General features: G+C 43.3%; 3 protein-coding genes across 7 annotated transcripts; 1 reads left to right on the top strand and 2 right to left on the bottom strand.

The window, feature by feature from the left end:
* Positions 1 to 3,755: 3,755 nt before the first annotated feature.
* LOC115108536 (putative divalent cation/proton antiporter TMEM165) lies at positions 3,756 to 9,941 on the bottom strand. The gene is made up of 6 exons (XM_029633005.2): positions 9,579 to 9,941; positions 8,849 to 9,077; positions 6,260 to 6,435; positions 5,916 to 6,098; positions 5,522 to 5,627; positions 3,756 to 5,403 (listed from the first exon to the last, which is right to left on the bottom strand). The coding sequence occupies exons 1-6, from the start codon at positions 9,726 to 9,728 to the stop codon at positions 5,333 to 5,335; spliced, it is 915 nt and encodes a 304-aa protein (XP_029488865.1). The 5' UTR covers positions 9,729 to 9,941; the 3' UTR covers positions 3,756 to 5,332.
* A 2,943-nt stretch (positions 9,942 to 12,884) lies between these two features.
* On the top strand, positions 12,885 to 60,006 carry LOC115107423 (vascular endothelial growth factor receptor 2-like). 5 transcript variants are annotated; one of them, XM_065009125.1, is made up of 7 exons: positions 12,885 to 15,747; positions 18,169 to 19,392; positions 21,982 to 22,105; positions 22,196 to 22,302; positions 22,748 to 23,055; positions 23,218 to 23,362; positions 25,409 to 25,814. In XM_065009125.1, the coding sequence occupies exons 2-4, from the start codon at positions 19,268 to 19,270 to the stop codon at positions 22,256 to 22,258; spliced, it is 312 nt and encodes a 103-aa protein (XP_064865197.1). In that variant the 5' UTR covers positions 12,885 to 15,747; positions 18,169 to 19,267; the 3' UTR covers positions 22,259 to 22,302; positions 22,748 to 23,055; positions 23,218 to 23,362; positions 25,409 to 25,814. The 5 variants fall into 5 exon arrangements, 4 of the variants coding, with proteins under 4 accessions (XP_064865197.1, XP_064865196.1, XP_064865194.1 ...); XM_065009124.1 differs by lacking the exon at positions 25,409 to 25,814 and adding an exon at positions 59,823 to 60,006 and having other exon boundaries at positions 12,886 to 15,747; positions 22,745 to 23,055; XM_065009122.1 differs by having other exon boundaries at positions 12,886 to 15,747; positions 22,745 to 23,055.
* A 10,901-nt stretch (positions 60,007 to 70,907) lies between these two features.
* On the bottom strand, positions 70,908 to 111,115 carry LOC115108535 (mast/stem cell growth factor receptor Kit-like). Its single transcript, XM_029633003.2, is given in 22 exon segments — positions 70,908 to 73,425; positions 79,226 to 79,331; positions 79,633 to 79,732; positions 79,839 to 79,950; positions 80,722 to 80,844; positions 81,422 to 81,552; positions 81,734 to 81,831; positions 82,232 to 82,379; positions 83,846 to 83,956; positions 86,841 to 86,945; positions 87,501 to 87,627; positions 87,903 to 88,009; positions 92,759 to 92,943; positions 94,723 to 94,837; positions 95,134 to 95,181; positions 95,184 to 95,248; positions 100,606 to 100,792; positions 101,005 to 101,200; positions 101,560 to 101,699; positions 101,833 to 102,117; positions 103,060 to 103,314; positions 110,907 to 111,115. Coding segments are annotated over 22 exon segments (3,003 nt in total). The 5' UTR covers positions 110,962 to 111,115; the 3' UTR covers positions 70,908 to 73,221.
* Positions 111,116 to 119,386: the final 8,271 nt, after the last annotated feature.

Genomic DNA, 119,386 nt, shown 5'->3' with positions numbered 1-119,386 from the left:
TACAGTACCTGTCAACAGTTTGGACACACCTACTCACTCAAGGGTGATTCTTTATTTTTTACTATTTTCTACATTGTAGAATAAATGGAGACATCAAAACTATGGAATAACACATTGAATCATGTAGTAACCCCCAAAAAAGTGTTAAACAAATCAAAATATATTTTCAAAGTAGCCACACTTTGCTTTGATGACAGCTTTGCACATTCTAGGCATTCTCTCAAACTGATTCACCTGGAATGCTTTTCCAACAGTCTTGAAGGAGTTGCCACATATTCTGCGCTTGTTAGCTGCTTTTCCTTCACTCTGCAATCCAACTCATCCCAAACCATCTCAATTCGGTTGGGGTCGGGTGATTGTGGAGGCGGGTCGTCTGATGCCCTTACACAGCATGGAGGTGTGTTGTGTCATAGTCCTGAAAAACAGATCGTCCCACTAAGAGCAAACCAGATGGGATGGTGTGTCGCTGCAGAATATTGTGGTAGCCATGCTGGTTAAGTGTGCCTTGAATTCAAAATAAATCACTGACAGTGTCACCTCTGCAGTAGAGGTAACTCTGGGTCTTCCTTTCCTGTGGCGGTCCTCATGAGAGGCAGTTTCATCATAGCGCTTCATGGTTTTTGCGACTGCACTTGAAGAAGTTCTTGCACTTTTCCAGATTGACTGACCTGCATGTCTTAAAGTAATGATGGACTGTTGTTTCTCTTTGCTTATTTGAGCTGTTCTTGCCATAATATGGACTTGGTTTGTACCAAATAGGGCTATCTTCTGTATACCACCCTACCTTGTCACAACACAACTGATTGGCTCAAACACATTAAAAATAAATAACACAAATTAACTTTTAACAAGGCACACCTGTTAATTGAAATGCATTCTAGGTGACTACCTCATGAAGCTGGTTGAGAGAATGCCAAGAGTGTGCAAAGCTGTCAAGGCTGAGGGTGGCTACTTTGAAGAATCTTTAAACCAATGAAAATATTTTATATGAACACTTTTTTTGGTTACTACATGATTCCATGTGTGTTATTTCATAGTTTTGATGTCTTCATTTATTCTACAATGTAGAAAATAGTAAAAATGAAGAAACCCTGGAAAGAGTAGGTGTGTCCAAACTTTTGACTGGTACTGTACGCACTAGATGTTCTGAATGTCTATCAGTGAGTGTTCTTCTTTCCATCATTTAATCTTTGTATGTGTGGTGTTCTTTGCAGAACACTTGTTTGGCTCATGAAATTAATCTGTGCAGTACACTTTGCAGAAAGCACCTGGAACAGGAAAATGCTGTTTTAATACTCAATATCTCTTAGCCATTGGCTATGACTCAATTGTGCCGTGTGTCACTTTTTACACCAGCTGTTCTTGACTTGTGCTAACCCATAATACTTTTAATTATAGAGTTAGAACAAGTAGAATGGACTGTTCGTAGTTCAATGCATTTCTCAGCATTTTAGTCAAGTAAAAAATTCCACAACTTCTGGGTAGTTTTGTGACACCATATTAGTTGAACCACAAAATTCAAACACAATCCTTGAGGGTGCCCAGAAATCAGTAGAACGGACCAACATACAGTTGAAGTCAGAAGTTTACAAACACTTAGGTTTTTCAACCACTCCACACATTTCTTGTTAACAAACTATAGTTTTGGCAAGTGGGTTAGGACATCTACTTTGTGCAAGACACAAGTCATTTTTCCAACAATTGTTTACAGACAGATTATTTCACTTATAAGTCATTGTATCACAATTCCAGTGGGTCAGACGTTTACATACACTAAGTTGACTATGCCTTTAAACTGCTTGGAAAATGACATCATGGCTTTAGAAGCTTCTGATAGGCTAGTTAACATATTTTGAGTCAATTGGAGGTGTACCTGTGGATATATTTCAAGGCCTACCTTCAAACTCAGTGCCTCTTTACTTGACATCATGGGAAAATCTAACGAAATCCTCAGGAACAAAATTGTAGACCACAAGTCTGGTCCAACATTGAGAGCAATTTCAAAACGCCTGAAGGTACCACATTCATCTGTACAAACAATAGTTCGCAAATATAAACAATGGGACCACACAGCCGTCATACCCCTCAGGAAGGAGACGCGTTCTGTCTCCTAGAGATGAACGAACATTGGTGCGAAAAGTGCAAATCAATCCCAGAACAACAGCAAAGGACCTTGTGAAGATGCTGGAGGAAACAGGTACAAAAGTATCTATATCCACAGTAAAATTGAGTCCTATATCGACAAAACCTGAAAGGCCGCTCAGCAAGGAAGAAGCCACTGCTCTAAAACCACCATAAAAAAGCCAGACTATGGTTTGCAACTGCACATGGGGACAAAGATTGTACTTTTTGGAGAAATGTCCTCTGGTCTGATGAAACAAAAATAGAACTGTTTGGCCATAATGACCATTATCTTTGGAGGAAAAAGGGGGAGGCTTGCAAGCCGAAGAACACCATCCCAACCGTGAAGCACGGGGGTGGCAGCATCATGTTGTGGGGGTGCTTTGCTGCAGGAGGGACTGGTGCACTTCACAAAATAGATGGCATCATGAGGGAGAAAAATTATGTGGATATATTGAAGCAACATCTCAAGACATTAGTCAGGAAGTTAAAGCTTGGTCGCAAATGGGTCTTCCAAATCGACAATGACCCCAAGCATACTTCCAAAGTTGTTGCAAAATGGCTTAAGGACAACAAAGTGTGGCCATCACAAACCCTGACCTCAATCCTATAGAACATTTTTGGGCAGAACTGAAAAAGCATGTGAGAGGAAGGAGGCCTACAAACCTGATTCAGTTACACCAGCTGTCAGGAGGAATGGGCCAAAATCAACCCAACTTATTGTGGGAAGCTTGTGGAAGGCTACCCGAAACTATTGACCCAAGTTAAACAATTTAAAGGCAATGCTACCAAATACTAATTGAGTGTAAGTAAACTTCTGACCCACTGGGAATGTGATAAAATAAATAAAAGCTGAAATCATTCTTAACTATTATTCTGACATTTCACATTCTTAAAATAAAGTGGTGATCCTGACTTAAGACACATTTTTACTAGGATTACATGTCAGGAATTGTGAAAAACTAAGTTATTGTGTTTGACTAAGGTGTATGTAAACTTCCGACTTCAACTGTATTTAATTGTTCTCTTAGTACCCATATTAAAAAAGACACTATGGTGGCCTGATTTATTTTGGAGTTTCATTCCTTGAACCCTGTGTGGACTTAAGAGTGCAGTCTGTTCTACCCATTTTATTTATATCTATGGTGCTAACCCTGCTCTGCAGCATAGCTAAATTAAGTTGTGTGAAAACCTTAAGACACATATTCTAAAGGCATTTTAATATCACTGCAAGGAGTGTACTGCCATAAATGAGTTTCTAGAGCCAGACTAATCTTACATACTAAACATAATGGAACATTTTAAAGCAAACAGTGCCGTTTTCTCCCCTTATTCAATAAAAACAACTTTATGTTTTCAGTTGAAGAATCATTTGATGGACAAACCAAACCAGAAATCGAGTGTCAATGGTCAGGTAAGAAACCTGCTTGCAATTCGCTGCAATCACTCATATCCGGCACGTAACTGAAAGGTTGTAGTTCAAATCCATGAACTGACTAGGTGAAAAATCCATCTGTGCCCTTGAGCAAGGCACTTAACCCTAATTGAACCTGTATGTCTCTCTGGATAAGACTGAGCGTCTGCTAAATAACAAATGTAAATATCCAGAATAACTTGGTACATAAAATGTAGGGTAAGAGAGTCTAGGCAAGACAGGTTTTATTGAGCATTTAAGCATTGATCAGGATTTACAACAATCAAAAGTTCATCTGTCTCAAACCACGTACATGTACACGCCTGTTTGGTCGACACAGGGTACAACTGGTCAAATATTGACAATGGAGTCACATTACCCTGTGCACACAAAAAAAAAAAATTCTTCTCTACAGTACCTTCAAAGAAAATACAGACCTTAACAAGAACAAAATCTTCATCTGTGCCTCAAAGTTGTAAATAACTACCATAACCAACCACTCAGGACAGGTGCAGTAGACTTAGTGGCTTAGGTCCTTTCTATCGGCAGTGAAATTTAGGAGGAAGCAAAGAAATATTTTGTTCCATGATTTCATCGCCAGTAGGCATCAGACACAACCTCTTAATAAACCCTAGTAGCAATATGAGTGGGAGACAGACCAGAGGAGGCTGATGGGGGAGCTATAGGAGGAAGCGCTCATTGTAATGGCTGGAATGGAATTACTGGAACGGAGTCAAACGGGGTTTGATACGGTTCTATTCCAGACATTGAGCCCATCCTCCTATAGCTCCCCCCACAGCCTCCATTGGGACACACTGGCCGTGGGGTGTGCCCCCCTTTGCTGCCTTGAAGCTGGAATGTAGAATACTGACACTGAATGGGTTACTGCTGCGTCAAGATCCCCATGATGCTTAGAACTGGCATGTCCTGTCTAGCAGATGGAAATCGCTGAACAGTAATACTCACAACCGTGAAAAGATTCACATCCCTCATACAGCTGGAGAAATGGTAGATCAACTGATTATGGGGTTTATGAAGCAAAGGCAGCCCAATGTTACTGTTCTCAGATGATATTCTGAGGGGAACAAAACGTATGGGAGTTGGCCTGAGGCCTGGCCATATATCAAAGGGACTGAATCGCTTCACAGTGGCCATAACACTGGACTCCATGGGACAGACCTGGAGTCAGTGTTCAGCCGGCATATTTTTTGTTGTCGTACTTTTCCTATTGAAAAGCAATATCCCAAGTATAAACACAAGGGTAAAAAAAAGAATAATAATTTGCACAGGTGTTTTTGGGGGGAGGGGGGGGGGGCAACTGCAAACTTCAAGGAGTAGGGCTTTTGATGAGTTGGTCTGATGGTGCCCTATGATGTCATTGACCTCCCGGCTTGCTTGAGGAACAATACTGGTGCAATAGAGAACAAAAGAGGAAAGCGCCCCCGTTACGTAAATCAGGTGTTAAATGAGGTGAAAATTAGATTGGAGTAGGACTTTAAAGCATAATATAATAATAAGGATGGGGAATTAATGAATAAACAGACCCAAGCTCAGTACTGACGGGCCTGAGTGTGAGGGAGAGGTAAGTCTTGTCCTTAGTGTAGGCCATAGGACTCAGACCGGTGAGGGATCACAGACTTAGTAAGACAAGAGAACAGAAATCACACACACTCGCTCAGTCCCATTAGAGAATATTCTCTATATTTCTCCCTCTCAACCACACACACACTAAATAAACATAGTTGAGCTTTACAGATATGTACAAAATGTGCCTGAAAGTCTTCCCTCCAATTAGAATCAAGCATCCGGTTTGATGAAGAGGGCAGAAAAGGCAAAGGCCAGGAACATGATCCCACCAATGATTGTAACTGAGGAGGAGAGAAAAACAGTCCATAACACAATTCTGATGACTACTACATGTATTACAGTATAGGCTATGATGACCACTTGACCAGGAACACTGAAAAGAAGAAAATAAAACATTACCAGTTCTGACAGAAATCTTCTGTGCAATCATCCTTCCTCCAACCACAGCCAGTCCTGTGCACAGACAGTGCCCCAGAGTACCACCCACCGCCACTCCAAAAGGATCCTGAGACAGAGCATTGGTTTATGACATCTTTAACATTCTCACAGAACCAAAAAGCATGACAGTACAGTAGAAAAAACACACAACAATAATTCCCTAACAATATAATTCCTTTTGAGTATACACAGCAACAGTAACTCTTCATCCTGACCATAATCATTAACTGACTTTGCATCCACTGCCACACCTAAGCATTATAGCCTTGGTTTGAAGTCAGTGTAACATTTGCCAGAATGTCCCATTTTGACTAGGCAAGCAGACAGACTCGACAGTGGCTCTGTCAGGACTCACCTCCTGGGCACCCAGGATGATGGTGGTGAGCTGAGAGCGGTCTCCCCACTCTGCCAGGAAGGTGAGGGTAAAGGCCTGGATGAACACAGGCGAGATGAAGCTGTGCCACTTCCTCTGAGGATGGCTTGATCCTGAGCCCGACTCCACATCTGCAGCCCCATTTAGCAGCTTAGACATCTGCCGCTATAGGAAATAGGAATACAAGCCAAACATTGAATCCCTAGAACAAGATACAGCAGGGTAATATGAAAATGCATAACAATATGCAAATGTAGGTATGGGCCGTGTGTGTGTGTGTGTGTGTGTGTGTGTGTGTGTGTGTGTGTGTGTGTGTGTGTACAGACCTCCTCATCCTTCTTTTTAATATCAGCCTGCACCTCCTCCAGCTCCTCCTGACCCTCGTCTGGACTCATCTTCAGCCCCTCTCTCAGCATGCGCACACCAAAGATGGCGAACAGAGCCGTAGACACGTAGTATGTGTAGATCCTGGGGATGATGGTGGTGGCATAACCAAACATCACTGATAAAAACACAAAGACAAAGAACAGGCAAGGTGACGGCCCTGTAGTCTGTACAGATCCAAATATTCAGACAAACATTCGGACAAATCCAGGATTCATCAGTGGTACCTCCACTAATTGGGATACATTAATGAACTTAGAAGCCATGTCACATCCATTCTAATCACAGGAGGCTTTCTGCATAGGAAAGTGTTTTTTTCAGGCCGCCTACGTCCAAACATTAAAACAAATATTTTTTAAATGAAAATAATTGTTGGGATTGTAAAGCTTTCCGTGTAAACTTAAACAAACAACTCAAACTTTGTTTAAGTTTATGAAATAAAGTATGTAGAAAAGATAATGGACCTAGATATTTTTAAATAAAAGATAATATTTGATAACTAACAATCACCAAAATAAAAGCTAGGCATTCAAGAGTATTTTGGTCATGGCATGAGGCCCCCCATTGATGTGAATGTGTGTGTCATTCAGATAGAGTAAGACATGGCAAATTGTGTAGAATTTCAGGAAATTTGCTATAAAACTGAATTTCTTTCTCTCAGCCTCAAAGCAAAATATGTATAATTACAGGAAATTAGCAAACTGCAACATTGTATCTCCGCCACATGGCAAAATGTGTAGAATTGCATAAAATTAGCTTTAAAACAGCAACATTGGATCACTGCAGAAAACAGGAAGGCCTCTAAATTGTTGTCACCTACTACACCATCGACCATGCCCACCACTTACAGTTGAAGTCGGAAGTTTACATACAGCCTAACATATTTATACTTAGTTTTTCACAATTCCTGACATTTAATCCTAGTAAAAATTCCCTGTCTTAGGTCAGTTAGGATCACCACTTTATTTTAAGAATGTGAAATGTCAGAATCATAGGAGAGAGAGAATGATTTATTTCAGCATTTTTCTTTCTTTCATCACATACCCAGTGGGTCAGAAGTTTACATACACTCAAATAGTATTGGGTAGCATTGCCTTTAAATTGTTTAACTTGGGTCAAACGTTTCAGGTAGCCTTCCACAAGCTTCCCACAATAAGTTGGGTGAATGTTGCCCCATTCCTCCTGACAGAGCTGGTGTAACGGAGTCAGGTTTGTAGGTCTCCTTGCTCTTACACACTTTTTCAGTTCTGCCCACAAATGTTCTATATGATTGCAGTCAGGGTTTGTGATGGCCACTCCAATACCTTGACTTTGTTGTCCTTAAGCCATTTTGCCACAACTTTTGAAGAATTGCTTGGGGTCATTGTCCATTTGGAAGACCCATTTGCGACCAACCTTTAACTTCCTGACTGAGGTCTTGAGATGTTGCTTCAATATGTCCACATAATTTTCCTCCCTCACGATGCCATCTATTTTGTGCACCAGTCCCTCCTGCAGCAAAGCACCCCCACAACATGATGCTGCCACCCCCGGGCTTCACGGTTGGGATGGTGATCTTCAGCAAACATAACAATGGTCATTATGGCCAAACAGTTCTATTTTTGTTTCATCAGACCAGAGGACATTTCTCCAAAGGTACGATCTTTGTCCCCATGTGCAGTTGCAAACTGTAGTCTGGCATTTTTAAAGGCGGTTTTGGAGCAGTGGCTTCTTCTTTGCTGAGCGGTCTTTCAGGTTATGTCGATGTAGCACTCGTTTTACTGTGGATGTAGATACTTTTGTACCCGTTTCCTCCAGCAACTTCACACGGCCCTTTGCTGTTGTTCTGGGATTGATTTGCACTTTTCGCACCAAGTCCGTTCATCTCTAGGAGACAGAACGCATCTCCTTCCTGAGCGGTATGGCGGCTGCGTGGTCCCATGGTGTTTATACTTGCGTACTATTGTTTGTACAGATGAACATGGTACCTTCAGGCATTTGGAAATTGCTCCCAAGGATGAACCAGACTTGTCGAGGTCTACAATTTTTTTCTGAGGTCTTGGCTGATTTCTTTAGATTTTCCCATGATGTCAAGCAAAGAGGTACTGAGTTTGAAGGTAGGCCTTGAAATACATCCACAGGTACACCTCCAATTGACTCAAATGATGTCAATTAGCCTATCAGAAGCCATGACGTTATTTTCTGGAATTTCCCAAGCTGTTTAAAGGCACAGTCAACTTAGTGTATGTAAACATCTGACCCACTGGAATTGTGATAGTGAATGATAAGTGAAATAATCTGTCTGTAAACAATTGTTGGAAAAATTACTTGTGTCATGCACAAAGTTGATGTCCTAAACGACTTGCCAAAACTATAGTTTGTTAACAAGAAATGTGTGGAGTGGTTGGAAAACGAGTTTTAATGACTCCAACCTAAGTGTACGTAAACTCCCGACTTCAACTGTATACCCCATTTTGAACCAGAACCCCGCCCCCAGGATCATCAGAACCCCCCCCCCAGGATCATCAGCCCCCCCCATCTCATCCACTAACCCGAGATGCAGGTCATAAAGCCAAGGGCTAGCATTGCCCCCAACAGCACGGTGAGGCGGTTGTAGCGCATTGCCATGATGGCAGCGATGAAGAACGTCTTGTCTCCCAGCTCAGAGACAATGATGACAGAGATGGCAGCTACAAAGGCATGGATGAAGCCCAGGTTCTCGGATTTGCTGGAGTCATTTCCACTGACCTCGGGGCCAATGGCATGAGCAGTAGGTGCTTTCTGTTGAAGGGGGAAACAAATGTCACTTGAGGTCCAGAACAGGTTGGCCATGAAAACCATGTTATGATTTGTATGTCCACATACTGTATCTTGGAATGTGTAAAGGCTGTCTAATTGAAGCGGGTAGTCAAGTCACGTAGAGGGAGTGGCACAATAATACTTGTTAGCTATGAGAATCAATTACTTCCCTCATTGCCAGTTCAACTTCCTGACTTGGGCTCGTGACATGGACATAACGCGGAACTGAACACCACACGAGCTAGAAAGGAACAGCCAGCTAACGTTAGCTATGTCGACCCTAAAACGTGTACCTCGAAATGAGGTCAGTGACTAGGGGAATATATACTGGTGGCGGTGACGTTGCTTTGGCTAGCTAGTTAGCATTAGCTATCTATGTGGAATGCTTTCGAGTTGCTAACCATAGTTAGCTAGTATGCTACCGTTAGCATACATGCGAAACATCGGTGTATTGCATTTGATTAATGATTGCTAGCTAACTACCTCTTGTGGCGTTTGTTCTTGGACATGTTTGTTTTCCTCCTGGATCCCAGCAACTCCGACCGACAGCAACACCGCGACAGCCATGGGCAGCAGGACGCATATCACACTTCTGTTAGCCCTTCCATCCCTTACGCCGGCCAGGAGAAGCATTTCAGCGAAACGTGCAGATTGTGTTAAAATGCTGATAATACGGGCAATTTGTAGTAGCGTAGCTATGTGTTAAATTTTTTTTTTAAATACTGCCCCCCGACTGCATGAATTACTCGGTATAATGAGCTGTAAACGGCCTAACTACATAGCTAGCTAGTAAAGGCAATCTGTCCCTCACTGACTGATCAAACTCATACGGTATGTGAAGTTTTTACCTGAAAGACAAGTACAAACCACTTATGTGATTGGACCGCTGAAAGGAGGGCGTGTATGTAATGTCCCTACGTACCTACTCTGCAGTACTGTCATTGGCTATTTCAACGTTCAATTTTTAGATGTCATGGAAAATGTCACTAGAGATGCTTGCAAACCCATGTTAGTCAGACAACATTCGAATTTCTCCTAAAATTAAGAAAACATATATTTAATCATTGGGATCTGTTTATGCATGGGATAGTGCTTCTGTCCAAGGCAGAGGGACTGTCACGCGTTGTGTACTTCTCATTATCTGTATTTGTAAATCCCTCTACCTGTATAGAGATCATCAAGAACTTTCTTGACTTCATCTGGAAAAATAAATCTTACAAACGGAAAAAAGTCAGTCCTCTCAAATATATCAGCTGAAGGAGGTCTGGAAGTGTTGGATTTTGTTTACATAAATAACACTTTCAAGATCGATTGGTTGAAAAGATGTTTGGTCAATACAGAATCAATTTGGCATTTCATTCCAAACAATGTGTTTAATAAATTGGGAGGTCTTACATTTTTACTGAAATGTAATTATATTCCTGAAAGATTACCCGCTAAATTGTCTAGGTTTCACCAACAAGCTTTAATGTCCTGGAAAATATGTTTCCTGCACATTTTTTCAGACATAACTTTAAGGAATAAGTCATTGTTCTACCCTAGCTGACATGAGAGGAATATTGACATTGTTTTTGATGTTTTTGACAACAGTGTTAATATTCTTGCATATGAACAATTTATAACATTGAATGAGTTTCCAATACCTTTCAGAGAGTTTATTTCTGTGATCGAAGCCTTTTCCAGTGGTCTAACTACACTAATAAACTCATCTTAGCTTTGGTGATGATCACAAAGCGTATCCAGAACTCAGTTTGGAAGGAATGGACTTACTTGAGAAATCTTGTTGTAATAAATACATAAGACACATGTTCCATTCACGGAACCAACTAACGCCTAGAGGCACATGTTCCATTCACGGAACCAACTAACGCCTAGAGACACATGTTCCATTCACGGAACCAACTAACGCCTAGAGGCACATGTTCCATTCACGGAACCAACTAACGCCTAGAGGCACATGTTCCATTCACGGAACCAACTAACGCCTAGAGGCACATGTTCCATTCACGGAACCAACTAACGCCTAGAGGCACATGTTCCATTCACGGAACCAACTAACGCCTAGAGGCACATGTTCCATTCACGGAACCAACTAACGCCTAGAGGCACATGTTCCATTCACGGAACCAACTAACGCCTAGAGGCACATGTTCCATTCACGGAACCAACTAACGCCTAGAGGCACATGTTCCATTCACGGAACCAACTAACGCCTAGAGGCACATGTTCCATTCACGGAACCAACTAACGCCTAGAGGCACATGTTCCATTCACGGAACCAACTAACGCCTAGAGGCACATGTTCCATTCACGGAACCAACTAACGCCTAGAGGCACATGTTCCATTCACGGAACCAACTAACGCCTAGAGGCCCATGTTCCATTCACGGAACCAACTAACGCCTAGAGGCACATGTTCCATTCACGGAACCAACTAACGCCTAGAGGCACATGTTCCATTCACGGAACCAACTAACGCCTAGAGGCACATGTTCCATTCACGGAACCAACTAACGCCTAGAGGCACATGTTCCATTCACGGAACCAACTAACGCCTAGAGGCACATGTTCCATTCACGGAACCAACTAACGCCTAGAGGCACATGTTCCATTCACGGAACCAACTAACGCCTAGAGGCACATGTTCCATTCACGGAACCAACTAACGCCTAGAGGCACATGTTCCATTCACGGAACCAACTAACGCCTAGAGGCACATGTTCCATTCACGGAACCAACTAACGCCTAGAGGCACATGTTCCATTCACGGATCCAACTAACGCCTAGAGGCACATGTTCCATTCACGGAACCAACTAACGCCTAGAGGCACATGTTCCATTCACGGAACCAACTAACGCCTAGAGGCACATGTTCCATTCACGGAACCAACTAACGCCTAGAGGCACATGTTCCATTCACGGAACCAACTAACGCCTAGAGGCACATGTTCCATTCACGGAACCAACTAACGCCTAGAGGCACATGTTCCATTCACGGAACCAACTAACGCCTAGAGGCACATGTTCCATTCACGGAACCAACTAACGCCTAGAGGCACATGTTCCATTCACGGAACCAACTAACGCCTAGAGGCACATTTTCCATTCACGGAACCAACTAACGCCTAGAGGCACATTTTCCATTCACGGAACCAACTAACGCCTAGAGGCACATTTTTCTGGAACGCGCTTATTCCTGGCATTATCTGGAAAAAAGCTTGGTTGATGCCTTACAAATATTGTATACCAAACAAATTTAAGGAAGTGCACTTTAAGATTCTACATAAGATATATCCATGTAATTCTACGTTGTCCAAATTTGTAGCTATTGATGATATCTGCGTTTTCTGCAAAAAAATGGGAAAATCTGACCCACTCGTTCTATGAATGTAAATCTGTGATAGAATTTTGGGAAAACCTTGCAGAATACATATTTACTGTTTTGAACCCTACCCATGTTTTTTATACACAAACAAAAGTTCCAGAATTCTATACCAAAATTACAAATATTTTTGATTGAATTTAATCATCTCGTTAAGACATTATCCCTATTTCTGAGTGTTTACAATTGCATTAGAATTGTCGCTCTTTAAAAAAAAAAGTTTTATACATTGATATATTTTTTAGTATTTTCTTGTTTATACCTGTGTTTTGTTTTATTATACATGTTTGATGTAGCGATGTAAGTTGTTGATCATTTTGTATTATGAATTTTAAAAATAAAGGAAAAATATATATATATATATATATATATATATATATATATATATATATATATATATATATATATATATAAATACTTGCAAACCCTTGAAGGAGTGTGTTCAGCATGACAGAACGGTGAGCAATGTTGTATGAACGACTACTGAACGACCAGTTAAATAACATTGTGGTTGTAACGTATGCTGCAGGCATAGTCGTGGGAAGTAGGGATGCTGAGCAAGCGTTCAAAATCTGTGCATTGTGCCCTTGGGCTGAATATAATAAATATAATTCCCTTCTCCAGACTGCCAATCATCTGTGCTCTAAAGCACCTCTCACTTACATGGCTCTTTCAGATATCTAAATTCTTATTAGCCAATGCCCTTCACCTGATCCTTCTCACAGGTATTGCAGCTCCAAAGTAGTCTACAAGTGAAGACAGACTCATCACGGATGCAACGGCGCGCCTCCTTCTTATCAAATTACGAGGCACATATTGACAAGAAGTTAGAAGAACGGTCTACATTTACTTTTTCAGCCAACAAGATGAGTAAGGAACAGCAAAAGCACTAGCCTATGTCAATCTACTATATCCCATAGTACAAAAGTTTACCTATTCTATTGGTCAGCTTGTCCTTCTGTGTGAGAAGGACAAGCTGGGACTGTTGTGGGACGCGATAGATCCAAATTAATACAACCACCCTTTTAAAAGCTATGAGGCTGATGCAACAGATCAGAACGTTTAGCTTAAAATGTTGATAAACTGTTAGGCTATTTCTTCACATTATAATCACAGCAATGTGCACACGGCAGTAAGCGCAAATGTTCCAAAATGCAATTAGTGGGAAAACACAGTTCTCAAAAGTGCACTGCAAATGCTAGCGGTTTCATATGACCTAGATGAAAATATCCTTCAGAAATGTAGGAAGATGTAAAGACACATCCACAAGCATGGGTTCAAATCCAATTTTATTGGTCACATACACATGGTTAGCAGATGTTAATGCAAGTGTAGTGAAATGCTCGTGCTTCTAGTTCTGACAGTGCAGTAATATCTAACAAGTAATCTTACAAATTCAAAACGACTATCTTATACACACAAATGTAAAGGGATGAATAATAATATGTACATGTAAATATATGGATGAGCGATGGCCGTGCGACATAGGCAAGATGCAGTAGATGGTATAGAATACAGTATATACATATGAGATGAGTAATGTAGGATATGTAGACTTTATACAAGTGGCGTGGGGGGTCGTTTTCCTTGATCTTTTGTCCTTGACCCTCTGGAGAGCCTTGCGGTTATGGGTGGCGCAGTTGCCGTACCAGGTAGTGATACAGCCCGACAGGATGCTCTTGATTGTGCATCTGTAAAAGTTTGTGTGTTTTAGGTGACAAGACAAATTTCTTCCATCTCCTGAGGTTGAAGAGGCGCTGTTGCGCCTTCTTCACCACACTGCCTGTGTGGGTGGACCATTTCAGTTTGTCCGTGATGTGTACGCCGAGGAACTTAACTTTCCACCTTCCCCTTTTCCACCTGTCCCGTCGATGTGGATGGGGGGGATGCTCCCTCTGCTGTTTCCTGAAGTCTACGATTGTTTTGTTGACGTTGAGTGAGAGGTTATTTTCCTGACACCACACTCCGAGGGCCCTCACCTCCCTGTAGGCCATCTCGTTGTTGTTGGTAATCAAGCCTACCACTGTAGTGTTGTCTGCAAACTGGATGATTGAGTTGGAGGCGTGCATGGCCACACAGTCGTGGGTGAACAGGGAGTACAGGAGAGGGCTGAGAACGCACCCTTGTGGGGCCCCAGTGTTGAGGATCAGCGTGGTGGAGATATTGTTTCCTACCTTCACCACTTGGGGGCGGCCCGTCAGAATCTGTAATCTGTGATTGACTGTAGACCCTGCCACATACGTCTCATGTTTGAGCCGTTGAATTGCGACCTTACTTGTCTCTATACAGATGCTTTGCTTGTTTGATTGCCTTGCGGAGGGAATAGCTACACTGTTTGTATTCGGTCATGTTTCGAGTCGCCTTGCCCTGATTAAAAGCGGTGGTTTGCGCTTTTAGTTTTGCACAAATGCTGCCATAAATCCACGGTTTCTGGTTAGGGAAGGTTTTAATAGTCACAGTGGGTACAACATCACCGATGCATTTGCTAGTAAACTTGCTCACTGAGTCAGCGTATACATCAATGTTGTTGTCTGAGGCTACCCGGAACATATCCCAGTCCACGTGATCAAAGCAATCTTGAAGTGTGGAATCCGATTGGTCAGACCAGCATGGGATAGACCTGAGCACAGGCGTTTCCTGTTTTAGTTTCTGTATATAGGCTGGGAGCAACAAAATTGAGTCATGGTCAGATTTGCCGAAGGGAGGGCAGGGGAGGGCTTTGTATACATTGCGGAAGTTAGAGTAGCAATGGTTGAGAATGCTACCTGCCTGTGTCATGCATTCGATATGCTGATAGAATTTAGGAAGACTTGTTGACTTAATTTCCTGTATGTCGTTATGATCACACCATGAGTTTTTAACCATAAGGCATACACCCCCGCCCTTCTTCTTACCAGAGAGTTGTTTGTTTCTGTCGACGCGATGTGTGAAGAAACCGGGTGGCTGTACCGACTCTGACAACATATCCAGAGTGAGCCATGTTTCCGTGAAACAGAGAATCTTACAATCTCTGATGTCTCTCTGTAATGCAACTCGAGCCCTAATTTCGTCTACCTTGTTGTCTAGAGATTGGACATTGGCGAGTAATATGCTCGGAAGCGGTGTAAGGTCTGCTTGCCTTCTCAGTCTGACCAGTAGGCCGCTCCGTCTGCCTCTCCTGCGGCGACCGATTTGTTTTGGGTCAGCCTCTGGGATAAGATCCAATGTCCAGGGTGGAAGTCGGTTAAAAGGATCCGCTTCGGGAAAGTCGTATTCCTGGTTGTAATGTTGGTAAGTTGACATCACTTTTATATCCAATAGTTCTTCCCTGCTGTATGTAATAGCACTTGAGATTTTCTGGGCTAACAATGTAAGAAATAATACATGAAAAAAGGACCTAAGGACCTGAATCGAGACGACCATCTCTGTCGGTGCCAGCAAGATTGTGTCTTTGGATGCTGGACAATTAAAGAAAGTTGAGAACATGAGAGAAATATTGGTTTCAATGGCATAGGAAGTGTTTATAATACAATCCCCTTAACATTCCTATGTTTGGAACACAGTAAGACATGCCTCATAAAATGAAAAAATTTCCAGGTTTTAAACAATTACCTTTTATGGTTAAAGAGTTTCAAAATGTTGACTGCCTCCTCTCAGATTGCAAGGTGGGTGATTTTGCAGTGCGCAACAGGCACTGGCCTTTCTCTCCTATCTGAATGAACAGTGCCTCAAGTACACTACCCTTCAAAAGTTTGACGTCGCTTAAAAATGTCCTTATTTTTTTAATTATTATTTTTTTTAAAATTTTTTGTCCATTTAAAATAACATAAAAATTGATCAGAACTACAGTGTAGATATTGTTAATGTTGTAAATTATTATTGTAGCTGGAAACAGCTGACTTTTTATGGAATATCTACATAGGCGTACAGAGGCCCATTATCAGCAACCATCACTCCTGTGTTCCAATGGCATGTTGTGTTAGCTAATCCAAGTTTGTTATTTTAAAAGGCTAATTGATCATCATAAAACCCTTTTGCAATTATGTTAGCACAGCCTAAAACTGTTGTTCTGATTAAAGAAGCAATAAAACTGGCCTTCTTTAGACCAGTTGAGTATCTGGAGCATTTGTGGGTTCGATTACAGGCTCAAAATGGCCAGAAACAAATATCTTTCTTCTGAAACTCATCAGTCTCTTCTTGTTCTGAGAAATTAAGGCTATTCCATGTGAGAAATTGCCAATGAAGAACTGAAGATCCCGTACAACGCTGTGTACTACTCTCTTCACAGAACAGCGCAAACTGGTTCTAACCAGAATAGAAAGAGTGGGAGGCCCCGGTTCACAATTGAGCAAGAGTACAAGTACATTAGTGTCTAGTTTGAGAAACATACGCATCACAAGTCCTCAACTGGCAGCTTCATTAAATAGCAACCGCAAAACACCAGTCTCAACATCAACAGTGAAGAGGCGACTCTGGGATAATGGCCTTCTAGGCAGAGTTCCTCTTTCCAGTGTCTGTGGTCTTTTGCCCATCTTAAACTTTTACTTTAAACTTTTTCTTTGCAACTCTGCCTAGAAGGCCAGCATTCCGGAGTTGCCTCTTCACTGTTGAGACTGGTGTTTTGCGGGTACTATGTAAATCAATGTTGAGTCAATGGGTCAATGTAAATCGAACTCACAAATGCTGATTTTCCAGATACTCAACTAGTCTAAAGGAGGACAGTTTTATTGCTTCTTTAATCAGGACAACAGCTATCAGCTGTGCTAAAATAATTGCATAATGGTTTTCTAATAATCAATCAGCCTTTTAAAATTATAAACTTGGATTAGCTAACACAACGTGCTATTGGAACACAGGAGTTGTCACGTCCTGACCTTAGTTCATTTTTTATGTCTCTGTTTTAGTTTGGTCACTGCGCGAGTTGGGGTGGGCATTCTATGTTTTGTAGTCTAGGTTTTGTATTTCTATTTGTTTGGCCTGGTATGGTTCCCAATCAGAGGCAGCTGGCAATCGTTGTCTCTGATTGAGAACCATACTTAGGCAGCCTCTTTTCCCACTATGGGTGTGGGTAGTTGTTTTCTGTTTTTGTGTGTCTGCACCAGACAGAACTGTTTTGTTTGAGCTGCTTTGTTGGTTTTTGGTTTTAGAGTTCAGTTTCTTTATTAAATCTACCATGAACACCTACCACACTGCACCTTGGTCCTCTTCACCTTCTTCCACCTATGACAACCATTACAGGAGTGAAGGTTGCTGATAATGGGCCTCTGTATGCCTACGTAGATATTCCATAAATAATCAGCCGTTTCCAGCTACAGTAGTCATTTACAACATTAACAATGTCTACACTGTATTTCTGATCAATTTGATGTTATTTTAATGGACAAAAAATGTGCTTTTCAAAAACAAGGAAATGTCTAAGAGACCCCAAACTTTTGAACGGTAGTGTATGTAAATGTAATATTTGTTTTTGAATTTTTATACATTTGCTAAAATGTCTAAACTGTTTTTGCTTTGTCATAATGCGGTATTGTGTGTAGATGAGGGGAAAAAACAATTGAATACATTTTAAAATAAGGCTGTAATGTAACAAAATGTAGAAAAGGCTAAGGATTCTGAATACTTTCTGAATGTACTGTATGCTTGCAGTAGTTTGTATTGCATTCTATGTATACTAGCTATTTGTGTAAATGTAACCGGTCTTTATTTCTGCAGGTACTATAGTGGCCATGCTGGAAATTACAACGCGGTCTTGACCAATAAGATAAGAAGAGAAGAGACTCTCTGTCTTGGTCAATGGTATATACCTCCTCCCCTATCCTCTCTACCATTCCTCTCTCACTACTTCTCTTCCTCTCCCTGCTCTCTTCATCCTCCCCTTTGTCCTTTAATTTCCCCTTTCTCCTTTATACTGTACCTCTGTCTTAGACTTGAACTCTGTGTGGTGGATGAATCAGAATTAGTTGAGTAACATAAGTAATTAAGATGTCATATCTGCATAATATTATGTGATATGTTTTATTAGAATGTATTTCCAATACTCTAGTGTTGGCAGTTGCATTTCTTCCCTCAGCTTGGGCTTAGTCACTTGGGGCCCAGAGAGGGGAGAGGTCAGGCTTGTCTTTTACATGTCTCTGGTGCTATGCAGAATATCAGAAAGGGAAGAGGTCAGGATGGAACATTATCTTCATGTGTGAATGTATCTGTTAAACCATGTGAAGGGATGGTGTGATTAAGGGGGAACCAATTACTTGTCTCCACAATGTCTGTGCACAAGTCACTGCCCTCGGTGAGCTTGTCCAGGAGTGGGGTCAAGAGGGGGTTCACTTGAGATGGGAGTATCTAGAGTTGACAATTGAGTTATGCCATTGGATGAGGTAATGGTTCTGTGCTATAAAGTACGAGGAATGAGATTAATGAGACTAAACTGAACGATAATGTATAGCGAATGCTATCTGGCTATAGGATACTCCTCTCTCTCTCTCTCTCTCTCAAGTAAAAGTTTTCCTTTGTGAACTGTTCCTAAGATCTGCGGTTCGTCATGTAAGTTGAGAGGGTTGTATCTTGGCTATAAAAGATCTTTGTACTTTTCTGATGTCACTTCCAATGGTTCATTAGAAATGGTGCATCATTATTATAACTCTGACTTTGAAGTTTGTAACTCTCCTCATTTGGTAAAGCAGAAATAAGCCACCACGGATGTCACCAGTGCTTCGTTCACACTGCACTCCCAGGGCCATGTGGAGTTTGCACCTGTAAAGTCTTTGTTCGTGTCTACTCAGTATGTCCCCATATCATTGAGAAGGGGGTTGTCATGGACACTGATGTCCACATGTATGGCAGCAGCCCCACCCTCAGGTGCACGGCCCGTGGAATCCCCACCCCCGCACACATCCAATGGCAGTGGATGTCCAGAGAGGACTGCCCAATCATCTTCCAGTAAGTCTCACATTCTGTGTGTGCACGTGTGCGTAACCTCACTATGATGCTCCTCAGTCATTGTCAACAGGTTTTTGATTCTGTGGAGGAAAAACAGCATTCTAGATGTTGATCAAAACATGAACTTGTTTTGGCTGGGGGCAGTATTGAGTAGCTTGGATGAATCGGGTGCCCAGAGTAAACTGCCTACTACTCAGGCCCAGTTGCTAATATATGCATAGTATTAGATATAATACTATTGGACAGAAAACACTCTGAAGTTTTAAAACTGTTTGAATGATGTCTGTGAGTGTAACAGAACTCATATGGCAGGCAAAAACCTGAGAAAAAATCCAACCAGGAAGTGGGAAATCTGAGGTTTGTAGTTTTTCAACTCTTTGACTATTGAATATACCGTGTTGATGGGGTCAACTTGCACTTCCCAAGGCTTCCACTAGATGTCAACAGTCTTTAGAACCTTGTTTGATGCATCTACTGTGAAGGAGGAGGGAATGAGTCAGAGGTCTGGCAGAGTGGCATGAGCTGACCACCGGAGTTCACGTGAGAGGTTGCTTGAGTGCCATTGCATTTCTGAAGACAAAGGAATTCTCCGGTTGGAACATTATTGAAGATTTATGATAACATCGTTTGACATGTTTCTACGAACTGTAATAACTTTTGGGATTTTTCGTCTGAACTAAGCGATCGCGCATTGAGCATTTGGATTACTGAGCTAAACGCGCAAACAAAAAGGAGGTATTTGGACATAAAGACTTTATATCGAACAAATCAAACATTTATTGTGGAACTGGGATTCCTGGGTGTGCATTCTGATGAAGAACATCAAAGGTAAGTGAATATTTATAATGCTGATTTCTGTTGATTCCACAACCAGGCGGATATCTGTATGGCTTGATTTGTTGTCCGAGCGCTGTACTCAGATTATTGCATGGTGTGCTTTTTCGGTAAAGCTTATTTTAAATCTGACACAGCGGTTGGATTAAGGAGAAGTGTATCTATAATTCCATGCATAATAGTTGTATCTTTTATCAATGTTATGAGTATTTCTGTAAATTGATGTGGCTCTCTGCAAAATCACCGGATGATTTGGAACTACTGAACGTAACTCGCCAATGTATTCTCCGATTTTTGTATATAAATATGAACTTTATCGAACAAAACATGTATTGTGTAACATGAAGTCCTATGAGTGTCATCTGATGAAGATCATCAAAGGTTAGTGATTCATTTATCTCTTTCTGCTTTTTGACTCCTCTCTTTGGCTGGAAAAATTGCTGTTTTTCTCTGACTAGGTGCAGGCCTAACATAATCGTTCGGTGTGCTTTCGTCGTAAAGCCTTTTTGAAATCGCACACTGTGGTGGGATTAACAAGTTTATCTTTAAAATGGTGTAAAATACTTCTATGTTTGAGGAATTGTAATTATGAGATTTCTGTTTGAATTTGGCGCCCTGCACTTTCACTGGCTGTTATATCGATCCCGTTAGCGGAATTCAAGCCATAAGAAGTTTTAACAGAGACAATGAATGTGCCCTCTGACCTGCACCAGTTAAGTGGATATGATTCATACTTCTCACAATAAGTTGCATGCATAGTTTAACACCAGGGTGAGTTAGACTGAGAAATACATGAAGACCAAGCTTATCTTTGTTTTTTATTTGACTTACCTTTATTTTACCAGGAAAGTCAGTTAAGAACAAATTCTTATTTACAATGACTGCCTACCCCAGCCAAACCCTAACCCAGACGACGCTGAGCCAATTGTGCGCCGCCCATGGGACTCCCAATCACGGCTGGTTGTGATACAGCCTGGAATCGAACCAGGATCTGTAGTGGTGCCTCTAGCACTGAGATTCAGTGCTTTAGACCGCTGCACCACTCGGGAGTGTTTGTATGATGTATGTGTTTTCCATATGATCCCAGTACTCTGTGTGGCTTAGCCTTGTATTCAAAATAACTGAGTATCTTGGGAAGATTGTGATTGGGTAGAGCTGGAGTTTAAGAATGGGTTGTGATTAGTAAATGGGCCCCTCAGGTATGCAGTAACGTGAGGATTGTTGATAGTGGTTGCAGTGTATGGTCCAGTCCACAGCACATACCATCAGTAAGGCCTTATCTTCAGCCTGCACATCCAAGCACTTTGTCAGTCCTGGTCAGGGTTTCCTGTTCCTAGTGCAATACTGTCTAAAGGCTTCTTCCTCCATCATCCCTACCACCATCACAACAATCATCTCTGGCTCCCCGTTTTACAGATCATTTACATGTTCAGCTCTTTCTCTCTGTCAATTTCTATGCTACTCTTTTCTCCTGCTCCTTTGTTTGCGTTCTGGTCTCTACTGTAGTGGTATGTGTTTGTTGACGTTCCTACCCACTCCAGTCTGTAAATAAATGACATAACTCTCCTGAAATAATAATCTGAGAAAAGGGACCAATAGACCAGCGACCTACATATTGTACATGTATTTATAAAGATCCTTGTCATCTTTTTACATTTGTGTGTGAATGTTTATGTACAGGGATGTGCTTATATGGATCTTCTGTGTCTGATTATAGCAGTGTGTCAGTTAAGTGATCTTGGTTTTGTCCTGCAGGTCAGGAGTGGTGAACTCTGGGGTCAAGCTGGAGGGCTGTATCAAATGGAGGGACATCAGGAATAACACAGGGCAGAAGAATCCTATCGATGGAATTAGCGTGAACACAGATCACTTTCACAAGGTCAACACCATTCCTTCCTCTAAGTGATCTCAGTCATTTGTGATATCAATGAATCATTAAAATAACAGTATAGCTCATGTTTATCTGCAGACTGTGTTCTCTAAAGATCCAGAAAGCCAAGATCCACGCCCTCTACAGATGCCTGACTTCTAACAAAGCGAGACAAGATTCAAGAATCATCCTTTTCCATTTGACATGTAAGCTTCCTTTTGTGTCTTCTGTTCTTTTGGAGGGGCAGGTGCTCAAAGTGACGCCCCCCCCCAATAATCAAATAGTCCTGTACCCACATTTATGCATATATATTAGCATAGGCCTTTATTTTCTGCAAACTCACACTCATCAAGATGGCTAGCTATGCTTTTGGAACAATCTAAATGAGCTAGTTTGATGGGCAATTCATTTAAATAACCAGAGAGAACATACTAAAAGTGAATTAAAAATGTAATAATAAAAAATGCCTCTAATCTGAAGGTGCACTTTTCTCAAAGGAGGGCAAAAGGGCAGGTGCTCAGAACCCTTAGACCTCTATCTATGCATGTGCCTGATCGTGCATTAGAACACCTCATGATTGTGTGTGTGCTTGTGCATGTGATTATTGACTCTACAGTTGGTGTTTAGCTGAGTGTGTCTCTGTCCCAGTAGCCCATTGAGCAGGACCAGGTTATTCTGAGATGTAAGGCAGACCGGCTGATCTATGGAAAGCTAGCCTGGTTCCGTGTGGGGAATGTGTCTGACCGAGAGCAGGTCCCAGCCATGCAGCGCTGTCAGGCACTGTTCCTGTCCCAGAGGCCCCTATCCCAGGCTGTCCTGTCTGGCCTGCAGGGCACCAACGTCACACTGGAGCTGCCCCTAACCGTGTCTCGGGGGGGATCAGGGGGTATACGCCTGCCAGGTGGAGAACATCAAGACTGGGGAGAGGACCTGCCTCCACCGACACCTCACCCTCAGAGGTACGGATCTGTACCTGGACCATATTTATCAATCAAATCCTCCACAATTACTTGGACCACTCTAACAGGTCCTTAACCAAAGTTATTTCATGGGCACCACATATTTCCAGATCTAGTCTAGTGTTTGGGAGAATCTTTAGTATTTTCTACTTGTTTTTGTAGCTCTCGAGGCAGTGAGGATCCTGAACAATTTGACAGACCAGAGTGAATGTCGGTGCCACGACCATGCTAATATGTGAGCTGACCGGGACACCCACCCCGACAGTGACGTGGACCAAACACAACCAAAAATTGGTGGAGGGCTCAGGTAAGGGGGTAACCCAATGCTTAATAATACCACTTCTGTCAGGAGGAAGGGGTCAAAATTCACCCAACTTATTGTGGGAAGCTTGTGGAAGGCTACCTGAAACGTTTGAGCCAAGTTAAACAATTTAAAGGCAATGCTACCAAATACTAATTGTTTATGTAAACTTCTGACCCACTGGGAATGTGATGAAAGAAATAAAATATGAAATCATTCTCTCTACTATTATTCTGACATTTCACATTAAAATAAAGTGGTTTGTTGGGAGTGGGCATCTTTACTATTATCTGAGGTTTATTTTACCTCTGACCCACAATGTGCCAAGAAGTAAAGCTGAGAATGTTCTGACTATTTATTGCAACCCACCATTAAGATGAGTTCAAAGAACAGAATCGCTGCATAACCTTGAGGATGTCTCGGAGCATGTAATTGCACACACACTCCTGTAACCGTGCATTCGCACTACCACAGCAGTCAGAGCTGCTGATGACCGTGGATCTGTTAAAGAGGATAGAGGTGCTTCCCTAGGAGTGTGTAAGTGTTCTTGAATGAATATTTGTACTCAATCAACAACCGCACTCTGTTTAATTATAGCATACCGGAGGAAATGTTTTGCAGCTTAAGAGCTCGTTTTCCACTTCCACACAAACTACTGTGGAGTAAATATACAGCATCAAAACTCTCATCCGTCCGTTAGTCGGAACTCTGAGCCGTAATTCTGCAGGATCTAGTAGGTCCGTTTTATGGGTTTCAGGCAACTGTATGCAGTTCCACTCATTGACTATAGATGCCTCTGTACCTCTGCTGTTTTAATGGAAAACACACATCTACTGTACATGCCTTACTCTGGTCCTGTGAGGAACTGGTGTGCATTTTATAGTGTACATGCATGCATGCGTGTCTGTGAACCCGTGTGTGTCTGTCGGTCTGTGATTATGTCAGAATTCCGGTAATGTCTATAGTTTGGTAAAATACTAAAAGAAAAGCTGCAAATGTGTCGATGCAAATGTGTTTGTTGGTCAGTGGCTTAAAAAGTACCCAATAGTCATACTTGAGTAAAAGTAAAGATACCTTAATAGAAAATGAAGTGAAAGTCATCCAGTAAAATACTACTTGAGAAAAAGTATAAGTATTTGGTCTTAAATATACGTAAGTAAATGAATAATAAAGATTCCTTATATTAAGCAAACCAGACGGCACAATCCTTTAATTTTTTAATATATTTTTTTACAGATAGCCAGGGGCACATTCTGACATAATTTACAAACAAAGCATTTATGTTTAGTGAGTCTGCCAGATCAGAGTCATTAGGAATGACCAGGGATGTTCTCTTGATAAGTGTGTGCATTGGACCATTTCCTGTCCTGCTAAGCAAGACTGTGAAGCAACACAAACGTAGGCACAGACACATGCATGCACACATGGGGGGGGGCACTTTTCGGTAATCCAACCAGCTGAAAATATGCGTTGGTACTAAATTAATGAGATTCCAGATTAGTTGGTGTCTGAGACAGTATTACGGATGACAAACTGTATCTTGGAAAGTCTACACATTGTAGTTATCAGATTCACATGGAATTGTTGTGCAATTTAAATGTTTAAATATGAAACTATTTGTGAAAAGATTAAATGTAATTTAGCTTCTTAATGAGAGAACGGTTTGTCATAGAGTAAACAATGCTCAACTCAGTGGCTCTGCCCATGTGAACAGACATTGGTTATAAGCTATGAAACACGCCCTTCTCTCTCCTCCTAAAATGTAACTTTCTGTTCCGAGAACATTAGGGAGACAGTCCTATGTTAAAATGATTCAGATAGTAAGCTGTTCCAAGGATGTGTGGACTTGAGGTACCCACGTTGAAAGGACAAAGATCACCTACAGAACTACGCCAACCTCAGCAAGCATCTAACGACATTCACATCGATTTTCAATATGAAGGTGACGACCTACACCCCGGAAGGATGAGTTTCGACTATACCAGCCAGAATATAGCATGAGCTTAAAAGCATGGCAACTTGGTATGAATTTTGCACTCTTATTCATTCCAGAAGTGATACCTTCTACCACACAACAACGATACTACAACTCATCCAGTATACCACCAGAGACACTCTTCAAAGGACAAGGAAGATCTCTGTTGGGCAACACGGCCTTCCATCTACAACCAACCTATTGAAGCGCAGCTCCGACTAAATATTTATTGCATTTTCCTTTTCCAAATGGCCGGTAATTTAGAATGCATAAGATTCTGTATTTACGGTAGCATAGCTTCTCCCTTTGTTACTCAGTCTTCCTGCTCTTTCATTCAAGCCCAACCCCCTCTCTTTGTGTAACCAGCCATCGTAGCTGTTCCGTCCACCAGGGCCGTTTTCTTTATGACAATTTGTAATCCATGTATGATTAATTCCTTTATGTAATTCTGTGTGATTAGTTAGGTATTTAGTAAATAAATAATTAAACCAAATGTTTTATTGCTGATTCAACTTGTTAACCAGGGTTTGTGAAGAATTTACAACTTTCAGATGAGACTAAATCAGGTGAGGATTAAATAATGATTGCTACTGATGTAAAATATTACCAGGTCTTTAAGAGTTTATTCAGAAGATAACAGCTCTATAAACATTATTTTGTGGTGCCCCGACTTTCTAGTTAATTACATTAACCTGGTTAGCTTAATCAGGTAATATTAATTACAGAAATTATTTTATAGGAATGCATGTAATTTCACTTAATCCGGCATAGCCAAAGACACAACACGACACTACCCCAACTCTGGCCGACAGCTCTGCACCCCCTGCAGCAACTGGCCCAAGCCCCCCCAGCTTCTCCTTTACCCAAATCCAGACAGCTGATGTTCTGAAAAAGCTGCAAAATCTGGATCCCTACAAATCAGCTTGGCTAGACAATCTGGACCCTCTCTTCCTAAAATTATCTGCCACCATTGTTGCAACCCCTATTACTAGTCTGTTCAACGTCTCTTTCGTGTCGTTTGAGATTTCTACAGATTGGCTAGCTGGCGCGGTCATCCCCCTCTTCAAAGGGGGAGACACTCTAGCCACAAACTGTTACAGACCAATATCCATCCTGCCCTACCTTTCTAATGTCTTCGAAAGCCAAGTTAACAAACAGATCACCCACCATTTCGATTCCTGCCGTACCTTTTCCGCTATGCAATCCAGTTTCTGAGCTGGTCACGGGTGCACCTCAGCCACACAAGGTCCTAAACGATATCATAACCGCCATCGATAAAAGACAGTACTGTGCAGCCGTCTTCATCGGCCTGGCCAAGGCTTTCAACTCTGTCTCACTGCATTCTTATAGGCGGACTCAACGGCCTTGGTTTCTCTAGTGACTGCCTTGTCTGGTTCACCAACTACTTCTCAGACAGAGTTCAGTGTGTCAAATCGGAGGGCCTGTTGTCCGGACCTCTGGCAGTCTCTATGGGGGTGCCACAGAGTTCAATACTCGGGCTGACTCTCTTCTCTGTGTATATCAATGTCACTCTTTACTGCATGGGATTCTTTGATCCACCACTACACAGGTGACACTTCTGTATACTTCTGGCCCTTCTTTGGACATTGTGTTAACTTCATTGAGATAGGGGGCAGTATTTTGACGTCCTGATAAAAAGCATGCCCATAGTAAATTGCCTGTTACTCAGGCCCAGAAGCTAGGATATGCATATAATTGGTAGATGTGGATAGAAAACACTCTAATGTTTCTAAAACTGTTCAAATAATGTCTGTGTATAACAAAACTGATATTTACATTTACATTTAAGTCATTTAGCAGACGCTCTTATCCAGAGCGACTTACAAATTGGTGCTTTCACCTTATGACATCCAGTGGAACAGCCACTTTACAATAGTGCATCTAGGTCTTTTAAGGGGGGAGGGGGAGAAGGATTACTTTATCCTATCCTAGGTATTCCTTAAAGAGGTGGGGTTTCAGGTGTCTCCGGAAGGTGGTGATTGACTCCGCTGTCCTGGCGTCGTGAGGGAGTTTGTTCCACCATTGGGGGGCCAGAGCAGCGAACAGTTTTGACTGGGCTGAGCGGGAACTGTACTTCCTCAGTGGTAGGGAGGCGAGCAGGCCAGAGGTGGATGAACGCAGTGCCCTTGTTTGGGTGTAGGGCCTGATCAGAGCCTGGAGGTACTGAGGTGCCGTTCCCCTCACAGCTCCGTAGGCAAGCACCATGGTCTTGTAGCGGATGCGAGCTTCAACTGGAAGCCAGTGGAGAGAGCGGAGGAGCGGGGTGACGTGAGAGAACTTGGGAAGGTTGAACACCAGACGGGCTGCGGCGTTCTGGATGAGTTGTAGGGGTTTAATGGCACAGGCAGGGATATGGCAGACAAACCAACCCCCCCAAAACATGTTCAGCTTACCTCTATTTTCAATGGCTACCACTTTTATTATAAGGCAAAGTCCTCCCATATTGCAGTTCCTAGGGCTTGCACTAGATGTCAACAGTCTTTGAAAAGAGTTTCAGGTTGGTTTTTGGAAAAATTAGCCAGAAATTGTAGTTTTTCTAGGTGGTTCCCATTTTGGCTGTAGTGTTTCCAAGCGCGTGGAAGAGCGCATTCTTTGGTATTTTTCTCCGGTAAAGACAATAACGATTCTCCGTCTTAAGTTTGAAAATGTATTTACGTATTAGGGTACCTAAGGTTTGATTATAAACGTTGATTGACTTGTTTGAAAAGTTTATTAGTGTTTGGGATTAATTTTGGATGTACTTTGATGGAGGGAAACCGGTGGATTATTTACTGAAGCACGCCGGCTAAACTGAGTTATGATAAAAAGAAGGACTTTGTCAAACAAAAGGACCATTTGTGATGTAACTGGGAACTTGTGGAGTGCCAACAGAAGATCATCAAAGGTAAGGCTTTTATTATATCGCTATTTCTGACTTTCGTGTCACACTTGCCTGGTTGAAATATGTTTTCAATGGTTTTGTATGTGGGGCGCTGTCCTCAGATAACCGCATGGTTTGCTTTCGCCATAAAGCCTTTTTGAAATCTGACACAGCGGCTGGATTAATAAGAAGTTAAGCTTTATTTTGATGTATTACACTTGTGATTTTATGAAAGTTAAATATTTATAATACTGTAATTTGAATTTCGAGCTCTGCAATTTCACCGGATGTTGTCGAGGTGTCCCGCTGCCAATGACTGAAACGAATTACAAAAATCACTGATGCTGGAGACTTATCTCCCTCACTTTAAGCATCACCTGTCAGAGCAGCTTACCGATCGCTACAGCTGTACACAGCCAATCTGTAAATAGCCCATCCAACTACCTACCTCATCCCCATATTTGTTTTTGTGCTCTTTTGCACACCAGTATTTCTACATGCACATCTTCATCTGCACATCTATCACTTCCAGTGTTATATGCTAAATTGTAATTACTTTGCCGCTATTGGCTTATTTATTGCCTTACCTCCTTACTTCATTTGCACACACTGTACACAGATTTTTCTATTGTGTTGACTGTACGTTTGTTTATCCCATGTGTAACTCTGTTGTTTTTGTCACACTGCTTTACAACTGGCCAGGTCGCAGTTGTAAATGAGAACTTGTTCTCAACTTGCCTACCTGGTTAAATAAAGGTGATATAAAACATTTTAAAAATAAAATAAATACAATTTAAAATGTAACGAGTACTTTTGGGTGTCAGGGAAAGTGTATGGAGTAAAAAGTATATTTTCTTTAGGAATGTAAAAGTTGTCAAAAATATAAATAGTCAAGTAAAGTACAGATACCCCAAACTCCTTAATTAAGTAGTATTTTTTACTTAAGTACTTTACACCACTGTTGTTGGTGAAGAGAGTAAAGAGACACAGACACACACAAAAAAAAAATATATTATAAGATTTAACAGCCCATCTTTCTCTGCTTCAAGATCTCTGTTTAATTTCCTCTGAAATGACAAACAGGCCCTGGGCATAGTTCTGCACCACCAGGAAATACCTTGGCATATATACACAGACACAGGCCTAGACCCTGACACCCCATACACACACACACACACACACACACACACACACTTGACTAGAAGACCGGATATAAGACTCACTGGAAGACAATTGGTCATCCCCCTCTGGATACAGTGGGTGACTATTGTTCATGTTATTGCACTTCTTCCAACCTGTCTGTCTATCCTCCAACAGGACATCTCACTGGAGCCATAGAGAACCATAAGCCAAACATATAGTGGCTTGCGAAAGTATTCACCCCCCTTGGCATTTTTCCTATTTTGTTGCCTTACAACCTGAAATTAAAATGGATTTTTGGGGGGTTTGTATCATTTGATTTACACAACATGCCTACCACTTTGAATATTTTTTATTGTGGAACAAACAAGAAATAAGACAAAAAAATGGAAAACTTGAGCGTGCATAACTATTCACCCCCCCAAAGTCAATATTTGTAGAGCCACCTCTTGCAGCAATTACAGCTGCAAGTCTCTAGGGGTATGTCTCTATAAGCTTGGCACATTTAGCCAATGGTTTCACGATCGTTTAACGATGGATTTTTCTTTTATTTAAATGACACTAAAAAAAAATACAAAAACGAACATGCAGTGCAGAAAGCAACTACACACAAACAAGATCCCACAATCTAAGGTGGGAATAAGGGCTGCCTAAGTATGACGATAAACAGCTGCCTCTGATTGGGAACCATACTAGACCAACAAAGAAATAGAAACAGATTTGCCCACCCAAGTCACACCCCGACCTAACCAAATAGAGAATAAAAAAGGCTCTCTAAGGTCAGTATAATTAGGGTCATTGTCCTGTTGGAAGGTGAATCTCCGTCCCAGTCTCAAATCTCTGGAAGACTGAAACAGGTTTCCCTCAAGAATTTCCCTGTATTTAGCACCATCCATCATTCCTTCAATTCTGACCAGTTTCCCAGTCCCTGCCGATGAAAAACATCCCCATAGCATGATGCTGCCACCACCATGCTTCACTGTGGGGATGGTATTCTCGGGGTGATGAGAGGTGTTAGGTTTGCGACAGAACTCCACGAGGCATTGTGTTTAGATTGATGAGGAAAAAAACATTTCATTTGAGAATAAGACTGTAACATAACCAAATGTGAAAGGGTCAAGGGGTCTGTGTCACGCCATGATCTTTTTCACCTGTCTTTGTGATTGTCTCCACCCCACTCCAGATGTCGCCCATCTTCCCCATTTATCCCTTGTATTTGTACCGGTGTTCTGTTTGTCTGTTGCCAGTTTGCTTTGTTTGTCAAGTCAACCAACATTTTTGTTCTCAGCTCCTGCTTTTCCCAGTCTCTGTTTTTCTCGCCCTCCGGGTTTTGACCCTTGCCAATCTTGACTCTGAACCCGCCTGCCTGACCACTCTGCCTGCCCCCGAGCCTTCCTGCCGACCTGTGCCTTTGCCCCACCTCTGGATTGTTGACCTTTTGCCTACCCTGAGCCTGCCTGCTGTCCGGTACCGTTGCCCCACGCCCCACCTCTAGTTTACTGACCCCTGCCTGCTTTGACCTGTCTATTGCCTGCCCCTGTTGGAAAATTAAACCATTGTCAATTCGACGTGTCTGCATCTGGGTCTTACCTTGATTCTTGATAGTACGAACTGGCCATGACTGACCCAGCAGACCTGCGCAACGCCATCACCCAGGGAGCCACCATCAGTAAGCACGAGGAATTGCTTCGTCACCTTGTGGAGGGGTTCCAAATGTTGGCTGAACGCCATGACTGGGTGTTGGACAGTGTGCTGGAGCAATTCCACGGGTTGTCTGGGAGGCTGCCTACCATGGGGGTAACCCCACAGCTCCTCTGTGACTCAGCTGCTAGCAGTGCCATCACATCAGTCACTCCATCTTCTCGGGAGCACCACTTTCCTCCTCGGCTCTCTTCAATGCAGAGCCGAGCACCTGTCGGATGTTCCTAGCTCAGTGTGCCCTCGTCTTCGAACTTAAGCCCTCCTTCTTCCCCTCGGATTGCTCAAAGATGGCCTACCTCAACACGCTGATGTTCGGGAGGGCTCTGACTTGGGCTACTACCATGTGGCAACAACAGCAGGCGATATGTGCTAGTCTGGAGGGGGTTGTGGGAGAAGTGAGGAAGATTTTTTTTCTGCCCCGTTCTCTGGGTGAGAGGCCCCCCGGAAGCTAATCAAGCTTTGGCAGGGACTCCCGCAGTGTAGCTGATTATGCTGTGAAAGAATACCATGTGATTGTTTGAGAGGGCACAATTTTGAACATTAGTTATTATCCTCTTAGGGCCATGAACCTCTAGCGGGACACCAACGACAACATCCGGTGAAATTGCAGAGCGCAAAATTCGGTATGACATTACAAGGTTGGCACACCTGTATTTAGGGAGCTTCTCCCATTCTTCTCTGTAGATCCTCTCAAGCTCTGACAGGTTGGATAGTGAGAGTCACTGTGCCTTTTATTTAACTAGGCAAGTCAGCAAAGAACAAATTCTTATTTTCAATGATGGCCTTGGAACATTAGGTTAACTGCCTTGCTCAGGGGCAGAACAACATATTTTTACCTTGTCAGCTCGGGGATTCAATCTTGCAACCTTTCAGTTACTAGTCCAATGCTCTAACCACTAAGCTACCTGCTGTTCAAGTCCGGGCTCTGGCTGGGCCACTAAAGGACATTCAGAAACCTTCCTGCGTTGTCTTGGCTGTGTTCTTAGGGTCGTTGTCCTGTTGTTGTCCTGTTGGAAAGGTAACCTTTGAACCCAGAACTTTGCTCCCTTCATCCTTGCCTCAATCTAGACTAGTCTCCTAGTCCCTGCTGCGGAAAAATATCACCACAGCATGATGCTCCCACCACCATGCTTCACTGTAGGGATGGTGCCAGGTTTCCTCCAGACGTGATGCTTGGCATTCAGTCCAAAGAGTTCAATCTTGGTTTCATCAGACCAGAAAATCTTGTTTCTCATGGTCTGAGAGTCCTTTAGGTGCCTTTTGGCAAACTCCAAGCGGGCTGTCATGTGCCTTTTACTGAGGAGTGGATTCCGTATAGCCACTCTACCATAAAGGCCTGATTTGTGGAGTGCTGCAGAGATGGTTGTCCTTCTGGAAGGATCTCCCATCTCCACAGGGGAACTCTGGAGCTCTGGCAGAGTGACCATTGGGTTCTTGGTCACCTCCCTGACTAAGGTCCTTCTACTCCGTTTGCTCAGTTTGGATGGGTGGCTGCTCTAGGGAGAGTCTTCGCGGTTACAAACTTCTTCCATTTAAGAATTATGGAGGCCACTGTGTTCTTGGGGATCTTAAATGCTGCATAAATGTTTCGGTACCATTCCCCAGATCTGTGCCTCAACACAATCCTGCTCTATGGACAATTCCAGCGACGTCATGGCTTTGATTTTGCTCTGACATACACTGTCAACTGTGGGACCTTATATAGACAGGTGTGTGCCTTTACAAATCATGTCCAATCAATTGAATTTACCACAGGTGGACTCCAATCAAGTTGTAGAAACATTTCAAGGATTATCAATGGAAACAGGATGCACCTCAGCTCCATTTCGAGTCTCATAGCAAAGGGTCTGAATACTTATTTAAATAAGGTATTTCTATAGTTTTTTTTTTATACATTTCTGAAAAACAGTTTTTTTCTCTGTTAGTATGGGGTATTGTGTGTAGATACATTTTAGAATGAGGCTGTAATGTAACAAAATGTGGAAAACGTCAAGGGTCTGAATACTGTCCGAATGCACTGTATTTACAAAGTGCTTATATAAATCATATCAAATGTTATTGGTCACATACACATGGTTAGCAGATATTAATGCGAGTGTAGCGAAATGCTTCTAGTTCTGACAGTGCAGTAATATCTAACAATTCCCAACAACTACCTAATGCACACAAATCTTAAGGGGTGAATGAGAATATGTACATAAGTATATGGATGAGCGATGCCCGAGCGGCATAGGCAAGGTGCAGTAGATGGTATAAAATACCCTATATACATGTGATATGAGTAATGTAAGATATGTAACATTATTTAAAGTGGCATTGTTTAAAGTGGCTCGTGATCCATTTATTAAAGTGTGCAGTGATTGGGTCTCAATGTATGCAGCAGCCTCTCTGAGTTAGTAATGGCTGTTTAGCAGTCTGATGGCCTTGAGATAGAAGCTGTTTCTCAATCTTTCGGTCCCAGCTTTGATGCACCTGTACAGACCTCCCCTTCTGAATGATAGCAGTGTGAACAGGCAGTGGCTCAGGTGGTTGTTGTCATTGATGATCTTTTTGGCCTTCCTGTGACATCGGGTGCTGTAGGTGTCATGGAGGGCAGGCAGTGTGCCCCCAGTGATGCGTTGGGCAGACTGTAGTTTGCCCCCGTTGATGTGTTCTGCAGACCGCATCACCCTCTGGAGAGCCTTGCGGTTGAGGGCGGTGCAGTTGCTGTACCAGGCTGTGATACAGCCCAACAGGATGCTCTCGATTGTGAATCTGTAAAAGTTTGTCAAGGTTTTGGGTGACAATCCCAATTTCTACAGCCTTCTGAGGTTGAAGAGGCGCTTTTGTGTGGGTGGACCATTTTCAGTTTGTCTGTGATGTGTACGCCCAGGAACTTAACTTTCCACCTTCTCCACTGCTGTCCCTTCGATGTGGATAGGGTGGTGCTCCCTCTGCTGTTTCCTGAACTCCACGATCATCTCCTTTGTTTTGTTGACATTGAGTGAGAGGTTGCTTTCCTGACACCACACCTCATCCCTGTGGTGCCCTCACCTCATCCCTGTAGGCTGTCTCGCCGTTATTGGTGATCAAGCCCACTACTGTTGTGTCATCTGCAAACTTGATGATTGAGTTGGAGGCGTGCATGGCCACACAGTCGTGGGTGAACAGGGAGTACAGGAGAGGGCTGAGCACACACCCTTGTGGCGCCCCAGTGTTGAGGGTCAGTGAAGTAGAGATGTTGTTTCCTACCTTCACCACCTAGGGGCGGCCCGTCAGAAAGTCCAGTACCCAGTTGCAGAGGGCGGGGTTGAGACCCAGGCCTCCAGCTTGATGATGAGCTTGGAGGGCACTATGGTGTTGAATGCTGAGCTGTAGTCAATGAACACCATTTTTAAATGGGTATTATTTTTGTCCAGATGGGATAGGGAAGTGTGCAGTGTGATGGCGATTGCATGATCTGTGGACCTGTTGGGGTGGTATGCAAACTGAAGTGGGTCTAGGGTGGCGGTGATATGATCCTTGACTAGCCTCTCAAAGCAATTCATGATGACAGAAGTGAGCGCTACGGGCGGTAGTCATTTAGTTCAGTTATCTTTGCCTTCTTGGGTACAGGAACAATGGTAGCCATCTTGAAGCATATGGGGACAACAGACTGGGATAGGGAGCAATTAAATCTGTCCGTAAACACACCAGCTGGTCTGCGCATACTCTGAGGATGTGGCTAGGGATGCCGTCTGGGCCAGCAGCCTTGAGGGTTAACAAGTTTAAATGTTTTACGTACGTCAGCCACTGAGAAGGAGAGTGGGGATGACGCAGTCTTCGTTAGCGAGCCGCGACGGTGGCACTGTATTATCCTCAAAGTGGGCAAAGAAGGTGTTTAGTTTGTCTGGAAGCATGACATCAGTGTCAGTGACTTCCAGGTTTTTGTTTTTGTAGTCCATGATTTCCTGTAGACCCTGCCACATACGTCTCGTGTCTGAGCCATTGAATTGCGACAACACCTTGTCCAGGTACAGTCATTTTGCTTCTTTGATTGCCATGCGGAGGGAATAACTGCACTGTTTATATTCAGCCATATTTCCAGACCTCTTTCCACAGTTAAATGTGGTGGATCACGCTTTCAGTTTTGCGCGAATGCTGTCATCCATCCACGGTTTCTGGTTAGGTTAGGATTTAATACTCAGTGGGTACAATGTCTCCAATGCACTTATTTGTAAATGCACTCACCGAGTCAGCGTATAGGTTAATGTTGTGACCTGTACGCGTGATCAAAACTCTTGAAGCGTGGCTTCCGATTGGTCAGACCAGCGTTGAATGGTTCACGTCACTGGTACATCCTGTTTGAGTTTCTGCCTATAAGCCGGGACGAGCAAGATGGTGTCGTGGTCGGATTTGCCGAAGGGAGTCCGGGGGAGGGCTTTGTATGTATCGTGGAAGTTAAAGTAGCAGTGGTCGTGAGTATTAGCCCTACGTATCGTTCAATCAATATGCTGATAGAATTTAGGTGGCAGTGTTCTCAAATTTGCTTTGGGGGATTGGAAATTAAATTACGTTTATAGACGCCACAATCTATCTGCTATATTTAAGCTGATCTACCCCAAATGTATTATATATTATTTTATTTTTTTAAATGTTATTAAACAAAAAAATTATAAATAATTAAATAATAATAACTAACTGGTGTCATGATATTTCAGAAGAATTTGGTTTGGTTTGGGTTTTGGTTTGATCCTGGTGGCTGTCAGTTCGATGAGACCTTGCTGTAGATAATTACTGTTCATTAATTGCACTCTAATCTTTGCTTGTCAGGTTAAGAGGCACTGTATTAATCTCTTTCTCAACCAGACATTCTACAATAGCAGAGTATGCAAATTACTGAAATATACCCTTAGGGGGCATCATCGATCTTGGGTCATGTCCACTGCTTCTTTGTAGACCTGTATTGCTCCTTCCTCACCCTCTCACTCTGATACAGACCAGGCTATTCTAACAAAGTAATAGAACTTCCTTCAATGTGCTCTAACAGGGAAGTAAAATAACTATCCAGGCGTTGTAATATCTGACAGGTGTCAGCAACGCTTTGGCAGAAGAACTCTCTCTCAGTGTCAGTCAACTTCCAGTCAGTCAGATGTGTGATGGAGACTTTACACATCCTGCATTAATCTCAATCGTCTGCATCAAGTTTGCAGACGACACTACAGTGGTAGGCTTGATTACCAACAATGACGAGACGGCCTACAGGGAGGAGGTGAGGGCCCTCGGAGTGTGGTGTCAGGAAAATAACCTCACACTCAATGTCAACAAAACAAAGGAGATAATCGTGGACTTCAGGAAACAGCAGAGGGAGCACCACCCTATCCACATCGATGGGACAGTAGTGGAGAGGGTAGAAAGTTTTAAGTTCCTCGGTGTACACATCACAGACAAACTGAAATGGTCCAACCACACAGACAGCGTGGTGAAGAAGGCGCAGCAGCGCCTCTTCAACCTCAGGAGGCTGAAGAAATTCGGCTTGTCACCAAAAACACTCACAAACTTTTACAGATGCACAATCGAGAGCATTCTGCCGGGTTGTATAACCGCCTGGTACGGCAACTGCTCCGCCCACAACCGTAAGGCTCTCCAGAGGGTAGTGAGGTCTGCACAACGCATCACCGGGGGCAAACTACCTGCCCTCCATGACACCTACAGCACCAACTCCAGGCACTTTAATAATGGAAAAATGTATCACTAGCCACTTTAAGCAATGCCACTTCATATAATGTTTACATACCCTACATTACTCATCTCATATGTATATTCGGTACTCTATACCATCTACTGCATCTTGCCATTTTTATATGTTTACATATCCTACATTACTCATCTCACATGTATATACTGTACTCTATACCAGCCACTGCATCTTGCCTATGCCATTCTATACCTGTCACACTCTGACCATAGTTTGCTTTGTATGTTTCTATGTTTTGTTTGGTCAGGGTGTGATCTGAGTGGGCATTCTATGTTGGATGTCTTGTTTGTCTGTTTCTGTGTTTGGGCCTGATATGGTTCTCAATCAGAGGCAGGTGTTAGTCATTGTCTCTGATTGGGAGCCATATTTAGGTAGCCTGTTTTGTGTTGGGTTTTGTGGATGGTTGTTTCCTGTGTCAGTGTTTGTACCACACAGACCTGTTTTGGGTTTTCACGTTTCTTGTTTTGTAGTTTATTCATGTATAGAACCATGAATTATAACCACGCTGCATTTTGGTCCGCCTCTCCTTCCCAGGAAGAATCCCGTTACAATACCATAACTCATTCATATGTTTTTTTTATGTACATATTCTTATTCATTCCTTTACACTTGTATGTATAATGTAATTGTTGTGAAAGTGTTAGGTTAGATTACTCGTTGGATATTACTGCATTGTCGGAATTAGAAGCACAAGCATTTCGCTACACTCGCATTAACATCTGCTAACCATGTGTATGTGACAAATAAAATTGGATTTGATTTTGTAAAGTGTCCCCTGCTGACTGATCCCTATCGGGCCCTGCTCCACCAGGGGCCCTCCCAGATCAAACTTTAGCCCCTTCAGTTTTCATTTTTGAACCCTAAATAAAAATAGCAATACAAAATGTATGACAGGCTAGCAGAAGAGCAATTAGGTTTTACTTCCTTTGCTCAAGCAGATTTCTCACCTAGTCAACTAGGTCATTCAAACCAATGACCTTTTGATAACTGGCCCAACCGCTAGGCTACCTGCCGCTACCCCTGTATGTCCGCAGTACTCTGTCACCACAATGGATAGGGCTCGCCGCGGTGTGTGTAGAGGGGCTACGGAAAGCCACTGGGCGGTTAGGTATGATGAATCCTTTGGGTTTCCATAAAAAGCAGGAAAAAACGCTTCTCATCTCTGTGGTAGGCTAAGTGAATAACATGATGTGCCTTCACCTGTAATGTTTATTTTGATTTATAAGGGCGAGGTCAAGTTTTCCGTTGAAGCTGCTTCACTCTTGCCCATCTGTAAAAGGCATTAGTGTTATTAGCCTTAGAATATTTAGCCAGCTCGAAAGTACTCAAACAAAGGAAAAGGAGAATGAGAGCGATGAGCAGCATCATCAAACTGGCAAGGCCACCGCCAAGCCCAGGAGATAATGCTGCCGAGCTCCAGTTAGCTCTGTGTGCAGAGCCTACCCACCCTTCCACAAGTGTCGCCCGGATAATGACTCCACAGCCGTCTCCACCTCTGACTGTTCCTTGTGATAGTGGAGTAGATGAGCCAGCCATGTTAGCCTGATGAGTCTACGATACATAAAACATTAAACAAGAATGGTGTTCATGGGGGACACCACAGAAGAAGCCACTGCTGTCCAAGAAAAACATTGCTGCACGTCTGAAGTTTTCAAACGTGCAGCTGGATGTTCTACAGCGCTACTGGCAAAATATTCTGTGGACAGATGAAACTTCAGTTGAGTTGTTTAGAAGGAACACACAACACTATGTGTGTAGTAAAAAAGGCACAGCTCACCAACATCAAAACCTCATCCCAACTGTAATGTATGGTGGAGGGAACATCATGGTTTGGGGCTGCTTTGCTGCCTCATGGCCTGGACAGCTTGTTATCATCGATGGAAAAATGAATTCCCAAGTTTATCAAGACATTTTGCAGGAAAATGTTAGGCTGTCCACCAATTGAAGCTCAACAGAAGTTGGGTGATGCAATAGGACAATGGAATAAGTGGAATAAGTTTCAACGGCATGCATGGGCTTCTTTACCCTGCCCCACCTACTTTAAGAGCCAATCACCAGCCAATCACTAGATCCATACAGATTATCAGTTTGGTCATTTGTTTAATTGGGATAGGCATGTCGCTAGTGCCCGGCCTCGACAACATCCAGTGAAATTGCAGAGAGCGAAATTCAAATGACAATATTAAACATTCATGAAAATACAAGTGTCATACATCATTTAAAAGCTTAACTTCTTGTTAATCCAGCCGCCTTGTCAGATTTCAAAAAGGCTTTACGGCAAAAGCATAGCATGCGATTATTTGAGGACAGCGCCCCGCACACAAAAGCATTACATACATTTTCCAACCAAGCAGAGGCATAACGAAAGTCAGAAATAGCGATAAAATAAATCACTTACCTTTGAAGATCTTCATCTGGTTGCAATCACAAGGCTCCCAGCATCATAACAAATGGTTATTTTGTTCGATAAAGTCCTTTTTTATATCCCAAAAAAGTCAGCTTAGTTGGCGCACTTGACTCAGTAATCCACCGGTTTCCCTCGTTCAAAATGCATGCAAATGAATCCCGTAAGTTACCAATAAACTTCTTCCAAACAAGTCAAACAACGTTTGTAATCAATCCTCAGGTACCATATCATGTAAATAAATGATCAAGTTTAAGACGGAGAATACCGGAAATCATTACCGGAGATAAATAACGAAGTGCCCGCCCTCACCGGAAAACACTATAGCCAACATGGGAGCCACTTACAAAAACTACAAATCCTAGCTAATTTTTCAAAATAACAAGCCTGAAACTCTTTCTAAAGACTGTTGACATCTAGTGGAAGCCCTTGGAACTGCATTCTGGGAGGTATTCCTTTCATATTCCCATTGCCAGCCATTGTAATCAGTGGTGAGCTGAAAAAAACAATTCTGGATGGGTTGTCCTCGGGGTTTCGCCTGCCATATCAGTTCTGTTATACTCACAGATATTTTTCTCACAGTTTTGTAAACGTTAGAGGGTTGTCTATCCAATACTATACATTATATGCATATCCTTGCTTCTGGGCCTGAGTAACAGGCAGTTTACTCCTGGGCACCTCTTTCATCCAAACTTCCGAATACTGCCCCCTATCCCGAAGAAGTTAAAACAGGTCACATAACAATGGAGTATGTATTACAATAGGAAATCATATCAAGATGTCCTATATTCCCATACAAGGAATAGAGAATGCTGGTGCCACTATTCTGCTTTTTTTATGCAAAGGAGAGAGTATGGTTTATAAAATGGATGCAGATATTGACCCAGATTTTGGCCCCAGCTGGTATTAGTTGGTCATTGAGATGGATCACTAGTTCACAGATATTACTATACTGGAATATACAGTTGATGTCAGAAATCTACTTACACCTTAGCCAAATACATTTAAACTCAGTTTTTCACAATTCCTGACATTTAATCAGAGTAAAAATTCCCTGTCTTAGGTCAGTCAGGATAACCACTTTATTTTAAGAATGTGAAATGTCAGAATAATAGTAGATAGAATTATTTATTTCAGCTTTTATTTCTTTCATCACATTCCCATTGGGTCAGAAGTTTACATACACTCAATTGGTATTTGCTAGCATTGCCTTTAAATTGTTTAACTTGGGTCAAACGTTTCGGGTAGCCTTCCACATCCTTCCAACAATAAGTTGGGTGAATTTTGGCCCATTCCTCCTGACAGAGCTGGTGGAACTGGGTCAGGTTATTAGGCCTCCTTACTCGCACACGCTTTTTCAGTTCTGCTCACAAATTTTCTTTAGGATTGAGGTCAGGGCTTTGTGATGGACACTCCAATACCTTGATTTTGCTATCTATTTTATGAAGTGCACCAGTCCCTCCTGCAGCAAAGCACCCCAAAACTTGAGGCTGCCACGCCCGTGCTTCACGGTTGGGATGGTGTTCTTCGACTTGCAAGTCACCCCCTTTTTCCTCCAAACATAACGATTGTCATTATGGCCAAACAGTTCTATTTTGGTTTCATCAGACCAGAGGACATTTCTCCAAAAAGTATGATCTTTGTCCCCATGTGCAGTTACAAACCATAGTCTGGCTTTTTTATGGTGGTTTTGGAGCAATGGCTTCTTCCTTGCTGAGCGGCCTTTCAGGTTATGTCGATATAGGACTCATTTTGACTGTGGATATATATCATTTTGTACCTCTTTCCTCCAGCATCTTCACAAGGTCCTTTGCTGTTGTTCTGGGATTGATTTTCACTTTTCGCACCAAAGTACGTTCATCTCTAGGAGACAGAACGCGTCTCCTTCCTGAGCGGTATGACGGCTGCGTGGTCCCATGATGTTTATACTTGCGTACTATTGTTTGTACAGATGAACGTGGTACCTTCAGGCATTTGTAAATTGCTCCCAAGGATGAACCAGACTTGTGGAGGTCTACAATGTTTTTTCTGAAGTCTTGGCTGATTTCTTTTGATTTTCATGATGTCAAGCAAAGATGCACTGAGTTTGAAGGTAGGCCTTGAAATACATCCACAGGTACACCTCCAGTTGACTCAAATAATGTCAAATAGCATTTCAGAAGCTTCTAAAGCCATGACATCCTTTTCTGGCATTTTCCAAGCTGTTTAAAGGCACAGTCAATTTAGTTGAAGTCGGAAGTTTAGATACACGTAGGTTGGAAACATCAAAACTTGTTTCTCAACCACTCCACAAAGTTCTTGTTAACAAACTATAGTTTTGGCAAGTCGGTTAGGACATCTACTTTGTGCATGACACAAGTAATTTTTCCAACAATTGTTGAGACAGATTATTTCACTGATAACTCACTTAATCACAATTCCAGTGGGTCAGAAGTTTACATACAGATTTCATCCAATGAAAAGCATAGTTGACCGGGACATCACAATGAACAAGACCCGTATTACAGTACTTCAAGGAGACATTCAGGAAATATGGAAAACATACACAAATCACAACATTTGGAAGCAATGTGATTTTACCACAGACAAAAAAAACACAAGGAAACCATATCTTTATATGTGAGCTTTTCCACAAGCAGCAGTGAAATGAGTTTGAAAAGTATCGGTAAAAATTGATAATTTGAAATTGTTCACCTGAGATTTTGTTGATTCTGGTATAGAGTTTACTTTAGCAATAATGTGTGGATAATTGTGATACAAGGCTCTTGTTCATCAAACTATGCACTGAAAATCAATATAGCCAAGAGCCCCTCAAATTTTCCCTGATCATAATTACTGTACAGGGGCCATTTGGACTGATTTTGGGTACCTGGCATGTATCTGCTTTCCCCCAACAGTGTGACCAGGTATCCCAACTAGTCCTGTTAGACAGCACAATAATAGTGTGAACACAAACACCTATATGAATGATGCCCTACAATGAATGTCCAGCCAAGCTGCATTCTGTGAACCGAATACTGCTATCACCAGCTGTTATCAGGGAATGGATTGAATAATGCCAAAGCAATTATACTGTATTCAAAACAATATTTAACTGCACAATTAACCATTATGCATTGAGGCGGACAGGATGTGTTGTCTCACTGTTATTGTGTCTCCTCGGCCTACGGACGGGGGTGAAATCTGCTGTGGCTGATAAGACTGAATGACGAGGCACTCTCCATTCACAAAATGTCTAATGATGTCATTATTAAACTGTTTGAGATTGAAAACAGGGGAAGGCGGAGGGGGCCGGGGCAGAGAGGGGGGCAGGTCAGGGATCTTTATTTGGATAACTTCAGGATGTTTTTTCTGCCTCGTCGTAACATTGGGTTGGTCTCTTCCTTCCGGAAAAACAAATGACAAATAGAATACCAAGGTAAAACACAGGTGTCCTGTCCTCTGCCAGTATCTATGTGTTTGTGTATATGTGGATATGAGAGAGAGTTTTTCATGTGTGTGTTCCGGCGTGTGTCTTTCGGTGAATGATTCACCAGTGAGTGTGTTGTAGCTGAAGAGGCTCAGCTGTACAGGAAGTCGACCGTCTCAGCTTAACAGGACTTTCACCAGAGACGTGGAAGTAATTTTCCCTCCCAGCACTGCTGCAGACATCCCAGTGTTTTCTCTGCTCTGTCACTGGGATTTCTCTGCTTTGTCTCCAGTCATAGGGACACCATAGTGGAGAAAACCCACATAAACCCCTATAGTACACAGACCACATTGGTACCAATGCCACCACACACAACCAAACAAAACTAGCCTGAACACCTGACACCCCTCACCAAGTCCAATGCTCATCTCAGAAACCATCACCACACTTGCTGTTTCAACACAATTCTCCACAGAGAGATTAGGAAAACCTGTCCCCTGAGACCTAAAACAAGATTATAATGGAACTTGTCTTATCGGTATTGTTCCTGGGCAAAGTCCCCATGAGATTAACCTGCTATTCAAACTACTGTGTGAATAGGGAAAGCTACAGTAAAGTTAACGCGTGAGCGTGTTTGTCTAGCTGGTGTTAACATGATCCTGTAGGTTGTGAGGGAAGGAAGCATGGTATCCCTACACTTAAGATTATGGACAAACAGGATGTTTGGTTGACACTGGGTTGAGAGAGATGTACAGTAGGTAGGGTATGATAACAAACTGTTGGATGTGTGTGTGTGTGTGTGTGTGTGTGTGTGTGTGTGTGTGCTCACACAGGCACAAAGGTTATTTTCATATTTTTTTATTTAACCAGGAAGGGCTCATTGAGATTAAAATCTCTTTTTCAAGAGCGCCCTGGCCAAGATAGGCAGCACCAAGACATTACAAAAAATTACAGACAGACAACGTGAAAAACTACAAGTAATCTAGTAAAAACCATTGAATTCACAAGAGTATAACAAAATAAAAAAAACAGCAAATTAAAAACATTGACAGGTCAGGGAATCAGCCTCAAAATCCTTCATCAGTGATTTAAAAACATCTATCGGGACAAGTTCTTCCAGTTTAAAAGTATTTTGTAAGGTGTTCCAAGATGATGGCGCAGAGTACATAAAAGCCCTTTTACCAAATTCAGTTCGGACATTTGGAACAGTTAGCAGGATAAAGTCCAACGAATGAAGAGAGTACCCACCACATTTCTGAACAATAAAAATGCCCAAATAAGAAGGTAGTAAACCCCAAATGGCTTTGTAAATAAAAGTATACCAGTGACTGAGCCTACGAGTGACTAGAGAAGGCCAGCCATCCCTGGTATACAAATGCAGTGGTGCGTAAGGGTTTTGCAATTTAAAATAAATCTCAAAGTGCCATGGTAAAGTGTCAATTGATCGCAAACACTGAGCGGAAGCATTCATATATAAAATATCCCCATAGTCTAGTAAAGGCATAAATGTAGCTTCAAAAGAAAACAGGCCTTATTCTGAAAATAAAATCCCAATTTCAGCTTCAATTGTTTTGTAAGTTGAATATGCAATTTAAAAGAGTGGCCGTCATCAATTAAAATTCCAAGATATTTATATGAGGTTACAACCTCAGTCTCCTTGCCCTGACAGGTAGTATTAGGTGAAAGGTTCAGAGGTCTATTTCTTGCATTAGAAAACACCATTAGTTTAGTTTTGTCAGTATTGAGGATAAGCTTCTGTTGACACAAGGTATGTTGAACAGTATAAAAAGCAGTTTGCATGTTCTGGAAAGCTTTTGTAAGAGACGAGGCACAACAGTATATAACAGTATCATCAGCATGAAAATGAAGTTGTGCATTTTGGACATGGTTGTCTAAATAATTTCTATAAATAGTGAATAAGAGAAGACCAAATACAGAGCCTTGGGGCACACCATTCAAGACAGACAATTTAACAGATGTAAGCCCATCAAATTGAGTGCACTGAGTTCTATCAGACAGATAGTTAGCAAACCATGCAACTGCATGCTCCGAAAGACCTACACTCGACAATCTCTGCCTTAGTATAGCATGATCAACTGTATCAAAAGCCTTAGAGGGATCAATAAAAAGTGAGACACAGTGCTCTTTTTTGTCAATGGCTTCAGTGATATCATTTAAAACTTTCATGGCTGCTGTAATTGTGCTATGCTTCTTCCTGAAGCCCGATTGGTACATTGATAAAATGGAGTTAGTAAATAAAAACTCTTTTAGCTGTTCACTTACAAGGGTTTCCAGTATTTTCACCAGGGGTGACAGCTTTGAGATTGGCCTATAATTATTTAAAAGAGTTGGATCTCCCCCTTTTAAAAGTGTTAGGACAAATGCTGATTTCTAGATCTTTGGAATTTCATTACATTCCTGGGTTAGATTGAACAGAGATGTAAGTGGTTCAGCTATGAAATCAGCTGCCAGATTTAAAAAGCAGGGATCCAAAAGATCAGGACCTGCAGGATTTCTCTGATCTAAGGATTTCAGTGCTTTATGTACCACCTGCACTGAGAATGGCAAAAAGCTCAAAGTTACAGCCTACCAGATGATACAAAGTGCTCATTGAAACAATTCAGCATTTCAGTTGTCATATATAGCAACAGAGTCCTTCAAAACACATGACGGTAATTCCTTAACATTACTGTTACCAGACATAGACTTAATAGTCTTCCAAAACTTGCAAGGGTCATTCAGGTTATCAGTGGTAACAGACATAAAATATTCAGACTTGGTCTTCCTGAGAAGAAAAGAACACTTGTTTCGTAACTGCCTAAAAATAAGACAATCAGCATCAGAACATGATTTCCTTGCTTTAGCCCAGGCTAGATTACAGTCGTGAATAATACAAGACAGCTCAGAAGAAAACCATGGATTATCCTGCCCTTTAACCCTGAACCTACTGAATGGGGCATGTTTGTTTACTATTTGGGAAAAACCATCATGAAAGAATGCACGGCTTCTCTTTTTTAAGTGACCTACTGCAAGCTAATTCTACAAGTGAGTTTCCAGACAATACAAAACAGTCATTTAAACTATTAGACTTTGGTAGTGACACACATTCGTACTGTTTACATCATGCCACAAATACATCGGCACGTAGACGAGTGGACCGAGTGAAAAATAGCTAGTTCCTGCAGACAAAATGTCCAATGGACGGGAGAGCACATTGTCAAATGTACTCACCCAGCGACAATTAATCATCATAAACAACTACAGTTCCTGTAACGGTTCTCATGTGGTGAAGGAGAGTCGGACCAAAATGCAGCGTGTAGATTGCGATCCATGTTTAATGAACAAACGTAACACGAATCTAAATACAAACACTACAAAACAATAAACGTAACGAAAACCGAAACAGCCTATACTAGTGTAAACTAACACAGAATAAGGACATCAAGACACTAAGGACAATCACCCACAAAACCCAACACAAAACAGGCTACCTAAATATGGTTCCCAATCAGAGACAATGACTAACACCTGCCTCTGATTGAGAACCATATCAGGCCAAACATAGAAATAGACAAACCAGACACAACATAGAATGCCCACCCAGCTCACGTCCTGACCAACACTAAAACAAGGAAAACACATACGAACGATGGTCAGACCGTGACAGAACCCCCCCCCCCCCCAAGGTGCGGACTCCGAACGCACAACCTAAACCTATAGGGGAGGGTCTGGGTGGGCATCTGTCTGCGGTGGCGGCTCTGGCGCTGGACCCCACTCCATAGTTGTCTTAGTCCACCTCCTTAGCGTCCCTTGAGTGGCGACCCTCGCCGCTAACCTTGGCCTAGGAAACCTAACAACGGGCCCCACTGGACTGAGGGGTAGCTCGGGAGTGAGGGGAAGCTCGGGAGTGAGGGGAAGCTCGGGAGTGAGGGGAAGCTAGGGAGTGAGAGGAAGCTCGGGAGTGAGAGGAAGCTCAGGAGTGAGAGGAAGCTCAGGCAGGTTGATGGATCTACCAGATCCTGGCTGGCTGGTGGTTTCGGCTGACTGGCGGATCCTGGCCGACTGGCGGATCCCGGCCGACTGGCGGATCTGGAAGAGTCTGGTTGACTGGCGGATCTGGAAGAGTCTGGTTGACTGGCGGATCAGGAAAAGTCTGGTTGACTGGCGGATCTGGAAGAGTCCGGTTGACTGGCGGATCTGGAAGAGTGAGGTTGACTGGCGGATCTGGAAGAGTCCGGTTGACTGGCGGATCTGGAAGAGTCCGGTTGACTGGCGGATCTGGAAGAGTCCGGTTGACTGGCGGATCTGGAAGAGTCCGGTTGACTGGCGGATCTGGAAGAGTCCGGTTGACTGGCGGATCTGGAAGAGTCCGGTTGACTGGCGGATCCTGGTTGACTGGCGGATCCTGGCTGACTGGCGGATTCTGGCTGACTGGCGGATCCTGGCTGACTGGCGGATCCTGGCTGACTGGCGGATCCTGGCTGACTGGCGGATCCTGGCTGACTGGCGGATCCTGGCTGACTGGCGGGACTGGCGGATCCCGGCCGACTGGCGGATCCCGGCCGACTGGCGGATCTGGCAGATCCCGGCCGACTGGCGGATCTGGAAGAGTCTGGTTGACTGGCGGATCTGGAAGAGTCTGGTTGACTGGCGGATCTGGAAGAGTCTGGTTGACTGGCGGATCTGGAAGAGTCTGGTTGACTGGCGGATCCTGGTTGACTGGCGGATCCTGGCCGACTGGCGGATCCTGGCCGACTGGCGGATCTGGCGGATCCTGGCTGACTGGCGGATCCTGGCTGACTGGCGGATCTGGCCGACTGGCGGATCCTGGCCGACTGGCGGATCCTGGCTGACTGGCAGTTCTGGCAGATCCCGGCTGACTGGCGGATCTGGAAGAGTCTGGTTGACTGGCGGATCTGGAAGAGTCTGGTTGACTGGCGGATCTGGAAGAGTCTGGTTGACTGGCGGATCTGGAAGAGTCTGGTTGACTGGCGGATCTGGAAGAGTCTGGTTGACTGGCAGATCTGGAAGAGTCTGGCTGACTGGCGGATCCTGGCTGACTGGCGGCTCTGGCTGCTCCACACTGACTGGCGGGTCTGGCTGCTCCATATAGGCTGACAGCTCTGGCGGCTTCTTACAGACTGGCAGCTCTGGCAGCTCCGTGCAGACTGGCAGCTCCGTGCAGACTGGCAGCTCCTTGCAGACTGGCAGCTCCGTGCAGACTGGCAGCTCCGTGCAGACTGGCAGCTCCTTGCAGACTGGCAGCTCCTTGCAGACTGGCAGCTCCTTGCAGACTGACATCTCTGGCTGCTCCATGCAGACTGACAGCTCTGGCTGCTTCATGCAGACTTACAGCTCTGGCTGCTCCATGCAGGCTGGCAGCTCAGGCTGCGCTGTACAGGCAGGAGACTCCAGCAGCGCTGTAGAGGAGGAAGGCTCTGGCTGCGCTGAACAGGCGGGAGACTCCGGCAGCGCAGGAGAGGAGAAAGGCTCCAGCAGCGCTGAACAAGCGGGAGACTCCGGCAGCGCTGGAGAGGCGAGGCGCACTGGAGGCCTGATGCGTGGTGCTGGCACTGGTGGTACTGGACCGAGGACACGCACAGGAAGCCTGGTGCGGTGGGCTGCTACCAGAGGGCTGGGGTGTGGAGGTGGTACTGGATAGACCGGACCGTGCAGGCGCATTGGAGCTCTTGAGCACCGAGCCTGCCCAACCTTACCTGGCTCGATGCCCACTCTAGCCCGGCCGATAGGAGGAGCTGGAATATACCGCACCGGGCTATGCACCCGCCCCCCGGTAAGCACAGGGAGTTTGCGCAGGTCTCTTACCTGGCGTAGCCTTACTCCCTGTGAGCGAAATTTTGGGGGCTGACTCTCGGGCTTCCATCCGCTCTGCCGTGCTAGCTCCTAATAATGCCGCCTCTCTGCTTTTGCTGCCTCCAGCTCGGCTTTGGGGCGACAATAATCTCCAGGCTGTTCCCAGGGTCCTCTCCCGTCTAGAATCTCCTCCCAAGTCCATTTCTCCAAGTAGTGCAGCCAAACCCACTGTCGCTGCTGCTGCTCCTGCTGCCTCTGTTGCCTCTCCTGCGGCTCCTGCCTGTTGACACACTGCTTGGTCCGTTTGTGGTGGGTGATTCTGTAACGGTTCTCATGTGGTGAAGGAGAGTCGGACCAAAATGCAGTGTGTAGATTGCGATCCATGTTTAATGAACAAACGTAACACGAATCTAAATACAAACACTACAAAACAATAAACGTAACGAAAACCAAAACAGCCTATACTAGTGTAAACTAACACAGAATAAGGACATCAAGACACTAAGGACAATCACCCACAAAACCCAACACAAAACAGGCTACCTAAATATGGTTCCCAATCAGAGACAATGACTAACACCTGCCTCTGATTGAGAACCATATCAGGCCTAACATAGAAATAGACAAACCAGACACACAACATAGAATGCCCACCCAGCTCACGTCCTGACCAACACTAAAACAAGGAAAACACATACGAACGATGGTCAGACCGTGACAGTTCCCTTTTCTGGTCCAAACATAAAAATAAGTCTTGATCCCTTTATCAGTAGCCTACATCATATCAACCCTGCCTTGTCTCAGACTATAGGTGGTGTTTGGGGAAGATTATGTGGCTTACATGAAGATAAGAGGAAACCAAGCAGTCGGACGTGTGTTTTGTCTTGTCCCGTCCTGTATAGTGTAAATATAGTTTTTCCTCGTTTTTTTTTTCTGTATATATTTCGTACATATTTTAATCTCACTTTCCAACTACAGGCTGAATATACTCTCCTGCAACCCGCATCACCCAATGTGGTACGGATCTGCTTTTTCTATACTTTAGAACCGGAACCCTCATCAGAAGCTAGCCAGCTAACTAGCTAGTAGCTAGCCACTGCTAGCGGTCTTCAAAGCTAACTAGGACACCAGCGCGACATCAACCCAAAGCATATCAGACTGCTTTTTCTCTACCACATCTCCGGATTCCTACCGCAAGCTCTGAACCTTTACACCGGATCATCGCAACTAGCTAGCTGCAATCCGAGTGGCTACTCCTGGCTAACGTCTCTGTCCCAGAGCAAGCACCAGTTAGCCTTGAGCTAGCCTCGAGCTAAGCCCATCTCCCGACTAGCCGAAGAGGTCCAACAATACCTATTTTGCCAATTGGCCTGGACCCTCTACTGCCGACACGGAGCTCCGCCGATCCATCACGACTGGTCCGCCGACATAATCGTCCGAGGGGGTTTCAACAGGCTTTTCCGCTGCGACATCGCCAAAGATCCATCTGCTGGCCAAGGCCCGCGAGCTTTCTGAATCGCTGTGTCTCCAGCTCACCTAGCGTACTAGAGCACCTGTAGCATACTCCTGGGCTACAATTACCCGGGCCCACGACCGGTCTGTCGATGTCACCGCATGAAGAGGAATAAACAGACTCACCCCATCGCGACGTCCCCCAAAGGTTAACTCTCTAGCCCTCGCTATCTCCCTGCTTGCTAATTCGGCCTGCTAACGGCTAGCTTGTCAAGCTCCGGTCCGCTAACTGCTACCTTGTCTAGCTCGGGCCTACGAACTGTTAGCTTGTTAGCACAGGCCTGCTAACCGTCTGAACCACCGCGTCCCAATCACTCTCTGACCCCATTTACTTTCTATCTCTTTTTGATTTTTAATTTGTTTATACCTTCCGGAAACCTGCCTCACCCAATGTGATACGGAATCGCTATTACTTTTACTCTTATTTTTATTTTTATGACACACTCAAGAACCTCCAGACGCTAACCAGCTAACTAGCTACAAGCTATTTAGTCATTGTTAGTTTTTTAAAAACCTGGATAACACTCGCCAGCCCAGCTTCCCTGCCCATCCACCGCTGCCCCCTGGACACTGATCTCTTGGCTACATAGCTGACGCATGCTGGACTGTCCATTGATCACGGTACTCCTTTCTGCTTGTTTGTTTTATCTGTCGGCCCCGTTGCCTAGTCAACGCCATTTTACCTGCTGTTTGTTGTGCTAGCGGATTAGCCTCGCCTACTGTTTTTAGCTAGCTTTCCAAATTCAACACCTGTGATTACTGTATGCCTCGCTGTATGTCTCTCTCAGATGTCAATATGCCTTGTATACTGTTGTTCAGGTTAGTTATCATTGTTTTAGTTCACAATGGAGCCCCTAGACCCACTCTGCATACCCCTGTTACCTCCTTTGTCCCACCTCCCACACATGCGGTGACCTCACCCATTACAACCAGCATGTCCAGAGATACAACCTCTCATCATCACCCAGTGCCTGGGCCTACCTCCGCTGTACCCGCACCCCACCATACCCCTGTCTGCGCATTATGCCCTGAATATATTCTACCATGCCCAGAAACCTGCTCCTCTTATCCTCTGCCCCCAACGCTCTAGGCGACCAGTTTTGATAGCCTTTAGCCGCACCCTCATACTACTCCTTCTCTGTTCCGCGGGTGATGTGGAGGTAAACCCAGGCCCTGCATGTCCCCAGGTACCCTCATTTGTTGACTTCAGTGATCGAAAAAGCCTTGGTTTTATGCATGTCAACATCAGAAGCCTCCTCCCTAAGTTTGTTTTACTCACTGCTTTAGCACACTCTGCTAACCCTGATGTCCTTGCCGTGTCTGAATCCTGGCTCAGGAAGGCCACCAAAATTCAGAGATTTCCATACCCAACTATAACATCTTCCGTCAAGATAGAACTGCCAAAGGGGCGGAGTTGCAGTCTACTGCAGAGATAGCCTGCAAAGTAATGTCATACTTTCCAGGTCCATACCCAAACAGTTCGAACTACTAATTTTGAAAATTACTCTCTCCAGAAATAAGTCTCTCACTGTTGCCGCCTGCTACCGACCACCCTCAGCTCCCAGCTGTGCCCTGGACACCATTTGTGAATTGATCGCCCCCATCTAGCTTCAGAGTTTGTTCTGTTAGGTGACCTAAACTGGGATATGCTTAACACCCCGGCAGTCCTACAATGTAAGCTAGATGCCCTCAATCTCACTCAAATCATCAAGGAACCCACCAGGTACAACCCTAACTCTGTAAACAAGGGCACCCTCATAGACGTCATCCTGACCAACTGGCCCTCCAAATACACCTCCGCTGTCTTCAACCAGGATCTCAGCGATCACTGCCTCATTGCCTGTATCCGCCACGGAGCCGCAGTCAAACGACCACCCTCATCACTGTCAAACGCTCCCTAAAACACTTCTGTGAGCAGGCCTTTCTAATCGACCTGGCCCGGGTATCCTGGAAGGACATTGACCTCATCCCGTCAGTTGAGGATGCCTGGTCATTCTTTAAAAGTAACTTCCTCACCATTTTAGATAAGCATGCTCCGTTCAAAAATGCAGAACCAAGAACAGATACAGCCCTTGGTTCACTCCAGACCTGACTGCCCTCGACCAGCACAAAAACATCCTGTGGCGGACTGCAATAGCATCGAATAGCCCCGTGATATGCAACTGTTCAGGGAAGTCAGGAACCAATACAAGCAGTCAGTCAGGAAAGCTAAGGCCAGCTTCTTCAGGCAGAAGTTTGCATCCTGTAGCTCCAACTCCAAAAAGTTCTGGGACACTGTGAAGTCCATGGAGAACAAGAGCACCTCCTCCCAGCTGCCCACTGCACTGAGGCTAGGTAACACGGTCTCCACCGATAAATCCATGATTATCGAAAGCTTCAATAAGCACTTCTCAACGGCTGGCCATGCCTTCCGCCTGGCTACTCCAACCTCGGCCAACAGCTCCGCCCCCCGCAGCTCCTCGCCCAAGCCTCTCCAGGTTCTCCTTTACCCAAATCCGGATAGCAGATGTTCTGAAAGAGCTGCAAAACCTAGACCCATACAAATCAGCTGGGCTTGACAATCTGGACCCTCTATTTCTGAAACTATCTGCCGCCATTGTCGCAACCCCAATTACCAGCCTGTTCAACCTCTCTTTCATATCGTCTGAGATCCCCAAGGATTGGAAAGCTGCCGCAGTCATCCCCCTCTTCAAAGGGGGAGACACCCTGGACCCAAACTGCTATAGACCTATATCCATCCTGCCCTGCCTATCTAAGGTCTTCGAAAGCCAAGTCAACAAACAGGTCACTGACCATCTCGAATCCCACCGTACCTTCTCCGCTGTGCAATCTGGTTTCCGAGCCGGTCACGGGTGCACCTCAGCCACGCTCAAGGTACTAAACGATATCATAACCGCCATCGATAAAAGACAGTACTGTGCAGCCGTCTTCATCGACCTCGCCAAGGCTTTCGACTCTGTCAATCACCATATTCTTATCGGCAGACTCAATAGCCTCGGTTTTTCGGATGACTGCCTTGCCTGGTTCACCAATTACTTTGCAGACAGAGTTCAGTGTGTCAAATCGGAGGGCATGCTGTCCGGTCCTCTGGCAGTCTCTATGGGGGTGCCACAGGGTTCAATTCTCGGGCCGACTCTTTTCTCTGTATATATCAATGATGTTGCTCTTGCTGCGGGCGATTCCCTGATCCACCTCTACGCAGACGACACCATTCTATATACTTTCGGCCCGTCATTGGACACTGTGCTATCTAACCTCCAAACGAGCTTCAATGCCATACAGCACTCCTTCCGTGGCCTCCAACTGCTCTTAAACGCGAGTAAAACCAAATGCATGCTTTTCAACCGATCGCTGCCTGCACCCGCATGCCCGACTAGCATCACCACCCTGGATGGTTCCGACCTTGAATATGTGGACATCTATAAGTACCTAGGTGTCTGGCTAGACTGCAAACTCTCCTTCCAGACTCAAACATCTCCAATCGAAAATCAAATCAAGAGTCGGCTTTCTATTCCGCAACAAAGCCTCCTTCACTCACGCCGCCAAGCTCACCCTAGTAAAACTGACTATCCTACCGATCCTCGACTTCGGCGATGTCATCTACAAAATGGCTTCCAACACTCTACTCAGCAAACTGGATGCAGTCTATCACAGTGCCATCCGTTTTGTCACCAAAGCACCTTATACCACCCACCACTGCGACTTGTATGCTCTAGTCGGCTGGCCCTCGCTACATATTCGTCGCCAGACCCACTGGCTCCAGGTCATCTACAAGTCCATGCTAGGTAAAGCTCCGCCTTATCTCAGTTCACTGGTCACGATGGCAACACCCATCCGTAGCACGCGCTCCAGCAGGTGTATCTCACTGATCATCCCTAAAGCCAACACCTCATTTGGCCGCCTTTCGTTCCAGTACTCTGCTGCCTGTGACTGGAACGAACTGCAAAAATCGCTGAAGTTGGAGACTTTTTTCTCCCTCACCAACTTCAAACATCAGCTATCCGAGCAGCTAACCGATCGCTGCAGCTGTACATAGTCTATTGGTAAATAGCCCACCCATTTTCACCTACCTCATTCCCATACTGTTTTTATACTGTTTTTTATTTATTTACTTTTCTGCTCTTTTGCACACCAATATCTCTACCTGTACATGACCATCTGATCATTTATCACTCCAGTGTTAATCTGCAAAATTGTATTATTCGCCTACCTCCTCATGCCTTTTGCACACATTGTATATAGACTGCCCATTTTTTTTCTACTGTGTTATTGACTTGTTAATTGTTTACTCCATGTGTAACTCTGTGTTGTCTGTTCACACTGCTATGCTTTATCTTGGCCAGGTCGCAGTTGCAAATGAGAACTTGTTCTCAACTAGCCTACCTGGTTAAATAAAGGTGAAATAAAAAATAAAAATAAAATAAGACCACAGCAACAAAATGAGATTAAACAATATTGAGGAACCTAGATTCACACATTTATTAACCATGTGACCAAATGGAGCAATAACATTTTATTTGTATTTCTATCACAATGGTGTACTATACTATATGTACCTGCGTCATAGTGTTTATGTGAAATAAGAGGCTAAACATAGACCAAGAAAGAGAATGGGGTGTTTTGTTGTAAAGCAGAAGGGTCACTGTAGGTCAAAAATCACATGTCTAATGGTCATCACATGACCAATGACCTTTAACAGAGGATTTCATTTCTGTTTTCTGAGTGCAAATACACCCCCAGGCAGTTTTCAAGCCCTATTACATTAGAACGCAAATAAACACTCCACCATGGTCTGACTAGAGAACTGAAAGTAAACATTGACATAAATAGATACAGTGCCTTAAGAAAGTTCACACCCCTTGACTTTTTCCACATTTTCTTGTTACAGCTTGAATTTAAAATGGATTGTGTGTCACTGGCCTACACACAATACCCCATAACGTCAAACTAGAATTATGTTTTTAGAAATGTTTACGAATTAATTAAAAATGATATGCTTGAGTCAATAAGTATTCAAACCCTTTGCTTTGGCAAGCCTACATACAGTTGAAGTCGGAAGATTACATTCTGTTATGCAGGTGAGTGAGGACCCAAAAGCGGTTTAACAAAAACAGAGTCCTTTAATGTCAAAACACAGGGAAGACATAGATCCTCTTCAAATGTATAGAATGGCAAAATAGACAACCCGCAGAGAGGGCGACAAATAAATCATAAAGTCCTTCTGATATTTACAGAAGAGTCCCCTTCTTAGCAGCCGAGGAGAATAGCAGGGTTAGCGGCGACAGACTGCTGGTCTCTCTGGGTAGGTGCGGGTTTTAGAGGACAGAGGTACCTGATCACACGTAGCATCAGATGATCAGGCAGATTCCGACAGGACGAGACAAGGGTGAAGCAAACGAGACGATAGTTTGGTTCTGGCATGAGAAACTCAAACGAGAATCTGACAAAGACAGAAGCAGGAACAGAGAGAGAAATAGAGACCTAATCAGAGGGAAAAAGGGAACAGGTGGGAAAAGGGTGAACGAGGTAGTTAGAGAAGATGAGGAACAGCTGGGGGAAGGAAAGGAAGAGAAGGTAACCTAATACGACCAGAAGAGGGAGACGGAGTGAAGAGAAAGAACAGGAACAAGACATAATATGACAATACATGACACATTCACTTGGGTTGGAGTCATTAAAACTCGTATCTCAACCACTCCACAAATTTCTTGTTGACAAACTATAGTTTTGGCAAGTCGCTTAGTACATCTACTTTGTGCATGACACAAGTAATTGTTCCAAAAATTGTTATAATTATAATTCACTGTATCACAATTCCAGTGGGTCAGAAGTTTACATACACTAAGATGACTGTGCTATTCAACAGCTTGGAAAATTCCAGAAAATGATGTCATGGCTTTAGAAGCTTCTGATAGGCTAATTGACATAATTTGAGTCAATTGGAGGTGTACCTGTGGATGTATTTCAAGGCCTACCTTCAAAGTCAGTACCTCTTTGCTTGACATCATGGAAAAATCAAAAGAAATCAGCCAAGACCTCAGAATAAAATTGTAGACCTCCACAAGTCTGGTTCATCCTTGGGAGCAATTTACAAATGCCTGAAGGTACCACGTTCATCTGTACAAACAATAGTACGCAAGTATAAACACCATGGGACCACGCAGCCGTCATATCGCTCAGGAATGAGACGCGTTCTGTCTCCTCGAGATGAATGTACTTTGGTGCGAAAAGTGAAAATCAATCCCAGAACAACAGCAAATGACCCTGTGAAGATGCTGGAGGAAACAGGTACAAAAGTATCTATATCCACAGTAAAAATGAGTCCTATATCGACATAACCTGAAAGGCAGCTCAGCAAGGAAGAAGCCACTGCTCCAAAACCGCCATGAAAAACCAGACTACAGTTTGCAACTGCACATGGGGACAAAGATCATACTTTTTGGAGAAATGTCCTCTGGTCTGATGAAACAAATATAGAACTGTTTGGCCATAATGACAATCGTTATGTTTGGAGGAAAAAGGGGGTGACTTGCAAGTCGAAGAACACCATCCCAACCGTGAAGCACGGGCGTGGCAGCCTCAAGTTTTGGGGTGCTTTGCTGCAGGAGGGACTGGTGAACACCACAAAATAGATGGTACCATGAGGAAGGACAATTATGTGGATATTTTGAAGCAACATCTCAAGGCATCAGTCGGGAAGTTCAAGCTTGGTCGCAAATGGGTCTTCCAAATGGACATTTTCCCCAAGCATACTTCCAATGTTGTGGCAAAATGAAGGACAACAAAGTCAAGGTATTAGAGTGGCCATCACAAAGCCCTCACCTCAATCCTATAGAAAATTTGTGAGCAGAACTGAAAAAGTGTGTGCGAGCAAGGAGGCCTACAAACCTGACTCAATAACACCAGCTCTGTCAGGAGGAATGGGCCAAATGTCAAGACTTCTCCTGAAGTCGGTTCCTCTCCTTCTGACACACTGGGATCAATCATTGTCTCTACTATTATTCTGACATTTCACATTCTTAAAATAAAGTGGTGATCCAAACTGACCTAAGACAGGACATTTTTACTGGGATTAATGACAGGAATTGTGAAAAACTGAGTTTAAATGTATTTGGCTAAGGTGTATGTAAACTTCCGACTTCAACTGTAAGTTAATGAGTAAAAATGCGCTTAACATGTCAAATAATAAGTTGCATAAGGACCAGGCACCCTTCATTTACAAAATGTTTAATGATGTGTGCAATAATAGTGTTTCACATGATTTTTAAATGACTACGCCATTTCCTGTCCCCACACATACAATTATCTGTAAGGTCCCTGAGTCGGGCAGTGAATTTCAAACACAGATTCAACCACAAAGGCCAGGGAGGTTTTCAGATGCCTCACAAAGAAGGGCACCTATTGGTAGGTGGGTAAAAAACAGCAGACACTGAATATCCCTTTGAGCATGGTGATTTATTAATTAGACTTTGATGGTGTATCAATACACCCAGTCACTACAAAGATAAATGTGTCCTTCTTAACTCAGTTGCCGGAGAGGAAGGAAACCAGCTAGGGATTTCAGCATGAGGCCGATGGTGACTTTAAAATGGTTACAGAGTTTAATGGCTGCGATGGGAGAAAACTGGGGATGGATCAACAATATTGTAGTTAATCCACAATACTAACCTAAATGACAGAGTGAAAATACATGCATCCTGTTTGCAATAAGGCACTAAAGTACAGTAATAGCAAAAAATGTGGCAAAGATGAACTTTATGACTTGAATACAAAGCGTTATGTTTGGGGCAAATCCAATACAACACATCACTGAGTACCACTCTTCATATTTTCAAGCATGGTGGTGGCTGCATCATGTTATGGGTATGCTTATCATTGGCAAGGACTAAAGAGTTTTTAAGATTACAAAGAAACAGAATAGAGCTAAGCACAGGCAAAACCCTGGAGGAAAACCTGGTTCAGTCAGATTTCCAATAGACACTGGGAGACAAATTCGCCTTTCAGCAGAACAATAGCCTAAAACATACAGTAAGACCAAATATACACCGGAGTTGCTTACTAAGACGACATTGAATGTTCCTTAGTGGCCTAGTTACAGTTTTGACTTAAATCATCTTGAAAATCTATGGTAAGAAATTAAAATGTCTGTCTAGCAATGATCAACAATCAACTTGACAGAGCTTGAATAATTTTTTATAGAATATGTGCAAATATTGTACAATCCAGGTGTGCAAAACTCTTAAAGACTTACCCAGAAAGACTCACAGCTGTAATCATTCCAAATGTGATTCTGACATTAATTGACTCAGGGGGTTGAATACTTATGTAATCAAGGTATATTAGCGTTTTATTTTTCAATAATCCTTTAAAATGTTAGGATTAATCGTTCACTTTGACATTAGACTATTTTGTGTAAATCGTTGACAAAAAATGACAATTAAATCAATTTGAATCCCATCTTCTAACACAAGAAAATATGGAAAAAGTCAAGAGTTGTGAATACTTTCTGAAGGCACTGTAGATATGATAATTGTAATACTATTAGCTAGGTCTACAAGACTCCCCAAACATATGGGAGTGATCCCAAGACAGCCTAGAGCTCAAACATGACATGGAAAAACACTGAGCAGCAGATGCCAGGAGCAGTGACGTAGAGTATAGTAATGGTGACAGATAAATCACCTGTCTATTTCCTCATCCAAACATCAGTTCTACCAACCAGACCATTAGTATGCTTTACTGACTTTAGGTCTGAGTTCAGACAAGGTCCTAAATACCACTTTAATTATGTTGAACCCCCCATCATCAACCTGCTTGTAGTACTAAACAAGTGGGTATAATTAAAAAAGGTACAATGTCCTTGGGGTAAGAGCAAGACAGACATATCAGATGACTGGGGAGGAGTTAGGAGGAGCAATAGAGCATGATTTAGGTCTGTGCAGTCAGTAGGTAATGTGGGTAAGAGAGCTAGCTGTCTTTTATGATTTTATGCTGCAGTAACCTCTCATGGATAAAATAGAAAAGGTCTTGTTATTCATTGTTTAATAACCAGAGTACAGTGAAAGACACTCATAAAATGAAGTAATGCTAGGGGGAGTGGAAAACACTGTAACTGATGCACTCACACATCCACATGACTGATGATGACACCACACAAGCTCTTCAAAGGCTTGATTACTGTCTAATATGGATTCAGTGGGTGTGTAATTATTCAGTTATGAAGGGAGTCTATGTTTAACACACACACACAATGGCTTGTAGGGGATGCATAGTCCTCAGGACAAAGGAGATCACAGTTGTTCAACAACTAACAGAGCTAGTCTGAGTGACTACTCTCTCTGAGTGGCAGGGGTTAACTAGCAGCCTTAACCCATGGCCCAGGATAAATGAGGGTCAGACAGTGAAGGCCAAAACAGCTCTTCAGTAGTGAAGTCCTTCAATACAACCAAAAAAAGAGGGCTAATTTATGCAAATCTTTCTAGATATGATCTGTATAATATTTATCGAAAATATGATTTGCCTGTCGTCCAAAGAGATTTACACCACAATAAAGGGTAATGACCCATCTATTAATTATCACACAGTTGCGTTCAGTCAAAACATACAGCCTGTCCAATGCCCAGGGGTTAGCTAGCATTTGTTGCTTAGGCCACATCTGTTTCAGTACAGTAATATGTTGACTGTCTTTATGAGAGGAAGAGAGGCATGTTGCACAAACTAATCTGGATGTCACACCCTGATCAGTTTCACCTGTCCTCGTTATTGTCTCCACCCCCTCCAAGTATCGTTTGTTTTCTCCAGTATATTTATCCCTGTGTTTCCTGCCTCTCTGTGCCAGTTTTTGTCTTGTATGTTTATCAAGTCAACAAGCGTGTTTTTTTCCCGTACTCCTTTTTCAATTCTCCTTTTGCTAGTCCTCCCGGTTCTGACCCTTGCCTGTTTTCTGGACTTCATGCCCGCCTGCCTGACCATTCTGCCTGCACTGACCTCGAGGCTGCCTGCCCTTCGGTACCCCCTGAACTGGTTTTGACCTTTTGCCTTTCCATGACCATTCTCTTGCCTACTCCCTTTGGATTTATTAAACATCTTAAACTCCAATCATCTGCCTCCTGTGTCTGCATCTGGGTCTCGCCTTGTGTCATGATACTGGATGTGTCTGAACCTTCCTACCGAAACAAGAGCACTTTCCTGAGTGAGACCTAAAATGACAGGGTGCTGACAGATCATTACTGCTCACAGACATCTGGCTTATTTCACTTCACTGACAGAAATCTAACAGTGAACTGATTCAATCTGTGGCGCAGAAGATCTTGTTGTAGCACGATTGACATTTAAAGGCAATGTTTCTGCATTCGCTGAGTCTGCATTCACGGTAAACTCTGCATACAGTATGTTGGCTCAATCGGATATTACCTTTAAATTCAACCGCACTACAACACAGATCTTCTGCGCTATGGATTGAATCAAGTAACTAATCCTACTGACACCTAAATGACAGTAGAGAACAGTAGGTCTGATTCTATTTCAGTCCCTAGATCCTTCTCCTAGACACTACTCCATATGTGTTCACTGATCTGAAAGGAGGAGGATGGGGCAATCAGTACTGGTATGGTCTTCGCGTAGCCCTTCCTTAGTGGAGCTAATATTATATTGCTTTCACCTATCCAGCCCCTATCAGATCTGTGAGCATTGAAGGGTTAGGGTCAAGGAGCTAGGGGAAGGGTGTAGCGACTCAAATAGAACTGGGCCTGATGGGATGTTATATCCCTTGCTTATCAATCACAATGTTCTCTGAGTTGAAAGGGAACATGTTCCCTCCACAAATGAATGTGTTCTCAGTTTCAGGTCAAGTCAAGCTGGTCCATAATGTCTCTTGACTGACCCAACCTCCAACCTACTATTCTACATATCCTGGGCTTTGGGTTACACTTATGTGTGACTGTCCCTGCTGGTCAGCCAGGATGAGACCCCAGGTTTTCCTTCAACCCCTGACCATTCAGTCAGGCATGGTCCCTGGGTCCATCTCACTGTGTCTACTGTCAATAGTACCATATGTGGAGAGTCAGAGGGCCCACCGGGAAGAGATTGTTTGAATTCAACAGCTCAGTGCTCTCATTATTGAATCCATTGTACTGTGAAAACACACGTTAGTGACACCCCTTCACAGCATGAACTTAGCCAAAGGATTTACAGTTGAAATGTGTGTGATGGAAAGTAGAATATACAAGATAATACAGAGATCATACAAATATGAAAGGTTATCCAGCATTATCAGGTACTGTAATCCTATATAGATATGAAGTATAAAAATGCATTTATTTCTTGATTTCTCACGGCGTAAAGTTCACCACACCAAAATTCACTGGAAACTTCCTACCTTGTCCTCTGTGACCTCTCATGCCTGTTGTTGAATCATTAATAAGTGGACAGGTGATTTACCCACACCTAATGGAATGTTCCACGGCGAAGCCTTCCACTAAAGACTTAAGCCAAACCTGAGAATGACACCTTGGGAAAAAATGTTGTAGGACTTGCAAGAGAAGACCTGTTATCCATAATCTTAGTAGTGCCCACACTAAACACAATCCCTTGCTAGAGCCAAGTCTACTGATCTAGCCTTCAGCAAGGACTCTCATTCTGCTGTATAAGCAAGAAAACAAGAACAAGGCCAGCTTACCCTGCACTCTGTAGTTCCTAGGAATTTAAAGGGAGAAACATCTCTGTTCAATGGTAGTGAAAACTGCAGTCAGCCGTTCTCAGCAGCTCACCTGGTCCTAAGATGCCCATTGGAGAATTCGATACACACATTTTGTCATGAAAACACACATGACAAAATGCTATCAGTAGCACACAACATCTCTGTCATACATTCTCTATACCACCATGTTAGGAAGAGATGGTAATGTGATGAAGAGAACAGGGTACAAGTGTTTCCCCTGTGCCCATGCAGTGGCATTTATTTACAGTATAACTGAGATGAACAAGCCAGCAAATAACAAATAAGTTCAAGATTGATGATACACTAAACATGAAAAGTGACCAGCTGCTTTAAAATATTTTATATTCGTTTGATATAGAGGCTCCTGCTGACGCTCTCAGCAAAACAGGCTTGTGCTCCATATGTCTATATTAATGTTGGCCAGCTGACTGAATAATGCTAGTGTGACAACTGAGAAACAACATTGGCATCAATATATCACGATTGTTTGATGGTAATTGAATGAATCTCACGGAACATTATACATACAGTATGTGAAATAAATAGTACAGAACATGTTTTCCTGAAGGAATGGTGGCCTCAGTTACACACCAATACTAACATAATGTACAGAATGAGGCAGCAGCAAAGTGTGCCACACCTTTTATAAGAAACATGAATAAACTTTTGGCAAATGGATGTGAAACTCAGCAACACAAGGATTCCTTGTGTGAATTCTGCCTGTCAACACAATCTCTCTCAACACATACCGCACTTTAATCTAATCTCAAATGCTTGGTTCAGGTCCATGAAAATGAACCGACTGTGTGGAAAGCCAGCCAGGTTCCCATGGGGCCCAGATCTAGTTTGACGGAACACCCAGCTGTCAAGCCTGGGATGAGAGGTCAAAGGTCAGATGGCAACGCTATATTAACCTTGTCACAATGAACTGACGATATCTCTTATCATCACTGCTTCCAGGGGTGAACTAAAACACACCAGTCCTCCCAGGTCATCCATCTCACTCTGGACTTCTAATCCTACACCTGGAAACAACATGAGGGTTATTCATGATGACTGAAAATAGTATGATTATGACTATTTCATATTTTACTTAGTAGCAATATCTTAAATAACATACAAAACACAATCACTTGATCTTTATAGTGAAACTTTCAACCATTAGGTCTTGATGACATGCTTTTATGAGCGTACATTTAAATCTGAAGCACAGAGAGAAAACATGTGATGAAGAGAGGCATTCCAATTTCACCACAGCCTCAGTGTATTCCCCATGTATTTCTTTATCTTTACTGATGTACTGTTGTTCTTGGTCCTCCCAGACGGGGACTGTGTGTACCCTGTGCCCTCCCAATGTCTATGTGTGTACACTTAGGGGGCTGAGGGAAGGAGGGAGCTGTCTGGATTACCACAGGAGGAAGTGCAGTGTACCTTAGATAAGCCTACTCCCCTGCCCCCTGTTCCTTGGTGCCCCCCCCACCCTTCTCTCTCCTGTACCCCCGCTGCGGTGTCCATATCTTCGAGCTTCTGGCTGGCAGGCTGTGGTGTCACCCCCAAGTCACACCAAGCCGACTGCCCATCCCCACACAGTCTCCACACACACAGGGGCACATGCTTCCTGAGCAGCTGGGTGAAAGAGGGAAATGGTGGTAAGCCACAAACACACCCATATGTGACATTTAGCCCCTTCTACACTACTCACAGTTAAACCGATAAAACTCAAGAATGATCAACCAAAAAATAAGAGAAGATACACATTAGAGAATCAACATCTACATTGCACAAAATTCTCTTTACTTGTTGTCACCTGTAAATTTAAGTGGAGTACAGGCAGAGATTTTTCACGTTGGAGACAACATGATGTACCTGGCCCAGGCTATGGAAAACTGGAAAGGAGTAGGTCCCTATCACAGGCAGTTATAGCTAGTCTCTATAGAGACTCACCTGTTTAAGTATGGGAGTTAAAGATAATTATCTACTGTGATGTCCAATCTGTCATTCTGCTCTAGAATATTCTGGGACCCGAGGGGCAAAATACTAAATAGAGAATGCTAGAGAATGCTGTGCTTTCATACAATCATACAGAGAGAGTTAGGTCATTCCACGACAGCAGTGACTTTTGCATCCCTTTGATATTTTAAGTAGAAATTGTGCATATTTATTTTGTGCATATTTGTCAATATTTATGAAGTGCCCTTTAATATGGACAACAAGAATAATTTAATAAGTCTGAATACAGACTTGCTAAAGTGTAAAGATTCAGCATCCCACTTAAGCCCAACATTTCTCCAAGTTGTCACCATCATCTACACACAATACCACATAATGGCAAAGTGAAAACATGTTTTTAGACATTTTAGCAAATGTATTGAAAATTAAGTACAGAAATATCTCATTTACATGTGTATTCACACCACTGAGTCAACACATGTTAGAATAAACTTTGGCAGTGATTACAGCTGTGAGTCTTTCAGGGTAAGTCTCTAAGAGCTTAGCACATCTGGATTGTACAGTGCAATATTTCAAATCAAATTTTATTTGTCACATGCACCAAATACAACAGGTGTAGACCTTAGTGAAATGTTTACTTACATGCCCTTAAACAACAATGCAGGTTTTAAGAAAAATAAGAGTTAAGAAAATATTTACAAAATAAACTAGAGAAAAAATAAATAAAATAGCAACAATAAAATAATAATAACGAGGCTATATACAGGGGGTACCCGTACCCAATCAATGTGATGGGGTACAGGTTAGTCAAGGTAATCTGTTAAGAAGCCTTTTGGACCTAGACTTGACGCTCCGGTACCGCTTGCTGTGAGGTAGCAGAGAGAATAGTCTATGACTAGGGTGGCTGGAGTCTTTGACAGTTTTTAGGGCCTTCCTCTCACACCGCCTGGTATAGAGGTCCTGGATGGCAGGAAGCTTGGCCCCAGTGATGTACTGGGCCGTACGCACTATCCTCTGTAGAGCCTTGCGGTCAGAGGCCGTGTAATTGCCATACCAGGCAGTGATGTAACCAGTGATGTAACATGTAACCAGGATGCTCTCGATGGTGCAACTGTAGAACTTTTGAGAATCTGATGACTCATGCCAAATCTTTTCAGTCTCTTTTGGGGGAATAAACGTTTTAGTGCCCTTTTCACAACTGTCTTGGTGTGTTTGGACCATGTTAGTTTGTTTGTGACGTGGATATCAAGGAACTTGAAGGTCTCAACCTGCTCCACTAAAGCCCTGTTGATTTGATTAGATTTGTGATTATCTCTTTTAGTCCTCATTTGGAGTCCTTAAACATTAAAATACAATTTATAATACGATCACATTTTAACATATAACACACTGTTACAAACAGACATTATACACTGACACGTCGATAAGAATCGGGGTATGCTCGGCTCTTCTTTTCCTGTAGTCCACAATCATCTCCTTTTTCTTAATCATGATGAGTGAGAGGTTGTTGTCCTGGCACCCCACTGCCAGGTCTCTGACCTCCTCCCTATAGACTGTCTCATCATTGTCGGTGATCAGGCCTATCACCATTGTGTCGTCTGCACACTTAATGATTGTGTTATAGTTATGCTGGGCCACATAGTCATGGGTGAACAGGGAGGACAAGTGGGTCTAAGCACCCACCCCTGAGGGGCCCCTGTGTTGAGGACCAGTGTGACAGATATATTGTAACCTACCCTTACCACCTGGTGGTGGCCCGTCAGGAAGTCCATGATCCAGTTGCAGAGGGAGGTGTTTAGTCTTAGGGTCTTTAGTTTAGTTATGAGCTTTGAGGGCACTATAGTTTTTAACTCTGAGCTGTAGTCAATGAATAACATTCTCACATAAGTGTTCCTTTTGTCCAGGTGGGAAAGGGCAGTGTGGAGTGCAATAGAGATTACATCATCTGTGGATATGTTGGGGCAGTATGCAAATTGGAGTGGGTCTAGGGTTTCTGGGATGATGATGTTGATGTGAGCCATGACTAGCCTTTCAAAGTACTTCATGGCTACAGACGTGAGTGTTATGAGTTGGTAGTCATTTAGGCAGGTTACCTTGATGTTCTTGGGCACAGGGACTAAAGGTGGGCTGTTTGAAACATGTAGAATTATCAGCGCATGCTCAGAGTACACGTCCTGATAATCTGTCTGGCCCTGTGACCTTGTGAATGTTGACCTGTTTAAAGGTCTTACATCGGCTACAGTCGTCCAGAACAGCTGTTGCTCTCATGCATGCTTCAGTGTTGCTTGCTTTGAAGTGCACATAGAAGTCCTTTAGCTCGTCTGGTAGGCTTGTGTCATTGAGCAGCTCGTAGCTGGTCTTCCCTTTGTAGTCCAAAATAGTTTGCAAGCCCTGCCACAGCGTCGGAACTGGTGTAGTAGGATTCAATCTTAGTCCTGTATTGACGCGTTGCCTCTTTAATGGGTCTTCACAGAGTATAGTGGAATTTATTATAAGCATTTTGCTTTTTTAAGTCTTCAAGCTTCATCAAGTTTGTTGTTGATCATTGCTAGACAGCCATTTTCAAGTCTTGCCAAACTGATTTAAGTTAAATCGGCCACTCAGGAACATTCGCTGTCTTCTTGGTAAGCAACGTGTGTATTTGTTCTTTTATATTTGGTATTTTAGGTTATTGTCCTGCTGAAAGGTGAATTTGTCACCCAGTAGATTCAGGCAGTAACACAACAAAATGTGGAAAAATTCAAAGGGTTTGAATAATTTCTTAAGGCACTGTAAAAGTAGGTGAGCTGGTTCTACTCTTTTTTGCCATTTTCTGGTGAAAAACTGAGTAGTGGTTCAAGCATATACAGGTGTCAGCGCCGTGTGTATAGGTGGCAGGGAAGTCAGGCGCAGGAGTCAAAATGGAGTGTAAATGGAGTCTTTTAATAAATGTCCACGGAACATGCTCCATAACACTAAAAGTACAGACATGAACAAACATGGGTACGAGGACCCGTCGCGCACCAACACAACAACTAAACAACACTGACAATAAAACAATCTCTGACAAAGACATGAGGGGAAACAGAGGGTTAAATACACACCAGGTAATGAATGGGATTGAAAACAGGTGTGTGGGAAGACAAGACAAAACCAATGGAAAATGAAAAATGGATCAATGATGGCTAGAAGACCGGTGACGTCAAACGCAGAGCACCGCCCGAAGAAGGAGAGGCAACGACTTCGGCAGAAGTCGTGACAGTTCCCCCCGATGCGCGGCTCCAGCAGCGCGTCGACACCGGCCTCGGTGACGACCCGGAGGGCGAGGTGCAGGGCGATCCGGATGGAGACGGTGGAATTCTGATAACATGGAAGGATCTAACACGTCCTCCACCGAAACCCAGCATCTCTTCTCTGGCCCTTATAACCCTCCCAGTCCACGAGGTACTGAAGGCCCCTCGCCGGATGTCTCAAATCCAAAATGGATCGAACAGAGTACGCCGGGACCGCCTCGATGTCTAGAGGAGGCGGAGGAACATCACGCACTTCAGCCTCCTTGAGCGGGCCAGCCACCACCGGCCTGAGGAGAGACACATGGAACGAGGGGTTAATACGGTAACTAGTGGGCAGTTGTAACCTATAACATACCTCGTTCACTCTCCTCAGGACTTTAAACGGCCCCACAAACCGCGGACCCAGCTTCCGGCAGAGCAGGCGGAGGGGCAGGTTTCGGGTCGAGAGCCAGACCCTGTACCCTGGAGCGAACACCGGGGCCTCACTGCGGCGACGGTCTGCGCCAATTTTCTGGCGCGCTGAAGGTGGACGTGGGCTGCCTCCCAGGTTTCCTCAGCGCGCCGAAACCAATTGTCCACCGCAGGAGCCTCGGTCTGGCTCTGATGCCAAGGAGCCAGAACCGGCTGATACCCTAATACACATTGAAAAGGGGTAAGGTTAGTGGAGGAGTGACGTAGCGAGTTCTGAGCCATCTCTGCCCAGGGCACGAACTTCGCCCACTCCCCCGGCCGATCCTGGCAATAAGACCGCAGAAACCTACCCACATCCTGGTTAACTCTCTCCACCTGCCCATTACTCTCGGGGTGAAAACCTGAGGTAAGACTAACCGAGATCCCCAGACGCTCCATGAACGCCTTCCAGACCCTTGATGTGAACTGGGGACCCCGATCAGACACTATATCCTCAGGCACCCCATAGTGCCGGAAAACGTGTGTAAACAGGGCCTCTGCAGTTTGTAAGGCCGTAGGGAGACCGGGCAAAGGGAGGAGACGACAGGACTTCGAAAACCGACCCACAGGTGTAACCCTGTGAAGGTGGAAGATCAGTCAAAAAAAATCCACCGACAGGTGCGACCACGGCCGTTGAGGAACGGGTAGAGGTTGTAGCTTACCTCTGAGCAGGTGTCTAGGAGCCTTGCACTGGGCGCACACCGAGCAGAAGGAAACATAAATTCTCACGTCCTTAGCTAAAGTGGGTCACCAGTACCTCCCATCAAGACAGCGTATCGTCCGACCTATCCCAGGATGACCAGAGGAGGGTGATGCCAGAGTGCCCTGCCTGCTTTCTCTATACCCAGAGGAACCAACCCGGCACCGACCAGCAGTGTGCCCTCTGCAACCATGAATGGTGCTCGAGCGGGAACCCCCTCCGGTCTCCCTGCGCACCATCCCTCCCAATTCCATAGGTTCGGGAGAGAGGGTGCGGGAGGATGGAACAACCAGACCCCGATCTAGACGTCCACGAGTAGCCAGCATGTTGTCGAGCCTGATGGACATGTCCACCAGCTGGTCGAAGGTGAGGGTGGTGTCTCTACAGGCCAGCTCCCGACGGACGTCCTCGCGTAGACTACAACGGTGATGGTCGATCAGGGCCCTGTCGCTCCATCCAGCGCCGGCAGCCAATGTCCTAAACTCCAAAGCAAACTCCTGTGCACTCCTCGTCTCCTGCCTCAGATGATAGAGGAGCTCACCCGCCGCTTTGCCTTCGGGTGGATGGTCGAATACTATCCGGAAATGGCGGGTGAACTCCTCAAAATGGTCCAATGCCGTATCCTCCTCTCTACACACAGCGCTGGCCCATTCCAGGGCTTTTCCGGTGAGGCATGAGACGAGGTCGCAACTCTTCTCATGGTCAGATGGTACTGGGGAGACCGTGGCCAGATACAAGTTCAGCTTAAGGAGGAAACCCTGGCCGCCGGCAGTATCTCCGTTGTATCCCGTGGGTAGGGATAAATGGATTTTCGGTTCCGGAGGGGAAAAAGCATTCAAGGGAGATCCCGGTGGTGGTGGTGGTGGAGAAACTCCCTGTCTCTCCCAGCGATCCATATTCTGGACAATGCGATCCATTACGGTGCTCAAACAGTCAATCGCCTCCGCTTGTTCCCAGACACATTCCTCCCCCTCCATGAGCGTAGTGTCCTCTCTGGCTGACTTCATATTTTTTGGTCAGAGATTCTGTCAGCGCCGTGTGTATAGGTGGCAGGGAAGTCAGGCGCAAGAGTCAAAATGGAGTGTAAATGGAGTCTTTTAATAAATGTCCACGGAACATGCTCCATAACACTAAAAGTACAGACATGAACAAACATGGGTACGAGGACCCATCGCGCACCAACACAACAAATAAACAACACTGACAATAAAACAATCTCTGACAAAGACATGAGGGGAAACAGAGGGTTAAATACACAACAGGTAATGAATGGGATTTAAAACAGGTGTGTGGGAAGACAAGACAAAACCAATGGAAAATGAAAAATGGATCAATGATGGCTAGAAGACCGGTGACGTCGAATGCCGAGCACCGCCCGAACAAGGAGAGGCAACGACTTCGGTAGAAGTCGTGACAACAGGCTAGAAATGTTTGCTTGTATTCCATTGCCACTCCCTGTTGCAAGCAACAAGCCTTCTTTCCCCTGTCACAAGGGGATTCATGGCTGATATTTAAATGTTTTATATCACCTTTATTTAACCAGGTAGGCTAGTTGAGAACAAGTTCTCATTTGCAACTGCGACCTGGCCAAGATAAAGCAAAGTAGTTCGACACATACAACAACACAGAGTTACACATGGAATAAACAAACATTCAATCAATAATACAGTAGAACAAGGCTATAAACAGCATGTGCAAATGAGGTAGGATAAGGGAGGTCATTTAAGATGAATTAGTCAACCCTGCTACTTAATTTGGCTACACCACAGGTTCAGCAACTGGAGCTTTCACTAAAGGAGCAGAACACTAAAATACAGTATATACAAAATAAATTAAAGCCCCATACTTTCACAGAAAAATCTACAGACAAAACACAACATTCAGGGGATTGTTTTAAATAAGTACACACAAATACACACATGTAAGCATGAACACATGCACGCACACTCGCACGAATGCAAACATGCACACACATGCCATATCATGTGTATTAATTACATATTGCATCGTGTTGGCACTTGGCCCTTGTAACTAGATTATCCCAGAGAAAAAGCAACTGCCACGATAAAAATTGGGTGTTTGTTTTTCTATCTTGGCCAGAAGTATAATTTACCAGAGGTTATTAGAAAACAAATGAGACTATTGTGCTGAAATGAGGACCTGGACAGAATTCAAACCTTACTGAGAGACAGAGGGTGAGATGGGAGAGGGATAGAGAAAGAAAAAATGGTTTCAATACACTGTGTCTAATCGGACTGTATTGGGAGAGTAATAACACATGAAAATCTCAACTGGGCCATATACAGATGTAAGAACTTCATTTGATCACCCTGTTGCAGGACATTTCATATTAGACCAACAGTACAGTAGCACAAGTGTAAGTAGCTTTTGCTGTAAAAGTCCAGTCTCAGTCTCGCCATGATCTTCAAATAATATGATGAAATATTACAGAAAAGATTCTTCTCCCTCTCTCAGCTGCTCTTTACTGTAAGCGACCACTCTGTCTCACAAACGTATTCAACCAACCATTCTGCTTCAATGGTGGGATTTCCTGTCCCTCTTATCAGATACTGTAGATGCTAGAACAATGGGCTCAGCCCACACAGTGACACGCACAAGGGCCCTCCGTCTGTCTGTCCACCGGACTGGCCTGCTGGACAAGCCACTGTCCTGGCAGCGTTCCACTTCAGCCAGATGTCCCATGCTGGACCCAAGCCAAAGACCCTGACAATTCTGGAGCAGGAAACATGATTTTATAAACAGATACGGTCAGTGACTGTAGACTAGTATGACTGTACACTACCATGGGGAGGAGACTGACAGTGACCTGAGGCATCACCTGCTCAGAGGCTTGACACAGATGGCTGACAATATGACCATTACTAATACAAATCATGATTAACAAAACTATTTAAGGGTTTCTTTTATTTATATTACAGTAACACAAGAGATAGCAACACATTAAAAATGTGCACAACAAACAACTTTGTCTCTTGTAAAATAAATACACAACAAATATACAAATGTCCTAAAAGTTTGAAAACAAGCATCATATTATATCAACTTTTCCAGCGTAACGTTGCTAGGGATAATCAGACAATATTTTGGTTGTGCTCTTTAACAGTGTGATGAATGACACAGACAAACATGTAACTACTATGTTATTAGGGCGTAATTACCTATTTTGAGGTCTTCAATTCCATGTGACAGAAGGGGGAATGGGGAATGAGCATTGCATTGATGTGAGTCATTGCCCTACAGCTCTACTCGTCCCTTGCTTGTAATTAGCCAAATTAGAACAATATTTGCTATTGCGTTCCTGTTTGGGGCTGAAAACAAACTAGATTTTCAAGGCAAAGCTGTACAAAAGCATTTGAAAATAAAGAACAAATGTTTTGACTTGCTTGTAGAAGACCATGCGATGGTTAGCCAAGGGGAAAATGTCACTACACAACGAATCTACAGCAATATCCAAACAAAGACATCTACAGTTGTCACAAGAAAACAGAAAAACAAGCAGCTTACCTCCAAAGAAGAAGATGTACAGTATATATTTAATGGGTGTATCTGTGTATCTATTTGTGGTAGGAAATGTTTTATATTACAGAATATCAGAGGTGTGCATTAAATATACCATATCAATAGAAAATAAAACATTAAGACAGCATCCACATTACATTGTATTCACACACATATTTACAAAGAGCCAGCTTTGAGAAGGAGACAGGGTTGAAAAGCGAGTTGGGTAAATGTCATACTGTGGCACCTACACACAGACGCACACACTTTCCGTCTGTGCATTTCCAGGTGCTCTTCACAACAATATCTCAGTGTGGGAAGAGGGAAGTCCTAGTGATGGGAGTCTGAAGTGATACAGAGCTCTGGCTGAGAGATGGTGGAAATGACACTTCCGTCAGAGGAAGCAGCTGGACATAAAGAGCGGAGGGAAGGCTGAGAAATCAGCTACTGATGGATGGGAGCACTGAGGGTACTGCATTGAGCTTATAAGACATGTCACAACCTTGTTTGATTAGACAGCTCTAACATCTAACACCAAATTGGCTATTCATCTGAGCAGAATTCCTCCCATTGGCTTTTTCTCCAAACAGTTATTGGTTAGTTCTGCAAGCTTCACATTGGCATTTGAAACAAGCATCATTGGCTTTTTGTCTCAAAACAGAAAGCCTTCTTTAACAATCTTTAAGAGTAGAAAGCATCCACTGGCTAATCACCTTTTCCCTTACACAGTATGCTCATCCTAACCATGCACTGTTTCACAGTTTTTATACTAAAGAAACCCCATAGTGATATGGCAGTACCTGTCTGATGACAAATGTAAACAAGGGTCACATACTGTAAAAGACAGAAGAGGTGCCGACACAAGCAACATATTTACATATTTACAAGGATTCTCCAGCAAGCAACCATTGCTGAATCTAAGCTAATGCTACCTCTCACACCATACGCTTATTACTAGCCATACACAAGGTCAATATATACACATATAAACAGTCATAGTACCATGCTTATCGGTTCATTAGATTGAGAGGTTTTGAGACTCAACCTCCTGAATATAATTTCAGCCATTGGCCCTAGAAATGTCTCTCCTTCACATAATCACCAAAACTGAACTTGTGGAATAATACTAACATTCATTTTTTAAAAGATGCAACAGAAGAAAAAGGTAAACTGAAAGCTTCATTACATGATGCCTACATCTGGAAAGATGTTACATTTCAAGTACTTTCACCTCCAACGATAGTTGTATTTTAACCATTATAAATGCTACATTATTTAGTTTAAGAAAAAATATATATTTAAAAGAACATAGTAATTCAGTTTAATACATTGACAACGGAAATGTGAAAAACAAAAACATTGTATGAAAAATATAAGATACAGTAACAGCAACATTGAGGAAAGTCCTCATAAAATAGCACTACTATGGAGCTATAAACTATAGTGTCCATTTCAAACAGCACATCAACATTTATATGCAGTAATGATCTAGGAATGGTAACCCATAAGGCGGCCAGGAGCAGAGGTTTCGAGAGGATCCTTCTTTAAAACCTCGGTCTGAAGGGGGAGGCTAACAGCTAGGCATAAGGTTGGGAGGGGGTGGTTAATAGCTAGACACAATATATGATTGGAATAGGGTGTGGTGGGGTGTTCGGGATGGCACTGAACAGGCACTTTATGGGGCATCCATCGTGGGTGGGGCCTTACACCTGGTGGACCCTGAGCCCAGTGGCCATCTCCCCCAGAAAGATGTCATCGCTGGCGCTGGCCAATAGGGGCTGAGTGGAGGCGTTGCTGTTGCCCACAGAGTTAAGGCAAAGGATGTTGGCATTCTGCGCCCCCTGGTCCACGCTGGTAACCTGTTGCCCCATTGTAACCGGAAACCTGGAGCTGAAGTTCAGATAGATCTAGACAGAGAGAGGGAGAAACGGAGAGGAACAGAGAGAGTTCATACTGGAGGGGTGTTTTCATTGCAGTTCTGCTTACTGAGTGAGAAACATGTAGCGTGGTTAAATAAAGAAGGTGACTGTGTAGCATTCTGGTCTGAAGGTGTGAAGGGGAAGGCGTGAGGAGAGAAGGCCTGCTCTGTGTTAGCTAAATCGCTGGCATGTTTCAGAAGTGAGAGGTGAGCGGATTTCATGAAGAGAGGTCATCATGACACAATGAAAGAGGTGATTATGTGTGTGTTAATTGAGGGTTGACACATTTGTGTGTGTTAACTGCTAGTCTGATGGTAGCCTAAACATGTGGCCCTTGGTAGTTGGGGTGGGGAAACCCACAGGCATGTTCTTTGTACTCTGTGTGGACTGTAAACCCACAGGCATGTTTTACTTAAATACTTGTAGTAAGTTGAATTCCCTGATCCACCTCTACGCAGATGACACCATTCTGTATACTTCTGGCCCTTCCTTGGACACTGTGCTATCTAACCTCCAAACGAGCTTCAATGCCATACAACACTCCTTCCATGGCTTCCAACTGCTCTTAAACGCTAGTAAAACCAAATGCATGCTTTTCAACCGTTCGCTACCTGCATCTGCACGCCCGACTAGCATCACCACCCTGGATGGTGGACATCTATAAGTGCCTAGGTGTCTGGCTAGACTGTAAACTCTCCTTCCCGACTCATATCAAACATCTCCAATCTAAAATCAAATCTAGAGTCGGCTTTCTATTTCGCAACAAAGCCTCCTTCACTCACGCCGCCAAACTTACCCTAGTAAAACTGACTATCCTACCGATCCTAGACTTCGGCGATGTCATCTACAAAATAGCTTCCAATACTCTACTCAGCAAACTGGATGCAGGTTATCACAGTGCCATCCGTTTTGTTACTAAAGCACCTTATACCACCCACCACTGCGACCTGTATGCTCTAGTCGGCTGGCCTTCGCTACATATTCGTCGCCAGACCCACTGGCTCCAGGTCATCTACAAGTCCATGCTAGGTAAAGCTCCGCCTTATCTCAGTTCACTGGTCACGATGGCAACACCCACCCGTAGCACGCGCTCCAGCAGGTGTATCTCACTGATCATCCCTAAAGCCAACACCTCATTTGGCCGCCTTTCCTTCCAGTTCTCTGCTGCCTGTGACTGGAACGAATTGCAAAAATCGCTGAAGTTGGAGACTTTTATCTCCCTCACCAACTTTAAACATCTGCTATCTGAGCAGCTAACCGATCGCTGCAGCTGTACATAGTCCATCGGTAAATAGCCCACCCAATTTATCTACCTCATCCCCATACGGTTTTTATTTATTTACTTTTCTGCTCTTTTGCACACCAGTATCTCTACCTGCACATGACCATTTATCACTCCAGTGTTAATCTGCTAAATTGTAATTATTCGCCTACCTCCTCATGCCTTTTGCACACAATGTATATAGACTTTTTTTTCCTACTGTGTTATTGACTTGTTTATTGTTTACTCCATGTGTAACTCTGTGTTGTTGTCTGTTCACACTGCTATGCTTTACCTTGGCCAGGTCGCAGTTGTAAATGAGAACTTGTTCTCAACTAGCCTACCTGGTTAAATAAAGGTGAAATATATATTTTAAAAAAAAGCTAGGCCTCAAAATAAGGCCTTGTGAAATATGCAATGTATTATCATAAACGGTTTAATTATAATGATAATATTAGCCTAGGAACTTACTCGGTGAAGGCCACAGGACTGAAAATGAATGAATTCAACAACCATGGGTCTCTGTCACTAATACAGTCATGTGAGGTAATTCTACAATTCACTCAAAAAGATAAGGCACACAATGAAATTATATTGGAGGTGTGGTTTAGTGGGGCCATTCCTCCAAATTTAAAGCCGATACAACTCAACCCCTACACGGTCACAGTGACTCCATCAGTTTGAGTAATGACTACAAAAACACTAAGGTACAGTTGAAGTCGGAAGTTTACATGCACTTAAGTTGGAGTCATTAAAAATTGTTTTTCAACAACTCCACAAATGTCTTTATAACAAACTATAGTTTTGGACATCTACTTTGTGCATGACACAAGTCATTAATCCATCAATTGTTTACAGACTGATTATTTCACTTATAATTCACTGTATCACACTAAGTTGACTGTGCCTTTAAACAGCTTGGAAAATTCCAGAAAATCATGTCATGGCTTTAGAAGCTTCTGATAGGTTAATTGACATAATTTGAGTCAATTGGAGGTGTACCTGTGGATGCATTTCAAGGCCTACCTTCAAACTTAGTGCCCCTTTGCTTGACATCATGGAAAAATCAAAAGAAATCAGCCAAGACTTCAGAAAACAAATTGTAGACCTCCACAAGTCTGGTCCATCCTTGGGAGCAATTTCCAAACGCCTGAAGGTACCACGTTCATCTGTACAAACAATAGTACGCAAGTATAAACACCATGGGACCACGCAGCCGTAATACCGCTCAGGAAGGAGACGCGTTCTGTCTCCTAGAGATGAAAGTACTTTGGTGTGAAAAGTGCAAATCAATCCCAGAACAACAACAGCAAAGGACCTTGTGAAGATGCTGGAGGTAACAGGTACAAAATGATCTATATGAGTCCTATATCGACATAATCTGAAAGGCCGCTCAGCAAGGAAGAAGCAACTGCTCAAAAACCACCATAAAAAAGCCAGCCTACAGTTTGCAACTGCACATGGGGACAAAGATTGTACTTTTTGGTCCTCTCCATGTCCTCTGGTCTGATGAAACAAATATAGAACTGTTTGACCATAATGACCGTCGTTATGTTTGAAGGAAAAAGGGGAAGGCTTGCAAGCCGAAGAACACCATCCCAACCGTGAAGCACGGGGGTGGCAGCATCAAGTTGTGGGGGTGCTTTGCTGCAGGAGGGACTGGTGCAATTCACAAAATAGATGGCATCAAGACAAAATAGATGGCAGCATGAGGATGGAAAATTATGTGGATATATTGAAGCAACATCTCAAGACATCAGTCAGGAAGTTCAAGCTTGGTCGCAAATGGGTCTTCCAAATGGACAATTACCCCAAGCATACTTGCAAAATGGCTTAATGACAACAAAGTGTTGGAGTGGCCATCACAAGGTACTGACCTCAATCCTATAGAAAGTTTGTGGTCAGAACTGAAAAAGCGTGTGAAACGTTTGACCCAAGTTAAACAATTTTAAGGCAATGCTCCAAATATTAATTGAGTGTATGTAAACTTCTGACCCACTGAGAATGTGATGAAGGAAATAAATTAAAGCTGAGATAAATCATTCTCTCTACTATTCTTCTGACATTCCACATTCTTAAAATAAAGTGGGGATCCTAACTGACCTAAAACAGGGATTTTTTACTGGGATTAAATGTCAGGAATTGGGAAAAACTGAGTTTAAATGTACTTGGCTAAGGTGTATGTAAACTTCCGACTTCAACATTAAGTGCAACAGGTTTCATCAAAAGTTTTGAGTAATGACAACACATAGTGGTTTACAGTGTGGCCCTGTGGTAATTCATTAACTCTGTCAAAACAACTAGATCAGTCCTAACAGTCTGTGACACATGCTGGAATGCCTTAACAGATGACTGGTCAGCAGTGTTCAGCGGATGGGACTCTTTGATTGTTAGGTGGTACTTTAAAAGCACTTCTGTCAGGTTTCAAATTCTTTCTCCCATTCTTCAACCACTGAGTGGCCTTACAAAAGGCTAGGGCAGTAGGCTAACGCCACTGGGAACAGACATCAACTCGGTTCCACGTAATATCATTATATTACATTTGTATTTATTAGGGATCCCCATTAGCTACTGCCTAGGCAGCAGCTACTCTTCCTGAGGTCAAAATACATTAAACGCACTTACATTACATATCAAACAAATATAAAGCAGTACATCATATAAAATGAATACACTACTACAATACATAATTGAAATGATGTGGAAATGATTCAACCAGTGTGTGCCCAGTGGGACGTTACTAAAACACGAAGGCAGGTAATATTTGATTGAATTTGTATAGTACAGTGGCTTGCGAAGGTATTCACCCCCTTGGCATTTTTCCTATTCTGTTGCCTTACAACTTGGAATTAAAATAGATTTGTGGAAGGTTTGTATCATTTGATTTACACAACATGCCTACCTACCACTTTGAAGATGCTAAATATGTTTGATTGTGAAACAAGAAATAAAGACAAAAAAAAACAGAAAACTTGAGCAAGTCAATACTTTGTAGAGCCACCTTTTGCAGCAACTACAGCTGCAATTCTCTTGAGGTATGTCTCTCTAAGCTTGGCACATCTAGCCACTGGGAGTTTTGCCCATTCTTCAAGGCAAAACTGCTCCAGCTCCTTCAAGTTGTAATGGTTCCGCTGATGTACAGCAATCTTTAAGTCATACCACAAATTCTCAATTGGATTGAGGTCTGGGCTTTGACTAGGCCATTCCAAGACATTTAAATGTTTCCCCTTAAACCACTCAAGTGTTGCTTTAGCAGTATAATTAGGGTCATTGTCTTGCTGGAAGTTGATCCTCCGTCCCAGTCTCAAATCTCTGTAAGACTGAAACAGGTTTTCCTCAAGAATTTCCCTGTACTTAGCGCCATCCATCATTCCTTCAATTCTGACCAGTTTCCCAGTCCCTGCTGATGAAAAACATCTCGACAGCATGATGCTGCCACCACCATGCTTCACTGTGGGGATGGTATTCTCGGGGTGATGAGAGGTGTTAGGTTTGCGCCAGACATAGCATTTTCCTTGATGGCCAAAAAGCAATATTTTAGTCTCGTCTGACCAGAGTACCTTCTTCCGTATGTTTGGGGAGTCTCCCACAACTTTTGGTGAACACCAAACACGTTTGCTTATTTTTTTCTTGCCACTCTTCCTTAAAGCCCAGCTCTGTAGAGTGTATGGCTTAAAGTGGTCCTATGGACAGATACTCCAATCTCTGCTGTGGAGCTTTGCAGCTCCTTCAGGGTTATCTTTGGTCTCTTTGTTTCCTCTCTGATTAATGCCCTCCTTGCCTGGTCCATGAGTTTTGGTGGGCAGGGCTCTCTTGGCGGGTTTGTTGTGGTGCCATATTATTTCCATTTTTTAATAATGGATTTAATGGTGCTCCGTGGAATGTTCAAAGTTTCAGATATGTTTTTATAACCAACCCTGATCTGTACTTCTCCACAACTTTGTCCCTGACCTGTTTGGAGAGCTCCTTCATAGTACCGCTTGCTTGGTGGTACCCCTTGCTTAGTGGTGTTGCACTCTCTGGGGCCTTTCAGAACAGGTGTATATTAAGAACATGTGACACTTAAATAAAGTCTACCTGTGTGCAATCTAACTAATTATGTAACTTCGGAAGGTAATTGGTTGTGCCAGATCTTATTTAGGGGGCTTCCTACCAAAGGGGGTGACATATGCACACACCACTTCAGTTTAAAAAAAATGGAACATTTTGAAACACGTTATTTTTTTCATTTCATTTCACCAATTTGGACTATTTTGTGTATGTCCATTGCATGAAATACAAATAAAAATCTATTTAAATTACAGGTTGTAATGCAACAAAATAGGAAAAACGCCAAGGGGGGTGAATAATTTTGCAAGGCACTGTTTGCTACTATTAAATACAGCACAATCTCAAGGTGGGACCTTTTGGCACTTAAAAAAATCTCAAGAATATGGATTTTACTGCTGGTAAACTCTTGTGAATACCTTAAATCCATAGTCTGTCAACATGTGTAAACAAGCAGGTTAGAAGAGATCTGTGACCTACGTGTTTTGTGGTGTCTGACAGCTGTTGTTCAATCCTCTCCACCACCTTGCTGAAGGAGTGTCTCTTAAAGGGGTTCGAGTCCCAGCACGACCTCATTATCTCATACCTGAAACCACAACACACATATTTAGCACAGGCATGGCACCAAGCACATACACCTGTTACCTATCTTGTCTCTCCCCCCTCTCTTACAAAGTGACACTTTACATGCTTTTCTCTAAGTCTATTCTTCTGAAAATGGAGCTAACGTCTAATAACAAACTAAATAATAATTTAGTTTTCATGGTGAAGTTTATGGTGAAATTCATTAAATATGCAATCTGCTTAAATCCCACATATTCACACCCCTGTATAGTACACCCACGCACACACCGTCTTTCTCAAGATACTTAGACACATGCACTCACATTTCACTCGGTGCAAACTCTGGTGCATCCATTCTATATCCTTCCTTAATCATTTTGTAGAACTTTGAGTCCACAAGCATCCCAGGATATGGACTGCTTCCTGTAGGCCATGAAGAAAATAAGATAATGAAAACACACACATGGACAGGTACTCGCACACACAGACACACAGACACACACACACAGGGTAACGTGGACGTACGTACCGAGTGAGAAGATTTCCCAGAGCAAGATGCCATAGGACCATACGTCACTCTCAAATGTGTACACACATTCAAAGATGCTCTCTGGAGACATCCACTTGACTGGGAGGCGGGCCTGCATGGAACACAAACCGTCACAGACAGTCTAATATGTCAGATGCATTTCATGTATTCATAAAATGCATCAAAGCAAATCTCTTGACATCTTTGAAGTAATCCATCATCTCTATCGCTTCAGCTGTCTACAGCAGTGAAGAGTGTAGAATTAGAGAGAGCAAATAATGAATGCAGATGCTTTTGATTAATCTTGAATTTTGGATCAGAAATGTTCAAAATTGCTTGTTCTTGTATGAGAGGAGAGGTACTGTATTTCCTTAGTTTCAAGAGTAGGTTAAAACTCCCCTAAGGTGCTTAATGTTGTGCTTAATTGAAATAATTCAGTGACATTTAAAGGAATACATAATCACACCTGTCAGAGTGCACATTACAATGTCAGATCCATCAGATACACACTGAGTGTAAAAAAAACTTTAGGAACACCTTCCTAATATCTAAAGCATTCCACAGGGATGCTGGCCCTGAATTCATCTGGTCAGTCTGTCAGGGAAAGAGCAGGTGTTCCTAATGTTTTGTACACTCAGTGTACATACATACATACATACATACATACATACATACATACATACTTCACATGCCATGGAATTGGAACATACAGTACTAGCCCCTGATGCCCCCAGGCTCATGGCTGACACTGGTTTTGAGAGGCTTTATATCAATGCTGTGCCTGTGCTTGACTATTCCATTGATGGTTTTCACTGCAAAATATCCATGCTGTGTCTATAAATCACATTGAGCTCAACAGTAGTACGCGATGGGCCAGACTTACATTGCCTTTGACTACATAGTTGGAGTCTGTGGTGATGTCACGGGCCAGGCCGAAGTCACAGATCTTTGCCACTCGCCCCTGAGTCAGCAGAATGTTCCGGGCAGCCAGGTCTCTGTGGATGCACTGAACACACACACACAAATAATAAAACATTATGTAATGTAATAAGATAACATAACAGTTTTAAACACTACTAATACATGGTGACAGTAAATGTTCTTCCCCGAATTTGTTCCACACACACTGATTGATACAGGGCCTGGCTGTAGTCTGGTGTCCGCTTGCCACAATGGGTTATACATTTTTCAGCAGAATGCTCAAAATGCATTCTGGACCTGTTGACCAGCTATGGAAATGTGATCCTAGCATTGTTTGGAAATTAAGAAGATGGAACTAATGTGTGTGTGTGTGTGTGTGTGTGTGTGTGTGTGTGTACGGCTTAGCGTGTCTAAATTTAATCTGATACATAGAACAAACAATACCAGTGGAAATAGTGCTTTTCTTGGTCTACGTGAATGTACAGTACTTACAGAATGAAAATATTTAGAGAATGGTTGGACATTATCTACCATCATGGATTTAACTTGCTGGATTTAATTGCCGAGTGAAAAGAGACCTGTTGTTCTGAATAGCTAGTGGTGGGGGCTTTCAGGAGCTATATTAGGAGAGGAGAGCTTCTATGAGGAAATTAAGGGCTTACATTTTTAGAAGCCAGGAAGTCCATGCCTTTGGCCACTTGATAGGAGAAGCTGAGCAGATCCTCAGTGTCCAGAGAGAGACTGTCCTCATGGAGCATCTCACTCACAACATCAGGCTCACTACTGGAACCACCTGAGAGAAACATAGTGATAGAGCAAGATCATTTGAGAGGTGGGTAGAGGGAGCAACATTGTGTATTAAGGAAGCTTAACTATGGATAGAGGGAGATACTGCACATTGCAGGCTGTATAAATTAGCTTTCTCAAGTGATATATGTGATAATTATCAATTCAAATAAAAGTGGGTGTCTCGCCTGGTTTGCGTATCGAGATTCTCTTCTCTGAGGAGACGCCATTGGGCAGGACACTAGCGACAGAAGGCCTCATATCCATGTAGCCATTCCTGCCGTCTCTGCAAGGAGGAAATAAGCAGTCTGGTGTCAGTTCAGTCGCCATCAAATACTACACATAACTACAATATACTAGGTAAGAAATACTCCCCAACATAAACATTTATGAATCTCCAGAGACATTTATATTTACTGTAAGTATTTTTCTCAATAACAGCAAAGAGTAGTCGGTTTAGTGTAGACGTGTCCTGCCTTATAGACCATGAAAGTACTGTATGCTTAGTTAAATTGGGGAATTTCCCAATGGGTGGGAGAACAACGGCAGTGGTATTTACCTTTGTGAGCAGGTGAGATGACACAAGCAACAGTACATATATACAGTATAAACTGTGCAGTGAAAATTACAGTATATACCACCCAACTACCACCCTCTCCTTGTAAACATAATGAGTCCACACTGACCCATCTGTAGCTGTCTCCCTCTGCAGCAGGACATTCCTGTAGTAGCAGTCCTCCCCTAACGTGTCACAAAAGAACGTCTCCCTCTTCTTCCTCAGAAAGTTGAGGAGGTCACCGAAGCAGCAATACTCTGTGATCACCAGGGTTGGGCCTGAAGACAAGGAGACAAATAGCCATGGTCAGTCACATGAATGTCATCCACCAAGAAACAACACACTAAAGACAAACAAGACAAACAAAACACCTTGAAATATAGACACACCAAAACAAGTATAGCAAGTTTCAGGAGCACCACTCCTACAAGTTGCAAGAGCACCACTCCTACAAGTTGCAAGAGCACCACTCCTATATCATAAACATTAATACAACGAATAGTAAACATACTTACGCCCAACAAGCAATGTTCCCTCAAATTGTTTGGGAGCTCTGAGCAGATTTCTGGTCTGCTGAGCGCAAACTTGAAGGTTGTGGAAATTCTGTGCAACTTCCAGCACGCGTTTTAACTGTGGCCAAGTAGGCTACTGTGGCTATTTGATCCTAATGTTGGCGTACCAGGCCTTCCAGTGGCCTACCATAGAAAACTATGGAGAAAATGCATCCCATAATATTTTAACATGGAAATAGCTGTTCTATCATTCAGCCTTCAGTAGCAGCCAATGTGTGGTGTTCAATGTAGGCCTACATTCCATGAGAGAAAAACAAAACATGCAAGGCTTGAAATCAACCTTTTTATCCACTTGTCCTTCAGACAAAGAGGTGACTGAAAATGTAGTTTTGTTGTTTGATGCAAGAAACCACTTTACAAAATAAAATGTATTATTATTCCCATACCATTATTACAGAGAATCAGACAAATTATGCTAGCCTCTGCCAATTGGCTACTTAGATTATTCAAGCCTGTCTCAAAATACAAAACTACCCCTTTAAAACAAAAACAGCTCTTTACCTCTTAATATTTTCTAAGATGTCTAGAAATGTACATGTTTTGTAGGAAGCAATCGCTCCCCTATTGTTGACTACAAATGATCTATAACTGGGCTAATAACTCACTAACTAGCAAAGGATATGAACAAAATGTGCACGTGGCTACATACATCCAGCTCTTCGCATGATCTCAAAACAAGTGCATCCACTCACTAAGACAGCTGTAAACTCAGTCCAGTTCAAAGTAAATGGCACAGATCCATATTTGGCAATGGTCTATTTGCATATAGGCCTACTGCAGCTCTGATTGGTAATGATGAAACGGTCTGTGTAGAGTATTGGCTGAGTATGGGCTGAGTCATGTGCAAAAGAATCATACTCCGACGCATTGTGCCGACAACAAATTATTTTGCATAGTTCGTTTTGTTTCGGTATGTTGCATTGAAAGTGGCTAATATTGAGTGGATTCAACACAATTGCTACAGTAAAGAGAAACGTTGATAGTGTTAACTCACAGGGAAAACTCTAGAAAGGCTGATATTTCGCCAACAAGTCATACAATCCTTGGTGATAAAAAGGGAGGATTGTTCTGATTATTACTGTATCTTAAAAACATCTGCCAACTGTAGTTCCCAGATTGATAGTAGAATAGTAGAATAAGCCCTACAGTCCTCTAGACATGCTGCTCCTTACCTCCAACAGTACAGGCTCCCAGCAGGTTGACAATGTTCATGTGGTTTCCCAGGTAACTGAGAACTTTCAGCTCCGACATCAGAGCCTCCTTCTCAGTGGCATGGGCACTGGCTGTGGAAACACCACCAGAACATGATCATTTAAAAGTGCTTCAAAGTCATCATCAAAGAAAACATCACAGGAAGTATGGCCTCTGGCTGGTTTATTGTCACAAGCATACATAAACTACATGACCAAAAGAATGTGGACACCTGCTCGTTGAACATCTCATTCCAAAATCATGGACATTAATATAGAGTTGGTCCCCCCTTTGCTGAATAACAGCCTTGACTCTTCTGGGAAGGCATTCCACTATATGTTGGAACATAGCAACGGGGGCTTGCTTCCATTCAGCCACAAGAGCATTGAATGAGGTTGGGTACTGATGTTGGGCGATGATACCTGGCTCTCAGTCAGTGTTCCAATTAATCCCAAAGGTGTTCGATGGGGTTGAGGTCAGGGCTCTTCGCAGGCCAGTCGAGTTCTTCCACACGATCTCAATAAACCTTTTCTGTATGGACCTTGCTTTGTGCACGGGGGCATTGTCATGCTGAAACAGGAAAGGGCCTTCCCCAAACTGTTGCCACAAAGTTGGAAGCACAGAATCGTCTGAAATGTCATTGTATGTTGTAGCGTTAAGATTTCCCTTTACCGGAACTAAGGAGCCTAGCCCGAACCATGAAAAATAGTCATCTTCCACCAAACTTTACAGTTGGCAATATACATTCAGCAGGTAGCGTTCTACGGGCATCTGCCAAACACAGATTTGTTTGTCGGACTGCCAGATGGTGAAGCATGATTCATCACTCCAGAGAACGAGTTTCCACTGCTCCAGAGTCCAGTCGCGGCGAGCTCAACACCACCCCATCCGATGTTTGGCATTGTGCATGATGACCTTAGGCTTGTGTGTGTCTGCTCGGGCCAAGGAAACCCATTTCATGAAGCTTCCAACAAACAGTTTTTGTGCTGACGTTGCTTCCAACTTACTTGTTGGAAAGGTGGCAACTAATGATCATGCCACGTTGAAAGTCACTGAGCTCTTCCGTGAGGTCATTCTACTGCCACTGTTTGTCTATGGAGATTGTATGGCTGTGTGCTCAATTTTATACACTTGTCTGAACCGTATCTGGCTGAAATAGCTGAATCTATTCATTTGAAGGGGGTCCACATACTTTTGTATATACGGTGGATTCAGATATTATTCAGACCCCTTGACTTTTCCACATTTTGCTATGTTACAGCCTTATTCTAAACATTATTTAAACATTTTTTTTCCATCATCAATTTACACACAATAGCCAAAAATGGCAATGAACATTTAGGCTAATTGATTAAAAATAAAAACTTACATATCACATTGACATAAGTATTCAGACCCTTTTACTCAGTACTTTGTTGAAGCACCTTTGGAAGTGATTACAGCCTTGAGTCTTCTTAAGTATGACGTTACAAGCTTGGCACACCTGTATTTGGGGGGGGTTTATCCCATTCTACTCTGCAGATCCTCTCAAGCTCTGTCAGGTTGGATGGGGAGCGTCACTGCACAGCTATTTTCAGGTCTCTCCAGAGATGTTCAATCTGGTTCAAGTCTGGGCTCTGGTTGGGCCACTCAAGGACATTCAGAGACTTGTCCCAAAGCCACTCCTGTGTTGTCTTGGCTGTGTGCTTAGGGTCGTTGTCCTGTTGGAAGGTGAACCTTCGCCCCAGTCTGAGTTGCTGAGTGCTCTGGAGCAGGTTTTTATCAAGGATCTCTCAGTACTTTGCTCTGTTCATCTTTCCCTCGATGCTGAATAGTATCCTGGTCTCTGCCGCTGAAAAACATCCCAAAAGCATGATGTTGCCACCACCATGCTTCACCGTACAGATGGTGCAAGGTTTCCTCCAGACGTGATGCTTGGCATTCAGGCCAATGAGTTCAAAATTGTTTTAATCAGACCAGAGAATCCTTTCCTCATGGTCCGAAAGTCAGTTGGTGCCTTTTGGCAAACTCCAAGTGGGCTGTCATGTACCTTTTACTGAAGAGTGGCTTCGTCTGGTCACTCTATCATAAAGACCTGATTGGTAGAGTGCTGCAGAGATGGTTGACCTTCTGGAAGGTCTCTCATCTTCACAGAGGAACTGGAGGTCTGTCAGAGTGACTATCGGGTTCTTGGTCATCTCCCTGACCAAGGCCCTTCTCACCTGATTGCTCAGTTTGGCCAGGCGGCAAACTCTCGGAAGAGTCTTGGTGGTTCATAACTTCTTCCACTTAAGAATGATGGAGGCCAATGTGTTCTTAGTGTTGTGCTTCCCCAGGTCTGTGCCTCGGAGCGCTATGGACAATTTCTTCGACTTCAAGGCTTGGTTTCTTCTCTGACATGCACTGTCAATTGTGGGACCTTATATAGACAGGTGTGTGCCTTTCCAAATCATGTCCAAGCAATTGGATTTACCACAGATGGACTCCAATTAAGTTGTAGAAACATCTCAAGGATGATTAATGGAAACAGGATGCACCTGAGCAAAGGGTCTGAATACTTATGTAAATAAGGTATTTAAATTTGTATTTAAGAAATTTGCAAACATTTATAAAAATCAGTTTTTGCTTTGTCATTATGGGGTATTGTGTATAGATTGATGAGGGAAAAAAACGATTTAATACATTTTATAATAAGGCTGTAACGTAACAAAATGTGGAAAAAGTCACGGGGTTTGAATCTTTTCCCAAATGCACTGTATAGTGTACATCAATGCAAACACACACACAAACATACACACACGGTCAATAGCTAGTCAAATACATTTAGTTAAATATCCGGGTGTTTAGCACCCATAGTTAGGGGCAGGGGTTCTCTCTGTCAGTGTGACCTGACCAGGTCTGATCAGTCAGACACCTTAAAATACACACATCTATCACCAAAATGTGTCTCTTTCCATTGCTATATCAGCATTTTTACCATAATTTGTCATGTCTTACGTTTGAGCATTTTGACCGCCACTGTCATCACTGTATCAGCTTTGGACATTCCATAAGCAGTAGCCTCCACTACCTTCCCGAAGGCTCCGGAGCCCAGAGTTTTCCCTGCATGGAAACACAGACAGAAAGACCAATGTTACTCCATCCTGTTCCTCTCCCACATCCTGTCTCCGCCACCTGTTACCAGGACATGCAGGATCCTGTTTGGGGTGGTTTGGATGAGAGAAAAAAAAACTCCAAAATGTCAACAAAGCGTTTGCTTAGAGGGAGGGGTTGGTGTTCTTTATTAAAGAAAGCAGCTACATTAAATACATCATGCAGTTAGTGTATGCTCAGGGCTATTGTAAAAGTGTGACCAACTGGTGAGCAAATAGAGTGTAAATCCATAATTTTGAGACAGGCCCTGGGGATAAGGTATGATGTCACAACAAAGATACATTGCCTGGCTCCAAATAGCAAAACAAAATACACTTCATTTCAACACCTGCTGCTATCGATTGAAACACATAAAATAAACCTAGATAATATTAAAACAAATGATATATCATACAGTTCTGGATTAGAGATGATACATACAGTACTGTAAGATGTCTGGGGCATCCTCCCTGCTTGGTGATTACCAGTGCTTTTTCTGAGTGTGATGATAGCAAAGGAACTCACCGAAACGCAGTTTGTCCCGGGGGAACTCCCACTCGTGATCGTATGGGAGCTGGGTAGGGTCAATATACACATAGTTGTTTCCGTGGATACCTTCAATGACTTTCCACTGGATCTGGTATTTGGGTTTCTGTGAGGCCAGCAGAGTTATAATTTGGATAAGTACAGAGGACACCATTAGACTCACATCAATCGTGGTACTTCAGCATAGTTTATTGACCTCTGAGTTAATGCAAATATATTTTTAAAGGTGAGCTACTGTAACTTATCTTTGCCTATGACTTACTGTGTGTAATTTTCAAAGTTTATACAGGTGTGTAACCATTTGTAGAAGTGGCTGTGATGTATGAGAAGAGGTAAGTTTGGGTAGTTACCTGAGTAGAGGTAGTGAGTTTGGGTAGTTACCTGCAGGTACTTGTAGAAGAGCACTATGAGGATGAGGATGAGGAGGGCAGAGGCTGACAATATGCCAATCAGCAGAGGTGTGAAGAGCTCATGGGGAACTGTTCTCTCTGCAGGGACACACCAGAGAGAGACATACAGTATCAGTGTAACGTTGGAGATAGATAGTGGGGCAAAAAGTATTTAGTCAGCCACCAATTGTGCAAATTCTCCCACTTAAAAAAAATGAGAGAGGCCTGTAATTTTCATCATAGGTACATTTCAACTAGGTACACTTCAAAAAAATCCAGAAAATCACATTGTAGGATTTTTAATGAATTTATTTACAAATTATGGTGGAAAATAAGTATTTGGTCAATAACAAAAGATTATCTCAATACTTTGTTATACACCCTTTGTTGGCAATGACAGAGGTCAAACGTTTTCTGTAAGTCTTCACAAGGTTTTCACACACTGTTGCGGGTATTTTGGCCCATTCCTCCATGCAGATCTCCTCTAGAGCAGTGATGTTTTGGGGCTGTTGCTGGGCAACATGGACTTTCAACTCCCTCCAAAGATTTTCTATGGGGTTGAGATCTGGAGACTGGCTAGGCCACTCCAGGACCTTGAAATGCTTCTTACAAAGCCACTCCTTCGTTGCCCGGGCGGTGTGTTTGGGATCATTGTCATGCTGACAGACCCAGCCGTTTCATCTTCTCAATGCCCTTGCTGATGGAAGGAGGTTTTCACTCAAAATCTCACGATACATGGCCCCATTCATTCTTTCCTTTGCACGGATCAGTCGTCCTGGTCCCTTTGCAGAAAAACAGCCCCAAAGCATGATGTTTCCACTCCCATGCTTCACAGTAGGTATGGTGTTCTTTGGATGCAACTCAGCATTCTTTGTCCTCCAAACACGACGAGTTGAGTTTTTACCAAAAAGTTATATTTTGGTTTCATCTGACCATATGACATTCTTCCAATCTTCTTCTGGATCATCCAAATGCTCTCTAGCAAACTTCAGACGGGCCTGGACATGTACTGGCATAAGCAGGGGGACATGTCTGGCACTGCAGGATTTGAGTCCCTGGCGGCGTAGTGTGTTAATGATGGTAGGCTTTGTTACTTTGGTCCATGCTCTCTGCAGGTCATTCACTAGGTCCCCCCGTGTGGTTCTGGGATTTTTGCTCACCGTTCTTGTTATCATTTTGACCCCACGGGGTGAGATCCTGCGTGGAGCCCCAGATCGAGGGAGATTATCAGTGGTCTTGTATGTCTTCCATTTCCTAATAATTGCTCCCACAGTTGATTTCTTCAAACCAAGCTGCTTACCTATTGCAGATTCAGTCTTCCCAGCCTGGTGCAGGTCTACAATTTTGCTTCTGGTGTCCTTTGACAGCTCTTTGGTCTTGGCCATAGTAGAGTTTGGAGTGTGACTTGTTTGAGGTTGTGGACAGGTGTCTTTTATACTGATAACAAGTTCAAACAGGTGCCATTAATACAGGTAATGAGTGGAGGACAGAGGAGCCTCTTGAAGAAGGTCTGTGAGAGCCAGAAATCTTGCTTGTTTGTAGGTGACCAAATACTTATTTTCCACCTTAATTTGCAAATAAATTCATTAAAAATCCTACAATGTGATTTTCTAGTCTGTCATAGTTGAAGAGTACCCATGATGAAAATTACAGGCCTCTCTTATCTTTTTAAGTGGGAGAACTTTTGGTGGCTGACTAAATACTTTTTTGCCCCACTGTATATAACAGACAGAGATAAAATATAAAGATATCAGTGAGCAACACTGATAGACAGAAATCAGTTTTAATGTTAGGCAACATATTAGCCTTTAGCACTGTGCAGTATCATATGTGCTACATTGTTGTCTTTCAGTGATCACTCAAAGGTGATCATATTACTTTAATAAAACTGTGTTTTCTGTCTTTTGTATACTATTTATTACCCAATTCCTTAATTCCCATTCTAGTTGTGCAGCATGCAGTAATGCTGTGCAGCATGATGTGGTGGTGCTGCTGTTGTTATGTATATCTGTATAATGAGTCTTCTGTTCCTTTGTGTAGCGGTTTGTGATGTGTTATTGTTTTGCTAGCTCTGTACACTGGGGTGTAATAAGCTCTTTAGCCATAAGAGGCTTTCTCTCCATTTCAAATCATCTGAGAATGCAGAGTATGCAGGAACTAATCCTCTGTAAACCTGTTAGTGGCTTTGAAAGCTCTCCCTCCATCCCTATTTTATTCCCCTACAACTCCCTGGGGCTGCGTCCAAAATTCCCACAGCGTCTAAACACTCGGCCAGGACTCCCACTGTGCACCAGACTTCCCTGCACGTTTCCACGCGTCTGTCCTGCTCTGCAGAGAGGAGCGCTAAAGCCTGGGCACATGCTCCTCCAGGTCTGTCCTGCTCTGCAGAGAGGAGCACTAAAGCCTGGGCACATGCTCCTCCAGGTCTGTCCTGCTCTGCACAGAGGAGCACTAAAGCCTGGGCACATGCTCCTCCAGGTCTGTCCTGCTCTGCAGAGAGGAGCACTAAAGCCTGGGCACATGCTCCCCAGGTCTGTCATGTTCTGCAGAGAGGAGCACTAAAGCCTGGGCACATGCTCCTCCAGGTCTGTCCTGCTCTGCAGAGAGGAGCGCTAAAGCCTGGGCACATGCTCCCCCAGGTCTGTCCTGCTCTGCAGAGAGGAGCGCTAAAGCCTGGGCACATGCTCCTCCAGGTCTGTCCTGCTCTGCAGAGAGGAGCGCTAAAGCCTGGGCACATGCTCCCCCAGGTCTGTCCTGCTCTGCAGAGAGGAGTGCTAAAGCCTGGGCACATGCTCCTCCAGGTCTGTCCTGCTCTGCAGAGAGGAGTGCTAAAGCCCGGGCACATGTTCCTCCAGGTCTGTCCTGCTCTGCAGAGAGGAGTGCTAAAGCCTGGGCACATGCTCCCCCAGGTCTGTCATGCTCTGCAGAGAGGAGCACTAAAGCCTGGGCACATGCTCCCCCAGGTCTGTCATGCTTTGCAGAGAGGAGCACTAAAGCCTGGGCACATGCTCCTCCAGGTCTGCCCTGCTCTGCAGAGAGGAGCCTGTCTGGCTTCTTATTTATTTAACCTGTATTTAACTAGGCAAGTCAGTTAAAAAAAAATTATTACTTACAATGACGGCTTACCCCGGCCAAACCTGGACAACAGTGGGCCAATTGTGCGTCGCTGTATGGGACTCCCAATCACAGCCGGATGTAATACCGGCTGGATTTGAACTATGGACTGTAGGGACGCCTCTTGCACTGAGATGCAGTGCCTTAGACCTCTGCGCCACTCAGGAGCACAGCTACACACACACCTCGTCCATAATGCCCACCCACATGCCCACTGTGTCCAGGCAGCTACCCCTCCTCCTCTACACCATACCAATCTTATCTTCATACCCACGCCAAGACAACTCTCTTCTCACTCTTGCTTCATCTGCCGTCATACTCCACTAGCGCATCCCAAACAGGATGTTCTAGATAGCTGGATTTGTGGTCCAAAAGTACTCTATACCCTACCACTGATGACCATTTATGCCAGTAAGTGATGATACATTATCACAAATCACACACGTTAGTGGTATGTCGCTCTGCCTATGTTTACATAAGAGACTCCAGGCCTATATGAGTGTTTAATCTTGGACCTCGATCAATGGGTAAGATCTATGTCAAAATCCAAGTTATTCATAAACATTCAGATGAACCAAATTGAGAAATGGTTTGTGTGAGTGTTGATGATGTGTATAACTTAAACAACCTTGATCCACATAAAGAGAAACAGCTGTAACTCTGCACCTCGGGTTAGACATAATGGGAGAAGGAATGAGCTGTCTGACCTAAATGTTCTTGGTGACCTGTACAAATTACAGATGGAAAGTAATGTAGTTCATGTAATATAGTACTGCATTAACAACATTCATTTATGAATATTTCATATTAACTACTGTCTATAAAATATATATAATGAGAGAGGCCTGAATGGGATAGCCCGTCTGTAGGGGAACAACCAAACACAGACACCTTCCAGTCACTGTGTTGACTGGTTTGTTGACACTGTACTTAATTATAATCCCAAGGTAGGGATATCCTAGGGATTAACACCAAACACATCCATTTAAAAACACACGGACAGGCTAGCTGACACCAGGACCACATAAACACCCCCAAGCCCCCCGCCAATAACTCCTGACCTTGTGTATACTGCTTGTGTATTTGTATTTATTATGGATCCACATTAGCAGCTGCCAAAGCAGCAGCTACTATTTCTGGGGTCCAGAAAAATTAAGGCAGTTTATACAATTTTAAAAACATTACATTCACAGATTTCACAACACACTGTGTGTGTGTGTGAGTGAGTGAGAAGGGGGCTTACTTTAGTACTCTAGGAACCTTATGGCAGGTTTATGTAGAGTAGATCACCTGAGTCCTCTTTAGGCCAACAGTTGTGAGGTACACAAATAGTCAAAGCTATCGGCTAGTAAGGAAGACATCGGTTTATGAATGTATATCTGGGGCAATATGAAAAATACTGAATGCTAAGTTCCTGGGAATGGGTCCAGAGAGATAAGTTGTCTGAGCCGGTAGATTCCGGAGAGTGAGGTGTCTGTGTTTTTCTCATGGAGTCTGCAAAGTGCTCTGCTCAAGGTGAGACAAGGCAAGGCTATGCAAAATTCACATCTTAAAAACAACACATTTTTACCGGTTGTGCGTGCATGTGTTTGGAAAGTGTTTATCCAGGAATAATTGCTGAAACACACAGTCACACATAGCAGGATGATGAGCTTCAATCCTATCACAGAGGTACAGACAGCACCTTCCCAGTAACTGTGTGTGTGTGTGTGTGTATGTGTCACCACAACTCACCACTGATAGAGAACAGTGTGAAGTCCTGCTCTCCCTCCACAGTGGCCACACACTCCAGCGTGTGGAATCTTCCTGTGGTAATGTTCAGCCTGCTCTCCACCTCAGTCTTCCCAAAGGAAGGACTCAACAACGTCACTGTGACAATGTCCTGCTCCTCCTGAGTGGCGTTCATCTGGTGGGAGCACCTGAGGGGGACAACGGGACAAACTGTCTACCAAACTAGTGTGACTGAATTTGGATGTTGTTTTCAGTAGCTTTGGGTCCATTGTTTCATGTGGCACTAAACACAGCAGTTGTTATTGTAAAACAGATTAATGTACTGTTATGTACTGAGTATACAAACGGGAGACTAAGGGTTCACATTAGATCATGGACATTTAAAAGTGAGGAAATTTTGATTGAAATGCAGGTAATTTAGAGTCCACCATCCTCTCTTTCCCCAATTATGTTCACCATAAGTGCCCTTCAAAACAACAGCCAGGTACAGAGAGTCTTTGGACAGCACTGGGGCATGACGCATACGAATATACATTGGTCTTAAATCAATGTTCCCAGATAAAACATCACTGTCCCAGGCTAAATCAATCCATCCCCAACCATGCCAGTCTTCCAGCGCAAACTAAAGGAACCCATACGATCCTCCACATCAGCTAAAACAACATCACCTTAGAGGTACACAAAGTCCACAGAGTGAAAACATGTGTTATCCAATATCATCAAGTTACATTATGATGACAGCTATAATGTTGAAAGGGAAAAGTCTGGGGATTAGTCTGTTGTTTGAAGTAGAGCACAATGATTGGAAGAAGTAGAGAGTGCCCCAAGCAAGGCTCCACATTTCACAGCACCGTACCAAGAACAGCAGATGTTTTCCACATACTGACAGGCCAGGTCACACTTAAAGAACATCTCAGAGCTTCTTCAGTGTATGTGTGTACAGTATGTGTGTGCGGTATGTGTGTGCTAATAGTCTAATAAATAACATGAGCTGGAGCACATTCAGAGAACATTATTTAGTGTAGAGCTGCTGACTAACAGCAAATAAACTGCAAGCCATCAAAAAATAAATAAAAGAGAGCCGCACACTCTATAAAAATATATAAACTCAGTTTACTGGGTATAAATGACTGGGAGTTTATATATAGAGAGTGTGAGACTATTTATTTGTGTGTACCAATAAAGTTGGATGTGTAGGCCAATAAAGGCTGATTTTAAACATTGAGGCATTCTAAAGACATTTCATACCATCACCTAGTACCTTAAGTATACAAAAAAATAAAATACACATGGCAAGGGTAACTATACGCATGTTTGTTTGTGTTGGACAGCTCTAAGTTGAATTGATCCTAATTGAAAGTGATTGGATAATGATTACCCAATTGCCTCTGACTCATTGCCAGTGTTTCCTGGGATTGGTGTTGCCATCATCACTATAAATAACTTCTGAGAACACACTGTCCAATCCCCAAATTATAACGTTCATCTCATTCCAAGCCAACAAACCAATCACAAATCACCTCTCCAAACCTTGATCAGTTCAGTCCACCAACAAATAACACCTGTCCATTCCCACTTCTGCTTATTCTCTGGGAAGGTCAAGACAAATAGACCATTTTGAAACCCTCTCACTAAGGTCTTTTCAAATCAAATCAAAATTTAATGGTTGCATTCACATATTTAACAGATATTATTGTGTAACAAAATTGTTGTGTTCCTAGCTCCAACAGTGCAGTATTATCTAACAATACACACAAATCTACAAAGTAAAATAATGGAATTAAGATATATAGAAATATTATGAAGAGCAGCGTCGGAGGAAGTAGATAACGGGCTTCATAGCCAAAATCCTGAAATATCCCTTTAAGTCATTACAGTTGAATTTCTAAATCCCCTCGATCTATCAACACAGACCAATCATAGCATATCATTGGGAGTATGTGTGTGTGTTACCCCAGTGATCTCACCTCATATAAGGCTGTTCACAGTAGTACCAGGTGATCTGTGGGGCAGGGTATCCCTCAGCTACACACCGCACCTGTCCATCAACTGGGCCATCATGAGATACAATCTCTGGTTTACCTGAGAACAAACATAATAGTGTTGATGCCAGGTGGGTATATATAGCATATAAATCAACCGTGATGCTCTGGATTACTGCAGTTTTGATGGTTGGGGGAGGGGGGCGAAAGAGGTGTTGGGCTTTAACACATACGTCAAATGGTCTGTGAAAATCTGGTCATAAATGCCATATCATGTTAATGATCAATTGCATCATATTGACAGTATGCAGAAGTGAAGTCTCAGACTGCACATTTCCCAATATAATGTATGTGTGGCTCCAGGGCACCTTAAGATAATATAATGTCATGACTTACTGATAACGTAGACGGTAAATGACTGATTGATTGTTGCATCACCATTGAGGCATAAAAGGTGTAGACCCCACTCTCTGACATTTTCAAACGCACCAGCCTGAGCTCACTGTTGTACCTGGTGATTAAATCAACCACAAAAATGTAAAAAACAACTGGTGTTATTGCAGCTGATTTATTTAAGTAAACCACCTCATGATTAACACAGTACCAGGCTTGGTTCAGCAACTGCCCAATGATTCTTTACCACCAGAAAGACGGTTATTTCCCCACAGTTTAACTGCACAGTATTACAGCACACACAAAAAGCCCAGAAGCACTAATGAGTTTTTACTGAATTTCTCAGGCAGCTCTGGAGTGTGGTAAAGCAGGGCCAGGGAAAGGCTGGCTGTGTTACATTTCAGTGAGAGGGTGTAATGAACATATTCATCATGTGGTAGGCCCAGGGCAAGGAGAGTGTGTTGTTTTGTATTTGTGTGTGGACGTGTTTAACTATACTTGTTTTTGTTGTGTGTGTGTGTGTGTGTGTGTGTGTGTGTGTGTGTGTGTGTGTGTGTGTGTGTGTGTGTGTGTCTATACTTGTTGGGACCCGAAGTCACCACGATGATAGTAAACTAACGAAAATTTGACCAACTGGGGACATTTTGTTGGTCCCTACAATGTCGAATGCTATTTCTAAGGGGTTTAGTGCTAAGGTTAGAATTAGTGTTAGAATTAGGTTAGGTGCTAAGGTTTAGGGTATAGGTTAGGGAAAATAGGATTTTCAATGGGACTGAATTGTATGTACCCACAAGGTTAGCTGTGCAAGACTCTGTGTGTGTGTGTGTGTGTGTGTGTGTGTGTGTGTGTGTGTCAGGGTTTCCATTAGCCAGTAATTGCCGGATTTTGGCTGATTTTTTACATTTTTATTCCGTCCAATTCTCCGGGGTTGCCCTGCGGCTGAGGAGGGAAAGAAAGATGAACCTTGGCCTAGCCTAATGTTGATTGCGAAGATGGAGGCCTTTTTCATTGAGTAAAACAAAAGTTAGAGAGTACGCCTATAGTGAAAAGTATTCAAGGCAGGGCTCCAGACTGACTATTTAGTTGCATTTTGCGACCCTTTGACTAGGTTGTGCAAGTAAAAAAATGGACTGGTTGCATCGGTGCAGACTGCACATGAATTCACCTCACTAAAAACATATTTTTTTAGGAGGTTAAAAACATGATTAGGTCAAACAGTAAAGTTCATTATCCTCATGATTCCTGTCATGAAAGTGTGTGCCTGCCTGCCCCTGTACCTGTTTCGCTGGGGCCTGTTTCTGTGTCCAGCGAGCCATTCTATCTTGGGAGTGCATGTGCATGGCGTGAGTGGGTATTATCTTTAGAGTTAGTTATATCGCTAATGTGTTTTGATTTTCCACTTACTCAGGTGGTGAATTAGCCCCAAATAAATTAGCCTATGATATTAGAGCACATAAGGATGCAAGCAACAAAAATCTGAAAATTCTGGAGCTCTATTTGAAAAGTAAAATATAACAACAATTGCATCATTGTCTACCCACAATGCATGACATATCACTGGATTAGGTTGCACATTCAAATATTTTTAATCCCAACATCACAAGATAATTACACAACTTATTTCTTCAATAAATTCAAATCCCCGAGCTGACAAGGTACAAATCTGTTTTGCCCCTGAACAGGCAGTTAATCCACTGTTCCTAGGTCGTCATTGAAAATAAGAATTTGTTCTTAACTGACTTGCCTAGTTAAATAAAAGGTCAAATAAAAAAATAAAAATACCACCTCAGTAGTCTATTACACTGTGAATGACTTTATAAGATGATAGGCCTACTATTTTTTTCTATTGTGTGATGGCACCATTTTTGGGGGGTAAAACCAAATCATGGGTTGGTGCCACCAGGGAAAAATGTTCATCTGGAGCCCTGCTACAAGGGCAAAGTCCTCCGTATGGAAAAGTTTTAATGTTGTAGTGAACAAAGATGAGAAGAATGTTGGCGCGGCCAAATGTAGGCTACTGTGCAACACACTCTTCAGGTAGGAAGACATTTTTCATACATTTATATTTTTCTATTTATAATAATTTGTTTTATCATTATTGTTATTTTTAAAAGATCATTGTTATTATTGTAGGCCTATTTATTAACCCAAACCAGTTATTTAAAATATGCTAAATGTGTTTTGTTTCATTCTTTTGAGACATTTTCATTGGCTAAATTAAGTTCGATCTGTCTTTTTAATTATGTGCTCCGTATTTTGTTTAAGATGGGTTATAAGTAGGCATGTTGTAAAATAAATATCATTAACCTATTGCTGTCATTTGTTGGGTATGGTATGCACTAGCCTTTCTTGGTAATTGCTCCAATATAGCCTGTTCAAGACTTTTGTGAAGGTTTAAACCAGTTTCTAAGTGCAAAGTTTAATTTTGTTGAGCCAGTTTCTTTGGCCAAAATAAGTTCCAACTGTAATGTTGTGTTTACCGCAATATGATTTATCCTGTTTGTATTTTCTTTTGACATTACCCTAATAAAATGTAGAAACGTTTGTGAAGATTTGGTGTGGTGTGGCTAATAGCCTATTATTTTTATAGAATTTTTTATTTAAACGTTTATTTAACTAGGCAAGTCAGTTAATAACAAATTCTTATTTACAATGACGTCCTACCAAAAGGCAAAAAGGCCTCCTGCGGGGACGGGTGCTGGGATTAAACATTTAAAATCAATACAATATAAATATAGAACAAAACACACATCACGACGAGAGACAACATAACACTACATAAAGAGAGACCTAAGACAACAACATAGCAAGGCAGCAACACATGACAACACAGCATGGTAACAACACAACATAACAACATGGTAGCAACACAACATGGTAGCAGCACAAAACATGGTACACACATTACTGGGCACAGACAACAGCACAAAGGGCAAGGTAGAGACATCACACAAAGCAGTCACAACTGTCAGTAAGTGTCCATGATTGAGTCTTTGAATGAAGAGATTGAGATAAAACTGTCCAGTTTGAGTGTTTTTAGCAGCTCGTTCCAGTCGCTAGCTGCAGCGAACTGAAAAAAGGAGCGACCCATGGATGTGTGTGCTTTGGGGAATTAAACAGAGTGTGACTGGCAGAACGGGTGTTGTATGTGGAGGATGAGGGCTGCAGTAGATATCTCAGATAGGGGGGAGTGAGGCCTAAGAGGGTTTTATAAATAAGCATCAACCAGTGGGTCTTGCGACGGGTATACAGAGATGACCAGTTTACAGAGGAGTATAGAGTGCAGTGATGTGTCCTATAAGGAGCATCAGTGGCAAATCTGATGACCGAATGGTAAAGACCATCTAGCCGCTCGAGAGCACCCTTACCTGCCGATCTATAAATTACATCTCCGTAATCTAGCATGGGTAAGGTGGTCATCTGAATCAGGGTTAGTTTGACAGCTGTGGTGACAGAGGAGTGATTACGATAGAGGAAACCATGTCTACATTTAACCTTAGCCTGCAGCTTTGATATGTGCTGAGAGAAGGACAGTGTACCGTCTAGCCATACTCCCAAGTACTTGTATGAGGTGACTACCTCAAGCTCTAAACCCTCAGACGTAGTAATCACACCGGTGGGGAGAGCGGCATTCTTCTTACCAAACCACAACCTTTGTTTTGGAGGTGTTCAGAACAAGGTTAAGGGCAGAGAAAGCTTTGTTGGACACTAAGAAAGCTTTGTTGTAGAGCATTTAGCACAAAATCCGGGGAGCCGCCACCTGAGTATAGGACTGTATCATCTACATATAAATGGATGAGAGAGCTTCCTACTGCCTGAGCTATGCTGTTGATGTAAATTGAGGAGAACGTGGGGCCTACGATCGAGCCTTGGGGTACTCCCTTGGTGACAAGCAGTGGCTGAGACAGCAGATTTTCTGAATTTATACACTGTAATCTTTGAGAGAGGTAGTTAGTAAACCAGGCCAAAGACCCCTCAGAGACACCATATACTGCAGGTCTATGATATGAAGGCAGTGTGCACTGGTGCTCCAAATGACTGACAGCTGAATGAGGTGAGGGAGAATGTTTTATGGCTACCAGAATGACTCCTATAATATAAAAATATGATGCTCATCTTTAAAAAATATATAAAAATGGACAATTTACAAATTAGCCTCTTTCTGTACGCTTATATCTGTATAACAGACACAGAAACCTATCAGACAAGTATAAATGAATTAATGTCAGTGTTGTAGCATGCCACAGGCATATCTCTATCTCTCTGGGGCTAGGCCTAAACCTCTCTTCCTTTATATTATTACATCAATAGACCTACCCAGCAAACAGGGGATGTCCAGATGACATTCTGCAACATTCCTACTATGTTATCCCACTAATGTTCTGGGAAGGTTCTAAGAACTTCAATTGATGGTACCAAGGGAATGTTTTCTGGGGGACCTTCGTCTAGTTCCCTGTAAGTTCACATGACGTCATTGAGGACCATGTCAGGACCTTTTTAGGACATTCTCAGGACTTTCATCTTACTAGTCCTCAGGAAATCGTGTAATAGTCCCAATGGAACGTTCTTTGGGGGACCTTTGTTTAGTTTCCTTGAAGTTCCCAGGATGTCATTGAGGACCATGTCAGGAACATGGCAGGAACTTTTTAGGACATTAATTTTACTCGTCCTTAGGATGTCACGTGATGGTCCCAATGAAACGTTCTCAGGTTTGTTCCGGTGAGGTTTTTAGGACGTTGAGTCATGGTCCCCTGAAGGTTTTTTCTAGTTCCCGGTTGGTCCCGCGGACATCCCCAGGACATTCTTGGGACGTTGTGTGAAGGTCCCCTGAACATTCTTGGGGGATTGTGTCATGGTCCCCTGGAGCTTCTTGTCAGGTGATGGTCCCAGTTGTCTCAGTGTATTTTTATTATATATCATTTTGGGGGGTATTTTACCTTCTTTTTCTCCCCAATTTCAATCTTGTCTCATCACTGCAACTCCCCAACAGGCTCTGGAGGCGAAGGTCGAGTCATGCGTCCTCCGAAACATGACCCGCGAAACCACACTTCTTAACACCTTAACACCTCACTTAACACGGAAGCCAGTCGCACCAATGAGGAAAAATTGTTCAACTGACAACCGAGGTCAGCCTGTTTGTTACCGGTTGGTCCCGGGGACATCCCCAGGATGTTCTTGGGACGTTGTGTCAAGGTCCCTTGAACATTCTTGGGGAATTGCGTCATTGTCCCCTGGAGATTCTTGTCAGATGATGGTCTCAGTTGTCTCGGGAGGCCAATATCTGTCATTTATTGATGGCACTGGCTGCGTGGGTGGATGGCCTAATGGGTTACGCACCCAATGCATATGGATGACAGGTCAATTTCTTTAATGTCTGATAAATTAAATCTTACCGGTCACTTGTCCGGCGCCAAATTATCCTAACGGAAACCCTGGTGGATGAGTGTGTGTGTTTGTTTGCGTGTGTGTGTGTACCTGTGTCGGTGGTTCTGTTTGGTGATGACATGATCAGAGGTGTTCCTCAGCTGCTGGCCTGAGAAGCTCCAGGAGAAGGTGTGCGGTTTGGGATAGGCCTCCATGTCCACATGCAGGGACAGACTCTCCCCAGCACGCACACGCACAGAACTGTTATCTGACGGAGCCAGGTTGATGAAACCTCTATCTGGAAGACATACAACAACCCACAGGTAAGACACATTGACAGTCACCCACATGAAAATACCTTTGACTCTTCTTAACAAAACCACTCCATTTCCACTTATGTTTTCAAATGAGTGTTGCGATAGTTTCACGTTAAGGAAATACATAATACAACCCATTCAAATGGAGAATTTCAATATAGATCAGAAGTGCACTGCAATGCCATATACTCACCATAGACGTCCAGCCAGATTGACTCAGAGCTGATCCCCTTCTCATTCTGACCCTCACATCGATATCTCCCAGAATCCTGTGTCCCGACAGAGTTGACTTGGAGTGTAGCGCTGCGGACGTGTGTGATGGGCTCAGTCAGGATGCGTGAGCCATTCTCCACTGCCGGTTGCTGTGGATACGAAGCCCACACGGCATCCTGTCAATCAACACCCAGAGATCTATAGAGATTAACCCTGTCTGGTCTGGGCTGCATTCCTTCCCTCCCCGGGCAGGGGGACAGGAGGGCTTACCTCACACACATACATGCACACACCTCAGGACCCTGAGACTCAGTAAACACACACACAGCCAACTGAATATCACACAAATTTCTCAAGATACTGATTTTTCAGACTTGGAGCATTTTGGACTCTCTAGCAAGTATAAAAAATACATTTAACTTTAGCTCTATTTCAATAAAAATCTATTTTCCAATCAGTCTATTGGAGAGCTGTCCTTTAGGTATCCCTCCAGCCTCCCTGGCCAACCCCTCAGAGAGAGAGAAAGGGTTCTCACCGTGCCCGGCGGAGCAGCCCACTTCAGCTTGATGTCTCCATTGACGTTGGTGGTGCTGCAGGTCAGGGTGAGATTCTGGCCCCGCGTCAGGACCACCCTCTTGGGCCCACGCAACTCAATCACAGGGGGCACATCTGGGACTGAGTAAAACATGTGAGAATATCAAATAAACTATGTCACGGATACAGTACTTCACATCCCAGAACACAAACACAGGAGTGATTATGTTAGTGCCTACATGCACAGATGCACGCACAGTTAATGCTATTTTACCTGGTCGCACAGTCAGATCATAGCTGTGTGATTTAACGAGGGCACCGCTCAGTCTGCCAGTGCAGATGTAACAGCCCTCAAAGGCCTTCTTAGTGTCATAGATAACCATGCCCCGCTCCAGGCTGGCAGCATAGTGGAGACCATTAGGGAGGGCACCGCCATGGCATGGCTCCAGGCGCAGGTTGACCACTCTCGGGTCGGTTGCTAGGCAGGGGATGGAGGCACTGTCTCCCGCACGAGTCAGGATACTGAACACAATGGTCTTTCTGAAGACATTATCAGGATCTGCCAAAAAAATGACTTTAAATCAACAGTGTGGTATGAAAACAGCCTCACGTATATGGAACGATGTCCAGAGTACATGTGCTGTATGTATAGTACTGAGAGAAGAGATTAGGAGAGTGCTAATTATGTTATTCAAACATGGGGACAGATCCAGTTTGATCTGAATCAATCAATTAGTGAGGCACTTTCCAAGATATAAGCAGTTTTTTTATTTTATATAACCTTTATTTAACTAGGCAAGTTAGTTAAGAACAAATTCTTATTTACAATGACGGCCTACCACGGGAAAACCCGGAAGACACTGGGCCAATTGTGGGCCACCCTATGGGACTCCCAATCATGGCTGGATGTGATACAGCCTGGATACAAACCAGGGACTGTAGTGATGCCTCTTGCACTGAGGCATCTTGCACTGAGACGCAGTGCCTTAGACCGCTGCGCCACTCAGGAGCCCAGATGCACTGCCATATGGACATGGCACGATCCAAAGACGTATCCAAATACCTATCAATCCAGTAAACACCTTCATGCACAAACACACCCACACACAGTGCCCCTCTAAAAAAATATTTGATCATGTGTTCTGCCTCAAATAAATGTTCACAAGCCTCTCTGAGGCTTACCTTTCTTGTATGCACACTTTCTCCCACCCACTCTTTCTCTCTTTTTCACTCACACCCTTGTACCAGTGGTCTGGGACACAAAGGGGTGCACGTTTTTGTTTTGCCCTAACACTACAAACCTGATTCAAACCATGAACTCGCCATCAGGCTTTGATGACTTGAGTCAGGTGTGTGGTGTTAGGGGGCAAAAACAAAATGTGCACCCCGTTGGGTCCCCAGGAACAGGATGAGAACCATTGCCTTATACACATAAAAACTCTCACATACATGCCCACACAGGCAAACAGGGCTATGAATGTTGACTCAGAAAGAAACACACCTTTGACGTAGACGTAGATAGAGCTCTGCTCTCCGGTTTTCTCTTCCAGACAGATGTATCGGCCCATGTGGCCAGGCTGAGCTCTGGGGATTTTCAGGACGGACGCCCCATTAGTCCGCTCCTCGCCCCTCAGTTTGGGGCGATCCTCCCGCTGCCACTGCACCACCTGGTCACCCTGGCAAAGCAGGCTGAAGGGGATGTTGAGTGGAATGACCAGGTGGAGGCCTCTGGGGGTGATGGTGGGTCTGGCGCTACCTGTAGTAACATGGTTGGGATGGTCATTACAGTATAGATCAAACAGGCTCTGGATATCATGCACATAGTCACTTAAAACGTAATCATAAAAGCCACAGTCCTCACTCAGCGCCAAATAACACACGTTTAACAGAATGGAGTAAAATAAGTAAGTGCAAGTGCCTATCATTAACGGCAAAGAGTGCACTGCAGGTACTTCAACAGTAATAGTCAGCTAGAAATCAGAGGAGGCTGGTGGGAGGATACATAGGAGTATAGGCTCATTGTAATGGCTGGAAGGGAATAAATAGAACGGTATCAAACACATCAAAGATACGGAAACAACATTCATTTAATTTATTCCATTCCAGCCATTACAATGAGCCAATCCTCCTATAGCGCCTCCTACCAGCCTCCTCTGCTAGAAATGTATGTCAACACTGAGGACGGGTAGACAAGATCCCCAGAGCCTTTTTTGCAAGCACTTCGATATCAATACAAATCATTATCATAGCACTCCTAGCAACATATTGACATAATTTTATGACTGAAAAATGACAGGTGAGTTAATCGCTTTGGCAAAGATGTAAAACAATGCACCAAGTACAATTCTTGGCACAACTTGAAATCTACCTGCAGCAATATTAGCACGGGAGGAGTGTCATATTGATTTTGTCTTGAACGACAAACAAGTCATCTCCTATCCCATTCCCTATGTGCCCTTCGGCTCTCAACCCGACAGAAATGTTACGGTATGAAATAGTCAACTAGAACACTTTGAGTATAGCCTAAATAGAATTTGGCAGAGGATGGTTTAGAAGAGTGAAAAATAAAATCACCCACAGGCAACACAAAATAAACTACAGAGCAGACAACCCCTGCACAGGTGAGATGTAGGCAGAACTGGCCTACCTGGGCATTGCGTCCAGGACAAAGACTCGCCAGGTACAACGTACTGTGCACTGCTCTCTTTAACAGACCACCAACCAGCCAAAGCCCACCATGCAGAACAACCTGGACTCAGAGCACTTTGTATTATTCTGTTCGTAAATCTGAAACACCCCATATTGCATTGTTTGTTATGTTTCGTATGGTACAGTGGGGCAAACAAGTATTTAGTCAGCCACCAATTGTACAAGTTCTCCCACTTAAAAAGATGAGGCCTGTAGTTTTCATCATAGGTACACTTCAACTATGACAGACAAAATGAGAAAAAAAAATCCAGAAAATCACATTGTAGGATTTTTAATGAATTTATTTGCAAATGATGGTGGAAAATAAGTATTTGGTCACCTACAAACAAACAAGATTTCTGGCTCTCACAGACCTGTAACTTCTTCTTTAAGAGGCTCCTCTGTCCTCCACTCATTACCTGTATTAGTGGCACCTGTTTGAACTTGTTATCAGTATAAAAGACACCTGTCCACAACCTCAAACAAGTCACACTCCAAACTCCACTATGGCCAAGACCGAAGAGCTGTCAAAGGACACCAGAAACAAAATTGTAGACCTGCACCAGGCTGGGAAGACTGAATCTGCAACAGGTAAGCAGCTTGGTTTGAAGAAATCAACTGTGGGAGCAATTATTAGGAAATGGAAGACATACAAGACCACTGATAATCTCCCTCGATCTGGGGCTCCACGCAAGAACTCACCCAGTGTGGTTAAAAATCCCAGAACCATACGGGGTGTCACGTTCTGACCTTTATTTCCTTTGTTTTGTCATTATTTAGTATGGTGAGGGCGTGAGTTGGGGTGGGCAGTCTATGTTTGTTTTTCTATGATTTGGGTATTTCTATGTTTCGGCCTAGTATGGTTCTCAATCAGAGGCAGGTGTCATTAGTTGTCTCTGATTGAGAATCATACTTAGGTAGCCTGGGTTTCACTGTGTGTTTGTGGGTGATTGTTCCTGTCTCTGGGTTTTGCACCAGATAGGGCTGTTTTGGGTTTTCACGGTTCTTGTTTTTGTTAGTTTGTTCATGTGAAGTGATTTATTAAAACATGAATCAAAACAACCACGCTGCGCTTTGGTCCGCCTCTCCGTCAATGGAAGAAATCCCTTACAGAATCACCCACCACAACAGGACCAAGCGACGTGGTAAACAGCAGCTGCAGCAAAAGCAGCAGTAGGAGAAGGAACAGCAACAGCGAGGTCAGGATTTCGGGACATGGGAGCAGAATCTGGACTACACAACTTGGGAGATAGACAGGTGGGCGGTCGACCCAGGGAGAGTGCCGGAGCCCGCCTGGGATTCGATGGAGCAGTGCAAGGAAGGCTACAGGAGAATGAGGTTGGCGAAGCCAGCACGGCAGTGCGACAGGTACGAGAGGCAGCCCCCAAATTTTTTTGGGGGGGAGGCAGACGAGGTGTGGTACTAAGCCAGGTAGCAGACCTGAGCTCACTCCTCGTGCTTATTATAAGCAGCGCATTACTGGTCAGGCACCGTGTTATGCGGTTAAGCGCACGGTGTCGCCAGTACGTGCCCATAGCCCGGTGCGCTATAGGCCAGCCCCCCGAAAGTGCCATGCGAGTGTGGGATTCGAGCCAGGGCGTATGGTGCCTGCTCAGCGTGTCTGGTCGCCGGTGCGCAGTTTTGGTCCAGGGTATCCTGCACCGGCTCTGCGTACTGTGTCTCCGGGGCGCTGGGAGGGTGCAGTGCGTCCTCTGCCTGCGCTCCGCTCGTGCCGGGCAAATGTGGGAGTGGAGCCTAAGGGAGAGGTGCGTGTAGTAAGCACCAGATCTCCCGTGCTTACCCACAGCCCGGTTCAACCTGTGCCTGCACTCTGGAGGGTCCGGGCTAGAGTAGTTGTCCAGCCTGGGGAAGTGGTGCCAAGGTTGCGCACCAGAGCTCCAGTGCTCCCCCACAGCCCGGTCCTTCAGGTGCCTCCTAACACCAAGCCTCCTGAAGGTCTCCCCAGCCTGGTGGTTCCTGTGGCAGCCCCACGCACCAGGCTGTCTCTCTGTCTCCTCCCTGCAGGTGGTCCCGCCTGTCCGGTGCTGCTGCCAGAGTCTCCCGCCTGTCCGGCGCTGCTGCCGGAGTCTGAGGCGCCAGAGCCCCTGCCCCTCTGTCCCGAGCTTCCGTCCCTCTGTCCAGAGCTTCCGCCCCTCTGTCCAGAGCTTCCGTCCCTCTGTCCAGAGCTTCCGCCCCTCTGTCCAGAGCTTCCGCCCCTCTGTCCAGAGCTTCCGCCCCTCTGTCCAGAGCTTCCGCCCCTCTGTCCAGAGCTTCCGCCCCTCTGTCCAGAGCTTCCGCCCCTCTGTCCAGAGCTTCCGCCCCTCTGTCCCGAGCTGCCCCTCTGTCCAGTGGGGTCATTGAGACGGGTGGCCATGGTTAGAAAGCCACGGAGGCGGACAATAAGGCGGACTAAGACAATGGTGAAGTGGGGTCCGCGTCCCGCGCCAGAGCCGCCACCGCGGACAGACGCCCACCCTGGGTTTCTGTAAACCTAGCCTGGGTTTCACTGTGTGTTTGTGGGTGATTGTTCCGGTCTCTGGGTTTTGCACCAGATAGGGCTGTTTTGGGTTTTCACGGTTCTTGTTTTTGTTAGTTTGTTCATGTGAAGTGATTTATTAAAACATGAATCAAAACAACCACGCTGCGCTTTGGTCCGCCTCTCCGTCAATGGAAGAAATCCCTTACACGGGGGGACCTAGTGAATGACCTGCAGAGAGCTTGGACCAAAGCCTACCATCAGTAACACACTACGCCGCCAGGGACTCAAATCCTGCAGTGCCAGACGTGTCCCCCTGCTTAAGCCAGTACATGTCCAGGCCCATCTGAAGTTTGCTAGAGAGCATTTGGATGATCCAAAAGAAGATTGGGAGAATGTCATATGGTCAGATGAAACCAAAATATAACTTTTTGGTAAAAACTCAACTCGTCGTGTTTGGAGGACAAAGAATGCTGAGTTGCATCCAAAGAAAACCATACCTACTGTGAAGCATGGGGGTGGAAACATCATGCTTTGGGGCTGTTTTTCTGCAAAGGGACCAGGACGACTGATCCGTGTAAAGGAAAGAATGAATGGGGCCATGTATCGTGAGATTTTGAGTGAAAACCTCCTTCCATCAGCAAGGGCATTGAAGATGAAACATGGCTGTGTCTTTCAGCATGACAATGATCCCAAACACACCGCCCGGGCAATGAAGGAGTGGCTTCGTAAGAAGCATTTCAAGGTCCTGGAGTGGCCTAGCCAGTCTCCAGATCTCAACCCCATAGAAAATCTTTGGAGGGAGTTGAAAGTCAGTGTTGCCCAGCATGGAGGAATGGGCCAAAATACCAGCAACAGTGTGTGAAAACCTACAGAAAACATTTGACTTCTGTTATATACACTTTGTTGGCAATGACAAAGTATTGAGAAAAACTTTTGTTATTGACCAAATACTTATTTTCCACCATCATTTGCAAATAAATTCATAAAAAATCCTACAATGTGATTTTCTGGATTTTTTTTCTAATTTTGTCTGTCATAGTTGAAGTGTACCTATGATGAAAATTACATGCCTCTCATCTTTTTAAGTGGGAGAACTTGTACAATTGGTGGCTGACTAAATACTTTATTGTTCCACTGTGGATGTCCATCAACAATTTAGTATGATACAGTGGTTTGCGAAAGTACTCACCCCCATGGCATTTTTCCTATTTTGTTGCCTTACAACCTGGAATTAAAGTAGATTTTTGGAATTAAAGTAGATTTTTGGGAGGTTTGTGTCATTTGATTTACACAACTTGCCTACCACTTTGAAGATGCAAAATATGTTTTATTGTGAAACAAACAACAAATATCACCCCCAAAAATGTATCTAATCATATCTATTCACCCCCCAAAGTCAAAACTTGGTAGAGCCACCTTTTGCAGCAATTACAGCTTCAAGTCTCTTGGACTATGTCTCTATAAGCTTGGCACATCTAGCCACTGGGATTTTTGCCCATTCTTCAAGGCAAAACTGCTCCAGCTCCTTCAAGTTGGATGGGATCCGCTGGCGTACAATTGGATTGAAGTTTGAAGTCTGGGATTTGACTAGTCCATTCTAGGACATTTAAATGTTTCCTCTTAAACCACTTGAGTGTTGCTTTATCAGTATGCTTAGTGCCATTGTCCTGCTGGAAGGTGAACCTCCGTCCCAGTCTCAAATCTCTGGAAGACTGAAACAGGTTTCCCCTCAAGAATTTCCCTGTATTTATCGCCATCCATCATTCCTTCAATTCTGACCAGTTTCCCAGTACCTTCCGATGAAAAACATCCCCACAGCACGGTGGTGGCAGAATCTCAGGGTGATGAAAGGTGTTGGGTGTGTGCTAGACATAGCGTTTTCCGTGATGGCCATAAAGCTCCATTTTAGTCTCATCTGACCAGAGTACCTTCCATATATTTGGGGAGTCTCCCACATGCCTTTTGACGAACACCAAACGTGCTCGCTTATTTTTTCCTTTAAGCAATGGCTTTTTTTCTGGCTACTCTTCGGTAAAGCCCAGCTCTGTGGAGTGTACGGCTTAAAGTGGTCCTATGGACAGATACTCCAATCTCCGCTGTGGAGCTTTGTAGCTCATTCAGGGTTATCTTTGGTCTCTTTGTTGCCGCTCTGATTAATGACCTACTTGTTTTGGTGGGTGGGCCTCTCTTGGCAGGTTTGTTGTGGTGCCATATTCTTTCCATTTTTTAACAATGGGTTTAAAGGTGCTCCGCGGGATGTTCAATGTTTCTAATTTAAAAAATAACCCAACCCTGATCTGTACTTCTCCACAACTTTGTCCCTGACCTGTTTGGAGAGCTCCTTGGTCTTCATGGTGTCGCTTGCTTGGTGGTGCCCCTTGCTTAATGGTGGTGCAGACTCTGGGACCTTTCAGAACAGGTGTACATATACTGAGATCATGTGACACTTAAATAAAGTCCACCTGTGTGCAATCTAACTAATTATGTGACTTCTGAAGGTAATTGGTTGCACCAGATGTTATTTATTGTCTTCATAGCAAAGGGGGTGAATACATATGCATGTACTACTTTTCCAATTATATATTTTTTTAATTTATTGAAAAATTTCACTTAACCAATTTGGACTATTTTGAGAATGTCCAGTACATGAAATCCAAATAAAAACACATTTAAATTACAGGTTGTAATGCAACAAAATATGAAAAGAGCCAAGGGGGATTAACACTTTTGCAAGGCACTGTATGTTACGAATTTTCAAAAAGTACAATATGTTATTAATTTGCAAAACGTACAATATGTTACAAATTTGCTAAATGAATGATATGTATTGCATTCTAGCTAGGTGGCTAATGTTTTCTAGCTCGCTAACATTAGCAAGGTTATGGAGTGTCTCGGATTTACATACAGAATAACACGAAATGCTCTGACCAAGTTGTGCAGGGAAATTCCACTCTATAGAAGAAAGCATTCCTCTATTTCAGGAAGCATCACTTCACAGGATAACTGACATTATCTATCTGCCTTTGCCTGATTTCAAGTGGGTGTTGTTTGGATTGATTATTCAACCATGTAAACAATTACAAGCAGAATTAAGCCTACCATTGACAACTCAATACTGCTCAATAAAACCTTAAATTAAATCTATAGGTGAGGCATGTAATTATAGGTGAGACATTAAATTCACTGGTGAGGCATGTTGTAAGTTATGTAAAAAAAATAATGTAATATGGTACATGAAGCCCTAACACCAAAACACAATTACAAGGCTTAAAACTGAGATTTAATGCAAATGTTGATGTAAAAATTGTTGATTTGAAAATGTATGACAAAAGTTTCTCTATAGGCTAGGCTAATGGTCACAACAATTACATAAAACGCTACAGACCCACAGTAGGTCTATGCAAAACTAATTCTTAGAAAATGCCACTGCTTATTTACCTACTTCTAAGAAATGTCTCTACATTTCCATAATGACAGTTATTGCTGAGATGACAAGATATGACTAGAACAGCGCTTATCTGCACCAATGACTCGAGGCTCTTGGAAAATAACAAGTCATTTAGCGAGCCTATACAAACAGTCCTACTAGGCTATTGAACAAACGTTCCCAAATAATATAGTTGATCAAAACAAGTGTCATTATTTAATTGAACAATTATTCCTAATTTTAATGTCTAACAAGTATTTTAGACTACAACGAGGTCACTTATCAATCTGTGCAGAAAAAAAAATCGCTGTTAATTTACTTTTTGCCAATGTCTCCGTGCTGTGCCCGGTCCACTAGATGAATTATTGAGCTGAACGCAACCTGATGCTGAGCGCACAAATATCCAATTTCCTCATTAGGTTTCAGTGATTAACTCAAAATGTCAAGGTACAGGGTAACCAACAGGCTATCTCTACATCCTGAACAATAAAGTTCTAATCTGCTGAAAAAAAGGTGTATGCTAGGCTACAATACAATTCTTAACTGAATAGAAAATGCATATTTATAGCCCACACAAAAAAATATATATAATAATGAACAAAAGTGGCAACAAATCTATTTAGTACAGTGACCAAGGTGATCATGTTCGTGAAGTGTGATCAATCACCAAGTGGTTAAAATAAACTTCTGTAAAACAACAACTACCCCCACAACTGTTGGCAGAGAGACAATGGTGACCGATATTATGTCTTACCTGTTTGGAAGGATAACTGCAACAAGACAGAAAACAGTACCCAGTGGTGTTCCATTATTACAATCCCATCTATATTGCGTGCGGTGCCAATGTCTGCTCTGAAGAGCTCGCGCTTGTAAATGCCGCGGATTGCTCCGCAGTTGAGTGAAGGCTTAAGACATGCAGATGAACGTCTTAAACGCACATTGCATAAGGGAATTGTGTTGAAGTACTAGGATCAACGGGTGGTGATGTTGTGTTGAACTTCGTCTATAGAGGTCGTTCGTGGGCAGGGTGCGGGTTGTGTGGCATCAACGATAACAAGCATTTCAATTACATTCCATGCATGCCAGAACTTCAGAGCAATACTTTACATTGGAAGAATAGCCGCAGGAAGCACTGAAAAAAAAAAAAAAAACGTTTTTTTATAAATATTTTTTTCACAAAAGTAGTGGCTTTACTAGTATTAGCAGACCAATATAGACATTTTTTCAGCATCTCTGCTATGGCAAAAAAAAGGTAGTTGTATAATTAAGAACAATATCTTGCAGGATTCAATAGTTGGAATTGTAAGAGAGTTGTTGCACGGTCCCTTTCTCTGTGATTGTCATTCTAATAGAATCCAGAATGAGCAAAACCCTGTCCTCAAACATTTACATCAAAATGTGCGAAGTTATGGGCAAAGACCCAAAACATTCACATCAAATTAAACATTTTTATTGATTAAATAACGTGGTACATGAAGCCCTAACACCAGAAAACACCATTCCAAGGTTTAACAAACTGAGTTTGAATGCAAATGTTAAGATAACATTTGTTGACACAACAATGTATGACAAAAGCCTCTCTGCATAGGCTAGGCTAATGGTCACAAAAATCTATACAACACTACAGGCCCACAGTAGGTCTATGCAAAACTAACTCTTAGAAAATGACACTGCTTATTTGCATACTTCTAAAGGAATTCCTCGACATTTCCATAATGACAGTTGCTGAGATGACAAGATATGACTAGCACAGCCCTTATCCGAGGCTCTCGGGAAAAGAACAAACCAGTTAGAGAGCCTATACAAACAGTCCTACTAGGCTATTGAAAAAACGTTCCCAAATCATATAGTTGATCACAACAAGTGTCATTCTTTAATTGAAAAATGATTCCTAATTGTAATGTCTAACAATTTGTTTAGCCAACAACGAGGTCACTTATCAATCTGTGCATGAATAAATCGCTGTTAATGTACTTTTTGCCAATGTCTCCGTGCTGTGCCCGGTCCAATAGATTAATTATTGAGATGAACGCAACCTGATGCTGAGCGCACAAATATCCAATTTCCTCATTAGGTTTCAGTGATTTAACTCAAAATGGCAAGGTACAGGGTAACCAACAGGCTATCTTTATGCACCGAAGGATGTATAAACTATACAAAGTTCTAATCTGCTGAAAAAAGTGTAGGCTAGGCTACAATATCAATCAATCAATAAAATGTATTTATAAAGCCCTTTTACATCATCCAATGTCACAAAGTGCAATACAGTGCCTAGCTAAAGTATTCATCCCCCTGGCGATTTTCCTATTTTGCTGCATTACAACCTGTAATTTAAATGGATTTTTCTTTGGATTTCATGTAATGGACATACACAAAATAGTCCAAATTGGTGAAGTGAAATTTAAAAAATAACTTTTCAAAAAATTCTAAAAAATAACAAACGGAACACTGGTGTCTGTGTATGTATTCACCCCTTTGCTATGAATCCCCTAAATAAGATCTGGTGCAACCAATTACCTTCAGAAGTCACATAATTAGTTAAATAAAGTCCACCTGTGTGCAATCTAAGTGTCACATGATATCAATATATATATATATATATATATATATATATATATATATATATATACACCTGTTCCAAAAGACCCCCAGAGTCTCCAACACCATTAAGCAAGGGGTACCACCAAGCAAGCGGCACCATGAAGATCAAGGAGCTTTCCCAGGTCAGAGACAAAGTTGTGGAGAAGTACAGATCAGGGTTGGCTTATAAAAAAATATATCAGAAACATTAAACATCCCACGGAGCACCATGAAATCCATTATTAAAAAAAGGAAAGAATATGGCTCCACAACAAACCTGCCAAAGAGAGGGCTGCCCACCAAAACTCATGGACCAGGCAAGGAGGGCATTAATCAGAGAGGCAACAAAGAGACTAAAGATAAACCTAAAGGAGCTGCAAAGCTCCACAGAGGAGATTGGAGTATCTGTCCATAGGGCCACGTTAAGCTGCACTCTCCACAGAGTTGGGCTTTACAGAAGTGTGTCCCGAAAAAAATAAGCAAACACGTTTGGTGTTCACTAAAGGACATGTAGGAGACTCCCCAAACATATGGAAGAAGGTACTGTGGTCAGATGAGGCTAAAATGTTGCTTTTTGGCCATCAAGGAAAATGCTGTCTGTCGCAAACCTAACACCTCCCATCACCCCGAGAACACCATCCCCACAGTGAAGCATGGTGGTGGCAGCATCATGCTGTGGGGATGTTTTTCCATCGGCAAGGACTGGGAAACTGGTCAGAATTGAAGGATTGATGTATGGCGCTAAATACAGGGAAATTCTTGGGGGAAACCTGTTTCAGTCTTCCAGAGAGTTGACACTGGGACGGAGATTCACCTTCCAGCAGGACCATGACCCTAATTATAAGGTTAAAGCAACACTTGAGTGGTTTAAGGGGAAACATTTAAATGTCTTGGAATGGCCTAGTCAAAGCCCAGACCTCAATCCAATTGAGAATCTGTGGTATGACTTAAAGATTGCTGTACACCAGTGGAAACCATCCCACTTGAAGGAGCTGGAGAAATTTTGCCTTGAAGTATGGACAGAAATCCCATTGGCTAGATGTGCCAAGCTTATAGAGACATACCCCAAGAGCCTTGCAGCTGTGATTGCTGCAAAAGGTGGCTCTACAAAGTATTGGCTATTGTCTTTTGGGGGGTGAAGACTTATGTACGCTCAAGTTTTCAGTTTTTTTGTGATATAGCTTGTTTGATTCAAAACAAAAAATATTTTGTATCTTCAAAGGGGTAGGCAAGTTGTGTAAATCAAATGACACAAATACATTTTAATTCCAGGTTGTAAGGCAATAAAATAGGAAAAATGCCAAGGGGGTGAATACTTTCACACGCCACTGTACAGAAATACAATACAGTTCTTAACTGAATAGAAATTGCATATTTATAGCCCACAAAAAAACAAAAGTAATAATACTGAACAAAACAGTGGCAACAAATCTATTTAGTACAGTGACGAAGGTGATCATGTTCGTGAAGTGTGATCAATCACCAAGTGGTTAAAATAAACTTCTGTAAAACAACAACTACCCCCACAACTGTTGGCAGAGAGACAATGTTGACCGATATTATGTCTTACCTGTTGGGAAGGATAACTGCATCATGACAGAAAACAATACCCAGTGGTGTTGCATTATTACAATTACAATTACAATTCCATTTATTTATTTTATTTCACCTTTATTTAACCAGGTAGGCAAGTTGAGAACAAGTTCTCATTTACAATTGCGACCTGGCCAAGATAAAGCAAAGCAGTTCGACAGATACAACGACACAGAGTTACACAGAGTAAAACAAACATACAGTCAATAATACAGTATAAACAAGTCTATATACAATGTGAGCAAATGAGGTGAGAAGGGAGATAAAGGCAAAAAAGGCCATGGTGGCAAAGTAAATACAATATAGCAAGTAAAACACTGGAATGGTAGTTTTGCAATGGAAGAATGTGCAAAGTAGAAATAAAAATATTGGGGTGCAAAGGAGCAAAATAAATTAATTAATTAAATACAGTTGGGAAAGAGGTAGTTGTTTGGGCTAAATTATAGGTGGGCTATGTACAGGTGCAGTAATCTGTGAGCTGCTCTGACAGTTGGTGCTTAAAGCTAGTGTGGGAGATAAGTGTTTCCAGTTTCAGAGATTTTTGTAGTTCGTTCCAGTCATTGGCAGCAGAGAACTGGAAGGAGAGGCGACCAAAGAAAGAATTGGTTTTGGGGGTGACTAGGGAGATATACCTGCTGGAGCGTGTGCTACAGGTGGGAGATGCTATGGTGACCAGCGAGCTGAGATAAGGGGGGACTTTACCTAGCAGGGTCTTGTAGATGACATGGAGCCAGTGGGTTTGGCGACGAGTATGAAGCGAGGGCCAGCCAACGAGAGCGTACAGGTCGCAATGGTGGGTAGTATATGGGGCTTTGGTGACAAAACGGATTGCACTGTGATAGACTGCATCCAATTTGTTGAGTAGGGTATTGGAGGCTATTTTGTAAATGACATCGCCAAAGTCGAGGATTGGTAGGATGGTCAGTTTTACAAGGGTATGTTTGGCAGCATGAGGGAAGGATGCTTTGTTGCGAAATAGGAAGCCAATTCTAGATTTAACTTTGGATTGGAGATGTTTGATATGGGTCTGGAAGGAGAGTTTACAGTCTAACCAGACACCTAAGTATTTGTAGTTGTCCACGTATTCTAAGTCAGAGCCGTCCAGAGTAGTGATGTTGGACAGGCGGGTAGGTGCAGGTAGCGATCGTTGAAGAGCATGCATTTAGTTTTACTTGTATTTAAGAGCAATTGGAGGCCACGGAAGGAGAGTTGTATGGCATTGAAGCTTGCCTGGAGGGTTGTTAACACAGTGTCCAAAGAAGGGTCAGAAGTTTACAGAATGGTGTCGTCTGCGTAGAGGTGGATCAGAGACTCACCAGCAGCAAGAGCGACCTCATTGATGTATACAGAGAAGAGAGTCTGTCCAAAAATTTAACCCTGAGGCACCCCCATAGAGACTGCCAGAGGTCCGGACAGCAGACCCTCCGATTTGACACACTGAACTCTATCAGAGAAGTAGTTGGTGAACCAGGTGAGGCAATCATTTGAGAAACCAAGGCTGTCGAGTCTGCCGATGAGGATGTGGTGATTGACAGAGTCGAAAGCCTTGGCCAGATCAATGAATACGGCTGCACAGTAATGTTTCTTATCGATGGCGGTTAAGATATCGTTTAGGACCTTGAGCGTGGCTGGGGTGCACCCATGACCAGCTCTGAAACCAGATTGCATAGCAGAGAAGGTATGGTGAGATTCTAAATGGTCGGTAATCTGTTTGTTAACTTGGCTTTCGAAGACCTTAGAAAGGCATGGTAGGATAGATATAGGTCTGTAGCAGTTTGGGTCAAGAGTGTCCCCCCCTTTGAAGAGGGGGATGACCGCAGCTGCTTTCCAATCTTTGGGAATCTCAGATGACACGAAAGAGAGGTTGAACAGGCTAGTAATAGGGGTGGCAACAATTTCGGGCAGATAATTTTAGAAAGAAAGGGTCCAGATTGTCTAGCCCGGCTGATTTGTAGGGGTCCAGATTTTGCAACTCTTTCAGAACATCAGCTGAACGGATTTGGGAGAAGGTGACATGGGGAAGGCTGGTGACAGTGTTTCCTATCTTCAGTGCAGTGGGCAGCTGGGAGGAGGTGTTCTTATTCTCCATGGACTTTACAGTGTCCCAGAACTTTTTTGAGTTAGTGTTGCAGGAAGCAAATTTCTGCTTGAAAAAGCAAGCCTTGGCTTTTCTAACTGCCTGTGTATAATGGTTTCTAGCTTCCCTGAACAGCTGCATATCACGGGGGCTGTTCGATGCTAATGCAGAACGCCATATGATGTTTTTGTGTTGGTTAAGGGCAGTCAGGTCTGGGGAGAACCAAGGGCTATATCTGTTCCTGGTTCTAAATTTCTTGAATGGGGCATGTTTATTTAAGATGGTTAGGAAGGCATTTATAAAAAATATCCAGGCATCCTCTACTGACGGGATGAGATCAATATCCTTCCAGGATACCCCGGCCAGGTCGATTAGAAAGGCCTGCTCGCTGAAGTGTTTCAGGGAGCATTTTACAATGATGAGTGGAGGTCGTTTGACCGCTGACCCATTACGGATGCAGGCAATGAGGCAGTGATCGCTGAGATCTTGGTTGAAGACAGCAGAGGTGTATTTAGAGGGCAAGTTGGTTAGGATGAGATCTATGAGGGTGCCCGTGTTTAAGGCTTTGGGGAGGTACCTGGTAGGTTCATTGATAATTTGTGTGAGATTGAGGGCATCAAGTTTAGATTGTAGGATGGCTGGGGTGTTAAGCATGTTCCAGTTTAGGTCGCCTAGCAGCACGAGCTCTGAAGATAGATGGGGGGCAATCAGTTCACATATGGTGTCCAGAGCACAGCTGGGGGCAGAGGGTGGTCTATAGCAGGCGGCAACGGTGAGAGACTTGTTTTTAGAGAGGTGGATTTTTAAAAGTTCAAATTGTTTGGGTACAGACCTGGATAGTAGGACAGCACTCTGCAGGCTAACACCGCCCCCTTTGGCAGTTTTAAGATCTTGTCTGAAAATGTTGTAGTTTGGAATTAAAATTTCAGAATTTTTGGCGGTCTTCCTAAGCCAGGATTCAGACACAGCTAGAACATCCGGGTTGGCAGAGTGTGCTAAAGCAGTGAATAGAACAAACTTAGGGAGGAGGCTTCTAATGTTAACATGCATGAAACCAAGGCTATTACGGTTACAGAAGTCGTCAAAAGAGAGCGCTTGGGGAATAGGAGTGGAGCTAGGCACTGCAGGGCCTGGATTCACCTCTACATCGCCAGAGGAACATAGGAGGAGAAGAATAAGGGTGCGGCTAAAAGCAATAAGAATTGGTCGTCTAGAACATCTGGAACAGAGAGTAAAAGGAGGTTTCTGGGGGCGATAAAATAGCATCAAGGTATAATGTACAGACAAAGGTATGGTAGGATGTGAATACAGTGGAGGTAAACCTAGGTATTGAGTGATGAAGAGAGAGATATTGTCTCTAGAAACATCATTGAAACCAGGAGATGTCATTGCATGTGTGGGTGGTGGAACGAATAGGTTGGATAAGGTATAGTGAGCAGGACTAGAGGCTCTACAGTGAAATAAGCCAATAAACACTAACCAGAACAGCAATGGACAAGGCATATTGACATTAAGGAGAGGCATGCTTAGTCGAGTGATCCAAAGGGTCCGGTGAGTGGAGAGGTTGGTTGGGGGTCACGGCGATTTAGACAGCTAGCCAGGCCATCGGTAGCAAGCTAGCATAGGATGGAGGTCTGTTATTAGCCACATCTTGCGTTCCGTCAGTAGATTAGTGGGGTTCCGTGTGGTAGAGGGGATTAATCCAAATCACACAACAACAACAAAAATAAAAACAATAGATATAGTTATAGAGGCCCAAGAAGAAAACATAATAATAATACAAATAAATAAATAAATTGTCCGATTGTCTATTCAGATAGCAGCCGATAAGACAGCTAACGGTTAGCAGGCCGCAGATGGGCGTTCAGGTAACGTCGCGACGGAGGAGCCAGCCGGATAACTCCTTCGGGTAGATAACGTCGGCAGTCCAGTTGTGAAGGCCCGGTGGGGCTCCGCGTAGGCAGTAAAACGGGTCCGGATAGGTGACTGCAGCCCAGGAGTGATTGATAGAACTCAGGAGTGATTGACGGAGCTGGCTAGCTCCGGAATAATTGATGTTTGCTCCGGAATCGACGAAAGCCGATAGTCACACGGATAGCAGCTTGCTAGCTGTGAGATCCAGGTATGGATGTCCAGAGAGCGGTTGAAATCCAGGGACATGGAGAGAAAAATTGGTCCGGTATGTTCCATTCCGAGCCGCGCTGCGCCGTACAAAACTGGCGATAGATTTTCGAGCTAAAGGATAGCTGATGACCACAAACCGTGGTTAGCTGAATACTAACGATTTGCCAGTAAAGAAGCTAACTAGCTTCTGAACTAGCTTCTGATTAGCTTCTGGCTAGCTCCTGGCTAGCTTCTGGCTAGCTTCTGCCTAGCTTCTTGGAGGATTACAGATTTGAGGTAAATAATACTTTTTTATAAATATAAATTGGTGAGGCGGGTTGCAGGAGAATGTTTTGAAGATGAGTTGATGGAAAATTTTAAAAAATGTATGTGAAAAAAAAGTTATATGTATATATATATATATATACGGGACACGACAAGACGAGGACAAAAGACGTCTGAACTGCTACGCCATCTTGGTGATCGATATATCTATATTGCAGTGCGGTGCCAATGTCTGCTATGAACAGCTCGCATATCTAAATGCAGCGGATTGCTCGGTAGTTGAGCAAAGGCTTAAGACATGCAGCTGAATGTCTTGAACGCCCAAAGAAGCGGGGTATTGTATGGAAGTACTAAGATCAACGGGTGGTGATGTTGTGTTGAACTGCAACTATAGAGGTTGTTCGTGGGCAGGGGAGGGTGCGGGTTGTGTGGCATCAACAATAACAAGCATTTCAATTACATTACTAGTATTAGTAGACCAAATGTAGACACATTTTATCAGCATCTCTGCGTTGGCAAGAAAGGTAGTTGTATAATTAAGAACAGTATCTCGCAGGATTCAATAGTTGGAATTTGTAAGAGATGTTTTTGCACTG

Source organism: Oncorhynchus nerka, linkage group LG24, assembly GCF_034236695.1.
Source record: "Oncorhynchus nerka isolate Pitt River linkage group LG24, Oner_Uvic_2.0, whole genome shotgun sequence".
NCBI lineage: Eukaryota > Metazoa > Chordata > Actinopteri > Salmoniformes > Salmonidae > Oncorhynchus > Oncorhynchus nerka.
Note: the sequence above shows the minus strand (reverse complement) of the source record. Positions and strands in the feature narration are given on the sequence as shown.

Excerpts from the sequence above, each read along its gene's own strand:
- LOC115108536 (XM_029633005.2), bottom strand. The coding sequence starts at position 9,728 with ATGCTTCTCCTGGCCGGCGTAAGGGATGGAAGGGCTAACAGAAGTGTG. Across the intron at positions 6,099-6,259 it reads TTAAAAAGAAGGATGAGGAG|CGGCAGATGTCTAAGCTGCT; the intron begins GTCTGTACACAC and ends TATTTCCTATAG. Across the intron at positions 5,404-5,521 it reads GAAGATTTCTGTCAGAACTG|TTACAATCATTGGTGGGATC; the intron begins GTAATGTTTTAT and ends TCTCCTCCTCAG.
- LOC115107423 (XM_065009124.1), top strand. The coding sequence starts at position 19,268 with ATGGACACTGATGTCCACATGTATGGCAGCAGCCCCACCCTCAGGTGC. Across the intron at positions 19,393-21,981 it reads GACTGCCCAATCATCTTCCA|GTCAGGAGTGGTGAACTCTG; the intron begins GTAAGTCTCACA and ends TTTGTCCTGCAG. Across the intron at positions 22,106-22,195 it reads ACACAGATCACTTTCACAAG|ACTGTGTTCTCTAAAGATCC; the intron begins GTCAACACCATT and ends GTTTATCTGCAG.